This window comes from Conger conger, chromosome 12 (genome assembly GCF_963514075.1).
Source record: "Conger conger chromosome 12, fConCon1.1, whole genome shotgun sequence".
Taxonomy (NCBI): domain Eukaryota; kingdom Metazoa; phylum Chordata; class Actinopteri; order Anguilliformes; family Congridae; genus Conger; species Conger conger.
Genome location: NC_083771.1, coordinates 9103189 through 9246558, shown reverse-complemented (window position 1 = coordinate 9246558; position 143370 = coordinate 9103189). Strand labels below are relative to the sequence as shown.

Here is a 143370-nt window from a genome sequence, read left to right as displayed (position 1 = left end):
CCGGGGTTTATATGAACACAGTAAAATGTCCCCCCGAACAGAGCCGAGACACTCCTCTGCGGTAATGGATAAACTCTCTTTATAAGATGTCATTTTGCCAACAATAGACTGTAAACAAAAGCCATCGGCAGGCTCTGTTAAATCAAAGCTTGTTCAGGATTTCAGGAGATTTGCAAATTACCTCAGGGATTCTGTCTCGTAACAAATGTTTTTGTGCTGAGCTGATGAGCCGCCATATGTTCCTGCTACAGCAATTTAGCTCAATCCTTGACATCCACCACCGCTGCATAACTCCCTTTATAGAGTGCAGGGTCAGGTTGATTAATCAGCTTATATCCACAGGACGGAGAAAATAGTCTTGGAGGTAAAACAAAAAGTAATTTTTAATCATGGAACGATAATAAAACCTTAAACAAGCCACTCTGGCATTAAATTCCACCTTATATACATATAATGCGTAATACATTTTCCTTTGTTCGAAACACCATTGAGACAACCCTACAGTAATGTCATTGTGAATCGAGTGAAGGCGATTTGTCTCCAGCCTTGTACAGACACGGTGATATAATAAAGCCATTTAACCCACAGGAATCAAAATATTGATGGAAATCTAAGCATTGCGAAGGGACTCCTCAGGATAAGTGAGAGATTGACAGGTTGGGGAAATTGGTGGTTTCACGTTGTGGGAATACAATGCAAAGGACTACTATAAAGCTCAGACTGTTACAAGCACTACAATTGTACTTTGACAAGAACATTCAGTAAAACCATTCTATAAATATAATTTCCAGTATGAAACACGCAGGAAAAATTATTCCAGTTGAAATTCAAATAAATATAAACATCCTATCACACCGAAGGACACAACCGACTCGCACAAACATAAGTCAGAGGAATCCAGATGTGCTTAACCTTTTTGTAACTAGTTCCAGGCACAGATATGACATTCTGCACCAGAAATGTGCGTGTTACTGTATGTATCAAACAGGCGCATTGGCTCATCTCTGCAGGTCACTGCTTGTGCGGCGTGTGCATTTGAGGTAGGATTGCACAGAAAACAGGCGGTGGGGTTCACGCGATTAGCAATGCTGGCGTGGGTTTTCTCCCACCGAGGCGCAGTCAGACACAATGCAGGGGCAAGCAAGACTGAGACGGAGGTGCAGGCCTCGAAGACACATACAATCTTCACACCAAGAATCACATTACTTCAACTCACCGAGCAAAGAAATCTAACAGTACAGATTAGACAAATAACAGTTAAGAGTTGGCGTTTGTCATGGACAATACTGACTCACGTCAGGGAGCAGCCACAGCAGTTTTAAGAATCATCAGTGTTTAAAGAACATAAAGTTACTAAATTAACCGCCGGATTTTAATGAGATTTGGCATGCTGACTAGGCCTGATAAGAAACCCCTGGAACGGGAATTACACCCGTCTCGCATTGTTAGTCTGGGAGATATGGGCCCACAAAATTTGCGCTAATTATCGTGACTCTATGACTTTCACTTGCGCCGTCTCCATTACTGTAGGTTGTGGAGAAATGGTTCTTACATAACTTTATATGTCTTCACTAGCTCTATCTTTTAAATATACTGTTCATTATGTTACAAAATGAAAGAGTTATGAGCGACTATAACCTTGAAATTTGTGAAAAAACACATATTTTAAAATGGATAAAATTTGAGCCATTGCCAAGATATCATTACTTCTTTGAAGTAGCATCACCCAATTTCATATCACTCCTTACAATAATGCTGTACAGACTATCACACCACAATTGTTTTCAATATTATAGGTACTTGGTTTTGGGATGGGGCCAATGACAACCAAAACTACAGAGTTTCAGGAAAATAAATTCCAAAGGAAAATAAATATTAAAAGTGAAAGATGAAGCTCTCTCCTGAAGTTGTATGAATTAATTAATTCATAAACTTAAAAAAAAACTGCAAGAACAAATATAACTCCCCGCATAGGCCTAGGGCTCAAACTTGGAGGGGGGCCCAAAAACTGGGGTCCAAAAAATAATAATATATAAAAAACAAACAATTTTTTAAATGCTTTTTTTATTAGTATCATATCAATAATTTGTGTCACATTGGTATGCTGAATAAAAAAGACGGAATTTAATCATTATAAAAATAGGTCCCGTGAAAGAACCATGATTCTTTAATCTAATCCATGGAGGAAATTCAGATGAAACAGTAGGGAGAAAGCTCTTTGGCAAGAAAGCTACTAGCCTCACATCAGGATATGACGACAGAAAAAAATGATATCCTGTTACTTGTCATCGATGTGAACATGACATGTTCCCAGATCATCTCAAACCAATCCTCTGTATGATCGCATGGACAGATGAAAACGCTAGAACTGATGATGGTTGAGTTAGCCGAGCAGAATCGGAGAGTATTGGATGAACACTCTTCAGCGCAACGTCAGCGCTGTCCAGTTTTTAGCCCCTCGTCTTCTCCGCGGAGAAATCTGACAGCTGTTTCTGTCAAACTACGGCAATTGGGCTGTTTATAACTCAGTTAGGGGGTCAGGGGTGGGGCTAGGACCCTTGAACATCATGATTGGGCCCTGCCCTTGGTCACGTGACCACGACCGTGTGAGCTGCAGCCAAAAATGTCCTGCCTGCATTACGTGTATTACGCATTGCTGGGCTAATTAGTGCGCTTGTTAATCAGGCACAGGTAAACAGACAGAGATCAATGGGCAGTTTACAGATCCGTCCCGCTTTTTCCCCAGCCTGTGAGTCACCACTGGAGTGCGGCCCCTCCTAAACCCCAACCATCTCCCCTAGCGAGAACACAATGGGCCCCAATTAGCGCGTAATTACCCCGAGTGAACTGACTACAGATCAGCATTAAAGACTCATTATAACCATTTAAAAATTAAATTTGAATTTCGTCCACATACGCATATTGAATTCATAGATGATGAGCCCATATCACAAATGACAATTTCATATGAAATTTATTTTCTTATGATTTTGCCAAATTAAATTAAATTTTTGAATTAATTTTAAATGCATTGTTGATTTCATAGAGGATAATCCCATATCACAATCAGCCATTTCATATGAAATTTCTTATTTTGCGAAATCAACAAACATGGGAATTCACTGTTGTTCAAACACAAATGACTTTTTATAGCTCACCTTAAATCAGTCTGTTGGAGAAGTGGGTTCATGTACCACGCGTTCATGAACCCTGGGATGTATTTTAGGGTTCTATTGTAACCAAACTGATTTATTTCACCCTCTGACCTCTGACCCCTCCCAAGACAAAGGGTGACAGTGTGGTCAGAATAAATCTATAGTGAGACTTGGGGTCACTTCCTCTGCCAAAAAAAGAAAAACACATTTAAACCTCCAATTATCAAACTGTCACTCTGTTCTGACAGGCCTAAGACATTACAGTTCTTTTAATCAGATCATATCAAATTAATAATGCCATTCTAAGAATTAGAAAATTTTATTAACGCTTTGCAATTTTTGTCAATATGTTAGTAATAGAAAGGTCAAGCCTTTGTTGTTGTCGTAACGCATATCATTGAGGGCACCAGCACGAACATGTCTGCCATGCCAAATTCCACAAAAAACCGTTCACATCTCAGATGCATAATTCAGAGAGGGATCTACTACAGTCACATAAAAGCCAGTCCTCTCCCTTTCTTTCATTATATTCTCAATGGACCCCCAGGGTTGCCCCCCCCCCCCCCCTCGAACAGGCAGAGTCAGTTGTTTGTGTTGTCAGGAGCAGTCGTTTTGGTAAATGGGGAGTTAAACAGATATATCCAAGCGTAAAATCTAAAAGTGTCCCCAGCGAGAGCCCGAGGGTGTTGTTTGAAATCAACTACATATCAATTGAGCAGCATAGAGCGGATCCTATGATAAATTATATTCTTCAGATGCCTATAAATTACTTTTTTTCCCTGCTCGCGTCTCTCTGCCGCCTGCCCCCCTCTTGGCTCTCTCTCCCTCTCTCCCTCCTTCCCTTTCGGACCGAACTCTGCTTCATACCACGTCCCCGGAGGCTTCTTCCGCAGATAACTATGATGGTGAAGCTGGAAGGTTCGCGGGAATTTTCTTTTTTCTGTTTGATGGACAACATTACAACTGCATGTATGTACACTGCCCCCCACCCCACAACACAAACCGAACAACACCCCCCCAAAAAAAACAACCCCTCCATCCACAACGCAAACAGAACACCCCCCCACCCCGTTGCCAGTCCCCATCCCACAACACAAACAGAACAACCCCCCCACAAACAACCCCCATCCCACAACACAAACAGAATAACCCCCCCACAAACAACCCCCATCCCACAACACAAACAGAACAACACGCCCCCACAAACAACCCCCCATCCCACAACACAAACAGAACAACCCCCCCACAAACAACCCCCATCCCACAACACACAGAACAACACGCCCCCACAAATAACCCCCCATCCCACAACACAAACAGAACAACCCCCCCACAAACAACCCCCATCCCACAACACAAACAGAACAACCCCCCCACAAACAACCCCCATCCCACAACACAAACAGAACAACACGCCCCCACAAACAACCTCCCATCCCACAACACAAACAGAACAACCCCCCCACAAACAACCCCCCACAAACAACCCCCCATCCCACAGCACAAACAGAACACCCCCCCACCCCGTTGCCAGTCCCCATCCCACAACAGAAACAGAACAACCCCCCCAAAAAAACAACCCCTCCATCCCACAACACAAACAGAACAACCCCCCATCTCACAACGCAAACAGAACACCCCTGTTGCCTGTCCCCCATCGCACAACACAAACAGAACAAACCCCCTCCCACCACAAACAACCCCCCCCATCCCACAAAACAAACCGAACACCCTCCTCACAACAAACAACCCCCATCGCACAACACAATCCGAACACCCTCCTCCCGACAAACAACCGCCCCCCCACCCCATCGCCTGTCCCCCGTCCGTCTGCCCCGCCGAAGCGCTGTGCACGCTCTGTTACTCCGAGGTTCATTATCTCATTGTTTTCTGTAAGTACAAGCTTAGATTGAATTACTGGGGGCTCTATTGTCTATTTGGAATTCTCCTTCCATGCTAGGCCAGTAATGAATGTGCAATTTAGCCCGTGTACAGAAGCCCTGTCTGCATCAGCCACTTAATTACTCTGAGACTGTTCAGCACAATTTTACCACATTACTGACACCAGCTGTTCGGCTTCACAGAGCAGGCCAGGTCTTAAGGTAGAATGGTGTTTAATATCCAGCTGGGACCCATATAAAGAAGGAAAACAAGAGAAGCCATGTCAGATTTCAGAACAGTTCTGCCTTCCACGGTTGATTAGTCAGAATTTTCACCCTCTCCCGCAAATGAAAAATGTCATATAACCACATCATTAAATGATATTAAGATATTGTTACATGTTTATTTTCATGGCTTTCGACACTGATACCAAAATAAATATCCATCAGCGTGTTCATTTAGGTGCTCTCCAAGCGCCTCCTCCATTAAGTGGGATGTCCACACCCCGTGGGGATTGAGGCAGTTTAAGGGCTTATTGGAATTTCTGCCGCATTCTGGGATAGCTGAGTGTAATGAGTTGTGTATAATCAGACAGGGGACTGGATCAATCTAAGGACTCTTCATTGTTCTCAGCTTCTGATATGTCTTTCACGTCATTTTTAATGACATTTTCAAAATTGCAAACTACCCAACATTGTCAAAGTACGAACTGACCACCAACGCCACCACCACCATGTATTATTATTATTATTATTATTACTATTATTTATTTTTTCAGAGCAATTATTACATTGTCTTAATCTGGTCACCAGATATGGATATACAAGAAACCCATACAACAGGAAATAAAGCATTCTACTGGTTGCTGAAATGCCAAAAATAACTTATGGCCTAATTATTACTTATTATATTAAATATATTCTGTTTTAGCTTCCTGTGGCAGTTCCACATTTTTGCTGTCCTGCGTGTTCTGCACATGCTCAATCCTGCGTGTATGGGCCTAATCTAGTCATAGTTTCACAGGCCTAATCTAGTCACAGTTTTACAGGCCTAATCTAGTCACAGTTTTATGGGCCTAATCTAGTCACAGTTTCACAGGCCTAATCTAGTCACAGTTTTATGGGCCTAATCTAGTCACAGTTTCACGGGCCTAATCTAGTCACAGTTTCACGGGCCTAATCTAGTCACAGTTTTATGGGCCTAATCTAGTCACAGTTTCACAGGCCTAATCTAGTCACAGTTTCACAGGCCTAATCTAGTCACAGTTTCACAGGCCTAATCTAGTCACAGTTTTACAGGCCAAATCTAGTCATAGTTTCACAGGCCTAATCTAGTCACAGTTTTATGGGCCTAATCTAGTCACAGTTTCACAGGCCTAATCTAGTCACAGTTTTACAGGCCTAATCTAGTCACAGTTTCACAGGCCTAATCTAGCCACAGTTTCACAGGCCTAATCTAGTCACAGTTTCACAGGCCTAATCTAGTCACAGTTTCACAGGCCTAATCTAGTCATAGTTTCACAGGCCTAATCTAGTCACAGTTTTACAGGCCTAATCTAGTCACAGTTTTATGGGCCTAATCTAGTCACAGTTTCACAGGCCTAATCTAGTCACAGTTTCACGGGCCTAATCTAGTCACAGTTTTATGGGCCTAATCTAGTCACAGTTTCACAGGCCTAATCTAGTCACAGTTTCACAGGCCTAATCTAGTCACAGTTTTATGGGCCTAATCTAGTCACAGTTTCACAGGCCTAATCTAGTCACAGTTTCACAGGCCTAATCTAGCCACAGTTTCACAGGCCTAATCTAGTCACAGTTTCACAGGCCTAATCTAGTCATAGTTTCACAGGCCTAATCTAGTCACAGTTTTACAGGCCTAATCTAGTCACAGTTTTATGGGCCTAATCTAGTCACAGTTTCACAGGCCTAATCTAGTCACAGTTTCACGGGCCTAATCTAGTCACAGTTTTATGGGCCTAATCTAGTCACAGTTTCACAGGCCTAATCTAGTCACAGTTTCACAGGCCTAATCTAGTCACAGTTTCACAGGCCTAATCTAGTCACAGTTTTACAGGCCAAATCTAGTCATAGTTTCACAGGCCTAATCTAGTCACAGTTTTATGGGCCTAATCTAGTCACAGTTTCACAGGCCTAATCTAGTCACAGTTTCACAGGCCTACTCTAGTCACAGTTTCACAGGCCTAATCTAGTCACAGTTTTACAGGCCAAATCTAGTCATAGTTTCACAGGCCTATTCTAGTCACAGTTTTATGGGCCTAATCTAGTCACAGTTTCACAGGCCTAATCTAGTCACAGTTTCACAGGCCTAATCTAGTCACAGTTTCACAGGCCTACTCTAGTCACAGTTTCACAGGCCTAATCTAGTTACAGTTTCACAGGCCTAATCTAGTCATAGTTTCACAGGCCTAATCTAGTCACAGTTTCACAGGCCTACTCTAGTCACAGTTTCACAGGCCTAATCTAGTCACAGTTTTACAGGCCAAATCTAGTCATAGTTTCACAGGCCTCATCTAGTCACAGTCACAGCTTTATGGGTCTAATGTAGTCACAGATCTTGGGGCAGATGTTGGTTCTAGTGCCAGGTACAATCCAGACTTCCTGATACAGATATCAACAATGCTTCAGCGAAACAATAATTCATCTGTCTTTGGTGAGAGGTATTATTAAAAATGGGGAACTGTGCACAAGGTACCATAACCTCATAAGCAGCAATTACCCAAGCTGTTAAACAGGCCTCATAATGATAATGTTTCCTTTGTGTATAGATTTGCAATGGCAGCTAGTTAAGCAGCCTGCTGATGAATGATTAGAGGTTTCTGAGCACTTCAATCACATGTTGAATGGACAAAGGAGATTGTGGATTCAGTTTAAATGTTAAGCCCAAGAGCACCCTGTACTCTTCAAGAACTTACCATTGACACGTGAGCACAGCACAAACTAAATGAGGTTGAAACCACATTGACACTTCTGATTTAATCAATCATGAATCTGAAAGCAAATTAACCGAAATTGCAAAGAAGGTACAGATAAACTTGTTCCTCAGTGGGACGGATTACTGTCATTTTTTACTTTGGCTTTCAAACTGTTTTTAATAAGCAACTTGATAGAGCACAGAAAACAAATGGACCTATAAGAGTCACAAAAATCCACACAAAATCACTGTTTCCTATAACTTTCTGCAATGCAGATCAGCTGGCAATCCTCAACTCTGTACATATTCTTTAAGTAAAATCATTGACTCAACTGTGGTCTACAGTGGTAAAATACTTTTTAAAAGGGGAAAATACAGATTATCCAATTGGTCATTATGCAGTCACAACCTTGCCTTACCTGCAGGTAGTGTAATCTATTAAACCAACCCAGTTAATGACAGCACCACTCCACAGTGCTAATAGACACATAATACACAAAATATTCACATAACTAGTAAGATTTCCATTGTGTTCCCGTATCATTGTCACAATGTTTACTTCCTGCTCCAGGCCCAGATCCAAACACATTTAGGAAGCTAAGGATGCTCACTCTCTAATTAAACTCAGACTAAACAGAGCAGTCTCATCCACACCAAGCAGGGGGCCTAAGCAGTGCTGTCAGGGAAAGCCGGCTGATAGCGAACGCAAAGTAAGAGAAGGAAAAGAACACGGCATTAATCCACACCACTGATGCCAGACACAACCCTTCGATCCATTCCTCAAAGTAAAGAGAAACACGTTGCTTCCAGTTGTTTGAAGTGCCGTAGTGAAATGCATCATGCAGCGTGTGCAGTAGTTTTAAGTGACTGTAGCTTTGTTGGAAGCTGTGTACAGCTTGTCTTAATGTTCTGCCTGGTTGTGTGTGAGGCTTAATGATCTATAAAGCCAATTCCTGCAGTGTTAGGATCACAATGAATCAACCTGGTACCAATCCAGGTCTCCTCCTTAGCTCTTTAACGTATTTTAATTCCTGATTTATAACACACCTTCAACCAGAGAGGAAAGAACCAATTCGTGAAATGAGCTGGTCGTGATTGGTCAGAATGAAAACCTGCATACTCTCTACCCTCCATGGCACATAACTGGGCACCCCTGACCTACACCAAGCGACCTAGACTGAACTAACGGCTTGGACAGAACTAACAGCCTATCCACTCTAAAACCGTTCAGTAGGAGAGCTGAGAATATATTTGCTGCTGTGACTACAGCCCCATCTCACTATTGTCCCATTAAAATTCCACTGAAAACTTAACCTACCATCTGGGTATTTCGGGAGTGTTTCTACGGATGCAGATGAGTAGACTGAAAAATGGCCAGCATGTGTTTAAAGGGCTCATTTCTGACTGCTAGCCCTGTAATCACCGGCAGAAATTTGAATGATGGAGGCTATGGCTTGAACTGTAATCTCCAACAAAAGAGTAATCTCTAACAAGAGTCATCTCCAACCAGAGAGTCATCTCCAACAAGAGTCATCTCCAACAAGAGAGTCATCACCAACAAGAGTCATCTCCAACAAGAGAGTCATCACCAACAAGAGTCATCTCCAACAAGAGAGTCATCACCAACAAGAGTCATCTCCAACAAGAGAGTCATCACCAACAAGAGTCATCTCCAACAAGAGAGTCATCACCAACAAGAGTCATCTCCAACAAGAGAGTAATCATCAACAAGAGTCATCTCCATCAAGGCATTCTGGACTAAAGGCATGTCAGTCGAACTGTTACTCAATTGTGAAAACACGATTTTATTCCATAAATATGTTTGTACTGATAGATGATTTAAATTAAAATGCTTATGGTGGCTGCTGGATGGCTCATTTGGTTAAGGCACCATGCTGTGGTGCATGGATGAGCATCAAAGTGTCTTGGATCCTATCATTTTTTTAAATAAATTAGCAAAAATGAGTACTCAAGTAAACACAAGGGCAAATCAGCTTGCAATCGTTTCAAGAAAATTATTAAATGTCCCACCCCTCCCTAGCACTTACTATCCTTATGTAGAACAGATGATGAAGAAGTTGTAGAATATTTAAACTTCAGCTGTAAATTAGGCATCAATCAAAACAAGTAAAGTGTAAGACTTGATTCAGTGTGCGAATACTGAATAATAACCACAACCACAACATGCACTTACAGGTCTAATTGTCACTTGTGCGCATCTCAAACATACTACTGCACCATAAACTCTGAAGATAAAACACTTCCTGGGAATCTACAGTAAATGAAACCAAGTGGAAAACGGTTCAGTAGAAATGCTTTGTTTGTCCTGTTGTGTGTCAACCAAGCTAGTTTGTATAAGGACAGCACTTAGTGTCTAGCATACAACTCATTAAAATTCATTTTAAAGGTTTTCATCTTTGTGTTTGCATTGCGTGTCGTTCCATCTGCTAAATGCCACTAACATAATACAATTCTTTGTTTCCCAGCAAGTCATTTTTTAAGGAAAATACCAACTGTGGGTTGAAGAAGGGGCTTGTGGGTAAAACAGGACAGGAGCGGGGGTGGGGAGGGCATCCTGACAGCACACTGGTAATGAAAGAGACTGTGCCATTATTAAACATATGTAAACTGTTCCATTAGCAGCGGAGGGGGCAGGCAGGCCTGGGACTGAAGGGAAGGGCCCATGGACAGAGTAATTAATTTATATGCATCTCTTTGCCAGGATTGCTTACTGATCTTGGGAGCAAGATCAGAGGTGTCACTCAGAAAATTGAGTCAGAGGCTTTCACCCCTTCCAGACAGGCCCCCAATTCCCCCAGCCCCCACCCCCTGACGAGGCACCGGGAGCGGGGAGAGAGGAGCACTACCTGGGCCTGCGAGGTGATGGACAGGGGGAATTGGCTCAATAAATTGCGACCAGTAAAAAGCTGTGTCTTGTTCATTAAAAGGATGTGAATCTCTATTGCTTTTCATTAGCGGCTGCCTCTGCAGACACGATGTTTAATCTGCGTGGCCGAAACCCTGGCTCTGCCCTCCGATAGTCCAGGAGACAATGACGTCCCTGGGAAAAAGAGATTCTTATTTATTAAGGAGAGGTGACAGGTACTGAATAAGTTGTTTTTTGTTTCGGTTTTATCACCCCGTTCCTGGTCTGAAGACACGGGGGCTAATTTGGTGAAAGTCCATTTTCACAAAGTGAAACTGACAGGGATTGTGGCGTCCATGCTAGACATCTTTTGAAATGAAACCAGCACATAAAAGGGGCAAAAAAGTTTCTTCAGACAAGCAGTAAGCCAGGTTAGCCTGATTAGCACTTCTGCACCAGTGGTCCCTGGGTTGAGAACATTCTGGCTGCTATCCACTCTATCCGAGCGTTCCGGCTGCTGTCCAATCACATTCGAGAGAGTTCTGGCTGAGATGCCATGCTATTTTTTGTGTATTTTAGCTTAAATGCTAATTTAATCCCTCATTTAAATGCATCTGCCAATGTTATGAATTTCTTGACCCCCAAACATATTATCCTGATTATTGTTTGCTAAGTATATTTTAGATTGTAGAGAAATTCCAAAAAGAGTTCAATGTCTTGAAAAATAATTAAACAAGACCTACAATGTTCTGAAAGACTGTAGCTATCCGGCTAAACAGTGATATAGTCTAACGTTGATTCATTTACGAATGAGAATGTATTACACACTGCACAAACTACAATCAATCAAACTTTACTTATGAAGCACATTTCCTACAGCGGGTGCAACTCAACGTGCTGTACAAACATTTAAGACAGAAATAAAAATCAAGGTAAAATGTATACAAAATTAGGGTAAACAGCTACAGTAGTGAAAGTGGCAGACAAATAACAGGCCACTAACTAGGCCAGACAGATAACAAAGTAAATAGTTAAACTAAAATAAAAATGTATAAAATCAGAAGTAGTACTATTAAATAAATTGTGTATAAAAGGGTGGATCAGGGAAGGTAAGAGCAAGGCTAAAAGCAGGTAAAGGCCAAGCTAAAAGAAATAAAATGAATGAATGACAACCACATAAAATAATATATAAATAAATCATAATAAAAGTATCAATAAATAATAGCAATAATAATAATAATAATAATAATAATAATAATGATAATAATAATAAATATGTATATAAAATAAAATATAGATAAAAGCAGCGCTATATAACCTAGGTAAACGGCATGCTAAAAAGGTGTGTCTTAAGATTTCTTTTTAAAATGTCCAGATTCAGAAACCCAAAGGTCCTCTGGCAGGCTGTTCCCAATTCTTCAGGCATAATAGGTAAAAGCTGCCTCACCATGGATTTTAGTTCTGAACTTTGGAACAGTTCAGAGACTGGTGTCAGAGGAGGGCTCTGTCTGGGACAAACCCACATTTTTATGAATAAGTGGGCGCATAGCCATTTAGTGACTAAAAAACCGATAAAAGGTTCTTTAAATCGATTAGACCGGTAACCAGTGCAGGGACTGGGAGTGACGTGTGCTCTCCATCTGGTCTTTGTCAATATTCGCGCTGCTGCGTTCTGTGCACGCTGTAACAATGCAATGCTTCAACTGTACAGCTGAGACAAGCTCAACATCTTATTTCAACCTCAGTCACAATTTAAACTTCTGAAATGTATCAACCACTTTAGATGACAAAAGGTGACCAAGGTGCCTTTAACTAGGCCTTTTGCTATGATGAAAATTAAACAAAGCCCTGAATTATGCAGCATTAGACTCTGCATACTATTTAATGTTTTGACTGAACCTGAAATATGCCCAACAATGTTCTACAGCACCTCCCATCCAAACCCCCAATACGGTTTTACAATACCTCCTACCCCTGCCCTGAACAATGCCTTGCCTTCGGTCCTCTGAAACAGTCACCTGAGGCCATTACTCATATTAAGGGCATGTTAACGGAGCAAATATGGCAATACAATACCGCTCCAATTCACTCAAGCTGGTATAATCTTTTTCTCTTTTTTACCTTTTGTTTTACAATATTACGATTCATAAGGCACTACAACACCTACAACTACTAGTGCCCTGGATTCAAACAGCTGTCAAATGATTAATAATATTTATTAAATATGACTTACTCTTAAGTCAGTGTTTTACGTGATGAAGCAAACACATTTAAGCAGAGTATTTTGTTGTCAGGGTCTTAAATAAGCTTAGCGGAGATGGATGTGTGCAGTAGTCGGGCTGACAGATGGCTCCCGTGCAGCCTAGAACACTGCCCCAGGCTCCCACACAGGGTCTGCGTGAACCCTTCCGGACCTTTCCGCACACAAACAAACGCAAACTCCAGAGACCTCGGAAGGCTAATGAAATGTCCCCAGTTATATTTTAATACTCATCATATTTCCTATTAAGAACGGATTATGAAAAACAGTTTCATTTGCCTGCCGATTTTTTGGAAAAGATGCATCGTGTTATCGATTTTACCCAATAAGAATTATGTTTAGTGCCAACGCATGAAAATAACTACAGTGCCAGATGTGGCCGGCTTTGGTTTTAACAAAGAGCCCAATGTTTTCAGATTAATTTGGGATTCCATGCAGTCTAGAAGGTGCAAAAGGCACATTGGTCTTTTTTTGTTGTTTTTTTTTTGGTTTTTGTTAAGACTAAGGAGAACATCGCTCATGAATTTTTTTAGACTAAGGAGAACATCACTCATGAAATGCACTTGTGCCTCCAGATTTCTGCGCTATACGTGGAGCATGAAGGATACTTGGTCACCTCTGCAGGTGGCGTCTGACAATAACGGAATGAGAAACGTCTGGCAGCCTGACTCTCAGTCGTTTATTTACACGATAGGGTACAAGGTCTCCGTCGGAGTGTCTGCCAACATAAGATGAGAAAATGCAACCCATTGCTAACTTTTTAATGGAATTATTTTTCATTAAATCACACAATTGTGCAACAATATTCACACTTCTATTTGAAGTGTCCCATGAATATGGACTGTTCATCATTGGTGGCTGGATTTTAAGTGCTGTATTTTGACAATGTAAATCTGCATTCCTCTTCAGTCCATCAGGAGAAAGGGTGTAGCTTTTCACAGCTTTGACTGCCACCCAAATCTCCCTCATATGCAGCCTATTCTGTGGAATGATTACACTGACCACATTTACATGCATGCTACAATGCCACTGTCAAAGTCGCGATTCAGACACTAGTACAATTAGGCCGTTTACATGCATCTGCAGAAGAAGTGCGTCCGTAATGCTCCCGTTTACATGCAAATAATGGTTCATTCAATCAAACAGCACAATAGGAATAACCAGAGGCCTTTTTCAGACAGTGTGCTGATGAGAATGAACTGAAGGGCAAGACTGGTACAGCATGCTGCTGCAGACAACATGGGGAGCAGGGCTTTTAGAGGGGGGCAGCGGCATTTATAGTGTTGGGACAGGGGCTTTTAGAGGGGGGACAGGGGAATTTAGAGTGTGGGACAGGGGCTTTTAGAGGGGGGACAGGGGCATTTAGAGTGTGGGACAGGGGCTTTTAGAATGGGAGAGGCATTTAGTGTGGGAAAGGGGCATTTAGAGGGAGATGGGGCAGTTAGAGTGGGGTACATGGGGCAGATAGAGTTGGATTGGGGTGGTTAGACTGGGGTACAGCGGCAGTTAGTGTGGGACAGGGGCAGTTAGTGTGGGGCAGGGGCATTTAGAGGGGACAGGGGCATTTAGAGAGGGGCAGGGACAGTTAGTGTGGCAGGGGCATTTAGATTAGGGCAGGGGCATTTAGAGTGTAAATCTCAGTCACATGCTTACTGCTTCCAACAGTTTTACAATACAGCAAATAAATTCAGTACCCTGCATACCTTACTGTGTACCCTGCATACTGTGATTACGGTTATCTCCATTAAGAGCTGAGGCACAATAACATAATCGAGCTTAGTCACGATAACATAATCGAGCTTAGTCACGATAACATAATCGAGCTTAGTCACGATAACATCATCGAGCTTAGTCACAGACGGTCAGAGCCATGGTCACAGATCCTACTGATCTTACCCTCCTGACTTGAGGAAGAAAGACTACAATGTGAAAGAAAAGAACATTATTGGACTGAAACTAATATTCTTAATTATCGTATATGTAATAGAGACATAGAGACAACACAAAGGACCCCAAACAAAGAGTGTGTGTGTGAGTGCATGCGCGTGAGAGAGCATGTGCATGTGTGCGTCAGTGTGAGTGTCGGTGTCATTGTGAGTGAGTGTCCACCTGTGTGTGCGAGTGTGTGTGTGTGTGTGTGTGTGAGTGAGTGAGTGTGTGTGTGTGTGTGTGTGTGTGTGTGTGAGTGAGTGTGCGTGTGTGTATGTGTGTGTGTGTGTGCGTGTGCAAGTGTGTGTGTGTGTGTGTGTGTGTGTGTGTGTGAGTGTGTGTGTGTGTATGTGTGTGTGTGTGCGTGTGCAAGTGTGTGTGTGTGTGTGTGTGTGTGTGTGTGTGCAAGTGTGCATTCAGAGTATGTAACACAAACACAAATAAACTAAAACACCACCAGGGAGCTCCAGCCTGCACAATCCAAACTGGGGTGAACTCACCTCAGCTGTAGGGAACTATGCTTAGGCTGACGCCACTCCGTTTCAAACTGCCATCACTGGATCCAGTTCTTCCTCCCCATCTCCTGTTCTCTTCCACTCCTCCTCTTCCTCCATAACTGATAGGAAGTATCTGCGTCGGATAGGAAGTACCTGCACATTGCAGTATGGTGTTTGCAATACCTGCTCCAAGTATTTGTGTGCAGACAGAGAGAAATTAGAACATTGTTTTCAGACAGTTATGCACACCTGGAAAAAAAAGCATCATTTATCAGATCTACATTGTCACTTTATGTAACATTATTGTATTTAGTTATTAATGTCAGCAAAATCAGCACTATAATAAATACACTCTGTAGTAACAGTCGCAAACGAATTTACGTATTATTCCCATCTCAAGTACACAAAGTTTCATATACCACGATTTTTACACTAGCCAAACCTGCTGAAAAAATCAGCTCCATACTCAACATGCATTAATAAACACTGTCCTTACACAACCTGCGCAAGTCAAATCAATCCAGTTTACCGAAACGTGATCTCTCGGACCAGTTTCCAAACTGAAACTGATTAACCGATTAAATTATTCTCGAAACAAAGTTATCACGATCAAATACATCAGATCAAGGACAAGAATAACGAATTTGTCAATTATTTAGCATTTACCATAAAATAAACTAAAACCAGGGCGCTGCAGCCTACACAATACTTGGAACTTTGAAACAAACTTGGGCTATAAAGAAAATCTTAGGCCGACGCTAGCCTAGCTTCAAAGGGCGTGACGCATTCTTGTGTTTCTTTGGTTCGTTTATTTTAGGACATACACAAGTGGACGTTAAAAAAACAGCCGCCACTCTTCTCCCCCGACTCTCCTCCTCTTCCTCCATAACTCGTCTGGATAAAGTTCACTCAATTTTTCCATTTACCGGTGTATTGCATTATCATCTTTAGAAAACTTGCGCACACACACACACACACACACACACGCACACGCACATGCATTTGGAGCGAGAGAGACGAATTGGAACGCCTGACCGACACAATACAATATAATACTACGCGCTACCAATGTTTTCTATTGGTTCATAAAGAGATTATCCATAGTGCCAATGCATCTCCAAAGTCGGAAACGAGTGTGCTTGAATGCCCTTTCTAACTCTCCAGGATTTTAGTCTAAAGTTCATCAAACATAACAGCATTGTATAGTTTGTAAATGCTTTTCTAAATATATATTACCGTGAAAAGCACAATTATTATGTATACATTATTCTTATGTTCTGAATTACATTTTCACTTGCCAAAATGTAATCTTTCAGCCTGCTATATAATGCCCCCTATGAGGAGAGATATACTGCTGCCAGCTTATAGGTTGTTCCACCCCAGATGGTAAGGCTAGGTCCAGTTAGACAGGACAGGCTTTATATTCTATGAATTAAACTGCTTTAAATGGTCACACCTGAGCATTTAAATAAGCAACCTCACTGTGTGTGTGTGTGGGGGGGGAGGTGCATCATTTAAACAAGATTTAATACTTTTGCTTAATAAGGACATGGAAACAGCCCCCTCATGGTTACCAGATTCCCATCCTATGGATGTGTAATGGCCCCTATTAGGTAGGAACAAGACATTAACACATACACACACGCACGCACGCACACACACACACACGCACACACGCACGCACACTCATACACACACACAGACAAACACACACACACACACACACACACGCACACACACGCACACACTCACACAGGCACACACAGACAAACACACACACACACACTCACACGCGCGCCCACGCACGCATGCACGCACACACGCACACACACACACACATACAAACACACAAAATGTGAAAAATATTTCTGAAACTATTTTGAAGCACAAATCCCATCTTGCACAGACCTGTTAAAAAATACTGTACATTTTCAAGACCGATGTCACTATCAAGACTCAATCTATTTTTAAGTTTGTTACAATCAATATTTATGAATCCCAGAGGATTTCTTACAAAAACAATCAGTGTTCTGCAGAGATGGCGGAGTCCCCAGCCTGTCTGAGTTGATGGCCATTTTGTTGAACCTATCTGCTTCACTATATTAGAATTAACATCACGTGTGACCTTTTCCTGAGGAGTCAGAATAGTGTGCTGTGGGCTTTGATTTCTGCTACAACTAGTACAGTATATCTGTGCACTAGGAGAATAATATTATATTAATTACAATAATAAGTATTACAAAAATATTTCATGGAGATTTTGGGTTGTTGTATCTCTTACAAAAGATAATATGCAGCGATTTGTAAAAAAAATTACCTTATTAATCACTTTCCAAAAGATTGCACACTTCACAGCTGTGCTGGTGGAATAGGCCACAGCTGGACAGATTCAGGGGAGCTGGAACAGGCTACAGCTGGACAAATTCAGGGCAGCTGGAACAGGCCACACCTGGGCAGATTCAGGGGAGCTAGTGGAACAGACTACAGCTGGACAGATTCAGGGATGCTGGAACAGACTACAGCTGGACAGATTCAGGGCAGCTAGAACAGGCCACACCTGGGCAGATTCACGGGTGCTGGAACAGGCTACAGCTAGATAGATTCAGGGCAGCTGGAACAGGCTACACCTGGGCAGCAGATTCAGGGGAGCTGGTGGAATACGCAACAGCTGGGTAGATTCAGGGCAGCTGGAACAGGCCACAGCTGGGCAGATTCAGGGGAGCTGGAACAGGCCACTGTTGAGCAGATTCAGGGGTGCTAGTGGAACAGACCCACTTCCTGTGCTCGATATCAATGGGGGGGGGGGGGGGGGGGGGTTGCCTTGTTTGCTCCTGCCTGCTGAGTGTTGAAGGAAATTAAATGTAAGGAGCAGCTTTCCGGACAAAGGCTGATGAGACTGGTGGGACAGCAGAACCTGCACTCATTAGCAGCACAGCATGTCAAACAAAATGGCAGCCCTCAGTGCTGCTGGGTCGTAACAAGGCTTTTTTAATGGGCAGTGCAGCAGGTTTCTGCATTTATCCTGAGCCACGTTCAAGCCAGAAATATTCTGCTTATAGTTTCTAGCTCTATGATATCATCTGTGGCATCTTTGCTTTGTGAACCTGTTAAGAGGGAGGGTTTTGTAAAGTAACAGGATTTCTTTATGCAAAATGATCCATTTGCGCCTTTGTTATTTGCAGGGTTCAAATGCATCACCATCAACTCTATGGGAAGTAGAGAATTTTGGTCCAATCTACACTTAGTGTGGAATTGGTTGGCAAATGTATCTTTGAGAAATGGTTTGCAACCGAATCAATCCGTGTCAAAATATTCACAGGATTCACAAACCACATGCATATGGAGGCATAAATAATTACTGTGATTATATGGGATAGCATCCAAATGCCTTGGCATTTCAGTCCTGTGTGCATTTATGGACAGGCTCTTATGGTGACCTTTCATGGCATCCTGCGTCCATTATTGATCTGTAGAAGTAATAATGCCATTAGAAACAATAACTGCAATATTGTAGTGTAATTATTTATCATCATCATCATCATCATCATCATCATCATCATCATCATCATGCAACTGTAAAATAACTATTTTGAAGGTCTGGAAAGCATTTGGATTCAGATTTCTCCACTCCCGAGTCTTATGAACAGAAGCCTTGAGGTGCTAGGATTGTACCATCTCCAGAATTAGTTATCGAGGACAATTAATTGGTTAATTAAGACTTTCTTTATTTAGTGTTAAAAAGTGTTGTCTTTTTTCTCCTTTTTTTTTAGAGTGCACATATTATCTGTGCAGGTGCGGAAATGGCATGTAATTAACATGTCATAATCAAAATGACTAAGTTTGACACATTGTAATCACTGCATGGAGATTAGCCTGTAGCCAGAGGCCATCCATGCCGCCTGTCTTAATATCATTTGCATAATGAAAGCCCAGTGATAGTAATAGCTTTTCTTTCTCTTATTATAATTTCACCCAGGGCAGGCGAGACGGAGCCAGTGTTTCCCATTACCTTGGAGAAACTCACAGACAAAGTCACTTTTACCTTCGCGCAAATCGCACTCCTGAAAACGACGCGGGGTGCGTACGGCATCAGCCGTTTAGCGCCGTTTAAGGGTAGCGCGCTGTCAAGCGACGGAGAAGGGCGATTTCTAAAAGAACGCGGGCGGTCCTGCAGACGTAACCGACATTTACGCTTCCCACGCGTTCATTTAGAAACTTTAAAAAGTACATATATACCCATTTCATGCCCACGTTTTATGAGTGTGAATATTATTGCTTATTGCTTGTGTATTGTGTCACACAATTTAGTCATTCGCCACTTTTTCTTTAATATAATATTACACATTTCATGAGGTATAGGGCTACTTTCACTTGTGCAGTTGCAAAGAACGTTTTAGATTTCCATATATATCAGCGGTGTCAAACTAAATTCCTAAGGGACCTCAGAGTCTGTGGGGTTTTGTGGTTTCCTTTCAATTAGCTGCCAAATAAGACTAAGAGGACAAGGTGTGTGGATTCGTTAGCCAACCAATTACCCCACTCAATTGAACCACCGGTGACGAGGACACCCCAAAAACCAGCAGACACTGCGCCTCTCCAGGATCGTAGTTCAACAAATGTAAGTGTTTATTTATTCATTCATGTTCGTAATGGGTATCTGGCCCTTTTAGAAAACGTTGTCCTCTCTCCTGCGTTCCCAGTTTCCGAGCCTTACCTGTTGGTGGAACAGCATCTCCTGCAGCTCAATGAGCCAGATTCCCATCAGCGATGATTGGCTGAAAAAGAACATTTATGTAAATCACCAGGTTGATGATATCAGAAACGAGATCTCCAGCTCAGCAGTGTGTCAATTAGAAACTGTTTGTGTTCAGGATAAAATGAACTCAACAGAATAGCAACTGCTGACTATTATACTATTTATTTCCTACACTCAAAAAAGCTCACTTCAACTGATTAAGTATTTTAAGGGCAAGTATTAAATCTGTTGAAATCACATATACTTAATAATATTGCATGCAGCCACTGTCAATAATTTTATTATGTAAATCCAATTATTTAGTGGGTGTATGGTCTCTTTTGAGTGTATGGTCCTTCACATATTATATTTCAGTAAAGTATAATATTATATAAACTATTAATGTAAGTTATTAAGCTATACAGCACATATCACTAAACACAGTGATGTCACTAACCACAGTGAGTCTCCACAAGCCCCTGGCTGGGGTCAGACATGGCCATGATGTCAAACATCACATAATAAGACAATCAATAATCAATTTGTATGACGATGTATAACAATTAGCAATACATGCTAGAAGTAATTAGGCTGGAATAATGATTAATGATTCATAATAATCACAGTGCCTGGGCTGCAGGACTCACCTGCACTTAGATCATATGCAGCCAATTTAATATTCATGCAACTATATATTATTATACTATATTATTATGTATCAACTCAATTTTATATCATTTCATTTGGTTATTTATTTTTAAGCAGATTATGTTATTTAAGAAACAAAATATAGTTTATTGCTCATAGTTAAAATGTGTAACACATTGTTCCAGCTAAAAATAAATGCCTGACTTATTACAGTTCCCAGCACAAAAATACAGAGGAATTGAAGGTTTTTTGAAAAGCATGAACTATTGGTGAAATTCCTCACACAGTGTGTGTCTGACTGAAGACGAAGTAAAGATCTCAGGACAGATGAGGTGGGAAAAGCTTAATTGAAAATGTATTTCCATGGGGTTTCATGCACATAACGGACCTCAGAAATACCCTTTCATTTGCTATTCTTATCACCAGGAATAGGAGAGACAACCACAATAAGGTGTGGAACAATTATCTCTGTCTTACTGTAGTTCTCTCGGTGGTCAGTAGGTTGCGCTATACTGGGGGACAGTGATAGTATGGGTGTCCTGTGGCCTGCCAAGGCCTTGCTGTTTCCCTGTCAGTCAGCGGTAATGCCTGCAGTTCGTGTGTCCCTGCCCCACACACTCCTTGGCTCACATAGGTTCCCCAGAGACCCAAACAGGGCTTCAGAGGAACCAGGAGAACCTGAGAGGATGCGCTTGTGATCTGCCCAGTGTTGTGTTTCCCATATATAAGCTTTTAAGTACTTACATACCATTAGGTTTGTCTTTGGTGCACTAGTTTGTTTTGGGTTTATTTTTCATCTTTCTCTTCCTTACTCCAGAAAAAAAATTACATTGTAAATCACTGGGGATATGTTTTTAAAAAAAGATTATCAGGTTCAACTTAGATAAGCTTTTTTCTCAACAAAAAAAAAACCTTTTAACTGACACAATATCCAGGCATTATCGACAAGCATTTAAGAATCTGGTCTGGATCTACATAATGCCCCTCTGTTCTTTATGGGATAGATATGGTGCATTTAATGGAAATATAAAGATCATACGGATGTTACGAGGGAAAGTGATTAAGCAGACATTCTGATTATCTTATTGGCTGCCCATTGAACTTTTTTTAGAGCATTTCTATCCCCATCTTATATCACACGATCAGGTGCTGAGACACAAATAGCCCCTTTAGTCCTGTCAGCAATGACAAACTGTACAAATATAATAAAGAGAAGAAACCATATCATATCAACTCTGTATGATATAGCCATAGCCATTTGCATTATGGAACATCTATGCAAAAACAATAAGTGGAAATGTAATAGCATTAATTTATAAAACATCGTATGAAGTGTGTACAAACAGGGGCCAATGAATATAAACTGAGTATTGAGAGTAAAAGCTAGCCCAGGTACCCACATCAATAAATTATAAAGTTATTTTGATTATTACCACTTCTTTTCTAAATTATATTTATGATAATTATTGTTACTGGGTTGTTGTTTTTATTCCAGAGAGAGTTTTCGGCCATCTGTATTCTTTTGGACCAGGAATTTATAGATGATTGAACTCTTTTGCTAGAGAGACAAGGCACAGATATGTGTAACTGATCAAACTTCAAATTGGATTGGATTGACATATGTACAAACAGATAGGGCTGTGAAGGAAACCGGCAGTTATGATGATGTAAGATATCCAGTTTCTAGATTGCGGCTGTAGAGAGAGGAACAGCATAATTAGATGGGGAAGGGGCCCAGGTGTAAGAATGCGGCTGTAGAGAGAGGAACAGCATAATTAGATGGGGAAGGGGCCCAGGTGTAAGAATGCTGCTGTACTTCTTACCTCAAACATCAAAAGTCACACCATAAATCATATGCTCATCAAGACCCGCAATCTATGGGTCCGACCTCCTGCAGAGTTTGTCACTGAAGAGACACCAGAATAGAATGCTGTCCATGGGGTGACAGCGCCCAGTCAGGATGCCCCCCCCCCCCCCCCCTTAAATCCATAATTTATTGTCTATATAAATAGTGAGCATTTCCAGTTTCGAGAGGAGATCAACATGACGAGATTTGGTTTTATTATGAGGAATACAGTGGTGTGAAAAAGTGTTTGCCCCCTTCCTGATTTCTTATTTTTTTCCATGTTTGTCACACTTAAATGTTTCAGATCATCAAACAAATTTAAATATTAGTCAAAGACAACACAAGTAAACACAAAATGCAGTTTTTAAATGAAAGTTTTTATTATTAAGGGAAAAAAAAAATCCAAACCTACATGGCCCTGTGTGATTGCCCCCCCTGTTAAAACATAACTTAACTGTGGTTTATCAACCACTTTCCAATTTCTCTAGCCACACCCAGGCCTGATTACTGCCATACCTGCTCTCAATCAAGAAATCACTTAAATAGGACCTGCCTGACAAAGTGAAGTTGACCAAATGATCCTCAAAAGCTAGACATCATGCCGAGATCTAAAGAAATTCAGGAACAAATGAGAAAGAAAGTAATTGAGATCTATTAGTCTGGAAAAGGTTATAAAGCCATTTCTAAAGCTTTGGGACTCCAGCGAACGACAGTGAGAGCCATTATCCACAAATGGCGAAAACATGGAACCTTCCCAGGAGTGGCCGGCCGACCAAAATTACCCCAAGAGCGCAGCAACGACTCATCCAAGAGGTCATAAAAGACCCACCATAAGAAAGAGACTGGGCAAAAATGGCCTTTTTCTGAGCAAAAAGAACATTAAGGCTCATCTCAATTTTGCTAGAAAACATCTTGATGATCCCCAAGACTTTTGGGAAAATACTCTGTGGTCTGACGAGACAAAAGTTGAACTTTTTGGAAGGTGTGTGTCCCATTACATCTGGCGTAAAAGTAACACCGCATTTCAGAAAAAGAACATCATACCAACAGTAAAATATGGTGGTGGTCGTGTGATGGTCTGGGGCTGTTTTGCTGCTTCAGGACCTGGAAGACTTGCTGTGATAAATGAAACCATGAATTCTGCTGTCTACCAAAAAATCCTGAAGGAGAATGTCCGGCCATCTGTTCGTGACCTCAAGCTGAAACGAACTTGGGTTCTGCAGTAGGACAATGATCCAAAACACACCAGAAAGTCCACCTCTGAATGGCTGAAGAAAAACAAAATGAAGACTTTGGAGTGGCCTAGTCAAAGTCCTGACCTGAATCCAATTGAGATGCTGTGGCATGACCTTAAAAAGGCCGTTCATGCTCGAAAACCCTCCAATGTGGCTGAATTATAACAATTCTGCAAAGATGAGTGGGCCAAAATTCCTCCACAGCGCTGTAAGAGACTCATTGCAACTTATCGCAAACGCTTGATTGCAGTTGTTGCTGCTAAGGGTGGCCCAACCAGTTATTAGGTTTAGGGGGCAATCACTTTTTCACACAGGGCCATGTAGGTTTGGATTTTTTTTCTCCATTAATAATAAAAACCTTCATTTAAAAACTGCATTTTGTGTTTACTTGTGTTGTCTTTGACTAATATTTTAATTTGTTTGATGATCTGAAACATTTAAGTGTGACAAACATGCAAAAAAAATAAGAAATCAGGAAGGGGGCAAACACTTTTTCACACCACTGTATGTGGATGGATTTATCTTGTGTGGGATGTCGGAATTTCAGAATTGTGGAGTATCTTGCTGCTGCCAGGATTTCACAATTATTTATTTCCAAATAACACCTCTGTTTTTGGAAGCAGAAATATTTTTTGCAAGTATTCAATAGCTAAGATGGATTACCTCCTAATATATTCATGGTTGGTCTCATTAAAAAGAGGCTTAACAGTTAATCTTTTAATAATAATATAATGCCTACCCCTTTCAACAATATAAGGTCACATTAATTGATAAGCTCATTCATTCTTCCACACCTTCCAGCCGCCAGCCCTGCTGGGTTAGGTAGTTAAGATGGCCACAGGAAAAAGTTGTGTGGTGTATACAGTTGGGTTTTTGAAGCCTTGGAGAATTTTTATTTTATTTTTTATTTGGTGGTGGAGGCTTGGTTGTGTGTTTACTAAATCTGAGTTTTCTACCATGTTTACTTTGTTTCTTTGGTGCTAAAAGTGGAAGAGGGTAATACTCTGGTAAGGTCTGTCATAGGTCTCTCTCTTTTCTGGTAATTTAATTCATTAGTCTTGTCTAATGTCCTCTGATTTGTAAAGTAGTGAGCCTACATTCAGCAAAGAATGTATGATTTAATTAAGTTATTTCATCTTAACATCTGATATTGAGTTCAGTTGTTTTGTTTTGTTGTTGACTTGTTGGTTCATTCCTCCAATTACTGTAGACTGGACCTATCAACAAATTTGCTGATTGAATTGATCATTGATTATTGTCATTCACTGTCATAAAATCACATAAAATATATTTAATATGCAGGATAAGTGTGAGGTTCTAGCACACAAGACCACACAATACTGTTCAGTATTCACAGTTCCAAAATTCTCAAGGGCATTGATTGTTGGGACTGTCGGATTCAGAAAATAAACATATTTTAATTAATCCTCAATTCCCCAACAATGTTTTTGAACCTGGACAAGGACACTAGATTCTTAAGAGTGTAATTTGTTGCTGCATCATCATTGAGAACTGTAAATAACATTTTTCATCCTCTTCTTCTTCTTCTTCTTCCCTGGTTTCATACAGTTGCCTGGGAGACACAGAGGAGCCTTGAGATGGCCTAGGAGGGAATGACAAAACAGGGAGACAAAGAAAGACTCAGACTCACACAGCCTCAGTCACCGCAGAGCCCTGTGAGGGTGACGCCGGCAGCGGGAATGCACACAGGCCTGAGCGCAGCGCTGATACTGCTCCCGCTGCTTCTCCAAGATCAGCCATTTTCAGGAGAACAATAATGAGGTTAACTTGATAAAATAATCCCATTTCCTCCTTTCCTCGGCTACAGTCAAAGTTCAGAGATATGCAGAGCTCAATTTGACGAGCTGATAAGTCATCGATCCAGTGTGAAACTGGAAGAAGTGTGTGCAGAGTAAATGCCTGATCGAGGTGTTTATTATTACTGATGCAAAGAGGTGAGAATTTAACAAAATGGCTACAATTCTCAAGGATTCAAAACATCAAAACAATGTATTTTCATGTAACAAACACTGTCTCCATAACTTTCTGATTGACATCCTTGTCTGGCCAGTTTCATCTCATCATGAAGTCTGGCAGGCAAGGTCCGAAAACACTTCACCATGATAACAAACCTTTCCCTTATACTTTTCTACTTAGTTCACCAGCCAGCCAGTCACAGAGTGTCCCACGGTGAAGCAGCTAGGCTTTGAGCAGTAGGATGACATGTAGCTTGTGCAGGCCGACTGTGGTAGCTAGTTGTCCAGAAGGAGGCGCTGGTGCGCAGTGAACATTTATGTTCTTTCAAGCGAAATCCCTCTCTTCAAAGGGGAAGGTAAACCCAACACACACTGATCTGCAGGGCCACAGGCCACAATGCTGACTTGCACCGGTCCCGATTCACTATCAGGTTGCGGGGACCAGTCCACACACACCTCCACACGTTTTTTATGTTTATTTTATGTTTTTATGTGTGTGTGTGTGTGTGTGTGTGTGTGTGTGTGTATGCACGTGTGTTGATGTTGTTGGAGGAAGTGGATCTGAAGTCTGTGGCTCCATGCTAGAACAAATCAATACTACCACAGCTAATGCACACCAGTTATAGCTGCCGTCAGTAATGTACTGGATGTGAAGCGATAGTTTGGACACTGTCGATAGTTTTAACATTTTTCACAAGCTTGTCGGCACATTGGAAAAGACACTTATTCACTTGTTATTTGTAGCCTAAATCACAGGTTAAAAACTGATTTATCTAATACACCATGTGTGTCTTAACCATGTAGAGGGAGTCAGTGTTGCTGTAAAGCACAGAGAGTCAGTGTTGCTGTAAAGCACAGAGAGTCAGTGTCCCTGTAAAGCACAGAGAGTCAGTGTACCTGTAATGTAGAGAGAGTCAGTGTCACTGTAAGGCAGAGTCCCTGTGGTTTAAAAGTACTGGGCTGCTGTGTAAACAAACTCCAGAGGTGTACATTTGCATTATGCAATAATACAGAAGATAATATCATTAGATAGGCTTAGTGCCATAGATCATAATATCTCACAGTAAGGCACTACTTTGAGTGTGTCATTGCAATTACACAACAGTTTTACCAGTTTTATAAATAAATCAATAAAACTTACAGTAACATTTTGTTTTATTATGGTGTTTTAACGAGCGATTCTGAAGTGTTGCGTGTTTATGATATCTCTGCTACAGTTAATCATCCAAGCGTAGACATAGCAAATTGGTCACAAGATTTCGCCAAGTTAGGAGTGCCTTTTTCGTGATATAATGTCATTACTTGGAATGTCTCTCAGCCTGTATAATTATGGACAGAACATAACAAAATGTAAGATGATAGGGTAAGAGTAACTCATTGCTCCACAGCTAGGAGTGCGAGTGCTTTTGTTTTTCATTTTTTTATTTGTACAAACTTTACCAATGCAAATATTACAGCCCATATCCACAAAAATCTGCACTGCTTTGTTACAAAACATTTGAATGGCTTTCTGCAATGTCACACAGCATAGAAAACCAGCCCCGTACTGTCGGCACAAAAAAAAAAAAAAAAAAATCCCAATGTGTCCCTTTGCCTTGGCATACCACTCATTCCTGAGAAAAAGTTTTGGTGCGTAAAAGTAGGATTACGTTTGGCAGTGGCTGCTGTAATTCATTCTAACCGCACAGTTGGCACTTGTGTAAAATCATAAAGCTGGTCTCTCCCGTGATAAGGGGTACGGAGAGGAGAGTGGGCAGAAACCACTGCGGTATTGACAAAGGCATGCATTTGCTAAAATGATGATGAATATTTCATGCGGACGAGGTTTCAGTGCTCTTCGGCGGATGTAAATAAGTGAAGAGCCTATGATATTTACCCCTGTGTGAAAGATTCATGAGAGCCTGAGCTATTTAAAAGGCTAAACATGACATGGTGTTTACACTGGGGTCAGACAGTCAGGGCGGACAGACAGAGGGCTCTCAGCTCTCATATGGAGATAGCATTACACCCAGAAGAGAAAATATTGCTGCGGCCACAGAAGAGAGCCTTCGTGATTCACATCCTTTTAAGGCGTCCTTGGGTTTGTAATTGTTTTCAATCCCAGGAAGCCCCCGTATGCATGCAGTGGGAGGGAGTTGTTATAGTAATGTGGTTTACTGTAGCACTGGGACTCGACTCTGATATGACCCCGAGTCTGACTTAGGACATTAGTGGCAGCTGGCAGGGATCGATCTCCACCAGCCCAGATTCACTTTTATGGTTATGCCGTACATGGCAACACTGGCCGTCTCTCCCGGGGATGAAATTAGGATTATTATCGGAGCGTAAATGGTTTGGTGTGTTCATCTGGTCCGCTCTCCACCTGGATGTCGGGTGCTGGCTGTGGTCTCAAACGGAATACTTCACAAGCTGCGCTACATAGCCGGGGCGAGTGATGTTACTGATTTTACGTAACATCCTGGTTGTGCGTTTGTACGTTCCCCTGTCGTCTTGAACCTGTGACATTGTCAGTGGAGAGGCACTGTGATGAAGAGGAGGCCATGCTCACAGGAAGTGCTAACATCTGAAGCGCTGCCGCATTCTATTGTCAGGATCTCGTTGGTAACCAGACCCGGGTCAAATACATAATTGTTACGGATTCCAATACTTTTCTATGCTTTATTAGGCTTGTTTGGTGTATTGGAACCTATGAAATGCTGAACTGCACCAGGCAAGGTCAATCAAGCACAGAAATGCATTTGAATCTAAAACAATAACGTATTTAGCCCAGGTCTGGTGGTGACCACATTGAAGGGTGCTGGGGGAGTTATTTTTACGGTTCTGGTACCCCCTCAGAAGGGAGGTCCCGAAGCTCCGGCCAGCAGAACACGACACGCGACTTCAGCGCAACGGAGTCCGTCTGAGCGGAGGAAACACACCGACAGGAAGCGCCGTTAAAACTCGGGCGAAGGAGAGAAAGCAGGCGGCGACCGGCATTATATCTTGATCAACAGATGACGGATAATACGGGCCCTGACCATCTTTCACGGGCCCTTGTTTGATGACAGAACATGGGACGGCCAACACATCCATTACCCACAACCCCCCAGGCAGGCGCATCAATAACGTTTGCACCCGGCCGAGAGGAGGACACTCGCTCTGCCCGAGGGGGCTCTCCACGTGCCACATCATTACAGCCCCCCATTCTTCATACCAGCCCCACAAACAGAGCGCAGAGGCCAGTGTCCCTACCAGCCCAACCATTCCCAACAATCGCCCACCGTCCCCACTACAACCCCCACACCCCCACTATCCCCACTACTAACACACTGGGACAGGACCCCCGATTTAACACACTGAGTCAGGACCCCTGATTTAACACACTGAGACAGGACCCCTGATTTAACACTCTGGGACAGGACCCCTAATTTAACACACTGGGACAGGACTCCTGATTTAACACACTGAGACAGGACCCCTAATTTAACACACTGAGACAGGACCACTAATTTAACACACTGGGACAGGACCCCTAATTTAACACACTGGGACAGGACTCCTGATTTAACAGTGAACAGTGTGAGCTTGCACTGTGACAGTATTTTAATGACATCATTGATATGGCTCTTTAACTGATGTCTCTCCAGTGAGCTGCCAATTAAACAACAGCTTGCTAAAAGCTGCTCATATTAAGCCCCTCCCCCTGCTCACCACTGTCACAATAATTGGTGGGTGTACATCTTGGACTGGTGATTGAATACAATTCAGGCCTGCTGACCAGATGGCAACCTAATATACTGTGGATATAGTCTTGATTTAATGCAGAATTAAGATGGTTTTTAGTGTCATTTGTAAATAAACATTAAATGCCATTCGATGTTTATGTTTTGATTATGACGGTCAGAAATAATGGAGAAACATTATTACTTAATATATAAAATAAATAAAATATCAAAATATGTTTTACTTACAGCTTGACAGTTTTCATGCTTGTTTCCATTGAAGAGAGCGCTGATTTGAGTGTGTGTGTGTGTGTGTGGCCTACACACTGACATGTGGACATGCACATACGCACACACACACAAACAGCACAGGAAGGCTTTAAAATCACACAAAAGATTATTTGCTTCAATAATAATAATAATAATAATAAGATTAAAGAGTATTGCAGGTTTTTCCTGATATGAATTATCGCTACTACATATTGTCTCTTCCATGTAAATGAGCTATCTGGAGGGCGAGGGCAGACTGTAGGTCATAATCAATCTCATTAATCCTCTTAATCCTCTAACTAATTACAGGGTGGTACCTGTTTTCAGACATGAATGCCAGCTACTTTTACCTCTGCCACCTACTCACTACACCCCATACTGACCCACACTCTGGGATTTCACCAAAACCCTGTTCCTGTCTGCAGGCCTGTCGTACTCCAGTATGACTCCAGTATGGCAGGATGGGCAGGCTCCAGTCCAGGAGGACTGCTGGACACTCAAGTGTTTTTTAAGTCATGATTGGCCAGTTCTCACCCCTTATTCCCAAGGCCGCTAACTGGCTGCAGACTGTAATGACACTGTAGAATGCTGAGACCCAGAGACCCTCAAAGACTGAGTCTGAAACCATGTAGCAGGCTGGGACAGATAAACGATAGGCTGGGGCAGATAGATGATAGGCTGGGGCAGATAGATGATAGGCTGGGGCAGATAGATGATAGGCTGGGGCAGATAAACGATAGGCTGGGGCAGATAGATGATAGGCTGGGGCAGATAAACGATAGGCTGGGGCAGATAGAGGGTACACTGGGGCAGATAGATGATAGGCTGGGGCAGATAAACGATAGGCTGGGGCAGATAGAGGGTACACTGGGGCAGATAGATGATAGGCTGGGGCAGATAAATGATAGGCTGGGGCAGACAGATGATAGGCTGGGGCAGACAGATGATAGGCTGGGGCAGATAGAGGGTACACTGGGGCAGATAGATGATAGGCTGGGGCAGATAGACGATAGGCTGGGGCAGATAGATGATAGGCTGGGGCAGATAGATGATAGGCTGGGGCAGATAAACGATAGGCTGGGGCAGATAGATGATAGGCTGGGGCAGATAGACGATAGGCTGGGGCAGATAGACGATAGGCTGGGGCAGATAGACGATAGGCTGGGGCAGATAGAGGGTACACTGGGGCAGATACAGGGCAGGCTGGAGCAAATTCAGACAGAAATCAGGATGAACGCAATTTGGTTTTAATCTTGTTCTCCAGCTGAGATGTCTTTGAACAAGTCCTGCGCTGGTTTGGGAATAATGGTGCTCATGAAACCATTCATTACACTCCAAAACATAGGCGAGTTTAGGGTTTACTGCTGCATGTCCTATCAGAAGCAGCCATAGCTGTCAATCATTGTGTGAAATGTCCTCATTGGTTGCACTTCAAGTGCCTACAGTGAGCTATATGTTGCAGCCTATATCTTTCCCATTAGGGTCGGCTTCTAATTATGAACTGAGGAGGCGTTTCATTTGCCCATTTCTTAATTAGATACAACACATCTCATTACTGCACTGGATATGAGCCTATTACTTGTTTTGACACTCTTACCATTGCATAAAGTAATAAATACTGATGTTTCAGTACAAACATAATCTAAAAAATTAATTTAAAGTCAGATAAACATTAGAGGGGAAGTTTTATGTTCTTGTGTTCAAGCTAACTGCAACCTCCATATTCAGTATATTCACATATAATCAACCTACTAGACCAGAATTGACTTGACTACTCAGTTTTAATTCTGATTATATATTCAACATGTAATATTAAACTGATTCAACCCAGTACAGCCCAGCACAGCCCAGTACAACCCAGTACAACCCAGTACAGCCCAGTACAACCCAGTACAGCCCATGTAGCCATGAAAATGACACACAGCCACTCAGCTGGCGTGCTAATATCACCGAACACTTTTTTTTTAAATAAAATACATTTTGGGACCAGGAGAGAGTTTATTTAAAGATAAGTAACACCACCTCCTTCACTGAGATCCTCAGTTATTAACATTACTCTTAAAGACCTGTAAAGACGTTACTCTATTTTAAAGCAGAGTTCATTGCTAATCTGCTCCTACATGTGTACAGATTAGGTGAAAAACCAGGCAGTGGGTAATTATTACCCTTATATGCAAATGCCATTAGTCCTGCTTAAAGTGTGCGTTCTTATTTAATTAATTAAAACAATCATCTATGAACTTTAAATTAGTCTGGTGTAAAATAATCTCTTTTTAGTCATTTAATAATTAGCAGCCAGTAAAGCTGCAGTATTAATTGCATTGATCTTCGCCTCCGGAGAGGGAGGGGGGGATGGGGGTGTGGGGGGGGGGGGGGGGGGGGTGGTTGGGACCGAAAGCTCTGCCATCACTGTTTCCTCAAATAGACAATTCCCCAGAACTGAGAGAGAAAAAAGGGAATAAACTTTTTTTTCTGTGTTCAGACACTAAATTACCCCCGGGAATCAAATGGAACCCTTAATTAGCCTCGCGCAGTGGTAAAATTGATTGAAAAGCAGCACATCAATTATTAAACCTAACAGTTTTTTCCCAGTCCAACACCGCCCCCCCTTTCTTGCAGAAGAAGAGAGTATGAAATGGCTTGGGTGTTTCCTCTGAGTCTGACGAATAAGGAAGGCTTGCTCTGAAGATAGGATAGGGTGTGATTCTGCCGACTTCAACTCAACATGGAGCTGGGGGGGGATTATCATCACCATCATCATTATCATCATCTTCACCATCATCATCATCATCATCCCGGTCACTATCATCATCATCATCGTCATCATCATTGTCACTATCCTCACAATAATCATCATCATCACTCTCACCATCATCATCATCGTCATCACTGTCACTATCCTCATCATCACATCATCATCATTACTGTCATTATCCTCACAATCATCATCATCATCATCATTGTCACTATCCTCACAATAATCATCATCATCACTCTCACCATCATCATCATCGTCATCACTGTCACTATCCTCATCATCACATCATCATCATTACTGTCATTATCCTCACAATCATCATCATCATCATCATTGTCACTATCCTCACAATAATCATCATCATCACTCTCACCATCATCATCATCGTCATCACTGTCACTATCCTCATCATCACATCATCATCATTACTGTCATTATCCTCACAATCATCATCATCATCATCACTATCATAATCATCATCATCATCACTATCATAAAGATCATCATCAATGTCATTATCCTCACAATCATCATCATCATCACTGTTACTACCATCATCAGCAGCAGCAGCATCATCATCATCACCATCGTCACAACCAGCACTACCATCAGCATCACTGATACAGTATGTACCATGTACTCTGTCTTTACCGTGCAAAACCCCATTGTTGAGTTTATTTAGCTCCTGCTCTTCTTCTGCTTTTTTATCTTTATGATGGTTGTTCAGATTAAATCACTACATGTGATCTACACTCAGATTTATTAGGTAGACCTGTACACCAGCATGTTTAATGCTGATATTTAATCAGCCAATCATGGGGCACCAACAAAATGCATAAAAGCATGCAGGCGTGGTCAAGAGGTTCAACTGTTGTTCAGACCAAATGTCAGAATGGGAAAGAAATGTGATCTAAGTGACTTTGACCTTGGAATGATTGTTGGTCAGTGATCAGAGGAGAAGGGATCAAAGCTGACAAGAAGGTAATGCAAATAACCCACGCATTACAACTGAAGACCATCTCTGAACACACAATGTATCAAATCACTAAGTGGATAGGCTACAGCAGCAGAAGACCAATAAGTCTAAAAAAATAAGTCTAATAAATACCTAATAAAGTGCTCACTGAGTGTATGTCTGGCTGCTACACATGCAGTAGTATGGCATTCAGGGGCTTATGGGGGACTGCCTGCTCTGTGTCAGTAGATAAAAACCTCAGACAGAAATCAATACACATTTAAAAAGAACATCCCAACAGCACAACCTATGAGCCAAATTACTGTGTAACTGAACAGTATAAATAGTGGTTCCTATGCATGGATGGACAGCTATAACGCTCCACACTTATTGCCCCTTTAGAGTCTGAGGGCTGTAAATCCAGCCAATGGTGTCTCCCAAGAGGATACACCACAGTGATCCGCTACAGTGATGCATTCTGGGTCGCATCATAGCTGCGAATCTCACAGGGCAGCATGCGATTGGTCACATAACGTCACCCAGGGCCCGAGACAGCCAGTCACCAGGTTTATCAATACTGAGTCCTCCAGTCAGTCTCTGTCTGCAGCCGGTCTGACCAGCTGTCTGGGCCTTCCATCCCTGAGAGCAGAACAGCATAGCCCTACAGCAGGGAGATATGAGCTAGGCATGCTGGGAAACCTGGGCACTCCTTTATCAAACCATCACACATAATCTTTGCATTGTTGTCACTTATAAACAATTACTGCAGCTACTTGAGGTTGTGCTGTATTTCAACTGAAGTACAATGCAGTCAAAAAGCAGAATAAAAGGTTCTACTTCATGAACACTGCTGATGAAGGAGTGAAGCTACATTCTAACTGCAGTAAATGTCCAAAATATTGCAAAAATTACAATCATTAGAACTACAGTTGAACTGCAGTAATACTGCGATAAAAACTGTGTGTACAAAATATTGCCTAATACTGCAGTAATACTGCAATAATTACAATCATTACAACTACAGTTGAACTGTAGTTATTTTGTGTAACGAGTGACTCCATCATGTACAGAAGATAAGATAACATAAGATGAGAAAATGTATCTTGAGACTAACAATGCAGGCTGTGCAATTGACACAGGTGAGCGTTTCAGAGGGTTGTAGACCACACATATCAACCGTGATGTAGCCTCTGACCTTTGTGCTGACCTGTAGCTGAATGATCCGTGAAAAGATGAGAGAACACACCGGAAGCTTCAGACAGAGATGCTGGGTGAACCTCACCGTTATCCCCCTCCAGCGGGAGAGACGGCAGCATCTACTGTTACCGCTGAACGTGAAAGGGAACACTGGTAATGTCTGTCTGGCTTTTATTCATATTAGAGCGGAGATGTAGCAGCATTAGGAAGTAACATAATGAATCTTTCTCCGCAGTCTCCCTGCGGTATTAAACTCCAACTACAAACTGCACTTTGGCAAACAAGACCACAGTCTTGTGGGGGGTGGAGGTAGGAGGGTGTCTCTAGCACCAGTTCAGGGATAGAGATAGTCTTTTCTATCATACAAGTATAGGGTTTTTGTACAAAAGTGTATGGAGTTTTCTTGGACAAATTAAGTGAATACATTTTATAGTTCAGTCATCCTGCTTTCTTCTGCCAACGAACTCCTTTTCCCAGGATTCAATGCATGTTTTTTTTTATGTGGTGGACATAAGAAGAAAAAGAAGAGAAAAAGAAATGCATTGTGGGGGATAAGCAGGAAGTTGTAAAGTAAAATGTCTTTTCGTTCCTTTTAGAATGAATAGCCATTGCATTTGTCCTATAAAAACATTTTAAAATATTTAATGTGGGTAAGCTAAAAATAAAAACAGGTGCAATAATGGTCCCAAATGTCTTGTAATATCACTTTTCTAACTTAATAAAACGTGCACATGCTTAAGTGTATTCAGGATCATATGGCATTCACATTGTATATATAAATTACAATATTTATGTGTTTAACTCTGTTAAAAAGAATCCCATTGAATGTTTACTGATGTTAATAGGATTTTCCAATAATTTGTAAAAGAAAATAATTACACATTTTCTATTACTTTGCTGCAATCTACTGCTACAACGCGTTACACCTGTATTGGTGAACATTAAAAAGCCATTGTTTTATTAATTGCATAGTGACACACTTAACACAGCCCCAAACGGTATTATTCTACAGAAAGGATATGCAATGGGCCACAGCCTATGTTTGTTCTTTGGATTTAAAGGTAATTCACTGGCCTGGTGAATTAGGCAGCTAGGTGAACCACATGGTAAAAATGCAGAGAACTATGTTATGGTTATAGCTAGCTGACTTCATACATTTTTTTCACTGGAAGGCAGTGAGAATTCTGACAATAGCAAAGCCTGGGTCAGTCCTGGTCCCATTGCAGCGTAAGAATGCTGCAATGAAGTAAATGGAATCCATATGCAACTTTTGCATTCATTGTTGTTGTTCATAATTTAATTTGAGTATAGAATTATGTATACGGTATGAATATGCATGTTACAGACTGCATATTTTACATTAAACATTTCTGAACATTTAGCAAGATAATACTACTATGAGGGCGACTACAACTACGATTACAACTACTACTATGACTACTACTACTTCTACTACTACTACTACTACTACTAATAATAATAATAATAATAATAATAATAATAATAATAGAGCATTTTGTTTTGCACGTTTCATACAAAGCTGAAAGTGCTTTATAAGTCAGCACACAATAAAGAAGTGATAAAACACCTTTAACACCTCTCTCTCTACCTCTCTCTGTCTCTATCTTCCTCTCTCTCTCTCTACCTCTCTCTCTGTCTCTATCTCTCTAGCTTTTATCAGACTCCTCAGCACCTCAGGCGACACTTTACTACACAATAACTTCTCTCTGTATAATACACATTCTATGAAGGATTGCTTCACCCATCAATCTAGTGCCACCCTATTTTAGCTGAACTGTGACTGAGAGCATTCCTCTGTGTGGTACTGAGTCCACCGCACTCTCTGCACAAGAGCTTTCATGTCCACTTCACCTGCACCGACACTCGCCTTTCAGGTGCCATTAGAATAATGACAGGCTTTTCTGTCCCAGTTACTCTAATGGATTCCCCTTTCTTTTTGGCACCTTTCCACTTGTTTTGTTTGCGTTTATTGGACTTCAAATTGACAATCAATTTGTTATTCCTACTTAAGGTACAGGATCAAACGGCACAGAGAGGGGAGTGCATCTGTCAATCTGCACGGCTAGAAGTGTGATCACACATTGCAGGCATCAAGCGGGCGGCTCCTCGTAAAACCCTGCCTAATTCTCTATCAAAGGTACTAATTAAGAAAACAGCATTAATCTGTTTAATTGCTTTAATTAACATGCCAATGATGAGAGCTGTAAAATCACAGCACAGAGCACAGATGTTACATCTGCCGTTTCCTGCTGCCACCTTGTGGCATTAAAATGCATTGCAGCTGTCCAGTAACCGGCATGAAGAATTAGCAACGGAACTTTTCTTTCAAGGTTGTACTCATGTCACAAAGCACACTAACGATACGTGTCATTCGTGAAAGGAAGAACGTTTACATTATCAAGGAAACAAACTAATCTTGAACTTCTATCAACAAGTGATGCAATTCTTTGGTCAGAACTTTTGGGTTTTTTTGTCGTCGGAAACCAAGTTCAGTCACATCCCCAGGAATACACACGCAAAATCCGAGAGTTCTGCCTGTTGACATTCCTTAGACACCACGTCACGGGTGACTGGCTGGGTCTTGGAGCCCCCAGTCGCCTGGGCATTGTGGGTCCCTTCAGTGAGCGGAAAACTCATTTGGGACTAATTAAGTTTTGCTGGCCCACCTGCTCCGGTTACCCAGACTCAGCCAAGCCAACGTGCTGGTGAAATGCCCCTAAACGACACTCAACACTGCACTGCGGACAAGTCAGAGGGCCGCGCACAATGGAGTGCGCTGAGCCGTTTGCGATTCTCCTAGGGTCACGTATAGGTTATGACAATGTTTTAATTAGGAGCTATGACTTATACATGGCACCTTTTCTTACGTACAAAAAATGGACAAAAGCTCTTTTACAGAAGTTCAGTCAAGAAAGAAGAAACTTCTCCGGCTTTGTGTGGTCATGAATCGATCTGCCAATAATTTATTAATATCATGATATCTACCTCACAAGGCCAGGAAATAAAAACTTTCTTAAAATGAAAATGTGTGTGTGTGTGTGTGTGTGTGTGTGTGTGTGTGTGTGTGTGTGTGTGTGTGTGTGCGCGCGCGTGTTGCACATGTGTATGTATATAATATGTATATGTTGTGTCACTGGTAAATATGTTAATCATTAAGGCAAGCTTATTCTTCTGATATGGGTGTACTGTTAGAAACAGTGACTTTAAGATCATAAATAGCACATGATTTCGTGAATATTACGTGCAGGTCAATAATAACTTTCCTGATTTTAAAACGTTTCAGGGAGGAAAGCGGGGAAATTCACATTGTTGGACCGGTCGCTTGCCATCTACCTACTTAACTAGAATTACTTCTCACAAACCGAAGCAATTCTTACAAAGCGGCGTTAATTCAAATCTTGCAAAGCGCCCAGAGAGAGCTCAAACCAGGCACCTTTCCCATACAGCCAGAGCAATTAGGAAAGGTCTTCGAGGGCCTGTTAGTATATAAAGGTAAATTTGCTTTCATATCTAGAGTAGCAGTATTCGGTCTACCATCCACATAAAGCCACCATATTCGGTCAAATCACGACATACAGCACTCTACTCCTTTAAATGTACGAAAAGCGGAGGCTATGCGATAAAATGCATAGCCTACGATCTTTCAGAGATGATCGACATTTAGTAGCTAACTGAATGGGCCACGTTATAGTAACAAATTATACTACAATGGACCGTTATATTGCTTTAATACTAAAATGGGCCATTTTCAGGTGATCGAGAATGTGGAATGTTACATACAAATTACCTTTCTTTTCATTTCAAGTTATTTATCATACAACACATAAACACATAATTAATATGCCGATAAACGCCAACGTTCCAGAATACAAAGGATTAATAGATCTTCTAAAATTGGGATTTATTCGCCTATATTACGCAAAACCGTAATTTATTTTAAGAAACACATGGACATGCCGCTTTAGAAGTGAGTTTATTGTTGAAAACTGAAATATGAGCATGGAAGCAAGCAAAATAGAGAAGCTAATCCTATTTAATAATAATAATAATAATAATAATAATAATAATAATAATAATAATAATCATCATCATCATCATAATAATAATAAAAATGATTATTATAACTGTGCAGAACTGAACCAGCGAATTGAACAGATACCCCCATCGGCCAACAGCCCGCGAGCTGCATACAGTCACAACTTCACAGCCGAATTTTACGACATGGTCTCATAATATCTCTTTCTGACTTCCGGTAGTTAACGCCAGGTAACCCTGCCAAAGCAGCGCAAAATCAGTCCAGCCAGGACAGAGGATATAGCTAGCGAACATGAGAGCGGTTTGTTGGTAGAAAGGTTCACGAACAATGCGTGTCCTGCGCAGTTTTCACAATTAGTATTAGCAGTTAAGACGTGCGTTAAGCCGCTAAAGGCTATACATCTACAAGAATCCCCGAGGACATACGCGTGGGCTATGTACAGCATATGAATTAATTTAATTACGATGCAATAACATTAACCTTTTAATAGCCTACATTTTCTGTCTGACAGGGAACATAGGCAACACGATTATTTTGGTTAGCTATAACATAACCAAAATGAGGAGCCTACGTGTTTATGCACATTTTTATGTTGAAAAAGAAAATGTAGGCCTAAGTATAAAATGCAGTATAACAACCTGATATACATCAATACTTTTAATGCCTTTGCCGAGGAACAAATATATTTTACATTAATAAAATAGAGTTGCTATTGCATTTACACCATAGCTTAACAGTCAATGAACGAATAATCATACGGATAAAGGCAGGCTTTTCAGGTTGGTCTAATTTGCCATTGTTTATACAGTTTAAGTAAAGTTCTCTTCATGCATCATTGGATTTCATAAACAGAATAAACCCGTTTCCCAATCTGGAATATTTAGCCGAACCCATGTGGCTATGTTGCGTTGGAGAATTGTAGGTTTAAGCTTGCAGTTTCAATTAATTTAAAATGAAGATGAATTCAATCCCAACACCTTTATAATTCAGGCCATTGTCTTTAAAATATGTTACCTTCATTACATTACATTACATTACATTATTGGCATTTGGCAGACGCTCTTATCCAGAGCGACGTACAACAAAGTGCATACCCATAACCAAGGATAAGTTCGCTGAAAGACCCTAGAGGGAAGTACAATTTCAACAATTTCAACCTTCAATACCTTAATTATTAGCCGTTTAGTGTGGCGCCACAATGATTAAATTCGCGTTCCAGGTTTCTCTTATGATATAGTTAAAATTTTAAAAAAAAGATTATAATAGATTTGTTTAGAAAGGCTCATTGTAGAAATCTAATTTAAACATCTGAGTCGGTCAGTATTATGATTCATTGTTGCCATAATAACCGTGGGCAACACAGGCCGCTTAAGCAGCCCACGTGCTGTACAGCAACATTGTGATAATACATAGCAATTCAACCATACGCATGTATTTTACCATGACAAAGGATGGAAAAGTTTTAAAGAGCTTTCAATTGCTACCTTTAAATCTTTTGTCTCCCCCTAGTGGAGATAGGGTACATAGCCTAGCCCATCCATTAGAAATGAGTGGAAGCCTACATTGTTGGCGCGAGCGTAGAGATCAGCGTTGGCCTACACTTATGTCCGAAAATAACTTGCTGCCGGCTCGACAGCGACAAGGAAACTTGGGAGTAACACACAAAGAAATCTTAGGAAGCGAAATATATAATTTGTACATATTTCTGTGAGTGCAAGAAAATATAACCACCAATTGGTTAAAACATATAAGGAACATTTCGTAGTGTAGAACATAATAGATGTTGATTGAGTGTCAAATTCATTCCTTAGGCATGAGCGATTTTGCAACCATTTGAAGTCCACAATACTATAACAATACTAACTATATAACGGACGACTTATTTGTATCGCACTGATCAGAATGTATACGGTCATTTTATTTCCCTTTGATGACTAGTGCTTGTTGCGGTTGCCGTTTTTGCTCGTTTATAAAAGCAAGACGAAGTAAAACAAGCAAACTAGCAGCAACGTGGAACGAAGTCAAAAATGATCAATCAAGTCTATACATTATGTATACACTCAGTGAGCACTTTATTAGGTATTTATTACTTATTTTTTAGACTTCTACTGGTGTAGCCTATCCACTTAGTTATAATGCATTGTGTGTTCAGAGATGCTCTTCTGCATACCACGGTTGTAATATGTGGTTATTTGCGTTGCTGTCACCTTCCTGTCAGCTTTGACCAGTCTGGCCATTTTCCTCTGACGTCTCTCATTAACAAGGCGTTTCTGTGTGCAGAACTGCTACTCACTGGAGAGATATTCAAACCACCCTGTGGATCACATTTTCCGCCATTCTGATGGTTGATCTGAACATTACCTGAAGCCCGGGGTCCGTATCTACATGATTGTATGCATTGCACTGCTGCCACACAATTGGCTGATTAGATAATCGCATGAATGTAATAAAGTAAAAATGTTCCTTATAAAGTTCTCGGTGAGTGTATATCTATATATATTTTTAACCAAAATGCACTTAGTAAAATGTTATGTTGCACAATTTGAAAAGCAAGTCATAATCATAGTCTCAATTTTAATTATTGGGCAGTACTTCATTGAGCGCCGTCATTCTGTACTGGGTCTCTGCTGCTCTCTGGTGGTAACAAACATGCACAACAACGAAGTGCGTACTTCTCATCAGACTCATTTAGAGGAACACATGTATTCTGCTAAATTTCAAGTTAATTACGCAATACAATACACATCTGCATATAGTGGTGGGTTGCTGCTGGCCAACAACTGCATGCACATGTCGGTGATTTTACACAGCTCAAAGGGAGAGAGGCGCACTTATCATTTATGTATTTAATTTATTTCATTTATCTTTTGAATATAAATTTCAGACAACAGAAAAAAATGACTTAACCAAACTGCTACTAAATTATACAAATAATTATAAAACATAAAAATGCAAATTCCAGCATTTAGCACTGATTTACCTTGATGTAGGAGAATATAACCCAGTCGATGAAAAAAATCAAACGCACCCATGAACATGAACTCGGACACTTTTCTTCAAACTCCCAGTTGAAGTCACAAACTTAAATGAGGTACAGGCAAAAATTTCATTTAACGAAAAACGCCCTTCCATCTACACCGCATTGGCAACATTACATTGACAGTCTAGAAAGACCGTTCTTTTACACAAAGCCTTTCCTTTACTCTGCTTACTTTACTATGCTACGCACAGGTGCACAGGTGCACAGATTCGAAGAACAGATTAATAATCGGTGCATTTATAGATCCAGCAACATCGTTTATCATCAGTACTGACGTCATGGTGCCTTCATTTAGGTTTCAGTAAGCGAATGCCACTCCAGTGTTTTTGAGTATGTATAAAAATATTATTGGCCACGTCATAGTTAATCGTCTACACTGGATTGGCACGAAGCGCCCCACTGTAACAGACATCACGTGCGCGGTCAGGGGACAGTTTGTTCGAGGGCAATATGGCATGTGGAATGTGCAGGGATCAGACCTATGGCTTTCACAGCGACAGGGTACTTAAGATTGTCCAGCATTGTGTTACATCAGCCAGGGCTTTCCTTCTCACGGGGCACCTGTACTGCAGCACGACTTTACCGTGTCGTAAGGACGAAACCAGTATGAACAAGCAAAAGGCCAGAGAGCGGTTTAAAATTAATTATAAAAAATTAAAAAATGAAGAGCACTCACACTCATGCATGCACCCATACATGAGGGATGGGACGGTTACCAGCTTCGCAATATAAAGTTCACCGCTGCATACAGCAAGGTGCAAAAATTTGGGCACCCCTGGTTTAAATGTCTGTTACAATTAATCTGTACAAGCAAACCTGAACTCTAAATGGTACAGAGTTAATCATGAGACCTTTCCGCAAATTTTAAAGAAAGATTGCTTTTCATTTCCATTTTTTACCGTTTATACATTATTTTAAAAAAGTATAAGGGAAAAGGATTACTAAGGCCCAGGCCCAGGTGATTTACTCGTTAGGGCTTCAATGAGTAAGGTGAATATAATTCAAATTTTTGCACACCATTGTACATAATTACAGCAAACACTGAAAAAAGTTCAAATATAATCCAGCATGAACAGTAGGCCTACAGTCTTCTCATCTTCATAAGTGGATATATTTTGGATAGCCAGAAAGGGGAGTGCCTCTCACATCGACTTCACAAATCTACCCCACTGTCAGCGACAGTGAGCTGATGTAGATAGCTGGGTGGGGAGCACTGAACCATAGACAGGAGAGTAAATGTCCAACAGACTAGCTACCTATGTTAACACCTTGACAGGAGGCAGTGAGGTTGGGATGCTGGAACCATTTCCTCCAACAACAAAAAGTCTGGCATATGGAAATATTTTGGGATATGAAGAAAATTCAGAGCAAAGGTCTGCAAATTCGGAACATTTCCATGAAAGGAAGCAATAAAATGTCATACCGTCCCACCCCAAGCACATACACACACACCAACTTTAACAGGCTATGAACTCAGTCTGACTGTGCTACAAAAAGCATCTCACACACACTACAGACAATCACTTTACAGTGTCCACAGACAAACCGTCTACAGGAAGTCACTTTACAGACAGCCTACAAGTCAACTGACAGGGCAGTTGACAGACATTCTCACACTTCTCACTCCAACATTTACTTTGCAGCTGAAAGACTTGCTGTGGAAAACACTGAAGATGGCAACAAAGCCAAAGTAAAAGCTCATGAGACAGACATCACAGTCACAATAACCGTCAGCGTTTACTTAACTCCCAGCTTAAAAGAGGAAATTTGGGGCTAAAAAATTTTCTCTTTTTTTTTTTAAAGAGAGCGAACAGGTCCGCATTATCTACATAAAACAGGGCCAATTCCAATACCTTATTTTACCTCCGAGCATCCTTCCCTCGCTCCTTTGCTGCACCCAATAGAGAACGCGAGGATGGACAAGGACAGAGCAATCGAGGAAACGTGTATTCGGCAAACAGAGCGCCTGTGCTCAGCCAAGTATTCATTTGAAGCCACGTCAATTGCAAACACTGCAGACGTCAATTACATTAAACTTCCACAAAGGGACGCACTTGTGTGTCCTCACTCAATCACCCTCCAAGAGCCTCCAAGCTCCTTCAACGGAGCATTTAACATATGAAGTCCGTAAAGATGGCGGACCTCGATCGACTTACGGGTCAGGTGGGGACCTAGGAGACAGGGACGGATAAAATAAGCGACTGGAATGAGCCCATAGTCTTGTGTGATTAGCAGACCCCTCAAAGGGTCCAACCGAAACTCAACCATTCATAGCCCGAAGCGGCCAGCACACAACACTAAACACATCATCAAATGGGTATCATTCTGTATGGCTCTTAAAGACAAGCTGAAACAGAAGGGATGACACATACATGAGTGAAATCTTTCGGTGGGAGTTTTCTGAAGGGGGCGGAGAGTCGATTTGACGGATGTCAAATGAAGGGGGGGGGGGGGGGGGGGGGGAGAGTCAAATGAGGATGCGCTCTGTTGCGTGAAAAGGATATTGCTTGGAGGAGAACGGAACATTTTACTGACATTCGAATGACAGACACGCCTGCTGGTGCACGATAACATAAAATCTTGTTTAGTGGATGGAAAAGGGCAAAACTTCCGTTTCGGGTTGTCCTTAAACATACTCAGAGGTCCTGTTCAGTAACTGGGAGAACAGCAGATCCAATCGAGACACAAAATGGCGGCAGTTCTACTGCTGCAACTGCAAGCCCATAATAACCTTCTTAATGGGGGAAGGACATTTATATACACATACCTTCCATAACAGCGTTCTCTCCTTTTTCGTTTTTTTACAGTAACTTCTCATACAGTGTCACGATTCACATGGCCTATGCGCCAAAGTTCGGTTGCGCCAAATAAAGACATTAAAAAAAACATAAATAGAAATAAAATTTAAAAAACAACAACTGAAATATAAAAACATCTGTGTACGTGTACAGAATGGGAGGAGCCTCTGTCTGTACAACCTCCCCAATGCCTTAAAAATATAAACCGTTTCAAACAGCACCTGCTTAATGAACAGGAGAGGTGGAGAGCAGGGTAGATGAATGATGTATGCACCTAGACCACCCAATCTAATCTGCTCCAGTAAGAAGTGCCATCCCCCACTGTGGCACCCCCCAGAGACACCCCCCCCCCTGACCATACAGCATACAGTCCATAGGCCTCAACAGATTGGGCCAGTCTGAGAGCCTGGGACACTAAGGGGGGGGGGGGGTGAGCAGGGCTACAGCAGGTGGAGTGGGTGGCAATACACAATGGCCAGGGTGCAAGTTGAGGTGGGTGTAGCTACAGCATAGCGATGCTCTCTGGGGTGCAGTTGAGGTGGGTGTAGCTACAGCATAGCGATGCTCTCTGGGGTGCAGTTGAGGTGGGTGGAGGTGCTGCTACCCCCAGGCGACTTCAGGCTCTTGGTGCCGCTGCCCAAGGCCCCGCCCCGGCCCGCTGCACCCCCGATAATGACCCCCGCCGCCCGGTGCCGGCTGTGCTGCAGGGCCACCATCATGGTGTCGTTGTTCACAGCGCCAAACTCGTAGGTGAATGTCCCGTAGAAGATGAGGATGTCGACGGTGAACACCCACTCACAGATGGCCGCCGCGTGCTGCAGCACAAAGCTCTCGTGGATGAAGAAGATGCCACCTAGGTAGGTTAAGGATAAACTGGACTGCGGCCTTGGACCTTACCAGAACCCTAACCCTAACCCTTACCCAAACCAGAACACCAACCCCCCAACCCAAGACGTGTTGGCTTTGGGTCTGCATCAGTAAATTGAATATAAACAACCTTTCTAATAGGACATAATGTGTAATTGTGTCCCCTTACCTGGAAATAATGAAAGGAGTCCCTCAAGGCTCTATTCTGGGTCCGGTAGCATTTGCAAATTATATTAATGTTCTCATAGACATGTGGATATTCCAATTACAATTATAATTGTACTATCCACTTACTTGCATGCTGAAGGCACAACTTTAAAAAAAATGGATTTCTGAACCCCCCATAATCCCCCTAGCCCCCCAACCCTCTGACCGCACCTCTCAGTCTAAGAGGATCATAGAGGGGATGTTTAATTCTGTAGTTAAGCATTCTGCCTGCACTGCCCTCTGCTGATCACCCCCCACACAGCCCCACTCCCCTCCCCATTATGTTGAGGGTGAGGATACTGAGGACCAGGGAGATGAGGGCTCCAGCAGCCAGGGCGACGCGGACGTGTGCCATCCAGTAGTCCAGGGCGGTGAGGGCCACGCGGTACGTCAGCACGCACTGCAGGCACACGAACAGCAGGCCGGCGGGGAAGGCCACGCCCGCCCCAACGTAGTGCAGCGTTTTGGCGTGGTCCACCTGGGGCAGGGCAGGTATCAGTGCCAAGAGACAAAGAACAGGGATTATTTACCGACACATTCTGTGAGCAGTGAGAGAGAAATGGGAGCAGTCGAGACACAGGCAGGCTCCAGTTTCAATCGGAGACTGCAGGGTTCATCCATGCACCACAGCATCCATGCCGTAACCATTCATTTCGCCCAGCAGTGTAGCCTCCTGCTCTTTAAATGTTTACATTTCACAAACTTTGCTTTTACCGGCTAACACATTCCTTAATGTTAAACTATTTAAAAAGGCTGAACTCAATACTAATATTATGCACAAACATTCTATTTACCCATGGTGTGTGTGTGTGCGCGCATGTTCGTGTGTGTGTGTGTGTGTGCAAGTTTGTGTGCTAGTGTCTATGTGCGTATACAGTACTGTGAAGAAATCTTAGGAACCCTAGACATTACTATATATATGGGGGTTTTTTTGTGTGCATTAGTATAAAAGAACACATTTGAGATTTCCAAATATTCATTTTCCAAAAGATTTAATCTTAGAGACATTTGTGTATTTGTGCATAACATATTACTGTAAGCAATTGACTACTTTTTACATAAAAACTTGATCAAGGCTGTCTGAGATCAGAAGCAAGAAGCCAACAAAAGTCTGCAGAAGAACTGTGGCAAGTTTTCCAACATGCTTGGAACAACTTCCCTGCTGATTATCTTTAGAACAATAGGACAGTGTTGGCTATCTGAGAGAAGTGATGCCGTTTTAACACCAAAGGGTGGTCACAAAAAATATTGATTTGATTCAGTTTTTAACTATTCTGTAAATTATTAAAATGTTGTGTAAAATGTACAGTATGTTTATGTAGGAAATGAACTATTTTTGAAATAATCTTCTCTGTACAGAATGTTATACAGGTGCCTAAGACTTTTGTACAATACTGCACGTATGTGTGTGTATGAGCGTGTATGCCAGTGTGAATGTGTGTGTGCGTAAGCCCCTGTCTCCCATCCTGACCTGGAAGTTCCCCACCATGACCAGGCCCAGAGCGTTGGTGCAGCCAGACACCAGGGCACTGGTGTTGGTCCAGCAGCAGTGGCTGTGCTCAATCACCTGGGCATAGCGGAGCAGACACACCATCACCACTGGGGGAGACAGAGCATTGCAGTTACACACTGAATCTGAATTTAAAAACAAAAAATTACTCAAATAAAAATATATGCTAAGGTACTGCATTGTGCTAAACTACTGAGCTAGGCTAAGGTACTGAGCTAGGCTAAAGTACTGAGCTAGGCTAAGGTACTGCATTGTGCTCAAGTACTGAGCTAGGCTAAGATTATGCACATTGCTAAAGTACTGAGCTAGGCTAAGGTACTGCATTGTGCTCAAGTACTGAGCTAGGCTAAGATTATGCACATTGCATAAAGTACTGAGCTAGGCTAAGGTACTGAGCTAGGCTAAGATTATGCACATTGCTAAAGTACTGAGCTATGCTAAAGTACTGAGCTAGGCTAAGGTACTGCACTGTGCTCAAGTACTGAGCTAGGCTAAGATTATGCACATTGCTAAAGTACTGAGCTAGGCTAAGATTATGCACATTGCTAAAGTACTGAGCTAGGCTAAGATAGTGTAATGCTAAAGTATTGAGCTAGGCTAAGATAGTGTGATGCTAAAGTACGGAGCTAATCGTGAGCTAACACTAACTGCACATGAAATTTCTCCTCAGGGACAGCTGGAGATCACTCCCACAGAGGGAAGCACAACAACGAGCGTTTGGCGCTGGATGACTCCCTGTGGCAGAGGGGCGGGACTCACCCATGAAGGCGCCCACGTTGCCAATCAGGCTGAACAGACAGCTCTCCGGGGGAAAGGACCCGCACTTACTGCGCAACACAAACAAAAAACACAAGGCAAAAAAATCACACAGGCACCATGGCAGCAATGCACTATTAAAAACAATATCACAAACTTATTGTAACTTCCTATTATTAAATGCATTGCAAATTGTAAAATAACAGTAATAACAATTGCAATATTGCATTTTGTTCACACAGTGCTTGTCATACACTGATGCTCTTTTAAACACAAAATATTCTTCCTTGACCTGTGGTGGGAAGCAGACCTGGGTCAAATATGTCATTGTCAAATACTTTTCTACGCTTTACTGAACTTGTCTGGTGCATTGGAACCCATGAAACGCTCTCACAAAGTGCAAACGCCACAATGCTGGTCCTCTTGGTTGGCTCAATTACACCAGGCAAGACCAATCGAGCACAAAAAAGTAATTGAATCCAAAACAAATGAGGATGTGGCTGCAGCGAGTGGTGGAATGATCTGGGCCCGCCCTGGGCAGAATTACATTACAGCAAGCTGACGCTTTTATCCAAAGTGACTTAGAGTTGAAAAGTGTAAGATCGGGAGGGATTGGGAGGGTAAAGTGTAAGATTGGGACGGTAAAGTGTAAGATTGGGACGGTAAAGTGTAAGATTGGGAGGGTAAAGTGTAAGATTGGGAGGGTAAAGTGTAAGATTGGGAGGGTAAAGTGTAAGATTAGGAGGGTAAAGTGTAAGATTGGAACGGTAAAGTGTAAGATTGGGAGGGAAAAGTGTAAGATTGGGACGGTAAAGTGTAAGATTGGGACGGTAAAGTGTAAGATTGGGAGGGTAAAGTGTAAGATTGGGAGGGTAAAGTGTAAGATTGGGAGGGTAAAGTGTAAGATTAGGAGGGTAAAGTGTAAGATTGGGAGGGTAAAGTGTAAGATTGGGACAGTGAAATGTAGAAGCAAGCTGAACCTGATGAGGGGGATGTCCTGTAGGGTGCAGCATGTTTTGGGGAATCCTGGCTTGGCCGTCTCCTCTGTGCACGTCACATTGTAAGTCCTGCACACAACAAACAAACAGTCATACGCCTTAAAGGAACAACGTGCGTACAATCCAAAATTAGCGTTTAAAACTTTTACATTTTTTTAAAAATACAGAAAAGAATTACGATTCCCTTGCCCATAACAATACAATTTAAACAGAATCCTTTGTATAATCGTGAAACAATGTACACATTTGTATAAGCAAGCATTGCGGAAGCTGACAATGATCAGCATTGTTCATTATTATTTTTCAACTTATATAAACAGCATGCGACACCAGTCTATGCATGCAACACAAAATAATGCTCCCAGTCTTACCAGTTCTCTACAGGACAAACGTGATGATTCATCACTGCCATAGCATAACTGCAAGACATCATAATACACATCTCATATTCAGCAGTTATCACAAAAAATATATTTTTCCATAAATTTCAGCTACAATGGAACTCATCAAGTGATTCATTCATAATTGTAGAACTAAACTGGATACTTCACTTTGGTATAACAAGTAAATTTGTAGCACTTAACCCAATGCATTTGCATAGCAAATATACTAGCAGCACCAGCAGTCTCTATAGTTAGTTTGTACATTAAAATTATTAATTTCAGTGAGATCCCAAAAATGAAAGGGAGTGAATTGGGAGCTGAGAAACTGGGAGGAATGGCAATGCCATTAACAGTCAGCAGGGACAGCATAAGACCCACAAAATTACTAAAGACACCATCTAGCCAAATATAGAACATTATTAGCCAACCACTTTAGAACAGTTCCAGACCCTACCACACTATCCATATTCCTGTGATGGAGAACAGAGACTGAGACTCACACTATCCATACACTCCAGCGATGTAGAACAGAGACTGACTCACACTATCCATATTCCTGTGATGTAGAACAGAGACTGAGACTCACACTATCCATATTCCTGTGATGTAGAACAGAGACTGAGACTCACACTATTCATACACTTGCGATGCAGAACAGAGACTGAGACTCACACTATCCATATTCCTGTGATGTAGAACAGAGACTGACACTCACACTATCCATATTCCTGTGATGGAGAAAGCAGATAGGCTCACAGGCAGGATGATCCAGGCAGTCATTGGACAGTCTGTGTGGTGCTTGTGTCCAAAGCATGAGGGACAGGGGGATCGGTGGAGAGGGGAGGCGGGGCTGGGGCGGGCGGGGCTGGGCGGGCCAAGGGAGGGGTGGGAGGAGGAGGGGACAGGGTGCTAATGGGTCAGGGTCCACGGGGAGAGGTCATGGAGGGACGAGGGGGATAGCAAGCGCTGGTCCTCCACTGGCACCATCAGGCACACGGCACTTCCCACACCTCAACAGGAGGGAGGAGACAAGAGAAAGCTCCACTGGTTACTAGTTCAACAAGTCCCTTACTTCAAGGTCCCGCCTACCAGGCTACGTTCCTGGACCGAAGTCATTTCCTTCCTTCGGTGATGACTAGAAGGCAGCTGCTTTCGAGAACTAGTGAACAAGAGATTACAAACTAGCTATCTTAGTAATGCAGCTAATGATTCATTTGATAAAAAATACATAAAAGAAAAACTGCCTAAAAAGGGGTATGTACACATCTGTGTTGGCTGAGGTGACCCCAGAAAATAGCCGCCTTCCAGCTGTCATTGAGGGAAGGAAAGTACCTTGGGCATCTTGACCTGGAGTGAAATTCATAAAGCAGATTACCGAATGAAAATATTTTTACCAGATTAAAGACTGAAGTAAACAGGCTCCTAACTGCTGGAAATGTGGACACCGGACCACTACAACTAACCATTTGTAGATAATGAAGAATTCAAAGACAAAGCAAATAACTTGCCAAACATACATTGCACTTTGGTACGTTTTAATAAAAGCTATACATAAATGTGCAATTATTATTATTATGATAATTTATTGTAGAGGGAAGAAGGGAAGACAAACATCTTCAGCTAAACTTCACACAAACATAAGTGACTCCATGGAAACAACACTGATGAGCCTTTAATGACATTGTTTATTTACTTAGTCCTTAGGAGGCATCAATTATCATCTGTCACAGACACACAAAAACACTTTCCCACAACTGTGCTCAGCCGAGAGGCTAGCTAAATTGTTCCATAATACAGTGGTCATACAATGAAGTAGTTCTCAGAGCAGGATGAGAGCAGAGGCTGAATCTACTGTATCTAGCTACTTCCGCTGCTAGTCGCTGACATCTGCAGGTTTACTCCCAGGCGGACCATGGTTCTGCATTGATGGAGGTGCCAGACCTCAGCTAATGTAATTTACTTGCTTGCGATTTGTAATCTGAGACAACCAGCTGACAATTTCTGGAATCGAATGAGAAACATTAGCAGGGTTTCAGCTGAGTAACAAGCCCAGTGATGCCGTCAGTTTGGAGTCAAGCAGGCCCGTTTTGCACAAATCAGTATTACGGAGTTAGCTGGGAAACGACCATCAGATTCCCAGCTCATGAAGACAACAGCTGGATCAACAGCTGACTAACTTAAGCATTAGAAGACATTGGCCCATTTCAGGATGACGCCAGCTGACTGGCTAGTCGAGCTAGGAAAAGAGAATGTAAACGAGTCAATTAGCTAGTATGTTATACATTAGCTGGCCAGAACTGAAAAGTCCTGTAAAATCCCTGCCAAGATATTTCCACCTCTGCAGCTAGCTAGCCACATTGTTATAGCTCCAGCTAGCTACTTTGCTCTAGCTAGCTTAACTTAACCAATTTAGCATCCAGTGAAATAATGGTTTAATTAAGGTCAGGTAAAACACGCTAAAGTCCACGTCAGGTCTTCGTCTAACTTAAATAAAATATAACAGTTAAATAAAAATTAAGCTGCGATAACAAAACTTAGCTAGCTACTGAGCGTTAAGTACACTGAGCTAATGCTAGCTAGGTAACTACAGCAGCAGAATCGTAGCTAGATCATTATCAACAGCAAGCTTCCTCATATGACAGTACCGTTAGTTCTGTTACAATAACGTTAAGTTAACATAAATGATTGTAAACTCATTTTCAGTTTTCTTTCCGTACTGTAACTTATCCCGCTGAGTTAGTTAGCTGGTTAGCTGACTGGCTAATGGGATACGTACCCGGCTAGCTGACGTAGCTAGCTACCTACCTACTGGGGAAACGAAAACTATCAGGTAAACTAATTTACTTATCAAGCCACGTAGCTACATAGCTACAACTTATATTTGAATACGCTACGCTCAAATGCATAAGTTACATGAAGTTAACGTTAGACTATGTAGTGCTAGCTTACATATTGGGTCACAACAAATATAGCCTAGCTAATGTAGCAAGCTGGTTAAGGGACCCCGATAACGAAGTGGCTAACACAACTAAATGTGCTAATAACAATCCAGCCTAGCAAGCGACGTCTGGCTGATCGCTTGGTTAGCTAAACGTTACTGTGTGTGTTCGCCGAAATTCTTGTTGGTCGTATTATTATGCCTCGTCACAAGTTGGGAAGTCACAAATGCTCTCTAAACCTAGATCTTTGAAAGGCTTAGGTTGCACTACAGTGCACAACATACCAGATCCTGCTCTCCCTTCTTGGAACCTACTCGACAACCTTGATGTTCCCTTTAAAATAAAAAGGTACCCGACTCCATTCTTGGTGCAGCGTATTCTCCAGCCTCACGGTACTTGTAGTTTTACAGGCAGGTCGTGCTGTCGGAGGGAAAATGAAAAGCCCAAGTCGGGAAAACAGACAAGACTACATCCCCCAGCTGCAGGTTCGCTGAGGCGAGAGGAGAGACCTGGGAGAAAGAAGAACTGTGGATGTGACGTTAACCAATTAAAAGTTGTATTATTTCATGGATAGGACCAGACTGGCTTTGGTCGGTCAGTCAGGGACAGCTCACGAAAACTTGTACACATCTGCTGAACTGTACTGAAACAGCAATGCATCACAATTTATATACAACTTAACACCAACTGAGAGTAGCTACTTGTTTATGTAAAGGTAGGACACGTATAGTTAGGATACAATGTAATAAAATAAAAATAGTTAATTTCTATGTTGACCCTAAACATACCTGCAAGGAAACAGCCCATAATATCCCCTGTGGATGACAACAGTAAAGCAGGAAGTTTTGTTCCTCTCATAGACACTCTCCACTTTCTAACCAGTTCTAACAGCACTCGATCAATTCATTTAGGATTTGGCTTTATAGAGATGCAATCATGTCATCAAGAATTTTTTTTAAATATAGCCAAGCTGCAGAAATTATATAATGTGGATATACACATACGGAAAGCCTGACTTATAAATAATCGACCTGTGGATCCACCTCTCTTCATCCGCCATACACCTGCCACATCTGTACCTGACGTGGCTTCAAACTGACATGTCACTTCAGCTGCACATAGCAAGTGATCAGTGAGTTATTCTGGACAATTTGAGTTACTGCACCATTTGTGACTTACTATTGAGACTGTTATACAAAGACAAAATGAACACAGATGTCAAGGGCAATCATAACATTTTTATTTGCAGTATAAATGGAATTTAATACCTTTGAAAAAATATCCCCTGCAATGCCATAACAGGATTATAGAAATGACAGATAGGGATACAAAAACTATTTTATAGCAGTGGATAGGTAATAGACAATTAAAAAATAGATCGTTTTTTCAGTTGACAAAATACGCTTTATACATTCACTGAGCACTTTATTAGCTATTTACAATACTTATTTTTGAGACTTCTACTGCTGTAGCCTATCCACTTAACTGTTGTAAAGTGTGGTTATTTGCGTTACTGTCACCTTCCTGTCAGCTTTGACCAGTTTGGCCAGTCTCTCATTAACAAGGTGTTTCTGTCTGCAGAACTGCTGCTCATCATTCTTTGCAAACTCTAGAGACTAGTAAATCAAAGATCAGCCATTTCTGTGATTCTCAGATGACCCCGTCTGCCACTAACAATCATGGTCAATGTTACTGAGATAAATTTTTCCCCCCATTCTGAAGGTTGATGTGAACATTAACTGAAGCTCCTGACCCGTATCTACATGATTGTATGCCCTGCTGCCACACAATTGGCTGATTAGATAATAGTATGAATAAGTAGGTGTATTAAAGTAAAAATGTTCCTAAAAGTGCTCAGTGAGTATATACAGATACAAAATGGCACATACCCAAAAGGTGCAGACTAGAAGAGTATTAACATAAATAAGAGAGTCCCACTCTCAAGTTTCTCCTTGCTGTGTTTTATTGACAAAGTTTCTTCAAAACACCTGACAATTTTTGCCAAAACATTGTTCAATAAAACACAGCAAGGTGTGTGTGAATATCCAATTTTTAAATCATTACATAATAGAATAACATAATCATCCATCTCATTACCTGTGGTCAGCTTATGTCTATTGTCCCTAATTATCACACTACCACTTACCCATCTAATGACAACTTCTTCTTTAGTAACAAGCACCATTAGTTTACACTGGTTTCTGGGTAAAACAGGTTTCAAGTTTACCTGACAATCCAAGAAGTGCAATACTGAGAGTAGGGCTGCAACTAACGATTATTTTGTTATCAATTAATCTGTCAATAATTTTTTTTATTTTTTTTATTGATTAGTCATTCATTATCCTAACCTGCTTATCCTGAACAGGGTCACAGGGGGGTTGGAGCCTATCCCAGCATACATTGGGCGAAAGGCAGGAATATACCCTGGACAGGTCTCCAGTCCATCGCAGGGCACACACACCATTCACTCACACACTCATACCTACGGGCAATTTAGATTCTCCAATCAGCCTAACCTACACGGGGAGAACATGCAAACTCCGCACAGAGAGGCCCCGGCTGACGGGGATTCGAACCCAGGACCTCCTTGTTGTGAGGCGGCAGTGCTACCCACTGCACCATCCATGCCACCATACATTGATTAGTCGATTCATCTAAACAATTAATTCAATTGGTCCAATTTGCAGTTGAACATTTCAAAATGTCTTGACATGTTTTTGAAGTATGATGTCTTTATGCATTTAATGTATTGACTCATTATAGCTTTTGACTTTATTCTCTTGAAATAATATAACACCCACCAGTTACTATAACATTGTTTTTCATTATATTCAATTTATCTATACCTGTAGCTCCATGCTGAAATGTTTTTACAAGATTATCAGATGGAGGGGCTGCACTATGATTACAGATTACTTGCGGATGCTTGTGTACATGGCTACTTGTTAATTAGGCTACGTGTTTATTATGGTAAACATTGGACTTGGATATGGAATTAATGTACATCCTGCTGTTATAGTATGTTTGTGATATGCTAAGCACAGCCAGCTCTGAATAGCAGCAGCTATATTGTATACATTGTACCCAGTAATCGCTGACTGTAGTCAGCTCCCTCTAAAACCACCCAGACTGTCCCTTCTTTTCTTTTTCTCCTTTTCACGTCTTTCACTCTCTCTTGCCCCCTCCCTATCCCTCTGAAGCATTCACACTGGGTGCTATAGTTGTCTTGGCCCCCCCATCGACGGACTTTGAGCTGTGAGAGCAGACTACCGCAATTATAATGATTAGAACCAGAACCGCCAGCAGGACTCCACCCGCCAGCAGCAGTTTCATCTTCCGGTTCTCCTTCTGCTTCTCCACCTTCACCTTCCGAGCAGTCTTGGAAAATCTTACGCTCTGGGGAGACATTCAAATACAATTAAGAGTGAGTGTGAGAGTGAGTGTGAGTGAGAGTGAGTGAGAGTGAGAGTGAGAGTGAGAGTGTGAGTGTGAGTGAGAGTGTGAGTGAGTGTGTGTGTGAGTGTGAGTGAGTGTGTGTGTGAGTGTGAGTGAGAGTGTGAGTGAGAGTGTGAGTAAGAGTGAGAGTGTGAGTGAGTGAGAGTGTGAGTGAGTGAGAGTGTGAGTGAGTGAGAGTGAGAGTGTGAGTGTGAGTGAGAGTGTGAGTGAGTGTGTGTGTGAGTGTGAGTGAGTGTGTGTGTGAGTGAGAGTGAGTGAGAGTGTGAGTGAGAGTGTGAGTAAGAGTGAGAGTGTGAGAGTGTGAGTGAGTGAGAGTGTGAGTGAGTGAGAGTGTGAGTGAGTGAGAGTGTGAGTGAGAGTGTGAGTGAGTGAGAGTGTGAGTGAGTGAGAGCGTGAGTGAGTGAGAGTGTGAGTGAGTGAGAGTGTGAGTGAGTGAGTGAGAGTGTGAGTGAGTGAGAGTGTGAGTATGAGTGAGAGCGTGAGTGAGTGAGAGTGAGAGTGAGAGTGTGAGTGAGTGAGAGTGTGAGTGAGAGTGTGAGTGTGTGAGTGAGAGTGTATTAGCCTTGTCTTTAGCTCAGTGGTTCCCACACTCGTTCCTGGAGTACCACTGTGTATGCTGGTTTTCAACCACAACCACAATTATAATCCAATAATTTTTCTTTATAATCCAAGAAGTGAGAGTGTGAGTGAGAGTGTGAGTGTGTGAGTGAGAGTGTGAGTGTGTGAGTGTAAGTGAGAGTGAGAGTGTGAGTGTGAGTGAGTGGGAGGGAGAGTGTGAGTGAGTGAGAGTGTGAGTGTGTGAGTGAGAGTGTGAGTGTGTGAGTGAGAGTGTGAGTGAGAGTGTATTAGCCTTGTCTTTAGCTCAGTGGTTCCCACACTCGTTCCTGGAGTACCACTGTGTATGCTGGTTTTCAACCACAACCACAATTATAATCCAATAATTTTTCTTTATAATCCAAGAACAACAGTTCATTTTCCTCAACTAGGTGAGGGGATTGCATACCCTCTAAAACAACATTTTTGAAAATCAAACATCTGGGTAATATAAAAAAATTATATTTCCCTAAATGTGTGTTTCCTTTAAGGAAAATGATTACAAATATAATTAATATGCAATTATATTAGTTATATTAGTTAAGCTCAGTCTTTTATTTATTACCTATTCTTATGTAATTGATTGGATGATTGATTGCAATAAGTCTGCCTGCTTGGCTGATATCTCTGCGTGGATGACTTCCCACCACCTGAAGCTCAACCTTGCCAAAACTGAGCTTCTCTACATCCCTGCTAAGTCCTCTCCGTCAATCGACCTCTCATTGACTGTTGAGGACTTTGTAGTTTCCTCCTCCCGTACGGCAAAGAATCTTGGGGTGACTCTTGACAACTGCCTCACCCTGGCTCCACAAGTATCCTCCACTGCCAGAACCTGCAGGTTCTTTCTGTATAATATACGCCATATCCGTCATCTCCTGACTGAGAAAGCCACCCAGCTCCTAGTCCAGGCGCTCGTCATTTCCCGCCTGGATTACTGCAACTCCCTCCTAGCCGGTCTCCCAGCGTGTGCCATCAAGCCCCTCCAGCTGGTACAGAATGCTGCAGCCCGCCTGATCACCAGTCAGCCCAGGTCGGCTCATGTCACCCCGCTTCTCATTGGCCTCCACTGGCTTCCTATTGCCGCACGCATCCGTTTCAAGGCCCTAGTGTTGGCATTTCAGGCTGCTAAGGGGACTGCCCCACCTTACATACAATCCCTGATCACTCCCTACTCCCCAGCTAGACCACTCCGGTCTGCCAGCTCTGGTCGCCTTATGGTTCCCTCTCTACGTGCACCTGGCGGTCGAGCTGCACGTTCACGCCTGTTTTCCGTTCTGGTTCCTCAGTGGTGGAATGACTTGCCTACCACTGTCAGAACAGCAGAATCCCTCCCCCTATTTCATTACATTACATTACATTACATTATTGGCATTTGGCAGACGCTCTTATCCAGAGTGACGTACAACAAAGTGCATACCCATAACCAGGGATAAGTTCGCTGAAAGACCCTAGAGGGAAGTACAATTTCAACTGCAATTTCAACTTTTCGACGCAGACTCAAAACCCACCTTTTCAAACTCTACCTTAGTCCTCCCTCCTGATTTCCCCTACCCCTCCTTTCTGATATCCCTATCCTTGTCTGTGATGCTTTGATTTATGGTAGAACCTATGCACTTGTAAGTCGCTTTGGATTAAAAGCGTCTGCCAAATGACTAAAATGTAAAATGTAAATGTAAATGTAAATAAGCATAATATCAACATGGAAATTGTATTTTTCATGCCATTGCAAAGCTATTTCTGGCATAATGTAGTTAAGTTAAATAATCCATTTTAAGATCAAAAGCACCAATTTCAGAAAGATTATCAACTGGGGTTGGACAAAAAACCAGCATAGGTGGGCCCCTAGTTAACCAAGAGGGGGCAGTAGTGGGTGATGGTAAAACATGGGGTGTTTTTCAATTCTAAGAATACAAAGTCTGGACTTGCATTCTTATGGGAGACCGCACAAGAACATACGGACAGCGGACACATTGGCTAGGCAAGTAACTGGCTTTGAGTTAGCCAAGCCAACCATAATAAGATTAATACACTGTAGCTACATTTAAAATGAGATAAAATTCAGCAAATATAACACATACGTATTTCTGGCACCAGAAAGATCTTAGCAACATTTACTGGCAGAATGAGATAACTGAAACACTAGTCATGAGCTCATCTCATCTGCTATCGCACAAAGGACGGTGGGATAGAATGACCGTTCTCATCGAATGCATCCTTGATATTTGAGGGGAATCAAGATCACTTCCAGGATCTAAATCCTTTCTTGCTTCTTTGTGTTCTTCCTTTTTGGAACAGGACTTTAACAGGGCGATAAATATGATGGGACACAAGTTCACAAGGCCGCAAGTGCAGACATTGAGAAAGACCCTCAGTCTCCAGTGCACTGGAATAAACCAGCATACAGTGCACTCTGTGGGCACTGCAACAGCATTGTTACCAGTTAATCCAGCAACAGTGTGGTTCATCCTTTATAGAAACCTTGTGGCAACAGAGAGCAGTGTTGTGCCAGTATTGGGGTTACTGTCCAAACCTTTAATTTGGGTTTTTTGTCTGTCTGGTGGGCGGCACGGATGGTGCAGTGGGTAGCACTGCCGCCTCACAGCAAGGAGGTCCTGGGTTCTAATCCCCGTCGGCCGGGGCCTCTCTGTGCGGAGTTTGCATGTTCTCCCCGTGCCTCCCACAGTCCAAAGACATGCAGGTTAGGCTGATTGGAGAGTCTAAAATGCCCGTAGGTGTGAGTGTGTGAGTGAGTGAGTGAGTGAGTGTGTGAGTGAGTGTGTGAGTGTGTGAGTGAGTGAGTGTGTGAGTGTGTGAGTGAATGGTGTATGTGCCCTGTGATGGACTGGCGACCTGTCCAGGGTGTATTCCTGCCTTTCGCCCAATGTATGCTGGGACAGGCTCCAGCCTCCCTGCGACCCTGTTCAGGATAAGCGGGTTAAGATAATGGATGGCTGGATGGATGGATGGATGGATGGATGTCTGTCTGGTCTTACGTGGGTCCGGAGGATTTCGGATCGTTTATCCAGGTCACTAAGTTTTTCAGACCTCTCCTCGACCCTGTTGAGATTCTCCTGCATGATGACGGTCACCTCGTCCACCTCCTCCTGAAGATGTCTGCTGGATTTCTCCTGATAAGACCAGCAGAGTTTCAAACACTCAGGCCCAATTCAAATCCAACCCTGCTTTTCCTCATCTCCCGGGTAATTAGTGCTATTGATTGGCCGGACTGTCTCCACACATGACTCCCAGGTAAAGGGAGGGTGGAAAACCAGGAATTACTGATAGAACCATGTGATGCTACTGCAGATAACTAATGATATTGTCGGGGAAGTGAGGATTATGTAAAATTATGTTTATGTTTATGATTATGTTTAAAACAGCAATTCCTGAATCCAGCTGTTTTAGCCGTTAACATTCTCATATAAATGTCCTGCACTCTGAATACTGAACACAAGTGTGTCAACAGTTAAAACACCTCACTTAACCAACATGTAAAAGATGTTTATTTGATTTAATTTGGTAATTATTATGAGATATATGAATTATCAATTAAATTGCCAAATTCAGTCATAGGCAGAGAAACCTGTTGGATCAACCTTTATCAAAACGCACAACTTGCAACCAGGTGAAAATCAAGAGATTTATTTAGTTACAAAATGATTAATGTCTCTTCTAAAGACATAATTAATCTACCTTAAAACAATGAAGGTAACAAACACAGACACATAACAGTCACAATGGAAATGGATTAATGAAAATGCCAAGCCAAGTCAAAGTAGTGCAACTTGTCAAAAATAACGTAATGTTCCACGTATACTATGCAATAAGTGTGTGTGTAATATGTGTGTGTGTCAGTAACAGAGCAGACATAGCTTTTACTTCAATGGAAAATAATGTGAACGTGACCTGTCACACAACATGGACACAGGTGAATTTCACGCCTGTTTACTGTAAGCCGCCCACACCTGTTTAGGGAACTGTTATTGCAACACAAAGATCCTTTATTTCAAACTTTCCCCTCCCCTTGCTATTTGTAATATCATTATATCTTGGTGTTGAATTATTCTGTGATCAAAGCTGAAGGAGGGTTGTGACTAGCTATACATTACACATAGCCTACTACACTCTCAGAAATTAACGTGCAAAAAGTGCCTCAAAAGGGTATAAATGCTTGGTTTTAAAGAGCTTAACAAAAAAGCAAAAAAGCAAAAAAGCAAATTGAATGCATTAACAGAAAAATGTCCATTCTGAATGAACAATGGCACATAAAATACCCCTAGTCAGCAATATAATTCATTTGTACCTTTTTTGTTTGGAAAATGTACATTTCATTGGTAACCAAAGAGAACATTACTGCACTTTCAGGAAATTTGATCCTTGAAAGACAAAGATTTACCTCCACTTTCATTTTATTTCTGAGAAATTGGGCCCTTGGGCCAAGTAACAACCAGGAAGGTGACTACCAGAAAGTAAAGATGGATGTCATTGCGGATCAAATGTAAGGAAGTAAGGAAGGAGGAACACCTGGAAGAGCTTTCAACGGTCATCTCAAAAATGTTTTTGTGCGCTTTGGGAGTAAGAAATGAGATGAAAGTGAAATTGAATTAGTTACAGATTAACCTGCATGCGTCGGTGTGAAAAGTGTATGATGTACATAATGGTGCTGAGAGTCAAGCACCGCAGTAATCGAGTTTGATCCTTGAAGAACAAAGATGTACTTCCACTTTCACTTCTGAGAGCGTAGGGGAGTTGTAGTTCGAATTTTAAAGGTTTTGAGTTTGTCTTTTATTCCAAGCAGAAGAACTAGCAAACTTCCTAATGTAGTAGCGTTATGACCCCAGAAGGGATTTCATCCACGACGACAGCGTATTCTTTTGGCGTTACAGATATACCAAATGTAGTAAGGAATTCTGAGTAGCTAAGCAAATGTCCCTCATAGTGTTGTAAGGGCGATAGAATTTGTTGTGACACCAGCAAGCGACATGGCCGGTTCGTACCTGGCAACCACAGATAAGCAAAAAAGTGTAGCATGTTGTATGTACACCCCTCTTTAAAAGTTCTCAACCCAGGCAACCATAGCTGACGGAAACGGACATCCAAAATACCTTTTCCCATTAAAAGCCAAAGATATAGTGCTTTTATGCACAACATAAAAGCATACATTTTCACTGTACTAATGTATTTGGATTGCATAGCCGATGGGTAGGAAAGGACATATCCGAAACTAAATTTAAAACATATATTTATTTATTCTTCGCATGTTTCTTATAAACCTTGTTTGCCAACTGCTCACAATCTTTAAATATAAAAAGGCAGCTACCGCAATTAGCCGTGTATACACACCACATTGTCATTTAGCTACAGTGCAAATGGGGCATTTCAGCGAAGCATATAAAAAAAGGTCACAACAGTCTTTCGTCGTAGCTATTCGCTTTATCGGGGCAATCACTTACCATTCTGTCGGGAAGTGGAAAAAGAAAGTCAAAATCTGCTCAAAGTCCAGTATATGTTTATGATACAAGTAACATGCATTTATCCTTGTTGTCTCTTTACTCCCAACTCTCTCTCTCTCTTCTGACTGACTAGACATTTAACTTTGCTTCACTTGCAAAATACAACATTGACAAGCTTGAAAATAAATGGCCACGCCCTTTGCCAGGTAACAACAAGGACGGTGAAAATGGAAATGGATCAAATGACGCCCTCTACCTGAAGAGGTAAGGAAGGAGGAGCACGTGGAAGAACTTTCAACGGTCATCTCAGAAATGCTTTAGTTTGCTCTGGGAGTAAGAAATTAAACTGAAATGGAATGAGTTACAGGTGAACCTGCATGTGTCTGTGTGAAAAGTGTATGATGTACATAATGGTGATGAGAGTCAAGTACCACAGTAATCGAGTAATTAATGTCATTTCTAAGATCTGTAACCTGGCCTTGACTTATTTACCCTTTGACCGTGTAACCTGTTGGGATTTATTGTATGTATTTTCTTCATAGATAAATCACATTTTAATTATGTGTTTTGAGGGAATCGAAAAGCATTTAATGGTGTTTTAAGATATGTCCCACCCTTGATTCTGAATGAATTGAAACCATTAATTGTATTGAGGAGTATGCCGTATAACACTGAGCCCTTCTGCGCAATCGGCAGTGGTGAGCAGCATCCTCTACTGTTATTAGCCTTGTCTTTAGATCAGTGGTTCCCAAATTTGGTCCTGGAGTACCCCTGTGTATGCTGGTTGTCATTCCAACCACAATCCAAGAATTTCAGAAAGCTGTAAATTTTCCTTAATTAGGTGCTTTTCATGTTTTGAGAGACGACTTACCCTCTTAAACCACATTTTCACAGATAGCTATGCATACCATATGAGACGGATGCGTGGGGGGTTTGACCCAAAATGCACGACTCAGAAACAGTGGTGTAATAAAGTCCCGTCAGGGCTTTATTCGGGGAATATCCAGAGAGCGTGGTCAAAAAACAAGCAATGTTCATACACAAAAAATCCAGCCAAAAAACCAAAGCGCAGTACCGAGGGAGGAGGAGGTCTCGTAATCGGTACACCATGCAAGAAGTCCGGTAGCCAGGAAAGCTGTCAGCGGGGCAGAAGTACAGGTGGGCGGTTGACGGCGCAAGAGTAAAGACCGAAGTCTGCTCCGCGGGGAAAAAGTGCAAAAACAGCAGGCAAAGACGTGGTACAGGCAGGCAATGGTCAACAAAACAGCATTAGAAAATTAGTAAATGACATGCACAAGAAACGTAAGGTAACATGAACACATGATTAGAATGTTAGTATTACCCAATCCTGATCTCGCATTAGTAGATTAGTAAGTAGACAAGGGAAATTGAAACAATTAGGGTGTGAGTGACAGAAAGGGAGAGAGAGAAAGCAGGAATGCAAGATTTGCAGAAAGACATGAAAAAGTGTATGCTAATCAATGACCAGTACAACGTAACATGAAACATAAATTGTGACATAACAAGTTTGCGAAATATGACAATAAACTAAATAACATGACATGGCAAGACTAACAACAACTAAACATGAAACATAACATGACATGAAACATAAAAACGTGGTGATACTAGACTAACATAAAACATGACACGACAAACATGAAACGTGACACCATAAAGAATAAAATCACCATGTTCATATTGTGTTTATTTTGCAAAATTGCAAACAATGCATATTTTTGCAGAAAAATTGCATTAAAAGTGGTAAATTATTTTTAACTGATCAAATTAAATGCACTGAATTGAATCAGTAGACTCAGTAAACTAAAGCAAATTATAATAAGGTAAACCTGCACTGTTCAAAGACCTAATTATAAGCCTATTAGCTAACTCAGTCTTTTATTTGTTTATGTAATTATTTGAGGTGGGAACATGACTGGGACCCACAAGGTCAGTGATTCAAATCCTAGTGTAGCCACAATAAGATCCACACCACCACTGGGCCCTTGAGCAAGGCCCTTTACCCTATATTGCTCCAGGGGAGGCTCAACTGTACATCGCCCTGGATAAGAGCGTCCGTCAAATGCCAATAATGTAATGTAATGTAATTGTTTGCAAGTACGATAAGCACGATATGAACATGGATGAAAAGCACCCAATTAAGAAAGATTAACAGTTTGTTGTAATTATTGAATGGCAATTGGGGTTGGAACAAAAAACAGCATACACCAGAGCGGAGTTTGGGAACCATTGCTAGCCTAGTTCCTTAAAATAAATGTTCAAACCAGACGTTTACAGCCACGTGTAGCTGTTGCTAAATATTGGAGAGAGGGATGTTGACATCAAAATTAATCATTAGTTCTTTGAAACGCAGAACAGTTTTTGCAGGCTATAATTTTACGCGCAACTGTAGAACTGAATTACCACAATCACTGAAGCCAGCATCGGAAAGCCTTACGTTCTGTTCCGCTAAAGCTTTAGGCTCAAATCAATTCCGTCCAACTGAGTTTCCCGGGCAAAGAATGTGGATAAAGTGTATTTCGCCCCAACACCCTTAAGGAAAACAAAATCCACACTGCGACAAATTATGAATAGCCTACAATTAAGGTGAATTTTAGAACATATTTGCGGTCAGGTAAACTTGGTTGAACCCAAATAATCTGATCAATAATCCGCTCCTCAGAGAACGTTGATTATTTGCGTAAGTAAATGCGTAAGTACATGGAGTATGTGGGAGTTGAGTTAGAAAAACAAAGAGCTACTTTGGTGTTTATCACAGCTTTAGAAATACTGGAATGTTGTTTCATAGCCTATTTATACAGCTACCTGTTTGAATTAGGTAATGGTTCAGGGACATCGCTTTATGCACTTGATCGAGCATTCAAGTAAGGGTACCAAATTAGCAACCATATAATTGCATATTAGCTACAGAATTCCCGTACCCCGGTATCCCACAATGCTACGCGTATCCAGTCATCCACCAATAGGATAATGCGCATGTCACATAGCCACCAATAGAAAGTGCGCCCGGCTTGCCCCCAGCATTGAGGATGTCAGTAAAATCTAATATTTCACTCAAAAACCAACAATGCTCCGGTTTTACAAGTAGCAGAGGAATTAACAGTACATTGCCTATAATATTAGGCCTATTTTATGGGCGGAGGTTTGAATTATGTGAGAATAAATTAACAACAGTATGTCCCAAAACCACAACCACACTGTTATAAGCGATGGTGTGTTCCACTCCCCACTACACACACTCCCCACTACACACATTTTGCTTGAATGGAAAACTGGGTGAATTTTAAACGCAGTAATATTGATTGGCAGGTGCATCTGCCTATCAGATCCTGGTCTGAATAAAACTCCTCCCCTGTACTGATAGCGATGTGCACCGGAAGCGGCAGTCGCACCATCGAGATCTTTTCCAACAACGGGACAACGGACGGGATGGAGCTTGAAGCTATGGAGCTTTGAAGCTTGGGACGATTTGATCCCTTCAACCACATAGCGAGTAGAGAGGGTACAGAGCAGCGGACACGGAGTCGAGGTAGCTGTGTTCTCCGAAGATCTGTATAAACACATTTAAATGTATGGCATGTGGGGGCCTTCGACGTCGATCATTTGGGAGGTGGTTGCTGCTTAACAGTAAGCTCGCAAGTAATATAGATTGAGTAGCAATAACAACTCACTGAAGTGCACTTCCTCTCGCCTATTATGTTTTTACATAACGCATGCATTTGTTAAATTGACAATCCCACCGCATTCTGTCGATGCCTTCGATAATTTATTTTACTCATTCACTAACCATACCCTGTCTGCCTTATTATCGCCTAACGCGATAAATTGGCTAAGCTAACGATTTTGTGTCCGTAATGTGGACACAGCTACCGGTTGAATATGTGTATAGATTAATGCTCATTGTTGTAGGCATGCCTAGTTAGCAGCTGGTGAGATTCGCAGCTTTATGTTGTATACCGTTAACTTCTATTATTACTATTTTTCTGAAGCGAGCTACAGTAAGGCGCTGCACCTTCAGGTAGCATCTCGCCTGTGATTTTCAGTTTTCTAAGCATGCGTTTACAAGTCTATATAACGTTCTACAAGTCTTCTCTTATTGTTTTCGCCGATTTATTGGACCTGTATTTAGAAAGTTAAATTATGCATCGATCTCTAGTAGAGAGTAAAGTGCCCCTTTTAAACATGTTATATAGGCTGTTAACTCAATAGAATCGAAGTATGTTTAAGATTAAATATTGACCTCTGATATTTTATTCACCCATAGCCGATTACACAGTGGAGCCTGCAAGTATAGACTGTTGAATTGTATGTACAGTAGTTTCGGAATAAACGTCAATTCAGCTCATCAGTCATCTCGCTTAGTAGCTAATATGCGCATCAGCAAATATTTGCTAGAACCAAGCATCTTGTAGGTTGTAGCGTCAATTACTATGTCATAGGGAAACACACACGCATCTGTGTATACTACTTTACACAGGTACTTTATTATATGCATATATATTAACAGTAAGGACCACAACTTGGTCCTTGCCATAACCAAGTATTATTAGCCTACGGTGCACCTGACCTGTTTTAAAAGCCTTTATTGGAATGTCAAAACATAAAGGAATTTTAACAAAGAAATAGTTCCAGACGTTTTTTTGTTTTTACTCTGTGCTGACGTCTAGTGAAAGGCATTTAGTTGGGAAAAACAACTGCAAATGTTAGCGGCCTATCAAGCTCGTTAAGAATAATCAGCCCCATAGGAACTAAAGTAATGAATAGTTTTGGTAATAATGTTGAGCCTTATGGTTATCCGGGGAAGTTGGCCTGCGTTCTTCAGCACTTCACTGTGCAATGGACAGATAACTGAACACAGCCTTGTGCTGAGGGAAACAAACACTGGGCTGTGGACAGAGGCCTGAACGCTGTCTTCTTTGTTGGCAAACTGGCACCGTGGAGTTGTGGGTGTATGAGTGCAGCGTACTGGCCACAGTGAAGCAGGAAACTGTGTGAATTGTAGGATTAACCTCCGCGGGGTCATAGAACACAGATGGCTGTGGTATGGTGGCATTAGTGTCAAAGGCAAGGAGGATTTATCACGTTCTTAGCCTCCGAGAAAGGACCAATCATTACAATTGAAGTCTGGAGGAAGATACTTGCCAGTCTAACAATCAAATAATCCGGGCAGAAATTGTTGGAATTTTTTCAATTGATTTATTAAAGTACTGTTATTCCTGTTAGATTTACAAACTACAACCCCCCCCATGCTGCCACTTTCCCCGTTGATTACTGGCTGTTCAAATCAAACTTTTTCGAGCGCATTTCATCCAGCATATGGATTTCAATGTGCTTTACACAAACACAGGCATGCAGACGGCAGCAAAACGCAGTGTAGAAAAGAGAAATATAATAATAACAAAACAATGAGCAAAGTTGAACGTGTGCACACACACACACACACACACACACACACACAGACACACACACTTGCATACAAACCAAAACACCTACAAGTGAATCAGTTTCTACTTATAAGCCAAACTAAAAAAGTATGTCTTATGCTTGTGCTTAAAAATGTGAAATTATGTAACTACTCTCAGATCCGGTGGGAGACTGGGCCCGAGGCAGCTGAAAGCAGTATGTTTTTGACTTGGTTTTATGGAGGCAACAGCTTGGAGTCACTGGAACTGCTATATTTAAGCAGTGAAGGGACCTTACTGCTGGAGTGATGTGCGCCCTCCATACCAGTGCAGCTTGTTGTACATATTGAAGATGTCCTGTTGCCTTCAGACACCACAGAGTTGCAGTCGTCTAATCTGCTGGTTATCTGTGCTTGTATGCATTTGTCACTGTCGTTTGGATAAGAGTAAGAGGTCTGGCTCTTGCAATATTTTTAAGGTGATGAAAAGTGATTTTAGTTACATTTTGGATGTGTTGCTCAAAATGTAGCTTTCAGTCTGAAATTACCCCAAGGTTTCTGGCCACGGTTTTAACTATTAAAGAGCACGATTCCATATAAGAGCTGGCAAATAGACTGCTTCGAAACTATTTTCTCTAAATATTGAAATATCCAATTTCTGTTTTTGTTCAGCCTCTATTTTCTGTTCAATGGGCTGCGCCAATTACAGGAAATATCGCATGCATTTCTGTCTACGGTGAAAGCCCAAAGATAAAATATAAGATTTAGAATTTTGAAATTTTTAAAATATTTTTTATGAGTGACTGTTGCGTTGTTAATATTTATTATTACTCACCACCCACTTGATTCACGTTTTATGACTGATTGTTTGGCAGCCATTATATTTGATACTTTTCAGACATTTTTGATGATTCCACTGTTGGAAACCTAAAGCTTAAATTGTCATTGCAGAAAAGCCATTGAAACCTAAAACCTCATTAAGGCCTCGGTGATGTCAACAGAGCTCTTTTTCAGAACGCGTCCCCCAGTAGTTTTATTTTCAGTTATTATTTAATAAATTATAATTAGCTACACTCGTCTTTCCTCTCCCTCCCACACCCGCTCTTTCCCTCTCTGCCTCCCACACTCTCTCTCACTGCCTCCCTCACTCTCTCTCCCTCTCTGCCTCCCTCACTCTCTCTCCCTCTCTGCCTCCCTCACTCTCTCTCCCTCTCTGCCTCCCTCACTCTCTCTCCCTCTCTGCCTCCCACACTCTCCCTCCCTCTCTGCCTCCCACACTCTCCCTCTCTGCCTCCCACACTCTCCCTCTCTGCCTCCCACACTCTCCCTCTCTGCCTCCCACACTCTCCCTCTCTGCCTCCCACACTCTTCTCCCTCTCTGCCTCCCACACTCTTCTCCCTCTCTGCCTCCCACACTCTCCCTCTCTGCATCCCACACTCTCCCTCTCTGCCTCCCACACTCTCCCTCTCTGCCTCCCACACTCTCTCTCACTGCCTCCCACACTCTCTCTCCCTCTCTCCCTCATCCTCTTCTCTCTCTCCCTCTCTCCCTCCCACACTCTCTCCCTCATCCTCTTCTCTCTTTCCCTCTCTGCCTCCCACCCTCTCTCTTTCCCTCTCTCCCTCCCACCCTCTCTCTTTCCCTCTCTCCCTCCCACCCTCTCTCTTTCCCTCTCTGCCTCCTACACTCTCCCTCTCTGCCTCCTACACTCTCCCTCTCTGCCTCCCTCACTCTCTCTCACTGCCTCCCACACTCTCTCTCCCTCTCTCCCTCTCTCCCTCCCACCCTCTCTGCCTCCCACCCTCTCTCTTTCCCTCTGCCTCCCACCCTCTCTCTTTCCCTCTCTGCCTCCCACCCTCTCTCTTTCCCTCTCTGCCTCCCACCCTCTCTCTTTCCCTCTCTGCCTCCCACCCTCTCTCTTTCCCTCTCTGCCTCCCACCCTCTCTCTTTCCCTCTCTGCCTCCCACCCTCTCTTTCCCTCTCTGCCTCCCACCCTCTCTTTCCCTTTCTCCCTCCCACCCTCTCTCTTTCCCTTTCTTTTTCTTTCTGTCTATCTCTATCTCTCTCTCTCTCCCCCCCCCCCCCCCCCTCCCTCCCTCCCTCCCACTCTCTCTCTGTTGTGGTGCATCTAGGAACAGAAGGGGTGGTGAGGAACAATTGGGAGGGCTTGCTGGATTCTGTGTGTGCCAGGTTGTCAAAGTTGAGTGAGATCGGATCCTCTCGAGTGTCCTACTGTGGAAGAGTGCTGAACCTGAACAATTAGCTTCAGCCTTGCGGCTCATTTTCTTGATGTATTTGGTAAATGGTCGGCATTTATATAGCGCCTTTATCCAAAGTGCTGTACAATTGATGCTTCTCATTCACCCATTCATACACACTCCCACACACCAATGGTGATTGGCTGCCATGCAAGGCGCCGACCAGCTCGTCAGGAGCATTTGGGGGTTAGGTGTCTTGCTCAGGGACACTTCGACACAGCCCAGCGGGGGGATCGAACCGGCAACCCTCCGACTGCCAGACGACTGCTCTCACTGCCTGAGCCATGTCTCCGCGCGATGAATCGGCTGTGATGTTTTAATACAGGAGCATCTAAAGACAACTTTCTCTTTCTCTCTCACTCCCTCTGTCTCTGTGTTTCTGTCTGTCTCTGCCAGCCCGCGTCAGGATGTTGTCCACTGTCCCGGCGGACCTGAGAGGCGGTCAGCAGATGGCCCTGCCTGGGCCCGCGAGTCCGTGCTCCCTGCCCCTCTTGTACCAGGAGCGGGCGCAGAAGGGGTCCCCGCCCTGCAGGGAACAAAGGAAGGCTGCTGCCGGGCAGCCCCCGAGGGACCCTCTGCACACGGGGCCCGGCGCGGGGGGGCCCCCGAGGGACCCTCTGCACACGGGGCCCGGCGGCGTGCGGCACACGGAACCCCAGGTGCGATTTGGGCCCAGGGTCGTGCGCCAGCACCAATGTTTTATGTCAGGGGTCATCAATTCACGGTCCTCGAGGGCCGAGAACTGCTGCTTTTCTATACTCCCTTTACCTGGGAGTCACACTAACTGTTCAGCGAAAACCAAAGCTAGATTTGGATTCGAGGTCGCTGTTCTATGTCATGATTTGCTAAAAATGCGACAGACCAGTTTTTGATGGTTTTTGCTATGGGGGCTTCTCTCTCACCAGGTCCTTGCTGCAGAGAGACATGGAGTCAGAAGCAAAGCCAATGTTGTTAAAGAAGGTAATGTGAAATTTCTCCTGAGGTATATTCACACCGAGTTTGTGACCAGAGGGATGTTTGGTTAAATCACAGATGGGCTGATTCCGATGCTTGATATTTTTCATCTCTGTCACTGGTCTATTCCAATATTAATATGTGGGAATGGTCTCGTGCATAATGTAAGACCTACCTTACCTATTTAATACTTTTGGATATTTTTTCAGTCTCACAGAGACCTGTTACACAGGTCAAGCTTATTTTTGTAGACTCCGTAATAGTGCAGTACAATACTATAATCCTGTATATCCAACAGACAGGATTATCCAACGTGTTCTCCTTTATAGATTAACGGCTCAGAAACCCAGTCAATGGTCAGTCAGGTCTAGAGAGAATGATTTATGGGAGACGGGTATCAGAGAGGTATGAGAGACTGGGGTATAGGAGCCTGAGCCTGGCATATGAAGCTCAGACTGAAGACTCATCTCTTCAGGCTACACCTTTCCCTCCCTAACTCACCACCATGATTAGCCTTATATATGCCATAGACTATAATGGCACTTATATAGATATTGTTGTGTTTTGTATTAGCTATTGTATTGTTGTACTCGGGGTATTCTAGCTTCCAACTGTGGTATGCTAGTTTGTAAGTTGATGTATTCTTCAAGGGCTCCGATTGTATCTATATAGTCACACTAGGACTCAGAACTGTACTGTCCTCTCAGGTCATCTTCACACTTGTACTTGTACTGATCCGCACTTTGTTGTACGTCGCTCTGGATAAGAGCATCTGCTAAGTGCCATGTAATGTGATGTAATATGAGCCCTGAGCCTGTGCAACGTGGATGAGGGTTAAAGTGACCCCCCCCTCCTTATCCTCCTGTTTTAGGGAGCATGCTCGGAGGCCTGCAGTGGGCCCCCACGGCGGCACCCTCCCCGGCGCCCCCCGCAGGCCCGGCGGGGGAGCAGCTGGGGGCCCTGGAGCGGCTCCTGTCGGGCCAGCAGGCGGAGCTGAAGCGGCTGCTGGCGGGAGCGCTGGGGGCGCTGTGCCAGAGGGTGGAGGCGGTGGAGCGGGGGGTGGAGCGTCTCTGTGAGCAGGGCGTGGCCCACGCCGCCGGCCTCGGCCGCCTCGCCGCCCAGCTGCAGGAGCTCCGCGGCAGCCTGCCCGCCCGGCCCCCGTCACCCCCCCACACCCACCGTGAGTCTGGGGCGGGGCCACTGTGCTTCTCGCACTCCATCCTGGGGGGACCCCTGTGTACGCTGGCTTTGGTTACGGCCAGTTTCTTGCTCAGTTAAGGCTGCTCAGAACGCGGCTGCGGAACGTGTTTAGGTTCTTTCATAATTTCCTTCTTTAAACGTATTAACACAATGAAGGTTTGACTCGTTATCATTGGATTTATCTTTGAATTCTTCGTTATCTACCAAATTGTTAGTTTTCGTGGCCAGGTGTCCATGCTTTCACCAATTAGAAGCCAATTGATTCACCTCAGTCTTTAATTTGATCAGTTTTTGTTCCGCTTTTAATGCAGCCGTTTGCAAAATAACACAATATGCACAATGTGAACCATGTTTATTCCTCATGGGACGATGGCATGCATAGCCGTTTTTTAAATGTGGCAAAGGATTCCTTGAAGCATGAAAAGCATCTAAGAAGAATTCACAGCTTGTTAAAATCCTGGGATTGCAACTGTGGTTGAAACAAAAGGGGTCCCCCAGGACCGAGTTTGAGAACCACTGATTTAGGGGCCCCATTATTATTTGCTCTCTGCTTAGTATAGTCAATAACGATCAAACATAAACCGTATACCAGGAAACTTCTGATGACAACAAGTACTTGTGTATCCCTAGCTAACACACTGGCAATTGGAATAGATAGGGTACGATTGGCTACTAAATTGGGAGAAAACAGGGGGGAAAAATTAGCAACAAATTAAAAAAGGAAAAACAAATGCATCGTTCTAAACTGTCAGCCGTTTGCTTGCCTGTTAAGGCTCGGTAAATTGCACGGTGCTGAGTGGAAATGCATGTCAATATGAAGGTCGTGATACGCTATGAATTGTGATGCGGTTCCTTAGCATGCTCTTCTCCTGCCCTCCTCAGGCAGGGACGCTGGTTCATTGGAGGCGAAGGACAAGCTTTTGTCACCGAGACCGCATCCTGCGGGCATATCAGAGGCGAAGCTTTCGTCACCGAGACCACGTCTTTGTGGCAACGTGGTTGCCGTGGAAACCGGTCCGGCTGAGGGGAGTGTGGGAGTTTGCTCCTGGCAGACGCGCGCTCCCTCACCATCCGGTCGCGGCTCGGCCCAGCAGAGTGCGTCAGCCGCAGGGGGCTCCGCCTCCCTGCAGAGGAAGGCCCCGCCTCCGGGCATGTCGCAGGGGTGCCTGCCCGGGAACTACTCGCCCGTGTCGGACTTCGAAGACCTCGAGGTGGAGCTGGGCGTCGAGGGGCGAGACGCGCTGGGCTGGCTGCTAAATTCGGAGATCGAGTCCACGGACCGTGACGACGAGGAGGGGGCTCGTTCGGTCCCGCCGCTGCCCCAACCTTGGGACGGATTAGAGGGGAGGCCTTCCGCGGCGCGCCTGCTCGCTCAGCGCGTGCATTTCTCCCCTGACCTCCAGGCGCCTTCCATGGCTGCCCTTCAGACCCCCAGCCGCCCCCCCGGCTCTTCGCCCCCCGGCTCTTCGCCTCCCGCCGACCCAGCGCAGATCAGGACTCCCAAGAAAGAGCTCCCTCTGGGCACCTTTCCTGGTCCAGAAGTGGTGGGCTCCGAGAGGAGACTGTCCCCGTTACCGCAGTCTTTGAAAGCCGGCGGCGTTGCATTATGGGAAGGGAGGCCGGATCACTCGCGCCAACTGACCCTCCTCCTGCCTCCGGGGTTACCTGGGGATCGGCAAACCCCCGAAACCAGTACCTCCGACACAAAGGGTGAGGTGAAACCGGCACCCTGCCTCACAACACAGCCCCTGATTACCAGGGACTGGCAGAGCCGGAAGGCATCCGAAAGCGTGGGGGCGAGGTGGAGGGAAAGGGCAGACTCTCTGTCCAGCAGTGAGGAAGAGGAGGATGTTGGGGTGGAGAAGAGGAAGAAGAAGAGGAAGAAGAGCAGGGGGGCAGGGAAGCCCCGCTCCGGATCTGGTTTCAGAGACAGCCAGTCCCCCAGGTCACCGCCCTACGTGGGCCTGCTGGCGGCCAGCGGTCCACTTGCGGAGGATGGCCATGGGCGAGGGGCATCGTTCGGGGGACAGGAAAGGCAAGCTGGCGACGTCCTGGGCCCTATATCTCTGGGGTCATTCAGGCAGTCCCACTCGTTGTCCGGCCCCTACACCCAACTTAAGCCACTGGGCCTCGGGGCCTCCAGCCCGCCCCTGGCTCCTCTCCAGGAAAGCACTTTGTCGCCCCCTCTGGTCACCTGGACGGCGGGGAGAGGGCCAGACTGCCAGCTGATGCCATTTCACTCCTCTGGCCCGCCCCTGAGCTGGGTCTCTGCCGTTTCCCCGCCCCTTTTCAAACAGGCCACGCCCAGCAACGGGCGCTCCAAGCCGTGCCCGGGGAAGTCTTTACTGCTGCAGCTGTCCGAGACCGCTGCCCGCCTGTCCCCCCTCGCCGGGACCTCTCCCACGGACTGGCCCGCGCGCGCACAGCCTGGCAGCTTCTCCCACACCTTCAGCTCCAAGCTGCAGCACCACTGGGGCAAGCCCCTCTCCTCCCCAGGGTCTCCCGCCCGGACGGAGGGCGGCCAGGCCGCCGCCGGCGAGTCGGAGGGTGGGTCGACCCGCCAGTGGCTCCCCCTCCTGCCCCTGGAGCTCCACGTGGCCTCGCGAGCCACCCCCTTGCACCAGCTCCTGGGGTCCAGGTCCGCCCTCCGCCCTAGCCTGTCCCGGCTCTTCCAGACCAACACGCCGCCCGCCCCCTTCCCCCTGGCCATCTTCAGCCAGGGCAGCTTCTCCAGGGCGGGCCTCCACACCGTCCTGGCCCTCTCCAAACCGGCCTTCTTCCGCCTTCTGGTCCGGCACAGGTGCCGCCTGCCCCTCCCGAAGCTGTCTCCCGTCACTCTGGACCACTTCCTGGGCCAGATCCTCACCGCCCGAGACACGTACCCACCCCTCCCGCCCCTCCCTGACCGCACTGCTCCACCGGGCCTGGACAATGACCACAGGTGAGTGTCTGCACCGAGATGCTTTTTTCAGCTTTGATCATGAGTGGACTTGTTAGACATTAGTTCAAAATTATTATGACAGCCAGCAGCCTAAAGTTAGTGAACTCGTATCGACTAGTTAGTATATTTTTTTCCTGTTGAGCATGTGTGACGGGCACATAAAAAAAATTTATGCTGACATCGATGACATAAAGACCGGTGTCGTAAAGAGTTCATTTGGTGCAATGTTTTTTGGAAAATATCACATTTGCAAATATGTATACGAATGGACTCTTGATGGTGCAGGACAAAGTGCAAATGTCAACAAGTGTTCACACAACTGTGTAACCTAGTGATGCATATAGTGCAAATTAAAATAGACGACAAACATTACTGTGATGTAGCTAACAAAACTGGCATGTTGAATCTGCCCTAACTCCTGTGTCTTGTGCTCATAGCTACGCACGACGGTCCCGCCAGGATTCCTCTAGCAACAGGAGGAGGTCTCCTACCAAAGCCAAAGTGTAAGAAAATCACCCTGGGGCATAGCTTTCTGGGATATGAAGTCCCAGGGCTATGAAGTGCTGTCCCATGTACCCCAACTCTTCTGAAGGCTAGTTAGTGTTGACTGTCTTTGCAGAGGCACCGTAGCTACGTATGTTTTTATTTACTTTTCAACCTCAGTCTGTAGTGCAGCTATACTTACCAGCCTTCCTGTGCAGCTGGGGATTAGATTCCCCCCAAGGGTACTTTCTGTCACCCTCTTTGTACTGATAAAGTTTAGAAAAAGAAAAAAAAAGAGATTAGGCATCTGTGCTAAATTGTGCTTGCCACCCTCCCCCCCAGCCCTCCAATCAGGGCCGTGGACAGCGTTCCCTCCCGCCCCCCGTCTCGGCGCATCTCTAAGGCCAGGCTCGCTGCAGACCGCGTGCGGCACCCAGCTGTCCTGGACCCGCCCCTGCACCGCCACGCCCCCAGTGAGCCGCCGCCTGGCTTCGTCCTCACCAGCGCCAACGTCAAGTACCCGGGTCTGCATGGGCGCGGTGCTGCCAGAGAGGTGGGGCTCCAACTCACAGCCCGTGTTCCTCATGCGCACGCACACACGCACTCATGTAACTCACTCACACACACACTCACACACGCACACACACGCACTCATGTAACTCACTCACACACACACTCACACACGCACACACACGCACTCATGTAACTCACTCACACACACACTCACACACGCACACACACGCACTCATGTAACTCACTTACACACACACTCACACACACACACACACACTCATGTACCTCTCTCACACACACACATACACACACACACACCTCATGTAACTCACTCACACACACACACACCCCATGAAACTCACTCACACACACACACCCCATGTAACTCACTCACACACACACTCACACACACACACACACACTCATGTACCTCTCTCACACACACACATACACACACACACACCTCATGTAACTCACTCACACACACACACACACCCCATGAAACTCACTCACACACACACACCCCATGTACCTCACACACACACACACACACACACACACACACCCCATGTACCTCACACACACACACACAGACACTCATGTACCTCTCACACACACACACACACACACACCATGTACCTCAGCTGGTGAGTTTGTCATGTGAATGTCATGTAACCTTTCTTCACTTTAGGGGGCTCAGCCGGGCCAGCGATCCAAGAGGGTGTCCCAGATCCGTATCCGTAAGACTGTCCCCAAACCGGACAATAACCTCACACCAATGGGACTGCCCAAACCACAGAGGTAAGCAGGGACTTCCCCACACCTCCAAGGGCTCCTCAGTCAGATTTGTTTCGAACAGAATTTCATTCGTTATTCATTTCTCTTTTCCCCTATCCACCCATTTGCTCTTTGTCTCTCTCCTTATCTCTCTCCGCCCCTCTCTCACTCTCTCCCTCCTGTCCCTTCCCTCTCTCTCTCTCTCTCTCTCTCTCTCACTCTCTCTAGGCTGAAAAAGAAGGTGTTCAGCTTGGAGGAGATTTATACAAACAAAAATTATCGCTCACCAACTCCAAACAGGTCAGTGATCTCCTAAACTTGCTGTGATCACTGCATGTGCAATGGGTGTGTCTCTGGTGTGGGTGTGGTGCAGTGGCTGTGTACAGTGGGTGTGTCTGTGGTGCAGTGGCTGTGTACAGTGGGAGTGTCTGTGGTGCAGTGGGTATGGTGCAGTGGGTGTGTCTGTGGGTGTGTCTGTGGTGTAGTGGGTGTGTCTGGGTGTGTCTGGTGCAGTGGCTGTGTCTGTGGGTGTGTCTGTGGTGTAGTGGGTGTGTCTGTGGTGTACAGTGGGTGTCTGTGGGTGTGTCTGTGGTGCAGTGGGTGTGTCTGTGGTGTACAGTGGGTGTCTGTGGGTGTGTCTGTGGTGCAGTGGGTGTGTCTGTGGGTGTGTCTGGTGCAGTGTCTGTGGGTGTGTCTATGGTGTACAGTGGGTGTCTGTGGGTGTGTCTGTGGTGCAGTGGGTGTGTCTGTGGTGTACAGTGGGTGTCTGTGGGTGTGTCTGGTGCAGTGGGTGTGTCTGTGGGTGTGTCTGTGGTGCAATGGCTGTGTACAGTGGGAGTGTCTGTGGTGCAGTGGCTGTGTACAGTGGGTGTGTACAGTGGGAGTGTCTGTGGTGCAGTGGGTGTGTCTGGGTGTGTCTGGTGCAGTGGCTGTGTCTGTGGGTGTGTCTATGGTGTACAGTGGGTGTCTGTGGGTGTGTCTGTGGTGCAGTGGGTGTGTCTGTGGTGTACAGTGGGTGTCTGTGGGTGTGTCTGGTGCAGTGGGTGTGTCTGTGGGTGTGTCTGTGGTGCAATGGCTGTGTACAGTGGGAGTGTCTGTGGTGCAGTGGCTGTGTACAGTGGGTGTGTACAGTGGGAGTGTCTGTGGTGCAGTGGGTGTGTCTGGGTGTGTCTGGTGCAGTGGCTGTGTCTGTGGGTGTGTCTATGGTGTACAGTGGGTGTCTGTGGGTGTGTCTGTGGTGCAGTGGGTGTGTCTGTGGTGTACAGTGGGTGTCTGTGGGTGTGTCTGGTGCAGTGGGTGTGTCTGTGGGTGTGTCTGTGGTGCAATGGCTGTGTACAGTGGGAGTGTCTGTGGTGCAGTGGCTGTGTACAGTGGGTGTGTACAGTGGGAGTGTCTGTGGTGCAGTGGGTGTCTGTGGGTGTGTCTGTGGTGTACAGTGGGTGTGTCTGTGGGTGTCTCTGTGGTGTACAGTGTCTGTGGGTGTGTCTGTGGTGTACAGTGGGTATGGTGCAGTGGGTGTGTCTGTGGTGTACAGTGGGTATGGTGCAGTGAGTGTGTCTGTGGTGCAGTGGGTATGGTGCAGTTGGTGTGTCTGTGGTGACATGGCTCCTCCTCCACATTCCCAGGAGCCTGGAGACGATCTTCGAGGAGCCGAAGGAGAAGAACGGAGCGCTGGTGTGCATCGGGCAGCAGAAGCGAAAGCGTGTGCTGGACTTCCCCGACTTCACGCTGCCACGGAAACGGCGTGCCAGGGCCAGCCCGGGGGTCCTGCGGGGGCCGCGGGGCCGTGGCCGCAGGGGTCGCCCTGACGACGCCGACCTCGACATCATGCTCATCGAGCGGCTGAGTGAGCTGGAGGACTTCTTCTCCCGCCAGGGCCTGGAGGACTGAGCCACCCACCCGCGCACACATACAGATTCACACGTACACTCAAACACACACACAAATATACAGATTCACACGTACACTCAAACACAGACACAAATATGCAGATCCACACGTACACTCAAACACACACACAAATATACAGATTCACACGTACACTCAAACACACACAAATATACAGATCCACACGTACACACACACACACACACACACACAAATATACAGATCCACACATACACTCACACGCACACATATATACAGATGCACACGTACACTCAAACACACACACAAACATACAGATCCACACACACTCAAACATACAGATTCACACGTACAGACAAACATACAGATTCACACACACGCAAACACACACACAAACATACAGATTCACACGTACATGCAAACATACACACAAAAATACAGATTCACACGTACACGCAAACATACACACAAATATACAGATTCACACGTACACACAAACATTCACATATAAACGCATACATTGAAGTGCTGCGCATTCTCAGTTTTTCATCGTTTTCAAATTGGGATTTACTGCCACATTAGAATAATTTGGTCTTTTTAAATATCTTATTATATAATTCATGCATGTTGCATCAGTGTGTGTATGTGAAAAAAAAATTGTATATGATATGCTTTTTTAAATGCTAAGAGACCTTGATTAGGCATTGAAGAATTTATTTTTGTGGTGACATCACTGAACTGATGCTCATTTCTTGAGCTTTTACTCACTGTGATAAACTGGTGGCCCAGTGCAAAGGTTCTGTGTGGGTGCACACTTCACTGAATATTGTGCTTATTTTTCATGGAGAAAATAAAAGTAATCATGTTGGATCAGGTACAGGACAGTTGATTATCAGTAGAAAACCAAATGCATGACATTCAAACTCTCATTTATCATTGAAAAAAAACTGAGAATGCGGAACATTCAACGCTCAACACACTACATGCGACAGGCACGCATATGCGTGCGCAGCGCACTAATGAACACGTGCACTTCCATGTAGACGCAAGCACATCACAGATCAGAGTCACAAACCTGAGCACTTTTCCTTCTCTTACCTCGCCCTCCGTGCTGTCCTTGCCCTCCCAATGGGACACCTTATACCAAATCCTCCTAAGCCAGCCCTCTGTCGGAAATCTGCGCTTTTCTGTCGGAAAACTGCGGTCAGGGAAAACTTTCCTGGAAGTTCCCCCGGCACGAAACTGGCAGACAGGTGCAGCGACTAAACCTTATCCTTGCACAAAGGAGGGAGGGGCTTGGGCTCATCTTGTGTTCCTTTCTGGAACATTCTTACTCACCTAGGGCTGTAGAGCTCTGAGGAGCACCTGGGCTGGAGTGAACAATTCCGTGTGGAATGCCATTAGAATTGGTGCAGGGTATGTTAGACGGGGCTGACAGAAGAGTATATTTTACAGTATTGGAGAAACTATTTCCTGTGTTTTTTTTTTTTTCGTTTTTTTTCTTGTTTGTTTCTTTTCCCAGGCAGGTTGCCCACGTCCTGTGTGAGAACCCAACTACGTTGCTAAGCACCAACCCCATCTGGACTCTTTCAAAATGCCAAGCTTCATTAATGAAATATCTCAGTCCCCAAACCCAAAGGAATCCCCCCTCTGGACCTCGGGACACAGCTCAACTGCTCCAGCGGCAGTCTGCACTCGTGTATGGGCTTTGGGAATGTGGGGGTCGTTCCTGTGGATTGGGGATATTTTTTACATTTGTGGTGCACCCTGCCTCCCTCTCTCCAGGCTTTTGAACATGTGGAATAATATGCAATGTGTTCATTCGTTTATTTGTGTCTGTGTCTTCAGCTGGTAGTCCAATAGCAATTCCCTCAGTAGGGGGTCACCCTCCTCAGCTCAGATTTTAGACTGGCAGGTATGGACCTCCCTGTCTTCCCCTGCCTTCTCGTGTGGGATGGAGCACACCCTGCTTGCATTGACACTAAGGACTGGATCTGGTGCTCACTGGAGTAGCTCACCATATCAGTGCAGACCTGAATCCAAATCCCTGATTCAGACCAGACTCAGAATCTCTGATTCAGATCAAAGAGCACTGGCAGACCAGACTCCGAACCCCTGATTCAGATCAAACAGCACTGGGTTTAGTGTAGATCAGGCATCAGAGTGGCATAGTCGGGAAGCGCACACGGTAGGTCCGTGCCATTATAGCCTTTACCAGACACACACTGCTGTAAATATCCAGCTTGCAGGTGGATATTATGACAGATCAGCGCTATATCGTGTCCCCTTGATAAGGGTATCTTACTTCTCAAAAGAAATGCGTAGAGCTCCCTGTGTGCTTGACTCCGCCCACATAAGGCTGAAGGTGGAAGTGGTGAATATGGGGGCTGTGTTTGGATATCTTAGCTGGTGACCACCTTTAGGTGGGAGGAGTTTGGGAAAGCTTATTATGGGATGCTTGATTGCTGCTGGCTGCACTCCCCTGTCTATGATGGTTCTCCTGTACCAGACTGCTGCTACCCCGCAACCCTTTATATGTTATATTACTGAATTATGTGACTGAATATTGTGTTGAGGTTTGCGATGTTGGATTGTTTTTATATCGAGATTTACAGTATCCTTATCCCCCCACTCATTCTCAGTATTGTGTTGATCCGTCTCTCCGCAGTGGACGTGCGCACAATCTTTATTATGTAATAATGTTGAAGACGTCCCTGTAACTGCATTTGAGTGGGTTTTTTTAAGAACCCGCAGGGCAGGAGGCTAGCTGGACATCAGTCTGAACGGGTGAGCTGCAGGTGCTGAACATGAGTTATTTTACATGTAGCCCCAGGACTCATTTACGGGTGGCCACCACATGCTAGTAACCAACAGGAAAATACATCCCCTGGTTGTACACTTAAATAATTATGTCAGTTGGTTTGTTTGAACAGCACTGTTGTAGACTGCAATCTTTAATATGCTGTACCCTTCAACCTATTTGCCACCCCACCCCCCCAGCAGCAGAACAGATTGGCTGCTCGAGAAAGTGATGGTGTTATAACTTACACGGCGAGTGATGTGAAATTTACTTAATTTGTTTATATTATGTTTTCTTTTTCCTTTTGTGTGTTTTTTTTTTTTAAAGTGTCTAGTGCTTGTTTGGTTTTGTATGTTACTGCGGGTACTCTGTAGACGTGTGTTTACAGTGGGTACTCTGTAGACGTGTGTGTAGAAGTGACACGTTTGGGCCACCCCACCGTCCCATTCCCATGGTTTTGTGAGGACATTCATTTGTTTTGCTTTCATTATTTTACCTTTAATTTGTTCTCTGTTTGCGTAACAAATGTTGGGCACCTTTTTAAGGTTTTGTTCCTTTTTAAGAATCAACACACAGACCAACACTAAAGATTAGTATTGTTAATCATTGTGATTTTTAATATATATTTTATGAATAAAATAGTGTTGACATTTGCTTAAAAATACTTTTGTCAAACCAGCTTTTGTGCTTTTACCGACTTCACAGATGAACAGCTGCTGCGGTATGTACTACATGGTAATGATTTCAGTACATAGATGGTGATGCTTGTGATTGTGTTATTGGGAGAAATTTTACCAAAATATTTTATTCTATGCTTTTGGTCATACATTAAACCTTTTTTCAGTAGTACAGAAAGTACCTTCCTGAGAAGCAGATGATAAAGAAACAAAAAATGTCTTCAGCAATCTATTCCATGTTTTGGTTCAGGACAACATTTTAAGCAACACCACTTACATTATTAGCGACCAGCCAGCACTGCAGGTTTTAGATGTGTAAAATAAATCGCATTTTGCAAAAACTAGAGGTAGTAGTGAATAACAGAAGTTCTTGCCGATAAACGCCAACTGTAGTAACCGTAACTGGTGCAGTAGAGGGCGATACTGGGTCCATGCAGTAAGCAGCTTTGGCTAGGGAAGCTACGGAACTCCTCCCACAACACTGAATTCTGATTGGTTGTCGTACACGAGTCTTGTAGATTTGCAAGATGGCAGCGTCCTTGCTGAAGGTGTGCTGCGGTCAGCTGCCAGTAACTACGGGCAGATGTGTCAGGTAATTCGGCCCCCTCGGTAAACAAATTATATGTCAGAAGATAGCTAACGAGCCTGCGACCTAGCCAGGCAGGTTTCTTCGCGGTGTTATGGACAGAGCATATCGTAAGAGAGTATCAAGATGAGTAACGTTACAACGAAATGTAGTTCCTTTGGTGATCTGCAATGCATACTAGCTAATTAGATGGCTTCGATACAGTTTCTGGATCTCAATCGAAGATGCACAAGTGTCCATTTTTATACAAATGGATACTATGACAAATTTGAGATTGACATTTGTAGTTTATCAAACACGTTAGACAGGTATTCGGAATTGAATTGACGTCGGCGGTTAATCTGATTTCCCGTACCTTGATTACAGCCGTTTTGTTGTCGTTAATCTTCCTTGGAATAAAACCACACAACTGACAGATCGCTATCCCGAGATATTACTAGCAGCACCCCAGTTGATAGCACGTTACCTACTTGGCCATGGTAACTATGTACTTTTGCTAGTAGTCTAGTGAATGGCTAATCTAAGATTACGGCAAACTCTATAACGTTATTTATTGACAAGAGGTCGATAGACTCAGGTCAGGTGGTCCTTTTGTATCTCGTGTTGGTTACAGTTTCCTTGGCGTTGAAACGACCAACCCACTGAACAACAGAATCATAACCAAACAGCAGTACATCACATTAGACCCAACCTCTTCAGAACTGTAATAATCATTTTAATACAATTTATTAAAAGGTTGAATATAAATATTAGAGACGCATCAGCAAGTACGAACTGCAGTGTTTAAAGTGCTTGTAAAATAAAAAGCTAGTTAGAGCCGTTAACACCACTTTAACGCTACCATTAGCATTAACACTAAGAGGTCACCTTATACCAGGGGTGCACAACTCCGGTCCTCGAGGGCTGGTCTGCGTGCTGGTTTTTGTTCCAACCAATTGCCTTGTTTTTAATTTGCTAACAGCTCTATAAGTGACCCTGGTTCAAGCATGTACTTGAGCAGAGTAAAATCATCAGGATACACTTGCAGTCTGCAGCTGCAGCCGGTACTCATACACATGTCAGATATGATATGATTGAGTCAATTAAATAATTAAGACCAGAAGTTGGCACGAAATCCTGAAACGGATTGGCCCTTGTTGTGCACCCCTGCCTGATACCTACCGGACTTAAATCTGACTCCGCTTTTTCTGTTTAATGTCTGCCACTTCTATTTTTTGCATCATCTGTAATTATGCATTATAATTTATTTGGTGTTTGGTGGCTGTGTGCGGTTTAAGGTTTGAATTACAGATAGAGCACTGCTGTAGTATCCAAGGTAGCAAGCCCCGTAGCTAGCAAATCTAAATGATTCACCTGCTACGTTATAAACAGCAGTAATGCATCATCTGTGTAATATGTAAACACACTTTAGATAGTAGAGTTACTACACCTTGTAAAATTCCAAAACAGTAGCTGCTAGCTGCAAATAAGTAAGTTGTGTGATCTTCATTGCATCAAAAAACTATATTTTTTTTAAATAGATTTTTAAATAAATATTTGAGATTTTAACAAAGATGGTGTGGGTAAGTGAATGATGCTTCAGGATTGTTAAATCACAGAAAGATACTCAGACTATTAAAAAAAGAAATACAAGGGAGAATATAAAAGGCAGGATTATTGAAAGGTTGTTAGAAAGAGTGTTTGATTGAAGGGCTGATGTGCTATAACCATGTCTCCCCTGTCCTTAGCTCTTTGCTGCTTGGGGGCCGGTGGCTTCGATGGGGCCCGAGAGGGCCCACGCGAGGACTCTCCAGCGGTGAGTGTCTCCTGTCTGAAGTAAAGTAAGGACCGAGAAATCTAAAACGTGAATTAGGCAAATGGAATGTCCTTGCTCCATCAAACGTCAGTTCCAAGACACATCAGTTACTGACGTGGCAGATGGGAAGAGGTAGACCCACAGGTCGATAATTTATTCGTCATGCTTTAGGAAAAAATATTTCTGCAAAGGATGAGCTCATGTTTCCTTACGAGACAGGAAAGGTCTGCTTCCACTTCTAGCTCCTAGAAGGAACGCTTAATGGATTGGAATGTCCTTAAAGATGGCGGACCTCGATCAATTTCCAGGTTAGGAGTAAGAAAAGGACAACACAGGAGAAAAATAAGCGATTATAAATGAGCCCAATGTCTCCACAAGTGTCTCCCACAAACCCCTTCTGTGAAGTTGACTAGGACAGTAGGTATTTGCTCGTTGTTTGAGGCTATGAAGGAAATGTATTAAAAGACTGCAACAGATTACCGAGTTCTCCTAGGCCAGGGGTCAGCAACCCAGGTCATTGAGAGCCACAGAGTGTGCTGGCTTTCGTTGTTGCTTGGCATTAATTGATCAATGAAAGCCGTTGATTACACAGTTAACTCACCTCACGTGGTTTCTTTGGTCTGAATCGGTTGCTTATTTTAAGGTGGAGACGAAAGCCAGCACACCCTGCGGCTCTCCAGGACCAGGGTTGCCGACCCCTGTCCTAGACTGATCAGGTGATGTCACCAGGGCACACAGGCTGGCTGATTTCACCCATCTCTGTGTTCCAGTGTTTAGCATCAGTTGAGTCACTGGTCCTGTAGAAAAGCCTTTTTCTTCTGCAACCAGCAGGGGGCAGGGCAGCCTTTCTCACTGCACCGTCCCACCAGCACAGCAGGCAAGGGGCTCTTTCCAATTGCTTATTTTATCCATGCTCGTCTCCTCGGTCCTGTTTGATCCGGAAAATAATTGATGTACGCCATCTTTAAGGACGTTCCAATCCTTGGAGGAGCTAGAAACTAGGAACTAGGAGGCTCCCAGAGGATGCTTGATCGAGGATATGCAAGTGCATCCTTTTTTGCGAAAGTTTTTTGTTTGTTTGATGTAATGCATGACATATTAACGATTGACCTGTGTATCCACCTCACTGCACCTGCCACAAATAATGTGGCTTCAAAGTGTCGCTTGAGCAAACAAAATCTTTCCATTTGCCTATTACACATTTCCTGGGTTCCTCCGTCATCTCATCCTTTCCTCACATCCTGTGGGGCGAGGAAAAGACACAAGGAAAGGATGCAAGGAGTGAAAATCAGTGATTGGAATGGGCCCAGTATCTGGTGATGACTGCGTATTTACTATAATGTAATATATATCAGAATTATATAAGTAAGGCATCATAAATGCATATTACGTTATATTCATGAGGAATTATGAATATAATGCATTGTGCATAATGTATGTCCTGGATATGTACTGACGTTTCTCAGGTAGAACACTGCTGCTGTCCACTACAAGTTAATTTAATTTAAATCCAGTTGTATTACTGATTTTTTTTTTTTTTTTAAGCCACAGCCCGGTGCATAGTTTTCATAAAATCACCCGGGGGTAGGAGGCATTTCAGTCAGCGGTCTCATAATGCTGTCATAGTTCATTTTAATACAATTCATGAAAATGTATAAATTGTATCCTTTCCGATATCCCTATCCCTCTTGTCCCTCTTGTCTAACCCAAAAATATATATAATTGCACTGACGATGATTGTATCTTGTTTAGAACAGCATTTTACTAGTTATGGATGTGATGCTTTAACTTGTGGAAGAACCTATGCACTTTGGATTAAAAGCGTCTGCCAAATGACTAAAATGTAAATGTATGTGATTTACATCACTGTTTAATAATGTAGTGTTATGGTGTGATTCAGAGTACAGCACAATTTTAATAGTATAGTTTGTGTGATTTTGAGTACATCTCTGTTTACTGTAATAATGTCTCTATGTGAGTATAGTTCAATAGGATTGTTTAATTGTGATCTAGAGTACAGCACTGTTGAATAAACTTGAGTAATGGTGTGATTTAGAGTACAGGACAGTTTTAATAGTGTAATTTGTGTGATTTGGAGTACATCACAGTTTACTGTAATAATGGCTGTGTGATTTAGAGTATAGTTCAGTAGTATTGTTTAATTGTGATCTAGAGTACAGCACTGTTTAATAATGTTGTGTAATGGGGCGGCCTGTAGCGTAGTGGTTAAGGTAAATGACTGGGACAGGCAAGGTTGGTGGTTCGAATCCCAGTGTAGCCACAATAAGATCCACACAGCCGTTGGGCCCTTGAGCAAGGCCCTTAACCCTGCATTGCTCCAGGGGAGGATTGTCTCCTGCTTAGTCTAATCAACTGTACGTCGCTCTGGATAAGAGCATCTGCCAATAATGTAATGTAATGTAATGTAATGTAATGTAATGTAATGCATGGTGTGATTTAGAGCACAGCACAGTTTAATAATGGGGTCTAATGCAGTAATGTAATGTCTTTGTTTGGAGTAGACCGGAGGCCTTTGAGTGGGGCTTCGTTGGCCCGCATGCGTCCGCTGCCCATTCTGCTGGCCACAGGCGGGGGCTACGTGGGCTATGACCAGTACGGGCGATACCGCGACCGGAGGCTGGAGGGCATGGGCATCGAAGTGCCCCCGCGCATCGCCAATGAAACCCAGGTAGGGACGCAACCTGCTGAACAGGGCTCTGGTTCCCGGAGCCGATGGGACCTGGGGGGGGAGTGACGTTGTGTTCCTTTCTAAACACAGTCCTAAACGTTTTCAATACCCTGGATGCTGAGATTGTGTGCTGTGTAGTGAGAGATGTCTCGGCTCAAGCTCTGTTTGTGTCTGCTGTATACCTCTTGTTTGTGCCTGAAAACATGCAGTGTGTGTGTGTGTGTGTGTGTCTGGGATCACTGGGTTGCAGTAGCGGAGTCCTGTTGTTTTGGGGGTAAGTTATGCCATCTGTAACATAACATAACTTAATGGCGAACAGGCCAATCTGTCCAGCAATGCTCACCTTACCTGTACCTACTGCTTAGTTTGCCAAAAAGCGCAATCGTATCTTGCACCGTGTGAAGCCTGGTCTTGAAAACCCTGAGTGTTACTGCCTCCTCATCAGGGACATGACGGGCATGTGCTGTTACCCGAGCGCTCTGCAGTCCTGCTGAAGTGTTCAACAGTCAGTCAGTCAGTCACTACTGTCACTTATGGTGTTAATGGAAGTGTTAATTTACTGGTCTTACTCTTCCCAAGAGCTGCTGTGGAATGATTCATCTGTTCAGCTGGCTCACATAGCCACCATGTAACACTATCATATTACAGAATCGAAGATTAAAAGACTGCAAGCTGCCATTAGCATATATAATTCATTCAGTGTACAGTCTGTGATTGGCCCAGTGTTACAGGGGGAGATGCAGCATTCAGCTGGCTCTTGAATAAATGCAATGGCTAGATGGCATTTATAGGACTGGAAGATACATCCAAATGTGCTGGCTGCTGAGCTGTGAGATTGTGAGTGCACCACCATGCTTCAGTGTGAGAGTGTGTGTGAGTGCCACCACTATGCCTCAATGTGAGAGTGTGTGTGAGTGCCACCACTATGCCTCAATGTGAGAGTGTGTGTGAGTGCCACCACCATGCTCCTGTGTGTGAGTGTGTTTGAGTTGCACCACTATGCTCCTGTGTGTGAGTGTGTTTGAGTTGCACCACTATGCTCCTGTGTGTGAGTGTGTGTGAGTGCCACCACCATGCTTCAGTGTGTGAATGTTTGAGTGGCACCACTGTACCTTAGTGTGTGAGTGTGTCTGAGTGTGTTTGAGTAGCACCACTATGCTCCTGTGTGTGAGTGTGTTTGAGTTGCACCACTATGCTCCTGTGTGTGAGTGTGTTTGAGTAGCACCACTATGCTCCTGTGTGTGAGTGTGTTTGAGTTGCACCACTATGCTCCTGTGTGTGAGTGTGTTTGAGTAGCACCACTATGCTCCTGTGTGTGAGTGTGTTTGAGTTGCACCACTATGCTCCTGTGTGTGAGTGTGTTTGAGTAGCACCACTATGCTCCTGTGTGTGAGTGTGTTTGAGTAGCACCACTATGCTCCTGTGTGTGAGTGTGTTTGAGTTGCACCACTATGCTCCTGTGTGTGAGTGTGTTTGAGTTGCACCACTATGCTCCTGTGTGTGAGTGTGTTTGAGTAGCACCACTATGCTCCTGTGTGTGAGTGTGTTTGAGTTGCACCACTATGCTCCTGTGTGTGAGTGTGTTTGAGTAGCACCACTATGCTCCTGTGTGTGAGTGTGTTTGAGTAGCACCACTATGCTCCTGTGTGTGAGTGTGTTTGAGTTGCACCACTATGCTCCTGTGTGTGAGTGTGTTTGAGTTGCACCACTATGCTCCTGTGTGTGAGTGTGTTTGAGTAGCACCACTATGCTCCTGTGTGTGAGTGTGTAGCACCACTATGCTCCTGTGTGTGAGTGTGTTTGAGTTGCACCACTATGCTCCTGTGTGTGAGTGTGTTTGAGTAGCACCACTATGCTCCTGTGTGTGAGTGTGTTTGAGTTGCACCACTATGCTCCTGTGTGTGAGTGTGTTTGAGTAGCACCACTATGCTCCTGTGTGTGAGTGTGTTTGAGTAGCACCACTATGCTCCTGTGTGTGAGTGTGTTTGAGTTGCACCACTATGCTCCTGTGTGTGAGTGTGTTTGAGTTGCACCACTATGCTCCTGTGTGTGAGTGTGTTTGAGTAGCACCACTATGCTCCTGTGTGTGAGTGTGTTTGAGTAGCACCACTATGCTCCTGTGTGTGAGTGTGTTTGAGTTGCACCACTATGCTCCTGTGTGTGAGTGTGTTTGAGTAGCACCACTATGCTCCTGTGTGTGAGTGTGTTTGAGTAGCACCACTATGCTCCTGTGTGTGAGTGTGTTTGAGTTGCACCACTATGCTCCTGTGTGTGAGTGTGTTTGAGTTGCACCACTATGCTCCTGTGTGTGAGTGTGTTTGAGTAGCACCACTATGCTCCTCTGTGTGAGTGTGTTTGAGTTGCACCACTATGCTCCTGTGTGTGAGTGTGTTTGAGTTGCACCACTATGCTCCTGTGTGTGAGTGTGTTTGAGTAGCACCACTATGCTCCTGTGTGTGAGTGTGTTTGAGTAGCACCACTATGCTCCTGTGTGTGAGTGTGTTTGAGTTGCACCACTATGCTCCTGTGTGGGAGTGTGTTTGAGTAGCACCACTATGCTCCTGGGTGTGAGTGTGTTTGAGTTGCACCACTATGCTCCTGTGTGGGAGTGTGTACACTGCGACGTGTAGAGTAGGGGCCAGAGCTGGTGGAACTCACCGAATGGTGGGGTCAGGAGGGTTTGTGTGGTGGGAATCAGGCGATGGTGTGTGTTTTACTGAACTGGAAGGACACGCTGGATGTTTTGTGTTTATCTGTTTTACGACACGATAAGCTGTCTTGGCACCGATAGGAAAACTCCTGAAATGGTGCCAATCAGATGGCACACAAGGCCTCATATCCTCACCCCACACAGAGTTCAGAGGATTTGGGTGAACCGTTGTTTTATAAAAGCAAAGATCAGAAGAAAAGGTTAAAGCATCAGCCATTGATGGAGAAAGTAATCAAATGAAGTCCTTTGTTGTGTTGGCAATGTGTTTCGGGCCATTGTCTTGCTGCATGATGAAGTTCCTCCCAATTAGTTTGGACGCATTTCTCCATAAATTGGCAGATGTCTGAATTCAGCCTGCTGCTACCATTATGAGTTACATCATCAATAGAGATTACTTGGTGAATAGCAAAAACAAAGGAATTGACTTTGCTGTTCCAATACTTTGCCCAAATTTGCCATTTTGTACCTAACAACCGAGGCTATCCCAACAACTTGTGTGAACCCAATGAGGACTCAAGGGTACAGAACAACAGCAACATCATTCAGAAACTCTCAGGCACACAGTTCCGATGGGCCCCCTTGTGAAAGTCACTCGTTCCCAGAAAACGTGGAGCCGTGTTATGGTTCAGGTCGGACTCACAGGTTTGCTGTGCGGATGCTGAACATTTGCTTTTAGCCGTTTGCTTCAGTGTGGTTCTCCTGTTGCCCAGAGAGTCCAAGGGCAGGCTCGCTGAGAACAGTTGGTCTGTGTTTAAACAGAAACAGTACATCAAATATGTGAGCTTGTAATATCAGCGTCATATCTAGTGATGCAAGCACTGCAACAACCAAATAGTAAATCTTTTTTATATTTAGATTTTAAATGTTATTTCTACTACTTTTTTTAAACAAAGAGGTGAGACAGTATCACTCAAGATTTCAAGATTTTCCAATGGAGCAAGAAAATGTATGATTCATGTCATTCCAGCATTATTTGACAATGTTCCAAAGAGCATTTTGTGATGTTACTGAATGCTTGGTTTTTGTCAGTCTTGTGCCCCCATAAATGTTCAATGGGGTTGAGGTCAGGTGATTGTCGATTGTACAGCACTCCTTGCTTTCCTTGGTCTTCAAATAGTTCTTGCAAAGCTTTGAAGTGACTTTAATTTGTTTTGGTTTTTTTTAATCCTAAAACTTTCTGTTTATTTCCAGGATTACATGGTTTTCAATGTGGTGTCAGACTTTTGCACACCACTGCACATACACACATTTACTTACTCATTTACTGAGCAACACTGTGTACAGACATAAATACATACACTCACATTCACACACATGCATTCACTCCGGAATGGGTTAGCATGGAAAGGATTATACTAGCTTAGATGGGAATGGGATAGCATGGTCAGGTGTGGGCTAGCATGATCAGGAATGGTTTAGCATGATCCAATTAGTTTGGACGCATTTCTCCATAAATTGGCAGATGTCTGAATTCAGCCTGCTGCTACCATTATGAGTTACATCATCAATAGAGATTACTTGGTGAATAGCAAAAACAAAGGAATTGACTTTGCTGTTCCAATACTTTGCCCAAATTTGCCATTTTGTACCTAACAACCGAGGCTATCCCAACAACTTGTGTGAACCCAATGAGGACTCAAGGGTACAGAACAACAGCAACATCATTCAGAAACTCTCAGGCACACAGTTCCGATGGGCCCCCTTGTGAAAGTCACTCGTTCCCAGAAAACGTGGAGCCGTGTTATGGTTCAGGTCGGACTCACAGGTTTGCTGTGCGGATGCTGAACATTTGCTTTTAGCCGTTTGCTTCAGTGTGGTTCTCCTGTTGCCCAGAGAGTCCAAGGGCAGGCTCGCTGAGAACAGTTGGTCTGTGTTTAAACAGAAACAGTACATCAAATATGTGAGCTTGTAATATCAGCGTCATATCTAGTGATGCAAGCACTGCAACAACCAAATAGTAAATCTTTTTTATATTTAGATTTTAAATGTTATTTCTACTACTTTTTTTAAACAAAGAGGTGAGACAGTATCACTCAAGATTTCAAGATTTTCCAATGGAGCAAGAAAATTTAATGTGACAAACATGTAGCTTTAAAGCTTGTATATCCTACTCTAGAGGAATGAGGTTCTGAGTCCTGTTACCAGACTGAAAGGCTTAAGACAGTGAAGGCTTTAGTTGCGTAGGGTAATCAGGCTCAGATAGAGGATGTAGTTTGAGGTCAGACTGTCACTGTTGGGGAACGGCAGGTCCGTCCAGCGTGGACCTGCCACCGTAACCTCTGCCCGACACGGCGTGCCAGCTCCTGCCAGACGCGCAAACATTTACCATTCCTGTGCCCAGCAGCACCATGCCACGCACACTCACTCATACACACACACACACACACACACACACACACACGCGCACATACACACATACACACACACACACACTCATACACACACACACACACACTCATACACACACATACACACACGCACACATTCACTCCATGATGATTCATGTCATTCCAGCATTATTTGACAATGTTCCAAAGAGCATTTTGTGATGTTACTGAATGCTTGGTTTTTGTCAGTCTTGTGCCCCCATAAATGTTCAATGGGGTTGAGGTCAGGTGATTGTCGATTGTACAGCACTCCTTGCTTTCCTTGGTCTTCAAATAGTTCTTGCAAAGCTTTGAAGTGACTTTAATTTGTTTTGGTTTTTTTTAATCCTAAAACTTTCTGTTTATTTCCAGGATTACATGGTTTTCAATGTGGTGTCAGACTTTTGCACACCACTGCACATACACACATTTACTTACTCATTTACTGAGCAACACTGTGTACAGACATAAATACATACACTCACATTCACACACATGCATTCACTCCGGAATGGGTTAGCATGGAAAGGATTATACTAGCTTAGATGGGAATGGGATAGCATGGTCAGGTGTGGGCTAGCATGATCAGGAATGGTTTAGCATGATCCGGAATGGGCTAGCATGGTCAGGAATGGGCTAGCATGGTCAGGAATGGGCTAGCATGGTCAGGAATGGGCTACCATGGTCGGAAAGAGCGAGCATAGTCTGATATCATTGTCGGGCTCATCTCCTGTAACTAGACCTGCCGTTGTTCTGTGTATTTTGTCTTTCCAACTAGGTAGCCACAGATGTGCTTATCAGTTTCCTGGTTCTGCTACTGCCATATACGCTACACATACATATATGAGAATGATTGACTGGGAGATGGAACCCTCCGAGCTCTCTTTATGCCATTTAAAAGGACATGTACTGCTCCTGGACTAAGACAGCTGCGTGGGTTCTGGTACAGGGCAGGGAACGCCCATGCCATTTTTAGAAACGAGAGAGCCTCGTCTGGCCCTTGGCCTTTCCTCCTCTCCGCTCCATCTGGAGGTCGTCTGCCGGTTTGGAGACATTTATGTGCCTTACGGGACATATGAAATGTCATCTCTAACTCCATCGCTCACGGAGAAACACGATTGAGTCGATTCTGATCCGTTAAATGAGTGTCGATCTCTGGGAGGTACACTTTCTGTCAGTTGGAGCAGCCTGTAGTCTAGCAGCTGTGGTACATGCCTGGGACCCGGAAGGTTGCTGGTCCCAGTGTAGCCACACAGGTGTTGGGCCCTTGAGCAGAGGGGATTGTCCCCTGCTTAGTCTACTCAACTGTAAGTTGCTTTGTGTAAAAGCATCAGCTAAATAACTAATTATTCAATTATAAGTGCAGCACATTCAACACTGAGGCTGATATTACAGTGACCGCATTTCATGACTGTATGTTGTATAATAATGGAAAATGAAACAGACAGCATGGCAAAATTAAACTGGGAAAGAAAGAAGGAAAAAGCCGATCTATACTTTTAATTTGTTTTCACGTGATACCATTTCACCACGTTGAAATAAGCTCCTCTTTCCTGAATGGCATATTTGAGATAAGAGCACACACATATACCAATACACATAAACAAACACACGCGCAAGCATGTATATATGCTGAAGTTGATTTGTACATGTGTACATGGAGTGTATATTGTACATAAAAACACTAATCCAAATAAATCACAATCCCAGTTGTGCATTTTAGACAGAGGAAAGGTCAATGATATCTGGTAATGTGTTCGTTTTCATATTTTAAGGTGCTTATTGAAATGACAACAACCATCCAATTTGATTGGGTGTTTCCGGTTTCTGTGTGATATTCTCTCATAGGATGCAAGGGTACAAACGTAATTGCCTTTTAAAGGTGGGGCATTCTGGGATGTCCCCATTCCTAACCTTAAAACACCAGGACAGAGTGTTCCGTGTACCCGCTCTATGTAACCTCTCACAGGACAGAGAATTGGGGCTGTAATGTGGGAATTTAAGCCATTGTAGTACCAAAAATACGTCACAGAGTGGGGGGGAAAATAAAAGGTAAAAGCTTAGGTTTTTCATTGGAGCCTACACTCCATTTAATCAAATGAACCTCTTGACTGCTTTGTCCTAGAAATCACACTGGATGTTAAGGTCTGAGCTGTGTTGCAGAGTGCTAGAGTGCATTGTGGAAAGCCATAATGCAAGCTAGTGGTCTCATTAGTTGCATAGCGATCGCTAATTCGCAGTGATGAGTACATGCTTAATGAATAACCGTGACGTTCAAGGTTCACTGTCTCCTTGCAGTTTCACAACACCTCACAAAAGGCTGCATTTCTGTGAGGAAATGTAATACCCCGAACGCATTCATTGAAACCAGATGCAGTAGATTCGTAGTTAAGGAGGCACAATTGTGTGCTGCTTGTGTGATTTGGGATTTATTTTTACCCAGTAAGCTTTGTGCTTGGAACATGACCGTGTTGGCTATGCCCCCCCCCCCCCGCACACACGCTCTTAAAGGGGGTGCCCGCCCCCCGGGGGAACGTTATTTAGAGAGGAGAGAGAGCGGATGAGCCTGTGCCTTTAACTGCCTTTCTGGAGGAGGAGAGAAACTTCCCTTTCTTTCTCCTCACACTCAGTACAGAGGCCACTGAAGAAGCATCACTTCCACATTCTCTCTTATTCGCCGGTCCAGATTCGGGGTGAAATTCATATCTACCTAAAACATTTTTTTAAAAGACCAAGGTCAGTGTTTTTATTATTGTGGGACTTGTTTCATATTGTGTTATAAGAATAAAATAAGAACTGTGTTTTTTTTTTTTACCCACACAATTTCTGTATTAAAACCCTGTTTTAGTCAGCACTATGTTTATAATCGATATAATTTAAGTATAATATATATTATATCTGTGTGATTAAAAGAATACAACAACAGTCACAACAAGAGCAATAACCGAGGATCATAGTTAGTTGTTGTCAGACAAGGTTTTGTTTAAGGAGGACTGACGGTAGCAGATTGTTCCGGGAATTTTTGTGTGTGGATCCAAGTGAGAGACACGGGACTGATACACGGATGAACCGCTGCCTCTGGCACTCTGTGTGCCTCCGTTTACTTTCAACGTTTATTTTTTACTATCTGTAGCCTCCCTCTTTTTGTGTGCGGTATGTTCTGTGTTTGTCAGCTCTTCCGGGACGGGAGTCGAGGCGTTCGAGGAAGTGAGTAATCTTCCCCTTCCTTTCCTCGTGGGTAGATTTTGCTCCCCAGACAGAACATTGCGTCACAGGTCAGCTGTCACGTTGAGCCCTCCGCTGGCGGTTTTACTCTGTCCGATTGGACCTTGTAGTCTCACTGATATGTCAGGAGATTTGGATTGGCTGAATTGTGCCTATTCTCTCTGGAGCTGAAGAGGCCTTTGTTTTGTCTGTATTGCTTGGATAACAGAGAGACTCATCTGCTGTGGCTGTGATTGGGATTGTTTTCACTGTGTTTGGCTGATGGTTTTCAGTGTCATCGTGTCCCTTGTGACCTCCAGGGGGGTCGCAGTGACATGACCGTTAGTGTTGGATGATGGTGTAAAATGGCAGTTGAGATGTAGGGTGCGTACGTTTATTAGCTCTGGTCAGAAATTCAAGGCAATCGGGGAATTGCCATTCGGAAATTTACAGCACTACGCCCTGGGACCACCTGATGCGTGCACTGAAACAGCACTTTTATCTGAGTGTCTGAACCTTCCAGTGCAGATAATGGCTGAAGAGGTTATTGTCGTCTGTAAATTAAAGGACTTCCGTGTACTCCATAACACTCAAACCACAGAGCGCTGAAATCAGAGCAGATTTTCAGAGTGAATTTATAAACGCACCCTTAAAAAGCACACTGATCAGGAAGATGACAGCGGTAATTCTGACAGGTGACACACTATGGGCCAGTTTCACAGACACAGATTAAGTTTAGTCCTACCTGGACTAAATTGAGTTTTGTATTGAGAATCTCCATTCTCAATAACATTTAGTCTAGGATTAGGCTTAATATATCTGTCTGTGAAATTGGCCCGAAGACTATGTTCTCCTATACTCAATATGACTAATATGAGACACTATACATTCAGTGAGCACTTTATTAGGTATTTATTACTTATTTCTTACAGTTCTGCTGCTGTAACCTGTCCACTTAAGAGGCTTGTCGCATTGTGTATTCAGAGATGCTCTTCTGCATTTGTCCAGTCTGGTCCTTCTACTCTGATCTCTCTCATTAACATGCTTTTGCTCACAAAACTGCTGATCACTGGATTTTTTTTTTTCATTTTTCACACCATTCTTTGCAAACTCTAGAGAATGTTGTGGAGGAAAATTCCAGGAGATCAATATAGTTTCTGAGATACTCAAACCACCCTGTCTGGCACCAACAATCATTCTACGGTCAAAGTCACTTAGATCACATTTCTTCCCAATTGTGACATTTGATCTGAAAAACTGATGAACCTCTTGACCATGTCTGTATGCTTTTATGCATTTAGTTGCTGATTGTTTGATTAAATATTTGCATTAACAAGCTGGTGTCTACCTAATAAAGTGCTCACTGAGTGTATACACAACTGAAATTCATAAATATTTTTTAAGACTAAATTGTTGATTATGCAACACATTTTCTGTAATACAGACTCACAACATTGTAACCTTTAAAAATACGCTCACTGAGCACTTTATTGGGTGATGTGTTGTGTGTTCAGAGATGCTCTTCTGCATACCACTGTTGTAATGTGTGGTTATTTGCATTACTGTCACCTTCCTGTCAGCTTTGACCAGTCTGGCCGTTCTCCTCAGAATTGCTGCTCAATATATATATATTTTTCAATATATTTTAGTTTTTTTGCACCATTCTTTGCAAACTCTAGAGACTAGTGTGCGTGAAAATCGTAGGAGATCAGCAGTTTGAGGTATTCAATATCACCTCCAACAATCATTCCACGGTCAAAGTTCACAATTCTTTCCCCATTGTGATGATTCATGTGAACATCACCTGAAGCTCCTGACCCGTGTCTACATGATTGTATGCATTGCACTGCATACAATGCACTGCCACACAATTGACTGATTAGATAACTGAATAAGTAGGTGTAATAAAGTTCTTAATAAAGTGCTCAGTGAGTGTACATTGAATCTCTTTTTGGCTCTTTTAAAGCTTTAAAGCTCTTTTTCGAAATGTTAACTGTTTAATAAAAAAATATATTAAAAAAATGCAATTGTCATTACTTCATGGTACATTCATTTTATATATATATATATATATCTAAAACAGTGACAATTTTCCAAAATTGAATGCCCCCCAGTAAATGTTTTACCATGTACACTCACCGAGCACTTTATTAGGAAAACTTTTACTTTATTACACCTACTTATTCATGCGATTATCCAATTGTGTGGCAGCAGTGCAATGCATACAATCATGTGAATATGGGTCGTGTTCATATCAACCATCAGAATGGGGGAAAATGTGATTTAAGTGACTTTGACCGTGGAATGATTGTTGGTGCCAAACAGGGTGGTTTGAGTATCTCAGAAATTATATTGATCCCCTGGAATTTTTCTGCACAACAGAGAAAGTTTGCAAATAATGGTGTGAAAAATGAAAAGAAATACAGTGAGCAGCAGTTCTGTGAGCAAAAACGTGTTGTTAATGAGAGAGATCAGAGTAGAAGGACCAGACTGGACAAATGCAGAAGAGCATCTCTGAATACACAATGCGACAAGCCTCTTAAGTGGATAGGTTACAGCAGCAGAACTGTAAGAAATAAGTAATAAATACCTAATAAAGTGCTCACTGAATGTATAGTGTCTCATATTAGTCATATTGAGTATAGGAGAACATAGTATTCAGGCCAATTTCACAGACAGATATATTAAGCCTAATCCTAGACTAAATGTTATTGAGAATGGAGATTCTCAACACAAAACTCAATTTAGTCCAGGTAGGACTAAGCTTAATCTGTGTCTGTGACCCTAGGGTTTTCTCCTGGGATTTTCACGCACACTAGTCTCTAGAGTTTGCAAAGACTGGTGCAAAAAAACAAAACAAGTCCAGTGAGCAGCAGTTCTGCAGACAGAAACACCTTGTTTCTGAGAGATGTCAGAGGAGAATGGCCAGACTGGTCAAAGCTGACAGGAAGGTGACAGTAATAACCAGATAATAACCACACAAAAGTGGATAAACTACATCAGTAGAAGTCTAAAAAATAAGTCTAATAAATACCTAATAAAGTGCAAAACATTTAATAATGTGTGTAAATGTTACCATAGGCACAGTCAGACCATCTGTAAGGCCACAGAGCCAAACAGGATAAATAAACGAATTAAGCAGCCCTACCTTGTGTATTTAACCCTGCAGATTTAGCATTACTGAATACAGCCAAAGCAATCAAACATGGCTGCCTCAATAAGCAGTAAAGTACAAACCCAAAAGAACAGCATGGAACACTTATGGGAAATTAGGTTTATATCTTGATCATTTTATCAGCTTTATATATTTTCAAAAAACCCAGAACATATCATAAAAAGACCCTCCCAGCCCATGCCTGATTGGCAGAGATGAAGTGGACATTAGACTGTTGATGTTGTTGTTGTTGTTGCTGTTGTTGTGACTGTTGTCCTACGGGGGGCGGATCGGGCCAGCCGGTCCCCGGCTCTTTGGCAGGCCACAGACAAACTCTAGAGAATGGCCTGGCCCACGGACGAGCGCTCACCCCACTGTTTCTCTCCACTAAGCTCCCCCTCCCCCCCTCTCCACGGAGGCCGTCGAAACACAGAGGCACCACAAACCCCCCCACAGCCACAGCAGCTGCTCACACACCCCCCGCCCCTTCCCGACAAAGAGCCCAGGAGAGAGAGAGAGAGCGCGGGAGAGAGAGAGAGAGGAGGGATTATCCACGTCACGTCCGGGACTGCGCCGCTGACAGAGAGAGCGAGGGAGGGAGGGAGCGAGGGAGCGGGCGGAGGATAAGACGCGCAGAGCAGCGAAGAGGAAGCCAGCGTCCGCGGGAGCTCGCTCTGCGGTCATGTGTCAGAGGAGTGTGCAGCGCTCGGCGGCCAGCTCGGGGAAATGGTGAGATGCTGCCGATCTTTGCACAGCCCGCCGTGCTCCTACAACCTACACAGAGTTAGGGCCAATGTGCGGCGGCTCCGGCCCCTGGCCTCGGGGCCCGCCGCGGAGCGGGGGGGCGGCGCCGGGGCGGGGGGGCCCCCCACTCCCAGCAACAGGACCCGCTTCAGGTACCGTCCTGAGAGAGAGAGAGAGATGGGGAGAGAGAGCGAGAGAGAGCGACCGCAGTATGGGGAGAGTGCGAGAGAGAGAGAGAGAGAGAGAGCTAGCGCAATATGGGGAATGAGAGATATGGAGAGAGACCGAGATCAGGAGAGAGAGAGTGACCACTGTATGGGGAGTGTGTGAGAGAGAAAGAGAGAGAGAGAGAGAGAGAGAGAGCGATATGGGGAGTGTGTGTGTGTGTGTGTGTGAGAGAGAGAGAGAGAGAGAGAGAGAGCGCGCGATATGGGGAGTGTGTGAGAGAGAGAATGATATGGCGAGAGAGGGAGGGCAATATGGGGAGGGGGGAGAGTGGCAGATGGAAAGAGTGAGAGATGGAGAGAAAGGGAGAGTGATTGAGAGAGCAACGGCAATGGAAAGAGGGGGACAGATGGAGAGAGTGAGATTGAGAGAGAGAGAGGGTGAATGTTGGGAGAGAGAGGATGGCTGCAGACTGTCGATTGGCAGGGAAGATGCGAAAGGCTGAAGTGAATGCTGAGCGCGAGAGAGAGAGAGAGAGAGAGAAATGGAGAACAGTAACGCGCCACTGAGCTTTGCTGAAACGGGAGAGGGAGGGAGGAGTGGGGCGATGGAGGCAATTGTGATGCAGCGATGAGGAGATGAATGTTGGAATGTGTTTGGCTGCGGATGTGGGTGCCTCTTTGTTTACCGCTTGTGTCCCGTACAGCACCCTGCTGTGTGTGCAGATACCGGGGGGGCAAGGGGGGTATTGAGTGATCCTGTCGCTTCCCTAAGCCCTCACGCCACCGCACAAAGCCTGCCGTGTGATGCCCCTAAGCTCCTGACCTTAAGGCCAGACCAGGCCCAGCGCAACAGCAGAGCCGGAATGGCTCCTCTATGGGCCCAGCGCTACAGCAGAGCCGGAATGGCTCCTCTATGGGCCCAGCGCTACAGCAGAGCCGGAATGGCTCCTCTATGGGCCCAGCGCTACAGCAGAGCCGGAATGGCTCCTCTATGGGCCCAGCGCTACAGCAGAGCCGGAATGGCTCCTCTATGGGCCCAGCGCTACAGCAGAGCCGGAATGGCTCCTCTATGGGCCCAGCGCTACAGCAGAGCCGGAATGGCTCCTCTATGGGCCCAGCGGTACAGCAGAGCCGGGATGGCTCCTCTATGGGCCCAGCGGTACAGCAGAGCCGGGATGGCTCCTCTATGGGCCCAGCGGTACAGCAGAGCCGGAATGGCTCCTCTATGGGCCCAGCGGTACAGCAGAGCCAGAATGGTCCAGTCTATTGGTGCTGTACTGTGGCTCAATGCTGTAGGCCTGGGCAGCTAGAGAGAGAGAGAGAGGGAGAGAAAGCAGGACCGGGGCGCTCCACAGTCAGTGATTGGCCAGTGTGTGCCTGCAATGAAAAAGTGAGGGGGGTGTGCTGTGGGAGAGAGAGTGTGACAGAGCGAGAGTTAACGGAGGCCCTGAGACAGTAAAGCTGTCTGTGCTTCGTGGAAACAGGCTAATGCCAAGTTAGAGGGTCTTCACGTTTTCTCTTGCACCACTGGGTCTGCATAAATAGACAAAATGTGAGGTTTAATATGGATTTGATAAATAATGCCCTGTATGTCTTCTTATGATGAAGCCCTGTATCCAAGGAATGCATTCATACCTTTGCTTTATGTGTCACTGCTCTGCAGAAGGGATGTTTTCAGCATAAATTTTTGTTTTTTTAGCAAAAATGGGCATTTTTACCAGAAAGGGGTGATTTTAGCAGAAAGGGGTGATTTTAGCAGAAAGGGGTGATTTTAGCAAAAAATCCTCACTAGCAGAAGATGCTGGGACCAGTGATCCCTGAAGTGGCGTGTGGGATTCAGGCCCTGGTACTCAATGTGTGCAGTATTGCCCAGCTGAGACGACGCTCTCTGGGACTGTTATGCAGCTCCGGCTGCAGTTTCACAATGAGTCCAGACACATTTCTCACATTTTTGCCATGGATTTGACCCGGGTCAGTGTGGTAATGCAGCAGAAATTCAGCTGTGACATCCCTGGCATGTGTGTGTGTGTGTGTGTGTGTGTGTGTGGGTGTGTGGACCACATAAATGTTTACAATTTTTAATCAATTGCTTCATTTTTTTATATTATTTTAATGTACACGCTATCCATCCTTCTGTCAACCATTCTGTCTTCAGTGTTTGCATATTTTGTTGCTTGAACAGTGTTTGTGTTCAGAGATTATGCTATGTCAGGTTTCAGCATGCTGGTGTGTCAGGTACACAATATCCCAGTGACTGCTTGGGAGCGCTGTGCACATAAAAAATAACCTCAACCACATAATAAAGACCTGTGCATATGCACTTGGCATGGCCTGCGGAATGGATATGTCTTTGGAAACCAAATGGCAACTTCAGTTTGTCAAATGCAAAATGGTGCCTGGGTGGGGGGTGTTGATGTACTCTTCAAAGGTTCAGGTATTATCTATGTGACCATCTAGGACTTGGAACTGTTCTTTCCTCTAGGGTCTTTAACGCAGTTCTCCCTGGTTCTGATTTGCACTTTATTGTCTGTCGCTCTGGTTAAGAGCGTCTGCCAAATGACTTTAGTGTAATGTAACGAACCGCTGTGGAAGTTGGTCCACGGCTAGCGCGTTAGCACGGTCCGTGTTTAGTCACTACGGCCTATGCGCTGTGGCCGAAAGCGCAAGTCCTTTCCGGATTAGAGGCTCTTAGGGCTATAGATAGCCCCCGGGCCATAGATAGCCGAGCCCAGCCACTCAGCCCGCTGCTGCTGGCTCAGCACTTTTGAGTATTCCAAACTGACCCGCTTCCTGTGACACGGTAAAGCCGATCTGGATTTGGCAGGGCTACCGTCCGTCACCTTGTGCACCGAGATCCCCTTAGTCCCATCTAGCCGGTGGATTTGCGTTGAACGGCCTTGATTCCGCACATGACGTAGAAACGCAAAGTGTGAAAAGGCTTCTTATTGTCTCCGTCGCTTAGCCCGTTGCTACTTTAAGGGCTTGTAACGTGTGTTTATAGCTCCGCCTGCATACATTTGCACGAGTGTGCTGTTAGGACCCAGCTTCTCTCAGTGGAATCAAAGGAACTCTCCCAAATTGGCAAACGTTTTTTTCCTCGAGTGAAGTAAAAGTTCACTGAATGTCACACCAGCCAGGGGGAAGATTGCTGAAAGGCAGAACACAGCAACCATCGACACAGGTCACACGGCCTGGCTGAAATACCCTCGGAGGCTTTAACGCACAAATCCGTCTTATCTTCGAGGCCCTTTCTCTCTCTCACAGGATGACATGATGTTTTGCTCGTCCTCATCACATGCTGTTAGTCTTGCCCTATAACTTGAGGCACCTTGGTGTCAGAAACATATCCTGTCACACAGTTAGGCCCAGAGGACTAAGGCAGACCTCACCTGCCATACAAAGCAATTGATAGATGCACACTTAACTACACATACAGGTCCCACCTCCGAACATCAGCGCATAGCCGAGGTGCCGCGACCAACTCCCCTTCCGTCCAGGACTCGGTCCTCTGTGCCCTACTTTGGATTCTGCAAGCAAGCAAAGTCGCTAAATCCTGAACCGCTGTCGTAACCGCTGCCCCACTTTTGGCTACAAAACATTGTTTTATTTATAGTGAGGCATCCTGCATCCAGGTCGAGCACATTCGACGCATCGCGCTCATCTGTACGCTGCGCACCTCTACCGGCTTACAAAATAAAATAATCGCAAATACAGAAGGGTGACAGAATGGCTTTGCATGCATCTAGCACACGAAAAAGGGTATTTCGTGATGTGATGGATGCAAAACCCTGTCTAGCCCCATGGCTACGCATGGAGTAGGGCCTTAGATGAGTAGGGTCGTGCGTCATGCTGAGGTCAGTGCATTCAAGAAATACATGTACAAAATGACCACCTTAACTCACGTTCCAGCACATTCCCAACATGCAGGAATCCACCAAAACTGTTTAAAATACTACGGCATATTCTTTCTGCTACTCGGCCCTCAGCAGGGCTGGCATTGCCCCTACTCTGTGTGCTCAGATCCACCTCGCTCGATTTGTGATTGATGTGGTTGCTTCGTGATTGATGTGGTTGATTTGTGATAGATGCGGTGGATTTGTGATGGATGCGGTGGATTTGTGATAGATGCGGTGGATTTGTGATAGATGCGGTGGATTTGTGATTGATGTGATTGATTTGTTATTGATATGGTGGATTTGTGATTGATGTGGTGTATGAGTGATTGATGTGGTGGATTTTTGGTTGATGTGGTGGATGAGTGATTGATGTGGTGGATTTGTGATTGATGTGGTGTATTTGTGATGGAGGTGGTGGATTTGTGATTGATTTGTTATTGATATGGTGGATTTGTGATTGATGTGGTGGATTTGTGATTGATGTGGTGGATGAGTGATTGATGTGGTGGATGAGTGATTGATGTGGTGGATGAGTGATTGATGTGGTGGATTTTTGGTTGATGTGGTGGATGAGTGATTGATGCGGTGGATGAGTGATTGATGTGGTGGATTTGTGATTGATGTGGTGGATGAGTGATTGATGTGGTGGATGAGTGATTGATGTGGTGGATTTTTGGTTGATGTGGTGGATGAGTGATTGATGCGGTGGATGAGTGATTGATGTGGTGGATGAGTGATTGATGTGGTTGATTTGTGATTGATGTGGTGGATGAGTGATTGATGTGGTGGATTTTTGGTTGATGTGGTGGATGAGTGATTGATGTGGTGGATGAGTGATTGATGTGGTTGATTTGTGATTGATGTGGTGGATGAGTGATTGATGTGGTGGATGAGTGGTTGATGTGGTGGATTTTTGGTTGATGCGGTGGATGAGTGATTGATGCGGTGGATGAGTGATTGATGCGGTGGATGAGTGATTGATGCGGTGGATGAGTGATTGATGTGGTGGATGAGTGATTGATGTGGTGGATTTTTGGTTGATGTGGTGGATGAGTGATTGATGCGGTGGATGAGTGATTGATGTGGTGGATTTTTGGTTGATGTGGTGGATGAGTGATTGATGCGGTGGATGAGTGATTGATGTGGTGGATTTGTAGGGAGATGGACAATCGTTCGTTGAAAGCTGGGCATGGCCAGGCAGGTTTGGGGGGCCAGTCCTCAGGCTCCTTTGGGAGCATGCATGCAGGTGAGGGCTTGGTCCAAATAAGTGGGACGGTTGAGATTGCTTTTTTATGCAATGGGGATTCATTTGAAGTAGGAATCTCTTTGATTTGGAAAATGGAAAATGCAGTCAGGGAGAGAAGACAGGGGTGGAATATCAAGAGGGGAGAGAGGAGGAAGGATTGATGCTGAAAAGGAGGAGAAAAGAAATGGCTGCAAGAGGGAGACAGAGGCAAGGAGCTGGCCAGCTGGACTGACCTAAATTCAGAGAGCGACACAGAAAGGATTGTGTGTGCGCACGCCTGTGTACGTGTGTGTGCATGTGTGTGTTTGTATGCACATGTGTGCATATATGTGTGTGCAACTGCATATGAGCATGTGCCTGTGTGTGTAAGAGTATGAGTGTATACTTGTATATTTACTCTCTAAAAGATTTCTGGGCTCTCATATAATCTCTCTGTTTGTGTCTCTCTGTCTCTCTGTCTGTCTGTCTCTCTGTCTCTCTGTCTCTCTCTCTGTCTGTCTGTCTGTCTGTCTGTCTGTATGGCTGTTGTGCTGTGGGTGTGCTCCATTTTGTGTCTTTTTGGTGTGATTTTCACTGTTTGTGTGCGTGGCTGTGTGTGCGTCCATGTGTATTCCTATCTCGTTGGCATGCATAAACCTGTCGGTTTGTGTTAATATGGGTGCGTCACTGTATCTGTGTATGGTTTGTGTGTGTGTGTGTGTTTGTGTGTGTGTGTGTGTGTGTGTGTGTGTGTGTGTATGGTGTGTGTGTGTGTGTGTGTGTGTGTGTGGGGGTACGTGTGTGTGTGTGTGTGTGCAGGTTGCAGTTCCCCCAGTTGGCCTTGCGGCGGCGCCTGGGCCAGCTGAGCTGCATGTCCCGGCCTGCCTTGCGGCTGCGCTCATGGCCGCTCTCCTTCCTCTACTACTTCCTGCCCTTCGGGGCTCTCAAGCCCCTGGCCAAGGTGGGCTGGCGTCCAACCAGCAGGGTGAGTACAGGGGGTAGGGCTTCGTCTGTGAACCACTGTGTGTGTGTGTGTGTGTGTGTGTGTCAGGAATCTCAGCATCCAGGGGTGCAAAGACTGTGTTTCACACGTGTGTTCGTATTTTTAGATGATGTGAAATTGCGAAAGCTTGAAAAGGATACAACTTCCAAGGCGCTTTTCTGTTTTTCAGTTTTTCCATTTGCCAATATTGTTATCACAATGAGAAGTCCTCTACATTAGTAGTGGTCTAGATGTAGATGTACTGTATGTGTTATGAGTAAGGCCACCATTTTGTTTCTACCATCATGTGACCTGCAGGGATTGAAACTTGTATTTCAATGGTTATCCTCCAGGGGTCCCCATCGGCACTCTGACGGCACAATCAAGGGACTGAGTGTTCAGTTGATTTTCTAATTGAAATTTAGATAAAAACAATTATCTAATTTCTACCTTAGTTGATCTAATATGGGGAGAGAGAGGAAGGAAGCCAGGATGGAAGTTTAAATACTACATAAAGCCAGTGGTCCTCACTCCTGGTCATGGAGAGCTGCAGGGTCTGCTGGCTTCCATTGTTGTGCAGGACTGGAGTAGCACAGCAGTTGATCAGTTAAGGCAGTTGATTGCACAGGTAACTTGGGTCACCTGGTTTCTGGGATCTGAGTCAGTCGCTGACCTTCAGGAAAAAACAAAACCAGCAGACTCTGGGCCTCTGCAGGATGGGGACGGAGTATTATTGCAGTGCTCACATCTCTAATCTAATCCAAAAAGGGCCAGTGTGACTGCAGGTTTTTGTTCTAGCCCTGCAGTAAGACACCTGCTTCTACCTGAAGTCTTGACTGAGGACAATTATTAGATAATTAATTGAATCATGAAATTATATATATTTTTTAAACTTTTTTATTTATTTAAAGTTAAATGTTATATAGCTGCTCTTATTTTTATTTTTTTGGTGGGCATTTCCCACTGCTTCTAACTAACCATGCCCCTGCACAACACTTAAAAATACTGCAGCCTGTCTGCGGAAGCAAGTAGTCAAACTGAATAACACTGCTGTCGATCATTATCTGGGCTTAATTAGTGGCAATTACTTTATCAACTTAGATTATTGAGGAGGCGCAAATGGGATAATTGTTTGAGAAGGGGCTTGACGAAGAGGCCGCCGTGACCTCTAGCTGGCAGAGGATTGAATACAACACATTAAAACAGGGGGAGACAAACTGGTGGCCCTAGTTTTAAGGCAGTGGTAGCCAGCCCTGTTCCTGGAGATATACCGTCCTTTAAGTTTTCACTCTAGCCCTAACACCGCACGCCTCATTCAACAGCGAGAGATCCTGTTGAGCTGATAATTTGTGTAATCAGGTGTGCCAGGTTTGGGTTGGAGTGAACGGCTGCAGAATGGTAGATCTCCAGGGACAGGGGAGGTTACCACTGTTGCAGTGTTAGGGAAGCATGGGCCCAGCCCCATTCTGTGGGCTGCTAGCGTTGCACTGCTTCCTGAAAGAGCCCTTTGTTGGTTTCCCGCTCTGTTTTAATCCTTTGGTTGTTCCCAGCTCCGTTTTTAATCCTGTTTCCAAAGCCAACACGTCTCAGGAGCAAAGACCAACATGTCTGGCCCTCCCCTACCTGCTTACTGTAAATGTCTGGACTGAGCCAAACTGTTTCTGATTCATGATTCTTTTGGGAGGGCACGATTTAAAACGAGTGGCACTGGCACCCTCTAGTCCGGAGCAGTGCCTCCCACATTGGCATGCTGCACACGTCCTTGCTTACAGAGTTCTTTTCGAAAAAGGACTGCAACAGCATTATTGGAACTGTCGCATGCTACTCTAAATCCAGCGACTACCCACAGAGAATTAGGGGGCCAGATTATGTTCAGATCTAGACTATCGTTTGATTGATTGATAACCCAAGTGCGTTGGGTTCATTTCTCGAATAATGGTAGTTCATAAATCCTTTTTTTATTGTGCAATGTGAGAGAGGGAAGGAAAGAACAAGGTGGTTATTACTAAGCACAAAGAAAAACTGCCAATCCAACTGGGCCAATGTGCATTAATGTGAAAGAATCTGAAATTCCGCATGTGGCCCCTGAGAGAGGCCGAATTCTGAGTGGCCCCTCATCAGGGGTTCTCCTCCTCGCAACGCGGATATTGGGTCCCCCACGCCTCCGTACACAAGCCATCTTTCATAACCAACGTCTTGGGACAATTGAACAGGCTAGAGAGTGGCGGTCTACAGGCAGGCAGAGAGTGGCACACGACAGACACAGTGAAACTTTTTATAGAAAACTCAATTCCAGAGCTTTCAAAATACATACAGATGTAATCAATTCATACATTATTCCAGCGCACTGCAGTACGCTAACATTTTTGTTGAAACAATTACGAGGACAAATTATTTTTCCAGTTAGCCCACACAGGAGCAAATGCTTCTCAAACATGAGCCCTGAATATAGAAGGAGATGACATCGCATCCTAATTTATATATTCATGAACAGCACATCAGATTTAAAATACTTCTGGTAGTTATCAGACACTGGATATGAACAAAGCCGTGCCATATAGGGCCCACAGCTGGAGAAGGCCCACAGAAATTCCATAAGGATGGGGGGGGGCAAAGCCATATTCTTACAGGGGGCCCAGAATTCCTAGCTACGCCCCTGGATAGAAATTTGCAATGCAGATAGTGGTGACAGATGGAGAATCATTTTCAGCTCATTTCTTTGAACGAGGGAGTTGCAGTGTGACTTGGAGTGGAAGTTTGTGAAGTGTGTGTACCTATGTCTGCGGCTCAAATAACAATTGTCATTCCTTAAATTTTAAGTTTATAGTTCTTTACCATGCCGTACATTCCAGAAACATGTTTTGACTCAGTCCTTCACATAAGTCACAGTTTGTTAATCTGAAACTATAATCTCATTAACTGCAAAATGATGCCATTGTTCCTGCTATTAAAAACACACTTTGTATACAAAGACCCCTTTGTTAAAATGAACACCATTCCAGAATTAGGCATTGCTTAAAATCTATATGACTGCTAACTACTTTCATTCATTTTAACTGTAACAAGTCTCTTTTAACTTCTGTAGTAATAAAGCTATTCACTAAATAACCAAATCTACATCACTGCAATCCTTGGATAATACCCTATGTACCTGAACATGAACATTTGAAAGGGCTTTAAAAGGAGGTTGTGGCGCCTCCCAGTGACGCACAGGGAGCATAGCCCATGACTGCAGGCAGTTTTACTGCCCTGTGCAGGTTAGTCCAATCACTTGGATGAAATGTTCCTGCTAAGAGCGAGAAGCCAAAGCTAGGAGGCTGCTGCTTGAGCAAGGAAACCAGCGCATCCTTTTGTGGAAGTATTATCCCTGACTGTGTGACATCAACCTGTGGATCCACCTCTCCCCATCTGTCACGCATATGACACATTCATAACTGACGTGGCTTCGAAATGACGTTTGCAAGGACATTCCAATGACCTAATTCACGTTTTCTCGATTCCCCAGTCTTCGCCTCCTGTTCTCGCTCCCCCGATGGGTGGAGCAAGGAGTAAGAAAAGGGAAGATGGAGGTTAAAAATGTGCTCTTTCCAGTCGCTGATTTTTATATCCTCGTTTCCTTTCCTTGCCTCTTTTCCTCGTTCCTATCTCCGCCCACTGGAGGTGGCAAGGAAAGGAAGCGAGGATGGAGGAGCCAAGAAAATGTGAATTAGGCAAATGGAATGCCGTTGCTCCTTCAAAACGTCAGTTTGAATATGTGTCAAGTACAGATGTGGCAGATGGTGTGAGGTGGAACCTCAGGTCAATCATTCATACAGCACACATCCGGAAAAAATACTTCCGCAAAAGGAAGAGCTGGTGCTTTCTTGCTCGATAAATCTTTGGAGCCTCCTAGCTCCTTCAAGGAACATTTAACGGGGAGGAATGTACTTAATGATGGCGGACCTTGATCGATTTCCGGGGCAGTCAAGGACGGAGGAGATGGGAGAGGATAAAACAAGCAAATTGGATGGGAGCCGAGTTCCTCCCGCTGACGTATGTTTGGGTTTGTGACACGGACTTGGTCGCCCCCTGCAGGTTGCTCTGTATAAGTCCATCCCGACGCGCGTGCTGTCCCGAGCCTGGGGCCGGCTCAACCAGGTGGAGCTGCCCACCTGGCTGCGGAAACCGGTCTACAGCCTGTACATCTGGACCTTCGGCGTCAACATGAAGGAGGCCGCGGTGGAGGACCTGCACCACTACAGGAACCTCAGCGAGTTCTTCCGACGCAAGCTGAAGCCTCAGGCCCGGCCCGTCTGCGACTCGCACTGCGTGGTGAGAGAGCGCCGCCCGTGTGCGGGGAGGAGGAAGGGCAGTATATGCTTCTCCCTGTGATCAACAGTGGACTATCCCCAGCATATCACAGTCCCAGTGTCACAGAACTACATTTCCCAGCATTCTCTGGGGCACTATATACTCATAGGACTTAAATGTGTTATCACAATCTTTTCCTGTACATATTTTATCAATATAAAGATCTTACATTTATATAACTATGCATGTGTATCCTCTGCAAACCCATAATTTCACCACACATTTGCAGAGACCCTGCACTTTAAATTAAATGTACATTTAATGCTTGAGATTAGAGTCAGGCCACAGTGAGGAGGAAAATGCTTTTTAATGTTTAATGTAAAGAAAATCATGTAACACTTTGGGTAATCTATAACGGTGAACACTGGCACAATTTACAAAATATCTGGCTGTGGCTTCATGTGTGATGTGACTCATCTTTTTTCTCACAAATGTGTGGGTGCACATCAGAACTGGGACAAAAACATAATTGTTTTGGAATCAAATACTTTTCTGTGCTTGATTGATATTGCCCGGTGGAGTTGAGCCAGAAGGCAGGGTTTGCACTTTTTGAGAGCATTTCATAGAGCTGTCATCTGACAAGCTCAGTAAAGCTTAGAAAAGTATTTGAATCCAAAACAATCATGTATTTGACCCAGGTCCGGTGTGTATGTGCCTGTGTGTGCGTGTCGAATTTGACCCAGGTCTGGTTTGTATGTTTCCCCAGATCAGCCCCGCAGACGGTAAGATCCTGCACTTTGGGAGAGTGCGCAACTGTGAGGTGGAGCAGGTGAAGGGTGTGACCTACTCCCTGGAGACCTTCCTGGGGCCACACACCTGGGCTGAGAGCTTAGGCCTCAACAAGAGTGAGTAACCTGTCTGCCTGCCTGCTGTCTGTCCTTCCTGCTGTCTGTCTTACCTGCCTGCTGTCTGTCTGTCCCGCCTGCTGTCTGTCCTTCCTGCCGGCTGTCTGTCTTGCCTGCCTGCGGTGTGGTCTTGCCCTGCTCCTGACCTGCGGTGCTACTCTGCCCTGTGTGTTGCACAGATGAGGACGACCCCACCTCCTTCCAGGACCTGCTGGTGACCAAGGAGGGGAACGAGCTGTTCCACTGCGTGGTGTACCTGGCCCCCGGGGACTACCACTGCTTCCACTCGCCCACCGACTGGAGGGTCGCCCATCGCCGCCACTTCCCTGGTCAGTATCCCACCCCCCACTCCTCTCTGCCCCCATATACTGCAGCTCCACCCTACACCTCCTCTGCTATACCCTGTCTCTGCTATACCCCGTCTCTGCTATACCTCACCACTGCTATACCCCATCCCTGCTATACCTCCTCATTACCCATCCTCTCTACTGCAGCTCCACCCTACACCTCCTCTGCTATACCTCATCTCTGCTATACCTCCTCATTACCCATCCTCTCTACTGCAGCTCCTCCCTACACCTCCCCTGCTGTACCTCCTCATTACATCTCCTCTCTTCTGTAACTGCTCACTACTCCTCCTCTCCCTGCTGGATCTCTGCCCTGCCTTCCCCCTCTTTCACAGCGTGTCTTTGTTTTGGCATGTTTTTCTTTTCTGGTCAGCGTGTGAGATACAGGTTATGTAATCCAGCCCTTCCTCTCTGATTTAAAGCTGATAATCCTGATAATACTGAGGCCTGGCCCCTGACCTCAGCTGTGTGTGTGTGTGTGTGTGTGTGTATGTGTGTGTGTGTATGTGTGTGTGTGTGTGTGTGTGTGTCTGTGTGTGTCTGTGTGTGTCTGTGTGTGTGTGTGTGTGTGTCTGTATGTATGTGTGTTTGTGCGTGTGTGTGTGTGTGTGTGTGTCTGTGTGTGTGTGTGTGCTCTCTCTCTACAGGCTCTCTGATGTCGGTGAACCCAGGTGTGGCACGCTGGATTAAGGAGCTGTTCTGTCACAACGAGCGTGTGGTGTTGAGCGGGGAGTGGACTCACGGGTTCTTCTCCCTCACGGCTGTGGGCGCCACCAACGTGGGATCCATCCGCATCTACTTCGACAAGGTGAGCGCCCGGGTCAGAACCGGGGTCAGAACCAGAACCAGTGACTGGAGGAGACATCTCACTGGCTTTTCAGGGGTTTTTTTGTAATCTTTAGACAGGTTTTAAGAGCTGCGGGATATTTGGCCGTTACTTTTCCCTAACCTTCCGGGATATAAATATTTTCAAAGACCATGGGAGCCATCAGCTCATGAATATGGAATGTGATGCAGGCATCAGTTCGTTACAGTTGCACACGACGACCGGGGTTCAATTCCCGGTGCTGTCAAAAGCTGAGTTTGAGAGCGGCATAATTGGCTCGCTGCTCCGAGAGAGGGACTCAGCTGGGACGAGTAGGGATGGCTGCCACATGCACCCCTGTGCGCCTCGGACTTACGGTCTCAGGCTGTGAGACGAGACGGCTTGAAGAAGGCGTGCTGTTCTCCCTCTGGGCCGCTGAAGGGACGGGGTCGTAAGCGGTGTATCCCCAGCTAACACTAATTGGATTAGAGAGGGTATAATTGGCTACCAAATTGAGAAAAAAATTTTGTTTACATGCGTTTATGGTAAACGTTAAAAGAAAATGTTTATGTTGGGGAGTAGTGATGGCTAAGGAATCATGCAATTATGTGTTCTGCTGGCCAGTGAAAAATACCAACTGATTTAAACACATGAAAGAGGATGTGAAGCAATTGATATGATTCTGGTTCCTCTGCTTTTTACTGGAGATAAGATATGGCCCTGCAATAAAATCTGAAATTGACCCATATTTGCTAGAAAAATAAATTAGCATTTTCCCCGCTTGCTAGCATCTTGAAACAAGCTAAGCGGTGATATAATTAAGTTGGTTTGTCCCTGCTGCACAAGCTATTCCTGGTACTAGACTGCTGATTTTCAGTAAGCTCAATGATGAATCGGGCCTTCGCATTCCTTTTAACCCAGTAATTTGGGAAAGTAAGAGCAGTCGTTTGGCAGTCGGAGGGTTGCCGGTTCGATCCCCCGCCCGGGCTGTGTCGAAGTGTCCCTGAGCAAGACACCTAACCCCTAAATGCTCCTGGTGAGCTGGTCGGCCTTGTATGGCAGCCAATCGCCGTTGGTGTATGAGTGTGTGTGTAAATGGGTGAATGGAGAAGCATCGATTGTACAGCGCTTTGGATAAAGGCGCTATATAAATGCCTGCCATTTACCATGTACCATGTGGGCTTACTGCACACGACTATCGGTACCAACAGTATCCAGCACAATTTTCTCATCCGTATCCATCACAGCCCGATTGGATGATGAAAAACTGAATGCGACGCTCATCAGCGTGCTCCGATAACCTCCTCACACCTTACATTAGGTTACATGTACCTGTGGTGCTGTCACACGAGGGTTTATTTGACAACTCAGTTTAGCCAAAGGGAGCTAATTCACACGGAGCCAGTGTAACACAGTGCAGGTTTAGGGAATGACTAGCTCAGCATTCCCAAAGCGGTCTCGCTGCATGTGTTGGAACTGAGAATATGAGTTATGGGGGGCGGAATGCGCCTCTCTGATTTATACCTTTTCTGATTTTCCAGGCGGGTTAAGCAAGCCGGCATCTCTGATTACCCACTAAAACAGAAGTCGTTGAGTTCGTGACTCTTCACTTTTTAAATATGAACTGAGCAAGTGCAAGTTCACCCAGCTGCCTGCAGGCACGCACGCTAGTCAGCTAGCAGGCTTCCAGAGTTTCAAAGGGAAGGGGTTTGATAGTCCCACTGATGCACTTTCAGGATGTGGTGTCAGAGGTCATGAAGAGCATTTTCGCTTGGTTCAGGCTATTCCGAGCGCACCCAAAGAGGGTGACCTGGTTTAACACTGGGCTAATGGCCTTTTTCACAGGTGGGGTGTGGGTGCGGATGTTAGCGGCCAGGCTAAGGAGATTGTTGCAGTAAATAAGTCGCCCGGTTGATTGGAGTGGACAGATGAGCTGAGATTAGCCAGCGAACTGCAGGTTGGGCTCTGGCACCCTCTGCTGTCCTGCAGCAGCGTGTGACTACGACAGACCATAATAACAAACGTCATATGCTGTCATGGACACTTTTGATTTCAGATATTAGTGGCTTGTTATCGTTTTTTACCCAAGAAACCGAGGCAGGATTGTAACAGAAACATTTGTTTGTTCCTGGATTAAAGGTTGTGTTGCAAGATACAGTGTGTAGGAGTTTAATCTATTTTTGAATTTTCTTTTTCTCCTCACACCTGTTATCTATATATTCCCTTTTTATACACTTTCATATGTATAATTGTTAGTAACTTTGTCAGTTGTGTTCACTGCGCTTGTGGTTTGTATTGAACATACTGTACCCTCTGCCCTGTGCTTGTATTTAGGCCCTATTTCTGACAACCAATACTCAGATTGTTAGACACGCAGACCGTCAAATAGACAAACAGAAAGACATGGACTGATGGACTGATTGATGAACAACTTAACCTCTTGGGTTTTTGCAAATTGATCCGAGCTCATCCATTACATCCATTCCATTGGTGGAAGAATTTAGAATTCCACTGTCCAATCCTTGCTTAGAATTCAAACCGCTAACCAATCGGATGACTCTCTCTCATCTGATGCAAGGCGGCTGTACTGACGTTAAAGTGTATTGCTTGCTAAATAATTTTTTAAAGAATTATATCTGTGAAAACTTGGTGGAATATCAGTGGTCTGAATGAAGCTGCCTCTCTGTGTGGAGTTTGCATGTTCTCCCCGTGTCTGCGTGGGTTTCCTCCGGGTACTCTGGTTTCCTCCCACAGTCCAAAGACATGCAGGTTAGGCTGATTGGAGAGTCTAAATTGCCCATCGGTATGAGTATGTGAGTGAATGGTGTGCCCTGCAATGGACTGGCGACCTGTCCAGGGTGTATTCCTGCCTTTCGCCCAATGTATGCTGGGATAGGCTCCAGCCCCCCTGCGACCCTCTTCAGGATAAGCGGGTTAGGATAATGGATGGATGGATGAATGAATGAATGAATGAATGAATGGATGAAGCTAATACAGGTTCTGCCCCTCCCTCCAGGAACTGCGCACCAACGCCCCCCGCTACAGCAAAGGCTCCTACAACGACTTCAGCTACGTGTCCAACAACAACCGGGAGGGTGTGAGCATGCGCAAGGGCGAACACCTGGGGGAGTTTAACCTGGGCTCCACCATCGTGCTGCTGTTCGAGGCGCCGCACGACTTCACCTTCAACCTCAAGCCCGGTCAGAAGATCCGCTTCGGGGAGGCCCTGGGGACGATGTGAGGGGGGGGGGGGGGGGGAGAGGGGGACCCCCCCCTGCCCGGATGCGCCCGGACGCTCCCGCTCGCACCTACACGTGACCTACAAGTGCACGCAGGAAAACTAACCGACTGAGTACGCTCTCTCAGACACGCGCATAATCGCTGTGTGCATTTACACGCTAAAGCAATGAGGGGTTTGCAGCAAGCGACGCACACACACCCCCAACTTGCGTTACTACCATGGGAGTCTCCTCCTTTATTCTTTTTTTATGTTCATCATTGTATTATTTACTGTTCACCAGTCAGATGCAATGTACAGGCGAGAGAATGAGTTGTTTTTATTTGTGGCATATTTAGATTTTGATTTTGCTTAAAATGCCGATTCGCTTAATTGTTTTTATTTTCTGTTTACCCACAATGCCTTTTTTTGTGATGGAGGTTGTCTGAAACTGACACAAGCAAAAGGACGCGCTGATGCAAAGCAGTGCACGCTCACTGACACCGTCACCAGTCACTGACACCGTCACCAGTCACTGACACCGTCACCACTCAGTGACACCGTCACCAGTCACTGACACCGTCACCAGTCACTGACACCGTCACCAGTCACTGACACCGTCACCAGTCACTGACACCGTCACCAGTCACTGACACCGTCACCAGTCACTGACACCGTCACCAGTCACTGACACCGTCACCACTCAGTCTGCACACTGAAGTGAAGTGCTACCCGGAGGAAAGACTGCCATTAAGAATGTACAAGTGACTGCAAAGTTCATTTTTTATTAGCGTTTTTTTTTTTTTTTTTACGTTTTCTCCATCCACGTGGCCCCACCTCCCTCCCATTCATCCATCTGTCCCTCCCTCTCCCCCTCCCTCTCCCCCTCCAGTAACTCGACCACTACATCACATCCTGGACCTGGAGCACAGCTGAACTGCTGTCCCTGAAAAAATACTTTCATATATTTCATATTTTCATATACACTTTCATAAAATACTAGAGTCATTGCCACAAATTATTATTATTATTATTGTTATTATTATTATTATTATTATTATCATTATAATCATTATTGAAAACAAGTTTTACTTGCTGAAAACTGATAAGATAAGTCTCAGACCCGGACTAAACTTGAATTTTTCCAAATTGACATGTATCAAACAGCAATGGACCTTAGACGCCCGCATACTGAAATTCCAGGTACAAAAAAGTAAATCTCAGGACCACTGCTCCTTTAGAGAGTCGATTATGACGCTTCTGTGCAAATATGGGGAAGACGTACTACCCTGCGAGACACTGCTGCTTCCTGATGGCAGGTGCTTTGTCAGCACATCCATCACTGTGTGCGGTAGTGGCTCTCAGTGATTGGAGGGAGCTACACAGAGTAGCCACAGAATTGTGAGAACCAATCAAGTGGTTTACCCTCACACTTCCCACAGCAGAACCCAACGATTGGTGTACGTCACAGATGCTAATGTCACATCGTAGCCCTGCTCGAAATCTCCCTCCAATTTCTTTCGTCTTTGTCCCAGCACCAGTGCCAGTAAGATATTTCCCTAATTCTTTTGAACTCCCAGTTTTAACACGAGACATTTTAGCCCTTCAGTTAACAAGTCTGTCGACTACTAGGCCTATTCCAAGACTGGCGGCACATTCAGGAAAGATTTCACCAAAATCGATATAATATTTGCACATTTGTACTCTGTAGCTTCACATAGTGTAGGGTAGTTACCATTTTTCACCGACTTTTATTTTATTTTTATTTTTTTATTTATCTTTTTGGAGCAGCTGATACTGCTGTCTGTACTTTGATCAGCTCAGTGTAAATGGTGCACTAATATTATTACTAATATTGACAAATAAAAATAAATAAATGAATAATAGAAACATTGATAATGTCCCAAAGAATGCAGAGGTTTGGTTCTATGGGGGGAATGCTGTGAAAAGACAGTCATACGGTGCAGTCCAAGTACTTGGACAGTGACACAATATTCACTGTTTTAGCTCTACTCCAGCACATTGGATTTGAACTGAAACCATGAACATGGGTTTAAAGTGCAAATTATCAGCTTTAAGGGTATTTACATTCGTATCCACAGATGTTTCTGTACACTTCAGATTTAATCCTGCCCTCAGAAGTCATATCATCAATAAAGATGAGTGAGGCAGTTCCGGTGGCACCCATGCCTGCCCAAGCCATAACACGACCTCCACCATGTTTCAAAGATGAGGTGGTTATGCTTTGGGTCACGAGCAGTTCCTTCCCTCCTCAACACATTTGTTTTTCCATCACTATTGGGGCAGGATAATGCTCATCTCATCTGCCCATAGGCTTGTCCCAGAACTCTACATTTATTTAAATGTACTTTTTTTGCAAAAAATATGTTGCTGGCCATTGCAGTGAACCTACTGGTGCTGTGCCAGTGTGTTTTGACTCCACTGTGTGTTCTGCCCCTTGATGCCCTGCTTTACTGGCTCTGACACTTATTTGGTGGTTGTGTTGAGAAGCGACAGCAACAGTCTCCAACGCAAATGCGATGCACGCAACTCCTACTTGGCTCCCCCGATACGGGTGGAAATGCCCTCAAATAGCCACTTGGTCCACTTTCACAACACATTGTTTCATTTCAAATCCAGTGTGCTGGAGTACAGAGCTGAAACAACAGAAATTGTGTCACTGTCCAAATACTTACAGACCAGAGTTATTTTTTTCTCTCCAATTTCTCATTGTGCCAAATATGAAGAATGAGTTGGGTTTTTTATTTTTATTTTTTATTTTTTTATTTTTTTCCGTTTTACCACTTTGCTTTGAGAAAAAGACATACATATATTCTAGGGGGCAGTTGTCTGCCAATGTTGTCTGCACTGTGGACTTTCAGGAGCACAATGATGAGAACATGACGGACCCTGTCGAACTCGGAGGGCACAAAGCTCCAAGGAACTCTGACCTCTGACCCCTGACCCCGTGGCTGAGCGCACAGACGGGGGGCTGAGGATGGGTCTCACACGGACAGACCTGGCAGGGCGGGGCCAACAAACCAGAAATGTCCAGAAGAGTGATCAGTGTCACAGTGAAGAAAAGCTGGGCTCTTCTGGCTTCCTCTGGTCACAGCTAGTTGTTTTTTATTTGTCCAATGTAAGATACCGTACTTGAATCATTTGACCCATTAAACACAGCATAGATTTTAATTTTAATATTGCAAAAAGCAGAAAAAGTGTAATTAATAAAATTTTTGCCTATTCTTAAAAAATACTGAGGCTGAACTTGTTTGTGACTTTGTGTGAGTGAGTAAGTGAGATCATACTAGCAGTACACACAAACTTTTTTTAAACATATAGTGAGCAGAAGTTCTGTGGGCAGAAACGCGTTGTTAATGAGAGCGGTCCAAGGAGAAGGGCCAGACTGGTCAAAGCTGACAGGAAGGTGACCGTAACGCGAATAACCACATATTATAACAGTGGTATGCAGAAGAGCATCTCTGAATGCAAAACACATCAAACCTGTATGTGGATAGGCTACGGCAGCAGAAGACTTGAGTCTAAAAACCTAAGAAAATGCTCACAGTGTATTTTGACATACATTTTGACATACACTGCAATAGATTCCTCATTGGACTAATATTTTGAAATGCCCTATACCAACTAAAAAAGTGTCATCTGCATAATGAGGTAGAGTATAAGGTACCCTAATGCCAAATATGTTATTGCCCATGCACAGCTAGACAAGCTTGGCCATGCTGGTCAATCAGCTCACCCTGCTACACCAACATATGTCCAGCTTGACCTAGTCATAGCTGGATTTTACAGCAGGCTACACAAAAAGCATTCCATTCAAATCAAAACGCTTAGTTATCATGAGAAAAATGTCACTTAGGCAATGGAGGGCCGTATTTCTTTACCTAAAATGTAACTGAAATTAAGGTTTCTTCGAAAAGTGCAATGACCTTCATCTTTAGGAAAAGGTCAACAGTGATACGCAGGCCCTTTCAACTGAAGCTGAATCCTGTTCTGTTCATCCTGTATTTGGAATAACAAAGTCATAGAAACCAAATGCCAACCTACTCTTTCCTGTGTATTCAATGAGTTCAGGTGAAACGTTAGCAGTGCTGCAGAAATAAGCATTTGGGTAACAATGTTATTCAGTGCAATTTGTCATTCAGGTTAATCATTACCATAGCACGCATTCCACCATGCATTCCAAATGTCACCAAGTTATCCTACTGGGGTAATTATTATGAAGTTGGGGGGAGGGGGGGGGGGGTTTCATTGCCACCACACATGGTATCTTCCGGAACTTTATTCAAGCGTTTCATCAGGACGTCTGGCATTGGCTGAGCAGCTCGGATGGGAACTCTTCAGGAATGTGTGCAGCAGGGCGGAGGCAATGTGCCTGTTTGACATTCCGGCGATGACTCAGACTCGAGCCACACCCCCTGAGGAGAGGAGGGCGTGGCTTAGGAGCCTGTCAGGTGTGTCGCGACGGAGACCAGCTCTCGCTGTGACTTCCTCACCGCTAACACAGGTGTGGCTCTGTTCTCCAGCCAGCCGTACACGGCACTTCCTGCACAGGCACCCAGGACGTTCAGACAGTCTGTGAGAGAAGAGCATTGTGTGCTGTGTGCTGGGCTTTAAGTCTTGGAAAGTGAACTAAGGGATTCCAGAGGCTTTACCGAGGTAAGCACTGTCAACCGCTCTTGTTCTTGGTTTGGGTGAAACTGCTCTTGTTGTACTCTCTGGGGTGTACTTTGAGTGTGCTCTTTCTTCAAATGAAAGTACATTTTATTTTAGTGATCCAATGCTTCAATTCAGTCTGAATGGAAGTCAAGATGTACTGTAAATCAGAAAATTAGGAATCAGTGAGTGAATCCCAAAACAAGAGCTGAAATATTTTGAAATTCAGAGTTTTAAGGAAACTCTGTCTTTACAGGCAAGCACTCATATCAGTAAGGAAGCAATGATATTAAAAAAGCACAAAACTGCCTGTATGCGGTTGAGGTGATCCTCAGTCGTGATCTTAGTGGTTAAGGTACGTGACTGGGACCCGGAAAGGTTGGTGGTTCAAGTACCGGTGTAGCCACGATAAGATTTGCACAGCTGTTGGGCCCTTGAGCATGGCCCTTCACCCCACATTGCTCTGGAGGGGATTGTCCCTTGCTTAGTATAATCAAGTCTAAGTAGCTTTGGGTAAAAGTGTCAGCTGAATAACAAATTATTGTTCTTATTATTATTATTTTGTGTATTACTTATGTAAAATATGTAAAAGCGTATAGTGAACTGTCTCCCCCTCCCCCTGCTTCTGTGTCATGTGACAGGAGGAACTTCCTGCTGAAGGAGGACCTCCCCCAAAGTTCCGTATAGCAACCTTGCTCACTGCGAAGTCTACGAACCCCACTCTCACACCTGACATATCGCATCACAAGTAGGCTAACGCAAGCTAGCCAGGCTAGCTAGGCAGGTGGGATTTTACCGGCTTGACGCAGTCCTGTCCTGCCCCCGACTCCCGGAGCCATGAACCTGTGCCTGGACAACCCGTACAAAGACGTGACCATTCCGAGAGCCAAACTGCGGGCCTCCACCAACGACACCTCCACAGTCATCGCCAACCCTCTGGCCCTCGACAGCGCCCAGTACACCTCGAAATCCAACCGCAACTCGACGCTCAACCCCTACGGCAACTTCAAGCCCTCCGGCGAGGACCCGTCAGGAGCCGGGCTCGACTCCCAAGCCGGGCCTGACCAGAGCCCCCCGCCCTACCAGGACGGGCTGGGCATCAACACCGTCAAGGAGGAAGACGAGGAGGTCGGACGCTGCTACACCTGCTGCCGACGCTGCCGCCGGAAGAAGTGATCTACCCGCCCCCCACCCCCCCCCCCCACCCCTCCCCGGGTGGTTTTCCCATCATGCCACTTAGGATGCTGGGATTCAGAGGAGCTCTGCATGGCCAAGTTTTCCCTGCTCCTTTCTGGGAAGTGGACCTCTTCTGGGAATGCTCTGCTACTCAACAGTCTACTCTGTAAACCGAGCCTGGACCAATGAGCGCCACACCCTCACGCCCTGAGAACCACCCTATAATCATCGAATCAAGCCAAAATGACACGAGGAAATGAATTATTGATTTACTACAATAAGTTTGATTTTGTCATTGTATTTTTTTTTGGCCCCCTTCCCATTTTGGGCCCCGTGTGCCTGAACCGCGAGCCTGCTGTTACCATCAGGACTTGACCTGGAGCACACTTTCAGTCTCATCGTGCACCTCACTGGCTTGCTGGGAGTGGCCGCGTTTCCATGACAACAGGCAGGCACCGCATAGAACCGAGTTCTCACTCTCAGCCTTACTGGTTTCACCATGACAGGCTTTGAAGTTCTTTGTCTTTATTATAATGCTGACAATTCACATTAAATGGTTTCAGCTGTGAAAGTGTGTGGAAACTGAAGGGTGGGATGAGTTTCCATGAGCCAGGGTAATCCGTTCCAATCTGTGAAACACGCCCAACTGCACCATCCGTTTGGTATGTAAATGCAAGGTGGCCACAGCAGGGTTCTGGGCTAACATTTTTTCCAAGCAGCACATTTTCAAAGCTGAAAAATTTAGGAGCACACTAATGGATTCCAATTTGTTGATGTGCTCCTAAATATTTTTTCTGGTTAGCACCCCTCAATTTCTCGGGGCAAATGCTCCTAAAATGGAAGCATTGTAGAGCCCTGCACAGCGGTGACCCCTGACCTCATGTCTCATGTCTGTACATGGATAAACCCAGGTCAGGGTTTGGTGCAATGCTTCTGACCTGTGGTGTAATATTGTTCCTGGGTCACCACACTTTTTTAAAACTCATTTGTTGGTTCTTTAGCATAGCTACGGAGCAGTTTTACCCAGTCTAAATCACCCTGCTAAAGGCATACTTTAGCTGGATAGACGCAAGTTTCTTGAGAACAGGGGCCCAACAAGCTCTTTAGAAGGGAGGTTGCAAGTCCTCTCTCTGGATCTGCCTGTTCTGGACTCATATTGGACCCTAAATACACAAGAACTTTTTGGAACTGCCATTATGGAATAATTTGGTTCTCCTCTGGCAGAACCAGAACCCAGAACTCAGTATCATAGGCTTGTGAGTCCTCTCTGGTCACTGGGATCTAAAGACATAAGACATAAAGACACTGTACATGCATACTGTACCACTGTTATTATTTTGTATATAGAAATCAGCCAAATAAAATCATCAAATTAACTGAAATATGACTGACTCTTATTTCAGTCACACTTGCGTACATAAATTCCAAATTATTAAAAATCAAATTTAAGCCTTGCCGTTTTTTTACGGATTTTGTTTTTCGTTAAAGAATGGCTGCTGTCCACATGAAAAAGGAAAATATGTGCAACGCTCCTGAAATGTGCGACTCTACATACTACGCATTCTCATAGTTCCATGCACAGTTTCACTCGTTTAGGTGTGAGCAAGTTAGCTGTGCTACTGTGGGCCAGCTGTGCCGCTGCAGGTTGTTTCTGTTCTTAGATCAGCGTGCCCATCCCAATCTCAACCCCAGCCACTGCATTTATAAATGTGGATTCTGATCCTGGATCAGCTGCTAACAGCAAAAAGTATGTACATCCCCAAGTGTAAAATCCAGCTTCAAATAACCAGTTGTTTTAAAATATAGCTTCAGCTGGTCAAACCATGTTAAATTTGGAGCTGGTCTGACCTGGTCAACCAGCTACTAGCCGTTGCAAAACCTAGCTTGAGCTCTCTGACCGTGTTAGCAGTCTGCTGGGTCAGTTTGAGAGATGAATGGGTATGGGTGGGAGACCAAAACTTCAGTGACTGGGCTTCGCAATGCAAATAAACTGGTTCTGTCTCACTGAGTCACTGGTAGATACCAAGTGCTTGAGGAGTTTTTCCTGAACACCTCTGTCTTGTGCTTTGTATCCATTCGCTATTCCGCTGGCAGGGTTGAGTGCATGTTTCAGGCCCATTTCAGGCATTAATTTTACTCTGACATACCAGCCAGTCCTTGCCATTGGATTTGTACAACTAAACAAGGCAAGATTGTTATAGTAATGCATTTTTAAAGCAGCTGATTCTTCCTGTATATGACAATATTTTAGTTGTTTTCACTTTAGGCTAATCTCGTTGTTATTTGTCGTACTATATACACGTTATTACACTTTTAATAATGTATTGCTAATGTACAGTTTCCATCCATCGATCCATTATCTTTACCGGCTTATCCTGAACAGGGTCGCAGGGGGGCTGGAGCCCATCCCAGCATACATTGGGCGAAAAGCAGGAATACACCCTGGGCAGGTCGCCAGTTAATGTACAGTTTCAAATAGTAAATACATATTAATACCATTTGGTAATGTGTGCAGGCTTAGATCAGTTTCATGCAGGATTTTAACTTTAAATGCTGTTAAAAATTTACTTTGAATTTTGAGCCACAATATTTAAAATGGATCATATGGACATATGGACAGTAAGTCACTTTTTAATTGACATTCTTTCAATGACACAGAATCTATTATGGAAATGTCTGTGATGTCTGCGCATTCCACGAGTGTTTCGTAAGTCACCCAATGTCACAGCACTGCCCCTGGAGTGAGTTTCGTGGTGCTAGCAGGCTTCAGAGCTGTCAGCCCTCCTTCCTGTTCATGCTGGATGGGAACGGCGCTGAGCTCGCACTGGAATAACCTGCCTTACCTGCCCCCTCTCCTCCACTGCCAAAACAATCTCCCCTCCCCCGGCCACGCCTGGGCCCTGTCCTCCACTCAGCCGCAATATTTACTCATTATGATTTTACAATGTGAATGTGACAGGGGAGCTTATACAGGACGTTTGTTCCGCCCCCCCCCCCCTGTGAACAAACATGAGTATTTCCATGTTGACAACAGAGGTGTGTACTTAAAGGTCGCAGTGAGATGAGCAAACGAGCAAGGGGGGGCAGAAACTGGGAGGGGGGGGGGCAATTATTTATCAGTGCCTGGAGCATTTTCAAGCTTAACCCTGTACGGTGTGGGACCACACATATGTGATTAGTGTTCTGAACATTATAATGCTGACATAACAATCACTGCTGGTAACTAAATGTAATATTACAAAAGGCCTACTCTTCAAAGGGTTAAAAATGTGCAATAACAAAAAGGGTGTGTGGGTGCATGTGTGTGCATGCGTGTGTGTGACTACCTGTACTGCAACTTCTCTTTGGTTGACAGTATAAACACACTTTGGTTGCGATGCACTCAGCAAGTTTACCCCTTCACCCAGCTGGGGAAAATCTCAGCACATGCAGTCTACTTCCACAACTCTCACTGGTGAAATGCTCCGCTGGGGTAAACTGAAGCACAATAAAATCTCCAGATTTTTAAGCGTTAATTACAGACAGTGTTTCCTCCTGACCAGAAACAATGGCCCAGGAATCCCACTGTGGTGATTTGGAGGCTTTGTCTTGTAAAGACGGGAGGGGTGGGGTTGCGTTACTGGCATTCATTCTAGTCCCACATTCTTTAGATGTGTAACAAATTGGCCAACAGGCTAAACCCTGAGCATGACAGCTCATCTTTCCAAGAGTCAGTTCACCTGCCCTTCACGGGAGGCCAAAGTCCGCGGAGCGGTTCCCTATCACCTCAGCCTCTCGCAAACAGAGGAGCCAGTGGAGTTAACCCCAGCGGTCTGCGGCACCGCTAAGCACACAGCGCTGGCACCATTAACGCAGTCATAGCGGCAGGACCACATTCCTGACGACGCTCCCACGCAACGAGACCGCGAACGATCCATCCGGAGAAAATATCGCCGGTTTCATAGGGTGGAGTTGAGCCTTTGCCCACTGAAGCGAGAGAAAAAAAGCACAAAAGAGCCTTTATTTCGAATGTGGGGCATGGCAGACATTAAACTCCATTCAAAACCAGTCCTTTGTGTGTTTCCAATCAAAATAAACACAATGCAAAACAAAAAACAAAAACCCAGTACTTCACCAATGCGTTATCTGAATGCGTGGCTACGAATGTGTCCATTTACAAGAATAATCTTTTGTTTAGATTTAAAAAAAGAACAATGTCTTAATAGACAATTCATGTTACATGACTTATAATTTCATAAATAAATCTTCATACATTAATTTATATATTTGAGTGATGTCACTGCAATTCGTTGTATACCCACAGCTCATAACAAAGAGTATTTTTCCATTTGATTCTCGCTTTAGTATTCTACAGCAGGGACATTCAATCTTACCAGTGTGGGTGTAGGCTTCTGTGCCAACCAAGCAGTTACACACCTGAGTCTAGTGTGTAACTGCTTGGTTGGAACAAAAGCCTACACCCACACCGGCCCTCGCTGAATAAGACTGAGTATCCCTGTTCTGCAGTTATCTTCTCACTGCCCAACAAATACATTGCCTGTAAGATTTGTCATTGTAGTCTGTGCCACCTAGTGGCAACAAGTAACAATTACACCAACAAACCTTGGCGAAGGTTAGGTTGACAATGAATATAACATGATTCATTTATAGTCTTAAACTATCCACTTGTGTAAAATCTCTAATTGAATGTTAGATCCTTAGATCATTTGGACAGACCCCTGTTGTGGAATATTTATTACGCTGGGACCTCAGCTTACCGTAAATAAGAATGAATACTTGTACAATTTACCAAGAATGGAACCAGCGTTATTGAAGAACAGTCACTGTATAAAATACTGTGGGCCAGCAGTGCACAGCCTTAACAGGGCTCTGAGGATAGAGGCTGGATTTAATTTAATCTCTGGCAAGAGCCTGATATCAGTAAAATACAGAAGAGAAAGATGATCCTAATGCTCAATGATAATGATGTATGTTCCCAGGTTCTTTAATTGGTGAAACAGTGGGACACAGGTGTTATAGCACGCCAAAGCACTGGTCATAAATATAACTACATAAAAACAAAGTAAAACTAAAGCTGATGAGTGATAGCTGGGGGGCTTGATGGTGATAATGTGAATCTTAAAAACCTGACTCCATAAAATTAAAAGTGTGTGTCTCCAGTGCATGTTTAGAAAGATAAAAGGTCGTTCCGCCTGGCTGTAAAACAGCTGCTTTGGGAGAGGAGTTAGAGGTAGAAGCCTCTCCTGCCCCACTGCTGGTCCCCCAGCCCTGTGCAGCTGGGTCAGGAGCTGACAGACAGCTTGCACCCCGTTGTGTGATGCACCTGCGAGGGTGTGCATGCGGGGGGAGGGGGGGGAGGCGGTGGAGGGTGTTGGGTTTCTGCAGGCGCATTGTTGTGGCTGTAAAACGATCCCAGAGCCGCCTGCGCCATCTGAGGCGAACGTGAGCCGGGCTTGGCTCTCCCCCGTTCAGACAGCTGGGAGAGGAGCTCAGGAGGAGGACCGGCCCCAGGAGCGGAGACGGAGACCCAGCCAGGAGGACAGGGACCTGGATCTGGACCCGGAGGAGGGAGGAGAAACACCCCTCTACCTCCCTCCCTGGAACTCCCTCTTTACTCCGCTCTTCTCCTCCCTTTCTCTGCATTCGCTCCGTTGTGTGTGTTCGGTGGAGTTGCTGTGGGGAGAACCTTGTGGCTTCCCTGCTTTCTGTGGGACACCTTCCAGCACCCCCCCCCCCCCCCCCACCACCACCACTACCCCCCAAACTCCCAGGAGCTCCGCTGCCCATCTGCCTGGGGGGACAGGGGGCTCGGTGGGGCTGCCTTGCCTTCAGGCCTGACCTGACCCCACCAGCAAGCCTGCAATGGGCAGTACCATGGGAACAGCTCAGGGAGCAGGACGCCAGAACACCACAGGGAACCGTTAGGCAGCAGAGAGGGATAAGGTACGTACGTTTGGGTGGTTTTCGGTCCATCGTTATCAGTTGGCAGAAACCTGTGGCTGCTGGTGTTCCGGAATATGCCTTAAAAAATGGGGCTCTTTCATTGTTGACCCAAAAGAGGCTGAGCTGGGTGATTGTTCTCATTTCAATAACCTGTGTTTGGATATGAGGCACACACCTGGCCCTTTGGATGTCTTCAACTCAACATTGAACTGTTTACTGTGTGTGTGTGTGTGTGTGTGTGTGTGTGTGTGTGTGTGTGTGTGACAGAGAGAGACAGTGTGCATCATATTGACTACTAAGATAATTTATATAACATTGCAAATTCCCTGCCTAGTATAAACAGTGAAACAAATATTAATGTGTTCAATTTTATTTGCATTGTGCTTTTCACAGAAGACTGTCAAAAGACACTTTACAGAGTAACAGAAGGTCAGACACCAGGCTTGAACCACCAAATAGCTCCTTGTTCACTCAATCCCTTGTTACTGTACCTTGTCCTTCGAACTTGTCCATATTTAATATCAGTTTAATCCTGCATGGTTCAATAAATTATTAATTCTGGGGAAACTGACATTTGATATGCGAGGATGTCGTTCAACATACGGTATGTGAAAGTTATTTTTGTCTCGAAATTGTACATGAGCGAAATATACAGTTCAACACTGCATTAATACAGCAGCATTATAAACAAGCAGTGGCCCATAAAAACCTGCAGCGTGGATGCCATCTGCTTCAACACAGACAGCAGCTCTGGGATGGAAACGGATAGGCCTCCGCTGTCTCCGTTTACAGGATTAACTTGTCTCGTTTTGTTGACCCAAGGGCTCAAATGAAACACAGAGGACGGCGCAACTTTGCTTGGCCACCATTTTATGATATGAAACCCTGTCAAACTGCCTTTCCCCTCACACAACTCTGTAATTATTCATGGAAGACAAAGGTAATAGGAAATCCTGACATGGAGGGTTTGGGCAGAGAGTGGCTTTGGCATCTCATTCAGTCTGATGATGTCAGCTCGCCTTCACCAGGATGTCCGGGGAAGACGTGCACGTGCCAGACGTGCCAGTAGGGGGCGAAGGGGGGCCGGCGGAGCAGCCGTCCAGAGACAGCCGCAAGCTGGACTGCATCATCTGTTACTCCGCCTTCAACCTGAGCGAGAGGCTTCCACGCAAGCTCTACTGCGGACATACCTTCTGCCAAGCCTGTCTCTCCCGGCTCGACACGGTCATTAACGAACAGGTGGGTCACCCAAACTCGCTCTTCTGCTCAAAGAATGCTACACAAGCAGTACTGTATACACATGCTCCTTGAACACCACTGGCATCCCTTAAAAAAGACACACACACAATTCATGTCAAGCCAAAAAAGTCTCCCTTAAATCCTGGCTTTACAGGGTCTCTGTATCAGACAATTTGGAAAAACTGATTAGCTAAAGAATGTAAGTTGTGGCTAGTCAGCGGTTGGCTTGTGGATTTAGCGGCTTAATTTTATATATATCATATTAAACCCAACCCATGTCAGTACATCAAACTAGGTCACTTATGAGAAGGGGAAAAAGAGGTACTTTGGGTGACAGTGTTAAATAAACGTGATTGGAAAATGAGGCATGTTGGTGGCAGTGTTAGGCAGCAGTATTGGGTGGCAGTGTTGAGTGGCAGTGCTATTAAACACGATGTGTTCTGGCCTCCCATCTCCAGCAGACGTGGATCCCGTGTCCACAGTGCCGGCAGAACACTCCCTTACCACGCGGGGGCGCCACAGTGCTGGACCTCGACCTGGCAGCCTTCCTAGGAGTCAAGGCGGAGCTGGAGAACCAACGAATCAGCACGCGGCAAGGGGGCGGGGCACAGGTGGAGCACAAGTCTTCTTTTGGAAAGCAGCCAATCACGGAGCAGCCCTCCCCCGCCTGGGGTCAGGGGGCGCTGGCTGGACCCCGCTTCCGAAGGAGCCCCTGCTGCCAGCGGTGCATCTCTTGCTGCTGGTACTGAGTCCAGTCCCCAAGATACTGAGTCCAGCCCCCGAGATACTGAGTCCAGCCCCCGAGATACTGAGTCCAGCACCCGAGATACTGAATCCAGCGCCCAAGATACTGAGTCCAGCGCCCAAGATACTGAGTCCAGCCCCCGAGATACTGAGTCCAGTCCCCGAGATACTGAGTCCAGCCCCCGAGATACTGAGTCCAGCACCCGGAGATACTGACTCCAGTGCCTGAGAGTGACTGCGGAGGCCACTTCTGCAGAGATCCGGGCTCATTCCAATCGCTTACCTTATCCTTCCTTGTCACCTTGTTCCTCGACTGATTTGGAAATTGATTGAGAGCCACAATCCATAAGGGAATTCAAAGCCCCTTAAATACTCCTTGAAGGAGCCAGGAGCTTCCCAAAGGATTCTTGAGCAAGGAACCACAAGCACATCCTTTGTGGAAGTATATTTTCAGAACTCCTCCGATGAGTGGAGCTAGGAGCTAGGAAAGGAGCCAAGGAAAGGAAGTCAAAATAAGTGATTGGAAAGAATCCTCTGTCTGCTCTACAACTTTTCTTTCACGCTGACGGCTGTATCCCCATCCTCTACTTCCAGAAGACTGTTGCCTGTGCCCTATTGGTCCATCCGATGGCTGCCTGTGCCTTATTGGTCCAGCAGACTGTCGCTTGTGCCCTATTGGTCTAGCAGACTGTTGCTTGTGCCCTATTGGTCTAGCAGACTGTTGCTTGTGCCCTATTGGTCTAGCAGACTGTTGCTTGTGCCCTATTGGTCTAGCAGACTGTTGCTTGTGCCCTATTGGTCTAGCAGACTGTTGCTTGTGCCCTATTGGTCTAGCAGACTGTTGCTTGTGCCCTATTGGTCTAGCAGACTGTTGCCTGTGCCCTACTGGTCCAGCAGACTGTTGCCTGTGCTCGGGACAGAATATGAAGTTTGGAATTTTCTATTGTAATTCAATTTACCATAAAACCTGTTAATCTACATGGATGGACTTGGTTAGTTTGGGCCTGGGCTGGTATGTCTGAAGAACATGGGCCCCATCATGCACCTGCACGTCCCCATCATTTCGCATTTCCTGCTCTGGGCATGGCACACAAAGGACTTGAGTTGGAGCAATATGCTCCTCCTGGTGGAGGTACAAGAGAAGGGGAATTTAGTCTCATTGAGTTAAGATTACTGCATTATACATATACTGTAGTGTGTAAGAATTTGGGCACTCCTGGTCAAAAAGCCTTTTACAATTAATATCAAAAACAGCAAACCTCTAAATGGTAAGTTAAACATGACACATTTCTTCAAATTACTTTTTATTGAAAGATGACTTTTATTGAAATTTTTTTCAGTTTCAAAATAGAAAAAACAGGAAAAATATTTTCCTGTGAAAAAGTTTGGGAACCCTGTCATTTAGTAGCTCCTCTTCAGCAACTATGACAGCTTGTAAACACTTCCTGTAGCCAGCTAAGAGTCTTTCAATTCTTGTTTTAGCATTTTCCCCCATTCTTCCTGTCAGAACACCTCTAGCTCAGAAATATTATTTGGCCTTCTTGCATGTATGGCAGGTTTGAGATATCGCCACAGAATTTCAATTATATTCAAGTCTGGGGACTCTGGTGGCCATTTCAAAACCTTCATCCGTCTTCCCTAGAAGTACTTCATAGCTGATTTCAAGGTATGCTTTGGATCATTGTCTTGCTGAAATACCCAACCTCTCTTCAACTTCAAGGACTGACCTTTGAACATTAACCTCTAGAATTTCTTGATATTTGGTGGAATCCATTCTTCATTCCAGTCACACAATATTTCCTGTGCCCTCAGATGCCACACAACCCCAAAGCATAATGGATCCACCTCTATGCTTCACAGTTAGCTAGGTGTTCTTCTCCACAAAGGCTTCACCCTTTTTTCTCCAAACATACCTTCTTTGGTGGTGGCCAATAAGTTCAATTTTAGTTTTGTCAGTGCAAAGCAGTTTGATTAGGCTTCAGGCTTGTCAATGTTTTCTTTTGCATGCTTCAGATGCTCAATTCTATGTTGTGGCCGTACATTGTATTGCTGTCCTGTGAACAGCTAGACCTGTGTTTGCTGCTCTTTTTCACAGCTCGATTATTGTGATGCGTGGGTTCTTCTGAGCATTTCTCACCAGGTCTCGGGACATTCCATCTGAAATCTTTCTTGGTCTTCTAGACCGTGCCTTGATTTCAACTGTTCCATTTATCTTCCATTTTGTAATAATTTATAATAATAGATAATAATAAAGTGGAAATAGATAGTTTGAAAAAAATTTGTAGCCTTCTCCATCTTCACCATCTTAAACTGTTTAGAAATCCATGTTTGTTAATTCCAGACAGAAAAGCCACTGCATGGGGTTACTTCAAAATAAAAAGTACAGCCCTGGAATTATACTTACTTGTCTCATTGATAAGTAAATTACCTGGGCCTTTGTAATCTTTTTTTTTTTTTTAAGTAACAGAATAATCCAAAAAGGTTCCCAAACTTTTGCACAGGGCCCTTTTCCTTTAAAAAAATCAAAAAATCAAAAATCAACATTAAAAGATGAAAATAAAAAGAAATCTTTCTTTAAAATTTGCAGAAAGTTCTCCTGTTTAACCATTTAGAATTCAGGTTTGCTCTCGTACAGATTCATTGTAACAGACCAGTGCCCACATTTTCACACCCCACTGTAAAACCATATATACTGTATGTTACTGTATTTGAGGACTATTGGCTTTTTCTGGCATTAATGGGTTTAATTCCATTACATCCGACCTGTAACATCACGTGCATATTCTGGAATTATTGAGTGACAGAAAAAGTTACTGCTTCCTACATTAATGATTACAGTAGATAATGTATGTTGTACCTCAAAAGAACAGAATGAATAATAATTCAAGTAACCACGTCTTATTTTTCATGGTTTTTTATTACATGAAAATACAGTATCTGTGTGGACACTAGAATAAAAAATTACTTGAGTAACAAAAACTGGCTAAATGGCTAATAAGACGGAGGCCTTTTCCATCCAATCGGACTGCAGGAAACAACATTAAACAAACTCGTAAAAAAAAAAATTAAAAAGAAATTGGTTGAATAGAACTTAATAAATTCTCGTGCAGCCATGGTAGTATCTTTCACACAGACACAGGTGTGTTTGCACTGGGAGAAGCGCCTTCTCAGAACCTGACCTATACCTGTGCTCGCTCACCTGTATGAAGGCAGTCCCTGTTACTAAGCGGTGCGCTGCTGAAAGTTAGATCTGAGATCTGAGGTTATGTTAAACATCAGATAAGATCTCTTAAAGGCTCAGTGCGCATTTTTATTCAATTCAAATGATTCATCTATACGATTTGAAACCAATTCAAAATCCCACTAAGCAGTGATACTAATACAATAATCAAAGCAGCCTAAGGTTGCCATAGCGACACTTGTTCAGTACACAGGTCTTGATTTGGAGATGGTGGGCATACCACCCAATCACAGCGATGGGGAGGGTGGTGTATCAGCCAATCGCAACGGTGGAGAGAACGAGGATGGCAGCCAATCGACAGCAGTACATCCGCCAGTCACAGGGGTGGGGAGGGTGGGGTGTGTGGTCACTCGGAGACCCAGAGCTTGAAGGTGCGGTCGTAGGAGCAGGTGGCGATGAGCTGTCCGTCAGCCGACACGTCCAAGCCCATCACCTTCCCCTCGTGCCCTGCCAGCGTCTTCAGCGGGGACCAGCCGGGGTGCGTCCACACCTTGGCCGTGTTATCGTACGCCCCCGTGAGCAGGTAGTGCCCGTCGGTGGCTGAGAGAGAAAGAGAGTAAATACATGAGAGCGGAGGGATAGTGTGACAGAGAGCAATGGAGAGAGGTAGTGATAGAGGGAGAGCTGGAATATACACAATATTTAATAATATCGTTGCCATAACCTTCTTTTCAAAATGGATTTAAATATGGCATGTATTTAATGTATTTTTCCCCTGACAAAGCCATTGTGCTTCACTAAAGCTAGTTGCTGAGTCTATGTGGCCAACAGCAGCGCTCTCCACTCTGGCACCACTCACGTTGGAACTTCACAGAGGACAGGAGGTTCTGGTGAGCCGGGATGGTGTAGATGCACCTCCTCTGACGGAGGTCCCACACCTTGCAGGTGTTATCTCCACTTCCTGTGGCCACATGAAAGCTGCAGGGGAGAGAGGAGGAAATTGAGAGAGAGGGAGGGAGAGGGAGAGGATGTGGGGGGCATATTATGCTTTAATATGGGGATGTTCTTTACTACAATGTTATAATACCTGGTTTAATATGGGGGTTATTAATATGATAATATGGGGTTTAATATGAGCGTGTAATAAGCTGCTCTCTTACCCGTTGGGGGAGAAGTCGATGGCGTAGATCTCCTTCAGGTGGCCCTCCAGGAACATGACACAGCGACCTGTCCTCAGATCCCAGATCCGGCCGAAAGCATCCAGACCCCTGCAGGACCGGGCAGGGAGGGGGGCGGTGAGAGCGTCCCGTTTAGGGAGGGGCGTAATTCAAAAAGAGGCCAGTCCCCCCAACGACCAAGTGGGTGGAGCCACTGCATGTTATCAGTGACTCCGGTTCATGCGAGTGACTGGACAGCATGCAACAGCTCCTCCCACAAGGCGTGAGATCACAAATAGGTGATTAGAATGTTCTGAAGTGAACATTCTAATGCTGATGTCACAATCACTACTAGAGTTCTCAGTAAGAGCAGTCGTCTGGCAGTCGGAGGGTTGCCGGTTCGATCCCCCGCCCGGGCTGTGTCGAAGTGTCCCTGAGCAAGACACCTAACCCCCAAATGCTCCTGACGAGCTGGTCAGGGCCTTGCATGGCAGCCAATTGCTGTTGGTGTGTGAGTGTGTGTATGAATGGGTGAATGGAGAAGCATCAATTGTACAGCGCTTTGGATAAAGGCGCTATATAAATGCGTGCCATTTACCATTTAAACAAAAAACCTGCTCTTCTAAGGGCTAATGAAGCTGATTGCATCAGAGAGGGTCACAGGGTCACTTCTGAGACTGCCCAGCATTGTACACTCTTCACCACATTACACCTCCATACCCTGTGAAGGGCCCTAGCGCTCTGCGACGGCCATCCCGCCCGCTACTGTGCTCGACACAAAGGCCTCTCAGTCAGACCCTCTGAAGCCCAGCCCTTGATGTCAGGCTGCCCAAATTTCCAGAGATTAACGGATTCCCGCCTGACCACCCAATTACAGCTCAGCCGGCTCGGTGTCCCCCTGTGGCATTAGCATAATTATGACCGTTTAATTGCGCTGGAAGAACGGGCTCCTTGTAACGAGGCCCCGCCCACCTCGGCCTGTCTGAACCGAAGCCCCAGCGGAGCCCTGGCCCCGAACGGCAAAACCCCACGCGCTTCATTACCTCTCCTCCGATCACCATGGCGACCCCCCCACCTCAGCCAATGGGAGAGGTCACAGACCACAGGCTTCTGGCTGCTTCATTCCACATTTTCACATGATTGTTATCCCGGATAAACAGGAAATCACAGAGTGATTTGATTAAAGCGGGAGAGGTCACGCGGAAAGTTCCAGATTCTTCTGAAGGTCTCAGGGACTCTTCTTGATCACAAAAAAATGACAGATGAGGTTTAATCCTTTGGTGGTTAAATCACCGTGGTTTTCTACATTGAACTCAATGAGCCGTAAAACTCTTTGTCATTAACTAGACTTCACCACCTGGCCCCTCCTACCCTCTCCAGTTCCTATGTACACTCTATGGCCGCGGGACTATGTTACCCAGGATGCTATGCTCCACTGCCCGAGCATCATACACCATGGGGCCCCACAGGGGGAGGGGTGGGGGGGGGCGGCAAGCTTACGTACCCGGTCCCTGCCAGGGAGCCGTCGGGGTGGAAGTGCAGGTCGTGCACCCCCTTGCTGTGGCCCTCCTGGTGCAGGATCTCCTCCTGAGCCTCCAGGTCCCACAGTCTCCACGAGTGATCGTAGCTGGGGACAGAGGGGGAGAGCGGGGTTAGACACAGCCCTCAGAGGGGGCAGACAGAGCGGGGGCAGAGTATACAGTGGTGTGGTGGAGGTGGAACTGAGGGAATGAGGGAGAAGGAGGGATGAAGGGAGAGTGTGGCAAAGAATAAATGACAGTGAGTGAGGCAAGACAGGAAGGGTCTTAAAGGGATTAAGCATTGTGGGAAGAGTGGCTCACTCACCAGGTGGTGCCCAGGAAGCGTCCGGAAGGGTGCCAGGCTACACGCGCCACCCGCATGGCGTGCCCCTCGATATCCGCCACCGGCTCGTCACTGCAGATAGGGGGCAGCACAGAGCACAACTCACAAACACACACTTCAGCCAGAGACGGAGAACCTACGGCTGCTATTTACCTCCATGCTTCATCCTCATTTCGGTCATCGTTAAACGACAGTTTATACAGGTTATATATCTGAACTATCCCTCTGAGGCTCTTTGGGGTAATAGTTCACTTAAAGGGGCAGTTCACACTCTGGTGTGTTAAAGGGATAGACTTTTGGTCATTTTCGCAGAAGCACACGCTCACACACTCACACTCACACTCACACTCACACTCACACTCACACTCACACTCACACTCACACTCACACTCACACACACACACACACACACACACACACACACTCACACACACACACACACACCTGTCCAGACTCCAGAGCTTGACGGACCCGTCACCAGCGCAGGAGGCCATGTTGACATCGGCCGTGTCCAGAGACAGGGTGGCCTGGGGGTGGAACGTGATGGCCCCCACGTTGGTGTTGTGTCCTGAGGGAGGTCATGTGATCAGTCAGACGGGTACACTTCAAACTCTCCTTATCATCAAATGAATCATGGCTTATTGTAGTTCATTATGAAAAATAATAATAGTAATGTACTCTTTGGATAATATGACAAGGTTTATGACAAGAGTGCTTTTACCAAACAAACACTATTCAAACCTGGGCACAAGGAATGTAAGTTAATGCAGATGAAAGATCATATATTTATTTACCCCTTAGAGTGCGGACAAGGCTACAGTCAGGGACCGCCCAGAGCTTACAGAGACCACTCCTGAGAGAGAGGGAGAGGGAGATGGAACGAGAGAGAGTTCATCATGTGACATCAAAAGGAAGCCAATTATCTTTTCCCCCCATTAATACATGTAACACATGACAATTAATTACATGAGAATTACTGTGATGCTGTTCTGAACGTTTTCTATTACTTCTCAAAAAATGTCAAGGTTCAACGAGTACAACTTTTTATCTGAAAGAAAACCTTTGTCTTCTGAGCCAAGGACATGCTCCGGTCACATGGTATAAAGTAACTGCCAGCATTGCTCTGCCCCCTTCTGCTCGAGTAAACACTGACAGCAGGAATACTCCAAGCAGGGGTGGGCTAAACATGGGCTAAACATGACATCTGGGTATTTCCAGTCCTTCCACCGTGACAATATTTGACTGTATTTGTTTAACAATGATAAAACATCGCTTGTGACATTTAACATGGAATAGAAGAGATGCAGACCTCAAACGTGACGTAAAACATCAGCAAACGTGTTCCTCGATCCGCATCAGGTCACTACCACGTGAGACTACGGCATTGACACGTTTAGCCAAAGCACTCTTCACATGGGAAGCAAACCATAGATAGGTCGAACGACAGTTATTAAGTAACGAAGAACAGCACAAACTAAACAAACCCCATATGTTGATAGCGTGTTGGGTGAGGCACGTGTGTCGCGTAACACTGGTGAATCAGTACATGTGAAAAAAAAGATAGCAGCAGATAACTGTCTAGAACACGTCAGGATGGGCACAAAACCATGTGAGGACAATGTTGAGGACTTCTTGAATGTTTTTTTTTTTTCATTTGTTCTTGACCTGTATTGCTGTATGTCCAGCTGTGATGGTTACGTCAGCATTACGATGATGAAGACCATTGTAATCACGCATTTGTGGTCTCACACCTTTGAAGGGTTAAACATTAAACTGGTACACTGAGTGTAGATGCTATACATCACCCAACCCAAATTCCTTTACACCATACCCAATTATCAGACTCTTACCGAGAGCGACTTTTAATGACGGGCAGGATAAGCTCAGGAGCTTAGAGCACTAGTCTGGCAGTCGGAGGGTTACCGGTTCGATCCCGCACCCTGGGTGTGTCGAACTGTCCCTGAGCATGACACCTAACCCGACAATCTGATTGGTGCCTTGCACGGCAGCCAATCACGTTTGGTGTGTGAGTGTGTGTGAATGGGTGAATGAGAGGCATTCATTGTAAAGTGCTATAAATGCAGTCCATAGACAATGTTATGACAGAACTCAGGTTTGAGCAGACAGACTCGTTTGCGCTAGCTGAAACTGAGCGTGTCGGTGATTTGCACTTTGTTGTACGTCGCTCTGGATAAGAGCGTCTGCTAAATGCCACGTGACGTGACGTGACGTGACGTGACGTGACGTGACGTGACGTGACGTGACGTGACGTGACGTGACGTGACGTGACGTGACGTGACGTGACGTGACGTGACGTGACGTGATGGTGCGTTTCGGGGCAGGGGGGGGGGGGGTGCTCACCAGGATGCGGTCACCAGCAGTTTGGAGTTGGGGCTGAACTGGCAGGAGGAGATGGGTCTCTCGTCCCCGATCTGACTGCAGAAGTTATTCAGCCCCTGCGGAGACACAGAGACACTTCAGGGGCCGCCCCTCTGCGACAGCAGAGGAACCCCAGGGGGTTGTGGGACACGTCACTCACCCTCAGCGTCTTGTGGAGCTCCTGCTGACGCACGGTCCGGGAAGATTCCGGAATCTCCTTCTGAGCTCGAGCGGCATCCAGCCTCTTCACAGCCCTGTAGACCGCGACCGCACACACGCACACACGCGCACACACACACACACACACACACACACACACACATACACACATACACACACACACACATATACACACACACACAAACACACACAAACACACACAAACACACACACACACACACACACACACACACACACAAACACACACACACACACACACAACACCCTGTGAGTCACACACGCATGGGCCAAACACACTAAATGTAGGCAGCCATCTTTAATTCAACTGTAATGCCGCAGTCTAAATTCAGTGGGGCAGGTGTTGTGAGGGGTGGGCAGGGGCTATTTCTAGGACATCCACAGACCAGTAACTGAAATCCCCTGTGTACATGGCACAGACTGCAACAGCTCGTCTTTCACCACAGAAAGCAGGTTAATGAAGCAGGTTAATGAATTACACAAACTGAATCATTTCAGAAGGAGGGTCCTAACATCCAGGATCCCAGCCCACATTCAGTGTGCCTAGCAGGCTGCCATCAGCTTTCAGAACTCATAGACAGTCCTGTACAGTCCCTCAGCTGTGTTACATGGGGGCTAGCCTGGGCACCAATCATGTGCCTGCATGTGCCTGGGCACCAATCATGTGCCTGAGCACAGGGCCACAGCAGCCATCCAGGGGACTGCACCTTTACCTGGGCAGGGAGTAGCGAGCCAACCACAGACGAGCTTCCTTTAAAGTGGTGGCGCCCTCATGGTACCAGGTCTGCTGGCACTGCAGGACAGAGAGAGGAAGAGGACTAAGTGGTTCTGAGGAAGAGTACAGTAGCTCTGCTAACAACCTACAGAAAGATCCTCGATGGTTTTCCACGCTCCCTTCACCTGGGAGTCAGCTGTAAAGACAGCCTGGTCAATCATGAGCACAAATGATTTTATTTATTAAAAAGAATTACTTTTTCAATTAATTAACCTGGGAAAAAAGAACACCATGGCTGGATTTGGATTTGTGGGCCAGATGATGATCCACAACCTACAGGTAATTCTGCTAAAAACGTTTGCCTGAACAAAAATACGGTCACAGGGTTTGCAGATTTACACTTCTCATGCAAATTTCAAGATATTTTCAAGGCTAACAAGAAATTAAATCCAGAAAAAAAAAAAAAAATAGCAGAAAACCCTGCAGTAGTTTTTGGTGTACGATACATACAGTAGCTAAAGAAAACACATTTTGTATCAACCCAGAGAAAGTTGAAAAAACATGCTTATAAACCAAAAATGGTTTTACTGCCCTGCATATTCTTCCATTGCAAATCAAGGCACAGACACAGAGAAGGCCTGATGGAGGGGCGTACCTCTTCTTGAGAGCGTTTCCCTCTCTCGTCCTCCTTTTTGGACTTCTTGAGGGCGTCTGGCCCCACCACAGACAAGATGTTCCTCAACCTGGTGCAAGAAGAGAGGGAGGGAGAAAAAGATGAGAAAGAGGAGGAGACCATGACCCAGAGAGAACCAAGACATTCACACCGATGATGCGCAGACACAAGGCCCGACTGCAGGCCCCAGCACATCCCAAACACAGCAGACACCAAACGGACGGGAAGACGCTTCCACATGGACCCTAACATGGAAGGAGCTCTCGGGTGCGAGTGTTAGTCGCTGAATTCCTTCAGCAAATCAAACAAGTTTGCTCTCCACAATAGTGCGCAACGATTGGTTAAAATCTGAAGACCTCATCTGCCCCATGACCAGTAAAAACAGCAGGCATTGGCCTTCCTCACCTCTCGCGCCTCTCGGCAGGCCCCTCCCCGAAGAGTGTGATTGGCTCGCCCAGAGCCCGCAGACAGGCCTTCACCTCGGCGTCGTCCGTGGAGACGGTGATCTGCCGCGCCCGCTTTCTGCGCTCAAACTCGGCCAGCACCTCCGCCTGCCGTTCGCTAACGCGCTCCTCCATCTCCATGCATTCGCCTGAGGAGAAGGGCCTTTTAGTCAGGGGGGGGAAGGGCCTTTTAGTCAGGGGGGGAAGGGGCTTTTAGTCAGGGGGGGAAGGGGCTTTTAGTCAGGAAGGAAAAGGGCCTTTTAGTCAGGAAGGAAAAGGGCCTTTTAGTCAGGAAGGAAAAGGGCCTTTTAGTCAGGGGGGGGAAGGGGCTTTTAGTCAGGGGGGGAAGGGGCTTTTAGTCAGGGGGGAAGGGATTTTAGTCAGGAAGGAAAAGGGCCCTTTAGTCAGGAGGGAGAAGGGCCTTTTAGTCAGGGGGGAGAAGGGCCTTTTAGTCAGGGGGGAGAAGGGCCTTTTAGTCAGGGGGGAGAAGGGCCTTTTAGTCAGGGGGGAGAAGGGCCTTTTAGTCAGGGGGGAGAAGGGCCTTTTAGTCAGGGGGGAGAAGGGCCTTTTAGTCAGGGGGAGAAGGGCCTTTTAGTCAGGGGGAGAAGGGCCTTTTAGTCAGGAGGGGAAGGGGCTTTTAGTCAGGAGGGGAAGGGGCTTTTAGTCAGGAGGGGAAGGGGCTTTTAGTCAGGAGGGGAAGGGCCTTTTAGTCAGGAGGGAGAAGAGGCTTTTAGTCAGGAGGGAGAAGGGCCTTTTAGTCAGGGGGGAGAAGGGCCTTTTAGTCAGGGGGGAGAAGGGCCTTTTAGTCAGGGGGGGGAAGGGGCTTTTAGTCAGGAGGGAGAAGAGGCTTTTAGTCAGGAGGGAGAAGGCCTTTTAGTCAGGAGGGAGAAGGGCCTTTTAGTCAGGAGGGAGAAGGGTCTTTTAGTCAGGGGGGAGAAGGGTCTTTTAGTCAGGGGGGGAGGGGGCTTTTAGTCAGGAAGGAGAAGGGCCTTTTAGTCAGGAGGGGAAGGGCCTTTTAGTCAGGAGGGGAAGGGTCTTTTAGTCAGGAAGGAGAAGGGCCTTTTAGTCAGGGGGGAAGGGGCTTTTAGTCAGGGGAGTGGTGTCCAGGGGAGGGGCAGTGCCTCCGGCAGTGTTTGGTGTTGCCCAGCTGGGGCAGCAGGATTGGGGATACTGACCGCTGGAGATGTTGATGTTGCCGGCCTCGATCCCGGCCTTCACCGCCTCTTTGCTGGAGCTCGCCGAGCCCTCCCGGGCCAGCCGCTCCCGCTCCTTCTCCTCCAGGCTGCCATAGAAGATCCGGCTCCTCTTCGGCACGGGGATGTCCTCATCGTCCGACATCTCGCTGCTGCTCTTCGCCCCGGGTCACAACCTGAACTGTTAAATCACACAGAACTAAATCACCGTCAAGCTGACACATCTGTGGCACGTCCTGCAGTTTAGATCAAACAGAGGCCATGCTGCTGCTGAGTTTGGGAATCCCACAAGCTGGGAGGAGAAAGGGTTTCGTTCAGCACGCCATTACCACCTCCATGTTAAACAGCACATCCCCTGGCCACATGGGGGCCGACACTCTGCTTGCCCTAGCTGTAGAAGTGGTGGGCTTCAATATGGCCACTCTAAACACAGCACTGCACAGGGGAAGTGTGATTCATTACAACATCCACCAATGTGTAACACTCAACTGGATGACTGACACCAATTATCTGTGCCAGACCACTCATAAGCTGAGGTGGTTGGGATGAATTTTAACCAGAAAAAAGATGGTTAGATGGTTACTTTGCTAAGCTACCTAGTAATCTTGCAAACACCCTGCTGTGTGGTCTCTAATCAGCTCAGTGAATCAGAATATTGATGTTAAGGTCTCATCTGCAAGACTGCACCTCCTACAGTAAAGCATCCCCCAAAACAATCCTGGGGCAAGGGAAGTTCTACTGGGTTCATATGGAAAACTGCTTTCTATTGACACAAAACCACTTTGAACAAAGCAGACACCAGCAGTTCTCCCAGTAGATGTCTGAACGAAGTACAAACCAGCAGCTGGCTCTGTGAGCTAACACAGAAAAGGGGGTTTCTGGGTGGCATGGCCACTGACAAATAACAAACCCAAGCTCTGTCACCAATTTACAGGTAAGTTGGCTAACTTACAGAACTCTGTCACCCCCGTTTACATTAACTTGGCTCTCTAAGTCAAAGGAACACTAACCGTTAGCGCAAATGTAGCTAGTTGCTGTATTCCCAATTCAAAACACAGGTACCGGTGCTACTGGTTAGCTCGATAGCTAGCTCTCTTCATTCATTGGTATTTTGAAAGCAACAAAACAAAAATCCAACCAACCGCTCAAGTGTGCTCGTCAACGTATAACATTTATATGACTACAACAAATATAAAAATACACGTTTTACTCTACATTCAATCGGCTAATTTAACTAGCTTCGTACGTACCACGACAAGGCTTCAGACCACGAAACAACCGCGTTTCCGACGATTATGTTTAACTGGACAGTATCTGCGAGAGCGCCACCTGGAGCCCCGGAGAATAGTTAAAAGTCTCCCTCTCACTTGCTCACCACTGTCATTGACGCATAAAACAGTTTGATTGCATGCAGCTCATACATACTTGGTTCACAGGAAAATAAGACTTGCTAAAAGGCGAGTGGTTTCAATTGCCGCGTGTATCGTGATTCGTCTAGAAAGACTACAACTCCCAGAAACCAATGGGTTATGGCATGGCGGTTTCCTGACCACGGTGTACAAACCTTGGTGAGTACAGGCAGCCAACAACTCACTAAGTTTATTGTTTGAGTTTTATTGGCAGGTTGATTTAGTGTGTCGATATTATGTACAAAGCATGTAAACGTATTGTCGCGTTGCATGTTAAGAAGCGAAGATTTTGGGAAGGCATTTCTTTGGAAGCTAGGCTAGCCGGCTAGCTAACGACATTATTATTACCACTGAACTTGCACTGTTTTGAATACGCAGGGCCTGCTCATATGCAGCCAGCATTTGGAGTTAAACTAGGTTGCTGGTTATATAGTTCTCTAATTAACTGCTATATATTTTACTTGACTTTACCATTGAAGGAAATACGCTGATTTTATATCAGCAGTGCCAGCAATTAGTTGGGTCTGGTTAGTCCAGTGACTTGCAGGTTATCTGCTACAGCTAGCGTTAGCCCGTTAGGTTGTCAACCGAGGCTAACGAGGTAGAACTACTGCACATTAGTCCACAGGTAGCTGCTGTTTCTCTAGTTCTTTCTCTAGTTCAAGGTGTATAATTTTGGTGCGACGTCGTGTAGCTACCTGTGCTCTTTTGCTGTTCAGGTGGAGTGAGGACCGCGCCTGTGTGCTGCTGCAGTGCGGTGTGAGGATGCTGCGCCGCAAGCCGACCCGTCTGGAACTGAATCTGGATGACACTGAGGAGTTTGACAGTGTGAAAAAGGAGCTGGAGGTAAGAAATTACACCATCCAGGGTCATCGTGCAATCTACCTAATTCTGAGGCCCATATCACTTCGTTAGGCGGCCGACGCCTGATTCGAATTTTATATATATATATATATATATATATATATATAATTTTATATAGCATATTATTCTTTTTTTTTATTTTGCATATTGTTTTCATATAGTGGCGAGATGAATCTTGAGAACTCTATACAGCTTTGCTTGTGAGTTTGGCTGGTTGAAAGGTTTAGATGACAATGATACTCTTGTTTTAAGTTGTTATTGGCTGACGCCAGGTGTAACTCGGATATAATATCCTGCACCCCCAATACAAACTACCATTGATGGCGGATCTCCTGTCTCTTGATTTAAATGACAATGCCCCATACATACATACATACTTTTGGGAGAAGGAGTTACATAGGTTGCTTGGATACAGGGCTTGAGTATTTGTGTATGAGAAAGTCATCAATGTTGTTCTCGGCACATTATGATCGAGGTATTGCTTAAAAGATGTTTTTAAAAAATAAAAAGGGCGGCCTGTAGCGTAGTGATTAAGGTAAATGACTGGGACACGTAAGGTTGGTGGTTCTAATCCCGGTGTAGCCACAATAAGATCCGCACAGCCGTTGGGTCCTTGAGGAAGGCCCTTAACCCTGCATTGCTCCAGG

General features: G+C 44.7%; 8 protein-coding genes across 16 annotated transcripts in view; 5 read left to right on the top strand and 3 right to left on the bottom strand.

Moving 5' to 3' along the window:
• Positions 1-41728: 41728 nt before the first annotated feature.
• On the bottom strand, positions 41729-52752 carry LOC133105515 (transmembrane protein 150A-like). Of its 3 annotated transcripts, XM_061215660.1 has the most exons (8): positions 52680-52752; positions 50172-50466; positions 49445-49492; positions 49056-49142; positions 48079-48146; positions 47281-47408; positions 46110-46287; positions 41729-45588 (listed from the first exon to the last, which is right to left on the bottom strand). In XM_061215660.1, exons 2-8 carry the CDS (start codon positions 50234-50236, stop codon positions 45284-45286), a joined length of 879 nt encoding a protein of 292 aa, XP_061071644.1. In that variant the 5' UTR covers positions 50237-50466; positions 52680-52752; the 3' UTR covers positions 41729-45283. The 3 variants fall into 3 exon arrangements, with proteins under 3 accessions (XP_061071644.1, XP_061071645.1, XP_061071646.1); XM_061215661.1 differs by lacking the exon at positions 52680-52752 and having other exon boundaries at positions 50213-50268; XM_061215662.1 differs by lacking the exons at positions 50172-50466; positions 52680-52752 and adding an exon at positions 49914-49921.
• An 861-nt stretch (positions 52753-53613) lies between these two features.
• Positions 53614-62103, bottom strand: LOC133142338 (vesicle-associated membrane protein 5-like). Its single transcript, XM_061263502.1, has 3 exons — positions 61899-62103; positions 59439-59573; positions 53614-55791 (listed from the first exon to the last, which is right to left on the bottom strand). Exons 1-3 carry the CDS (start codon positions 61899-61901, stop codon positions 55582-55584), a joined length of 348 nt encoding a protein of 115 aa, XP_061119486.1. The 5' UTR covers positions 61902-62103; the 3' UTR covers positions 53614-55581.
• A 3202-nt stretch (positions 62104-65305) lies between these two features.
• On the top strand, positions 65306-81777 carry wu:fi75a02 (uncharacterized). The gene is made up of 10 exons (XM_061262060.1): positions 65306-65448; positions 69976-70238; positions 70485-70539; positions 71405-71713; positions 72616-74674; positions 75112-75177; positions 75500-75710; positions 76362-76471; positions 76676-76747; positions 78073-81777. The coding sequence occupies exons 2-10, from the start codon at positions 69987-69989 to the stop codon at positions 78335-78337; spliced, it is 3399 nt and encodes a 1132-aa protein (XP_061118044.1). The 5' UTR covers positions 65306-65448; positions 69976-69986; the 3' UTR covers positions 78338-81777.
• Positions 81778-82279: 502 nt separating this feature from the next.
• pisd (phosphatidylserine decarboxylase) lies at positions 82280-118128 on the top strand. Of its 4 annotated transcripts, none has more exons than XM_061263294.1 (8): positions 82280-82382; positions 84104-84171; positions 86694-86860; positions 109383-109619; positions 110365-110503; positions 110683-110832; positions 111498-111658; positions 114672-118128. In XM_061263294.1, exons 1-8 carry the CDS (start codon positions 82318-82320, stop codon positions 114894-114896), a joined length of 1212 nt encoding a protein of 403 aa, XP_061119278.1. In that variant the 5' UTR covers positions 82280-82317; the 3' UTR covers positions 114897-118128. The 4 variants fall into 4 exon arrangements, with proteins under 4 accessions (XP_061119278.1, XP_061119279.1, XP_061119281.1 ...); XM_061263295.1 differs by lacking the exon at positions 82280-82382 and adding an exon at positions 105146-105311 and having other exon boundaries at positions 84149-84171; XM_061263297.1 differs by lacking the exons at positions 82280-82382; positions 84104-84171; positions 86694-86860 and adding exons at positions 87100-87134; positions 98687-99023; positions 105146-105311.
• Positions 118129-119366: 1238 nt separating this feature from the next.
• On the top strand, positions 119367-122104 carry si:ch211-202f5.3 (uncharacterized). The gene is made up of 2 exons (XM_061263845.1): positions 119367-119549; positions 120188-122104. The coding sequence occupies exon 2, from the start codon at positions 120384-120386 to the stop codon at positions 120720-120722; it is 339 nt and encodes a 112-aa protein (XP_061119829.1). The 5' UTR covers positions 119367-119549; positions 120188-120383; the 3' UTR covers positions 120723-122104.
• Positions 122105-127252: 5148 nt separating this feature from the next.
• On the top strand, positions 127253-128653 carry rnf224 (ring finger protein 224). The gene is made up of 3 exons (XM_061262059.1): positions 127253-127269; positions 127694-127904; positions 128366-128653. The coding sequence occupies exons 1-3, from the start codon at positions 127253-127255 to the stop codon at positions 128651-128653; spliced, it is 516 nt and encodes a 171-aa protein (XP_061118043.1).
• A 2893-nt stretch (positions 128654-131546) lies between these two features.
• Positions 131547-142665, bottom strand: prpf4 (PRP4 pre-mRNA processing factor 4 homolog (yeast)). Of its 3 annotated transcripts, none has more exons than XM_061215779.1 (14): positions 142558-142665; positions 140433-140631; positions 139220-139406; positions 138797-138884; positions 138140-138219; positions 137389-137482; positions 137211-137305; positions 135644-135702; positions 135294-135417; positions 134832-134921; positions 134491-134613; positions 132990-133097; positions 132689-132807; positions 131547-132429 (listed from the first exon to the last, which is right to left on the bottom strand). In XM_061215779.1, the coding sequence occupies exons 2-14, from the start codon at positions 140593-140595 to the stop codon at positions 132236-132238; spliced, it is 1524 nt and encodes a 507-aa protein (XP_061071763.1). In that variant the 5' UTR covers positions 140596-140631; positions 142558-142665; the 3' UTR covers positions 131547-132235. The 3 variants fall into 3 exon arrangements, with proteins under 3 accessions (XP_061071763.1, XP_061071762.1, XP_061071764.1); XM_061215778.1 differs by lacking the exon at positions 142558-142665 and adding an exon at positions 141701-141852; XM_061215780.1 differs by lacking the exon at positions 142558-142665 and adding an exon at positions 141461-141593.
• Positions 141812-143370, top strand: part of cdc26 (cell division cycle 26 homolog) — a 2220-nt gene continuing 661 nt past the window's right edge. The window contains exons 1-2 of one of the 2 annotated variants that reach the window (XM_061215781.1): positions 141812-142018; positions 142579-142705. In XM_061215781.1, coding sequence (XP_061071765.1) covers positions 142625-142705 — 81 coding nt within the window. In that variant the 5' untranslated portion in view covers positions 141812-142018; positions 142579-142624. Of the gene's footprint in view, positions 142019-142085; positions 142488-142578; positions 142706-143370 lie in introns of those variants that run through there. The other variant, XM_061215782.1, reaches the window with a different exon arrangement.

Bases quoted from the DNA above. Each gene is read 5' to 3' on its own strand.
- rnf224 (XM_061262059.1), top strand. The intron at 127,905-128,365 runs GTGGGTCACCCA...CATCTCCAGCAG, and splicing joins ACACGGTCATTAACGAACAG to ACGTGGATCCCGTGTCCACA.
- LOC133105515 (XM_061215660.1), bottom strand. From the start codon at position 50,236: ATGACTGCCTGGATCATCCTGCCTGTGAGCCTATCTGCTTTCTCCATC. The intron at 49,493-50,171 runs GTGAGTGTCAGT...GATGTCTTGCAG, and splicing joins ATCACAGGAATATGGATAGT to TTATGCTATGGCAGTGATGA. The intron at 48,147-49,055 runs GTTCAGCTTGCT...TGTGTTGCGCAG, and splicing joins CAGGACATCCCCCTCATCAG to TAAGTGCGGGTCCTTTCCCC.
- pisd (XM_061263294.1), top strand. From the start codon at position 82,318: ATGGCAGCGTCCTTGCTGAAGGTGTGCTGCGGTCAGCTGCCAGTAACT. The intron at 86,861-109,382 runs GTAGGGACGCAA...CGCCCCCTGCAG, and splicing joins GCATCGCCAATGAAACCCAG to GTTGCTCTGTATAAGTCCAT. The intron at 110,504-110,682 runs GTGAGTAACCTG...TGTGTTGCACAG, and splicing joins GAGCTTAGGCCTCAACAAGA to ATGAGGACGACCCCACCTCC.
- wu:fi75a02 (XM_061262060.1), top strand. From the start codon at position 69,987: ATGTTGTCCACTGTCCCGGCGGACCTGAGAGGCGGTCAGCAGATGGCC. The intron at 70,540-71,404 runs GTAATGTGAAAT...CTCCTGTTTTAG, and splicing joins AGCCAATGTTGTTAAAGAAG to GGAGCATGCTCGGAGGCCTG. The intron at 75,178-75,499 runs GTAAGAAAATCA...CCTCCCCCCCAG, and splicing joins TCTCCTACCAAAGCCAAAGT to CCCTCCAATCAGGGCCGTGG.
- prpf4 (XM_061215779.1), bottom strand. From the start codon at position 140,595: ATGTCGGACGATGAGGACATCCCCGTGCCGAAGAGGAGCCGGATCTTC. The intron at 139,407-140,432 runs GTCAGTATCCCC...CCTTCTCCTCAG, and splicing joins CAACATCAACATCTCCAGCG to GCGAATGCATGGAGATGGAG. The intron at 134,922-135,293 runs GTGTGTGTGTGT...CCCTATCTGCAG, and splicing joins AAGCTCTGGAGTCTGGACAG to TGACGAGCCGGTGGCGGATA.
- LOC133142338 (XM_061263502.1), bottom strand. The intron at 55,792-59,438 runs GTAAGACCAGAC...ATGTCTCCCCAG, and splicing joins CCGAAATCCTCCGGACCCAC to AGCGTAAGATTTTCCAAGAC.
- si:ch211-202f5.3 (XM_061263845.1), top strand. From the start codon at position 120,384: ATGAACCTGTGCCTGGACAACCCGTACAAAGACGTGACCATTCCGAGA.